The following is a 144,179-nucleotide window of genomic DNA, read 5'->3' on the forward strand; positions in this document are numbered from 1 at the left end:
TGTACCTGGCCGGACACAACAATATAGGGAAGCCCTTTTTTTCTTAATTATTTCATGAAATAATTTAAAGAAAATTGATGTGGGGCTTCGCCCTGTTTTTGTGTCCAGCCAGGTACAACTATGCAGCTGGGGGCTGGAATCCGCAGCGCAGGGAGGCCCAAGCTTTCTGGGCCACCCCCGCTGCAAATTGCAGTCCGCAGCCACCCCGGAAAATGGCGCGTTCATAGAAGCGCCATCTTCTGGCGCTGTACCCAACTCATCCAGGGCCCTGATGCGGTGGCTCACTGGGTAATAAAGGGGTTAGGGCCAGCTTGGCATTATCAGCTGGCCCTAAGCCCAAAATTCATGGGGTCACGCCAATTATAGACATGACCACCATGAATTTCTAGTAAAGTATTTAAAAAAAACACAACACCCAGAAAAAAGTCCTTTAATTGAAATAAACACACAATTCTTTATTGTTCTAAATTAAACCATACTTACCGTCACGCCCATTCCAGCTGAAGCCAACGATCTCCTGAAATAAAAGAAAAATAATAAAGCAACATCATCCTTACCTTTCCATGGTTCCCATGACAGCTTCAGCTCTGCTACATCGAGATGACAGGCTGGACCGCAGCAGAACGCCGCCATCCAGCCTGTCATCCCGCAGACACTGAGAAGCGCAGGCTTGCTTGCGCTCCACAGTGTCTCTCTGTGAGGGCATCCAGATGAGCCGAGTTAAGGTCCAATGAACTCGGCTCACCTCACGCACGTCACTGACAGCGTGGGAAAATTCTCCTGCACTCAGCGCTTCAGCGTGGGAGAATTCTCACACTGAAGCGCTGAGTGCAGGAGAATTCTCCCACGCTGTCAGTGACGTGCAGGAGGTGAGCTGAGTTCATTGGACATGAGCTCACCTTATGCACGTCACTGACAGCGTGGGAAAATTCTCCTGCACTCAGCGCTTCAGCGTGGGAGAATTCTCACGCTGAAGCGCTGAGTGCAGGAGAATTCTCCCACGCTGTCAGTGACGTGCAGGAGGTGAGCTGAGTTCATTGGACATGAGCTCACCTTATGCACGTCACTGACAGCGTGGGAGAATTCTCCTGCACTCAGCGCTTCAGCGTGAGAATTTTCCCACGCTGTCAGTGACGTGCATGAGGTGCGCCGAGTTCATTGGACATGAACTCGTCTCATCTTTATGCCGTCACAGCCAGACACTGCAGAGCGCAAGCATGCCTGCGCTTCTCAGTGTCTGCGGGATGACAGGCTGGATGGCAGCGTTCTGCTGCGGTCCAGCCTGTCATCTCGATGTAGCAGAGCTGAATCTGTCGTGGGAACCATGGAAAGGTAAGGATGATGTTGCTTTATTATTTTTCTTTTATTGCAGGAGATCGTTGGCTTCAGCTGGAATGGGCGTGATGGTAAGTATGGTTTAATTTAGAACAATAAAGATTGTGTCTTTATTTCAATTAAAGGACTTTATTCTGGGTGTTTGTGTTTTCTTTTAACTTTGACTATGGGGTTAGTAATGGGGGTGTCTTATAGACGCCTCTCCATTACTAACCTGGGCTTGATGTCAGCTGGCATTATAAGCTGACATCAACCCCAGCCCTATTACCCCCTGCCACCGCTACAGGGCAGCGTGGAAGAGCGAGGCTAAGTGCCAGAATTGGCGCATCCTATGAATGCTCCATTTCTGGGGCGGCTGACGGCTGGTGTTTCTAGCCTGGGAGGGGGCCAATATTCATGGCTCCCTTCCTGGGCTATTAATATCAGCCCCCAGCTGTCTGCCTAGCCTTTGCTAGCTATTAAATTAGGGGGGACCCCACGTCATTTTTTTGGGGGGGGTCCCCCATTTTAATAGCTAGTAAAGGCTATGTATTCAGCTGGGGGCTGATATTAGTAGCCTGGGAAGCTCCGTGGGTATTACCCCCTTCCCAGGCTTCAAACATCTGCCCCAGCCGTCTGCTTAACCTCCGCTAGAGACTAAAATTAAGGGGAACCCCACGCCAATTTTTTTAATAATAAATCCTTTATTTTAATACTAAATGACAAGTACAGTAACCAACACTATCACTGTTCTTCATATACATGTGACTGACATGTTTCTATCTATCTAATCTATGTGTGAAGCTCTATTCTGTCTGTTATAAATTGTCGGGTACAGATGCTGAATTGCCGGCCGGCTTTTTTAAAGAGACAGTGCATGAAAACACTATTATATTTTTTAATAAATCCTTTACACTAAATGACAAGTACAGTAAGCAACACTGTCACTGTACTTCATATATATGTGACTGACATGTTTCTATCTATCTAATCTATGTGTGAGGCTCTATTCCTTCTTGTCTAAATTGTCGGGTACCGGTGTATGCCGCTGCTGAATTGCCGGCCGGCTTTTTTAAAGAAAGCGTCTTCTGAGCAGTTTGTCAGCTTTTGGACACCTTTGAAGGTGTTTTCTATGTGTTTCTATGTGTTTTTGTTTGCCTGCCATTGGTTTTAACGGTGTTCGACGGTGTTCTAAGGTGTTCGACGAACAGTTCGACGAACAGTTCCTCGAACATCCCGGTGTTCGACGAACCGAACCGAACCCGAACACTACGGGGGTGGCTCAGCACTACTCTTCACTAAGTATCCCATGGTCCCGAAGCATTTCCTTTGAAAAAATTAAGTGTCTAAACTACAGGTGGTGTAGCTTGCTTAACAGCCGGGATAATCCGCTGACTAGCAGACACTGCTACTAGGCACAAAGTATTTCCTGGGCTAGATGCAGTTAAAAATTTGTAATTAGATACTCTCGTTGGATGCTGAAAAAGCATTCCATAGAGTCTCCTGGCACGCCATATATGATTCTCTTAAAAAGCTAGGGGTAGGGGTCTAGGGGACCCTTTTATAGCCAAAATCACGGCCCTGTATCGCAATATGTCACCTAGGCTGAAGATAAATGGAACTGTAGCACCCTGAGGGCTCGGTTGCTACAGACGTATTGCACCTCACCCAGAGGTGTGATATCTCACTCTCAGGTAAGGATGGAGTGTGGATCAGGACCCGACACCTGCATGCATTACACCACATTGCCGTGGGGCAGGGCGACCAATATGCCCCTGAGATGGGCACGACAGTCCCTGTCCCTGGCTGGAGTGGGGGGAGGGAACACTGAGGAAGGGGAACCCTGTAGTGCAGGAGCAGGGAGGAAGCAGTTCCTGGGTGCATTGATAAGGGAGTATAAAAGGTGGGCACCATCTTAGTTCAGTGCAGAGAAGTCTGCGCAGAAGTGGCAGGGAGCAGGGGCTCTGCATGAGCTCTGCTCCGGAGGCGGGCCTAGTAACAGAGGCCCAGGCCTGGAAGAGGGAGAAGGAAGGAAGAGGAGCGGAGAAGGCTCCAGGAACGAGGAATGAAGGGATCCCAGGGGTGCGGACGGGCGAGTCGCCACCGCACGCCCGAATCCACCTGCGTGGAGGGGTCAGGCCAAAGGGGGAGACCGGTCCCCGAACTAGTGGAGGCAGGAAACGACCCTCAGCTAGAAACCGGAGGCTCTGACATTTTATGTGTCGCAGCCCCTCGCTACACCCGCTAGGAAGGCACCACATAGGGTCAGGGAAACTGGCGCCAAGTTTACCAAGAGGAGGCCCGAGGCAGCCGGACAGAAGTGTTGGTAAGAAAGGCCAGACAAAGGACACACAACGGGGGTCCTGTGAAGTGCTCCAAAGTTATCTGGGAGTTGTCTGAGCCCCTCACCTGGTGAGCACAGTACGACGTGGGCAGCCGTTACCTGCAGACGTGGTCTGGATAATAAGAACTGTGAGTAAAGGCCCTGGACTGCATCACTGACTCCGTGTCGTTACTGCTGCTGCCCTGCACCATCACCCCCATCCTCCGCATACACTGCCCTGAGGCTATACTCCTCCCGTGGGGAGTTATGCTACGCTCTGCTGCACCCACAACACCAGCCTCAGCGGTCTGCCCTGTAGCGGCGGTTCACTCTGACCGCAATCCACGGGTGGCGTAGTCGGACATTTAAACATCAAAACCACATAAATAGTTCCGCCACTGGTTTGACCGCCCTGAGCCACGGAACCGGGTCGCCGCCACGAAGACTACAACCACCAGCATCCACCAAAAAGGGTCCGGCTCCGGGTGTCCCAAGGCCCAGGGGGTGCGTCAGAACATTTTCATCACCTTTCACAATCACCAATGGGACAAGGCAGGGATGTCCTCTGTCCCCTCTCTTATACATCCTAGTGACGGAGCACCTGCTCTCATCAATTCGCCATAACCCCAATATTAGGTGGATTGAGGTGGGAGGCACCGAGTACAAGTGCTCTCTATTTGCTGATGATGTCCTATTATATATCACTCAATCACATATATCCATCCCTGCTGTTATGGCTGAAATAGATCAGTTTGTTACATGGTAAAATTTTAAAATCAATGCAGCGAAGTCTGAGGCCCTCGATGTCTCCCTCCCCAAATCCATATAGGATTCCATCCAGTCCAACTTTCCCTTTGCCTGGCCCTCACAGGGTATCAAATACTTAGGAATTCCTATTCATAGAGACCTCTCCCATCTATGTTATCTTAATTTTGGGCCCTTTATTGAACAATTCCATACAGACCACGGTTGGCAAGTTAGAACTGTAAGATTCACTACGTGAACCACTGGTGTTTTGTGGAAAAGCACATGTACACTGCGTTGGAAATTATTATGCAAAAAGTGTTTAGGAGTGATAAGGGAAGAATTTGTTTGTTTGTCAGTTAAACTCATTGATGGTGATGTGTGTCAGGGCTCTTTATATCACTGTAAGCAATTGCAGACACCTGTGCTAATTAGTTTGGCAGGTGTGTCCAATGAAAGGCAAGACTACTTAAGAAGGCTCTCTCACATTATTAAGCAGCCTACATTTTCTGCCAAAATGGGAAAGAAAAAGGATGTGTCGGCTGCTGAGAAGCAACAAATTGTGGAGTGTTTAGGTCAAGGCATGACTACAATCAACATTGTGCGATGATCAGGATGAAGTGTCTTGGCAATCAAGAAGTATGTAGCTGATTCACAGTACACACGTGTGCGTGCTGATAAGGGCAAATTGAGGACTCTTTCCTACAGGCAATTACGTCAGGTTGAAAGAGCAGCGGCAAAAAAGCCTTGTCATAGCAGCAGACAAGTTTTTGAAGCTGCTTGTGCCTCCAACGTCCCCCGAACAACAAGATGCAGGGTCCTTCAGAGGTTTGCAGCTGTGCATACGCCATCCTGTCGACCTCCTCTATCCACTTCACACAAGCAGAAATGGCTCCAGTGGGCCAAACATTACATGAAGACTGATTTCAAAACTGTTTTGTTCACGGATGAGTGCCGTGCAGTGCTCGATGGTCCAGATGGATGGAGTGGAGGATGGCTGGTTGATGGACACCCAACGCAAACACGGCTACAGCGCCAACAAGGAGGAGGTGGAGTAATGTTTTGGGCTGGAATCATGGGGAGAGAGATTGTCGGCCCCTTTAGGATCCCTGAAGGCGCTAAAGATGAACTCCATAATGTAAGTGGATTTTCTCAAACAGCACTTCCTGCCATGGTTCAAGAAGAAGAACCGTGTATTTCACAGCAAGATCATTTTTCTGCATGATAATGCACCATCTCATGCTGCACATAAAACATCTGCATCTCTGGCTGATATGGGCATAAAAGGGGACAAACTTATGGTGTGACCCCCATGCTCCCCTGACCTCTACCCCATTCAGAACCTTTGGAGCATCATTAAAAGGAGTGTCTATGATGGCGGGAGGCAGTTCACATCTAAGCAACAGCTCTGGGAGGGTATTCTGTCCTCATGCAAAACAATTGAAGCAGAAACCATCCAAAACCTGACAAATTCAATGGACGAGAGTTCAGAAGCTCCTTTCGAACAAGGGGTCCTATGTGAAAATGTAACATCACCTAGAATAAAGTTTTGAGTTGAAAACTGTTTGATTTCAGTTTCTAACAACCTGCTAATGCTTATAATTTCAAAAATGACCATTTTTTTGGTCTTTATTAAAATGAAAAGGTTGATCGAAAAGTTTGGGGGATCTAAGAGTGTGGCAACCCAGTAGTCATGATTACTTCGAATTCTGACAATATGAGGGTCATGCTGCAGGTAGTGCAGCAAGAAGGCACTTATGTGTCTTGCGCATCTCGGAGCCCCAAAATTATTTTCCGGGCTAGATGCAGCTAAAAATTATTTTTAATTTTAAATCTGGTGGAGCTTATTATAGATGGCCTAATAGGATCAGTGCTGCACACTGCTACAAAGCCCAAATTATTTTCCAGTCAAGATACAGATAAACATGATTAGTAATTTGAAAGCTTAAAACGGTTGGTGAGGTGATTTTAACCAATCATTAAGCTTTTACTCTCCCCAGGATGACACAGTCGTTTCGGATCCATGATTTGTTCATCTTTATGAACGTGAGTCTGTCTACATTATCAGTGGAGAGCAGCGTGTGCTTATCTGTCAGCACACCACCAGCAGCGCTGAACACACGTTCAGACATAACGCTGGCTGCGGGGCATGACAAGATCTCCAAGGCGTAAGTGGCTAGCTCCGGCCATTTATCCAGATTGGAAGCCCAAAAAGAGCAAGGGTCCAGTGACACAGTCGTGGCTTCAATGTTTACTTGGAGATACTCCTGTACCATCGTCTCTAGGCGTTGACTATGTGTCAGACTTCTTGTCTCCTGTGGCCTTGCAAAGGATGGGCTAAAAAAGTGGTGAAATGATTCCGCAAAATTGATGTTACCAGCAGATACTGTGGTTCTGTTACGGTTTGAGTGCTGAACACTTGACGGTCCCACGGTTGGCAAGTTGGAACTGTGAGATTCAATACGTGCACCACTGGTGTTTTGTGGAAAAGCACATGTAAGATTCTGCAACAGTCTCTGCTGATACTCCTGCATGCGTGCATCCCTTTCTATGGCAGGAATAATTTCGGCAAATTTACTTTTGTACCGGGGATCTAACAGTGTGGCAACCCAGTAGTCAGGATTATTTCTAATTCTCACAATTCGAGGGTTATGTTGCAGGTAGTGCAGCAAGAAGGCACTCATGTGTGTTGCGCATCCAGGAGCACCAAGTCCCTGTTGTGTTGGTGGCGAGGTAACAATCATGCTTCCTTCCTCTGTCCTCTCCCCCCAACCTCGCACAACAGAAATGTGATCAAGGTCTCCCTCATCTGATGAGTCTTCCATCAGTTCGTCCTCCACTTCTTCCTGGGCTCCTGCACCTTCCTCACTAGTTTGGCTGCTACCATGCGCCCTGGTAAAACCATCTCCCCCACCCTCACATGCCTGCCGCCTTGGTGCTGCCGACCGTCTGGACCTTGCAGATGTTAGCCCTTCCGCATACAACTCCTCCTCCTCTACTTCCTCCACCTCCTCTTGTGCCACCACCTGACTCCGAATTCTGTTTAACATGTGCTCCAGCATGTAAATCACCGGAATAGTCATGCTGATAATGGCATCATCAGCACTAAACATCTTCGTCGCCATTTCAAATCTGTGCAGAAGGGTGCATAGGTCCCTGATCTGAGACCACTCCTCCAGCGTGATTTGCCCCACCTCTGGATCTCGTTGGCCCAGGCTATACGTCAGAACGTATTGCACCAGGGCTTGTCGGTGCTGCCACAGTCGCTGCAACATGTGCAGAGTTGAATTCCACCGGGTAGGCACATCGCATTTTAGCCGGTGAAGTGGCAGGCCCAACGACTTCTGTAGAGATGTAAGTCGCTGAGCTGCGGGATGCGAACGGCGGAAGTGAGCACACAGCGACCGTGCCCTCTGCAGAAGGCCATCTAGTCTGGGATAGTGGGCTAAAAATTGCTGGACAACCAGGTTCAACACATGAGCCATACAAGGCACGTGTGTGACATTGCCCCGGCGAAGGGCCGCACCCACGTTTGCAGCATTGTCGCACACGGCCTTCCCTGGTTTCAGGTCCAGTGGAGACAGCCATTCATGAAATTGGTTCTCCAGAGCTGACCACAACTCCTCAGCTGTGTGACTCACATTTCCCAAACATTTCAAAGTAAAAACCGCCTGATGACGTTGAGCCCTACTGCCAGCATAGTAAGGAGGTGTGCAGGATCCCTTCTGCGCAGTTAGAAAGCTTGTGGCATGACCAGACAGGCTTTGGGTGCAGGTGGAAGACTGAGAGGAGGTTGAGGAGGCAGAAGCAGTGGAGGAACTTTGACATAAAGAGGATTGACGCACAACTCGTGGGGACGGCAAGACTTGGACAGCAGCCCCTTGTCCTGCTGTCACCATAGTTACCCAGTGCCCAGTCAGCGACATGTAACGCCCCTGTCCATGCCTACTCGTCCAAGTGTCTGTGGTGAAATGCACCCTGTCACACACAGAGTTTCTCAAAGAAGCGGTGATGTTGTGTGCGACATGCTGGTGGAGCGCAGGTACACCTTTCTTTGAGAAGTAGTGCCGACTGGGCATCTGGTACTGGGGCACTGCGATGGACATAAGGTCTCGAAAATCCTCTGTGTCCACCAGGCGTAAAGGCAACATTTCTGTAGCCAAGAGCTTGCAGATGGTGAAATTCAACCTCTTAGCTTTCTCATGGCTAGGAGGAAATGTTCTTTTACTTGTCCACATCTGAGGGACCGAGGGCTGGCTATTGTGCTTAGACGGGGTTGATAAGAGTGTCCCCGGCAAACTGCCGGTCTGTGAGGAAGATGCAGGCGGACATGTTAGGTTGCCTTGATCCAAAGGTGGTGCTATCGATGTCGGACAGCGCTCAACACCAGCTGGTGTTACCACCTCCAAAGAAAATGATGACCTGCCAATCATGCTGGCTGTTGCGGGTAAAGAGGTGGCAGGTCTGCGCCCCAAAACAGGTGTGACTGCTGTCCCCCCAGTCACAGAGGATGAAGAGGCCGCGGATGCACAAGATATGGCAGACGGTGGTTGGCCCGGCCGGCTAGGCTGCATTGTAGCACACTGAGCTTCCCACTGCAACTTATGCTTCATGTCCATGTGCCGGTTCATGCATGAAGTACTCAAACTATGTATTTTTTGGCCTCTACTTAGCTTTTGCTGATAAATGTTACAGATAACACGAGTTGGGTCATATTTATCGATCTGAAAAAATGCCCAGGCTATGCAAGGCTTAGCACCCATGCGACCTGAAGAGCCACCACGACTTGTGGTGAGAGGCAGAGTTGTGTTTGAGGATGCAGTTGTTGACGTGCTTCCAGTACTACGTCTCTGTCCAGGAAGGCGCAACCTGACCTCGTCGTCACTAGCATCTTCCTCCACCTCCTCTGCTGACCTCATCTCTTGGCTAACTGTGGGTTGACAGTAAGTGGGATCTCCAACCTCATCATCATCACCCTGTGTGTTATCACACCCGTCGTCCTCAGAGCCAACCTGTTCCTGCCCTGACAAAAAACTAAAGTTGTCGCTCCAATCAGGTATTTGAGTCTTATCATCGTCTTCCTCATTGTCTCCACCAACAGGAGTTACAGTTTGGGAATGAGGGTCTACATTATGGTCAGAACCTTCTGCGTCTGGTCCTGGATCCGACTCATAAAGATTCTGGGCATCAGTGCAGATCATTTCCTCGTCTGGATTCACAGAAGCGCTGGAGTCGACCTCTGATTCCCAGGCTATAGTATGAGTAAACAGCTCTGCAGACTCAACCATCTGTTCTACCTCATACTCAGACGGGCAGCTGGAGATTTGGGAGCTGTGAGGAAGCAAGTGCGATTTGGGTGACACCTTTGAGGACTGGAGTATTTGTGATGTTGAAGTTGATGTGGAGGAGAGCCCACTTAAAGGAGCACTTGATATCCGTTGAAGCACCTGCTGTTTTTGTGCCTCATCTGGAATTTGTAGCGATTGGCGTGGCCGTAAGAAAGGGATCTTATCACATTGTCCGCTAAAAGAAGTAGACATTTTAGTTTGGCTGGAAGATGGTCTTTCTTCTGCAGATGATACTGTTGCTTTAACACCTACCCCACGGACACAAACTTTTTTCCCCTTCCCAACACGCCTATTCCCCTTTCCACCAGCAGCAGGCCTTTTTCCACTCATTTTCGTGGTTAACTAATTCACAACTCTGGAGTTGTTTGCACAAAAAAACAATGGATGGTAACCGAGCAGAGCTGAGTGGCCAAACTGTGGTATTAGGCCAAAACTATTGGCTGGGTTAGATGCAGAAAAAAATTATATTCAATTTGCAACCTAATGGAGGTCAGTATAGTTGGACTAATACAACAAGTCCCACACACAGCTAGAAGCCCAATATTATTTCAGAGGTAGATGCAGAAAAAAATATATTCAGTTTGCAACCTGATGGAGGTCAGTATAGATGGACTAATACAACAAGTCCCACACACAGCTAGAAGCCCAATATTTTTTCAAAGGTAGATGCAGAAAAAAATATATTCAGTTTGCAACCTGATGGAGGTCAGTATAGATGGACTAAAACAACAAGTCCCACACACAGCTAGAAGCCCAATATTTTTTCAGAGGTAGATGCAGAAAAAAATTATATTCAGTTTGCAACCTGATGGAGGTCTGTATAGATGGATTAATAGAACAAGACCCACACACAGCTAGAAGCCCAATATTTTTTCAGAGGTAGATGCAGAAAAAAATATATTCAGTTTGCAACCTGATGGAGGTCAGTATAGATGGACTAATACAACAAGTCCCACACACAGCTAGAAGCCCAAATATTTTTTCAGAGGTACTGTAGATGCAGATAAAAATTATTTTTAATTTGCAACCTGATGGAGGTCAGTATAGATGGACTAATAGAGAAAGTCCGACACACTGCTAGAAGGCCAAATATTTTTTCAGAGCTAGATGCAGAAAAAAATTAGATTCAGTTTGCAACCTGATGGAGGTCAGTATAGATGGACTAACAGAGAAAGTCCCACACACTGCTAGAAGGCCAAATATTTTTTCAGAGCTAGATGCATGCAAAAAATTATTTTGAATTTGCAACCTGATGGAGGTCAGTATAGGTGGACTAATAGAACAAGTCCCACACACTGCTAGAAGGCCAAATATTTTTTCAGAGCTAGATGCAGAAAAAAATTATATTCAGTTTGCAACCTGATGGAGGTCTGTATAGATGGATTAATAGAACAAGACCCACACACAGCTAGAAGCCCAATATTTTTTCAGAGGTAGATGCAGAAAAAAATATATTCAGTTTGCAACCTGATGGAGGTCAGTATAGATGGACTAATACAACAAGTCCCACACACAGCTAGAAGCCCAATATTTTTTCAGAGGTAGATGCAGAAAAAAATATATTCAGTTTGCAACCTGATGGAGGTCAGTATAGATGGACTAATACAACAAGTCCCACACACAGCTAGAAGCCCAAATATTTTTTCAGAGGTATTGTAGATGCAGATAAAAATTATTTTTAGTTTGCAATCTGATGGAGGTCAGTATAGATGGACTAATAGAGAAAGTCCGACACACTACTAGAAGGACAAATATTTTTTCAGAGCTAGATGCAGAAAAAAATTAGATTCAGTTTGCAACCTGATGGAGGTCAGTATAGATGGATTAATAGAACAAGACCCACACACAGCTAGAAGCCCAATATTTTTTCAGAGGTAGATGCAGAAAAAAATATATTCAGTTTGCAACCTGATGGAGGTCAGTATAGGTGGACTAATAGAACAAGTCCCACACACTGCTAGAAGGCCAAATATTTTTTCAGAGGTAGATGCAGAAAAAAATTAGATTCAGTTTGCAACCTGATGGAGGTCAGTATAGATGGACTAATAGAATGATGCTATGCCCAAAAGATTTTACTTCACTAGGTGCAGTAAAAAAATTGGTATTCTATACACAGGTGGTATATCTTGCAACACAGATAGGCTACTCCACTGACTAACACACTCTGCAATAGGCCAAAAAGGATTAGCTTTGCTAGATTCAGCCAAATGCTGTGAAAAAAACTTGCACAGCACTGGCACAGACCTGCCTGGCAAAAACTGATAGGAACTGATGTAACCTAGTCCTGAAAAGGACTCCAATTACAATTAGTCTTTACTCCCACAACCTATCTATTTAAGAGCACAGACCTGCCTGATAAAAGTCGTAGGAAATGCTGTAACCTAGTCCTTAAAAGGACTGCAATCACAACTATTCCCTACTCCCAAGCTATCTGTATATTTGTGCGAAAATTGGCTTGAAATTAACAAGGTATAGCGCACACAGCCACAGCGGTGCCGTCTAACACGCAGCTGCAGCAGTGAGAAAATGGTGGCGACGGGGAAAATGGCTTGGTCTTATAGGGCAAGGACATGTGACATACACTGCCAATAACACATGCCCTTGCTTGTGTGAAAAAAAGCACTTCGCTCCGTGTGTGCGCTGCTGATAGGCTGACAGATTGCACCTCCCCACTGTAAATGCGGGAAAGAGAAAAAAAAATGGAGATCTTCATTGTTCCTGCAGAGATCCATCCCCTGCCCCTCCCCCCACCCCGCTGTACACTCAAACTGCGTATTAACATTAATTTTCATCATTACTGAGAAAAAATCCAGTTATGATTTTGGTGCACGAACAGTTATCGAACATAACCTCGAACAGCCGAATTTTTCTCAAATTGTTCGTGTTCGCCGAACGGCTCGAACACCGCCCAAAACAGCTCGAATTTGAGATTGGCGAACAGTTCGAGTAGAACAACGCTCATCTCTATTAATAACCACCCTTTGTTTCCTATCACTGAGCCAATTCTTAACACACATACATATATTTTCCCCTATCCCCATTGTTCTCATTTTATGTATCAAACTTTTGTGTGGAACTGTATCAAAAGCTTTTGAAAAGTCACAACATCCACTGCATTTCCTTGGTCCAGTCCAGAACTTGCCTCCTCATAAAAGCTGATCAGATTATCTGACAGGAACGGTCCCTCGTAAACCCATGTTGATATTGGGTCATGAGGTTATTCTTCTTCAGATACTCTATTATAGCATCTCTTAGGAAACCCTCCAGGATTTTACCCACAGTAGAGGTTAAGCTTACTGGCCTATAATTTCCAAGTTCAGTTTTTGTCCCCTTTTTGAATATTGGCACCACATTTGTTATACGCCAGTCCTGTGGTACAGACCCTGTTATTATGGAATCTTTAAAGATTAAAAATAATTGTCTACCTATGACATTACTTAATTCCTGCAGTACTCGCGGGTGTATCCCATGCGGGCCTGGTGATTTGTCAACTTTAGTGATTTTTAGACGCCGCCGTACTTCCTGCTGGGTTAAGCAAGTGACATTTAATGGAGGATTTTTGTTATCACCAATCATGTTTTCTGTCATGCGATTTTCTCGTTTAAATATTGTTGAAAAAAAATAATTTAGCATATTGGCTTTTTCCTCATCCTCATCCACCATTTCACCGAGACTATTTTTAAGATAAAAAAAAAAAAATAGCCCTGGCCCCTGATACCTGAGGCTATGTCTACAAATATTTGTCACAGCAGGATCAGTCAGAAGTTGAGCATGCAATGGACCCTTGTGTGCTGTATCATACATTGTAGTCTGTCACATAACATACCCTGCCTGCCTAGCTCCTGCTATCACCTTCAGCACTGAAAATATGCAGTTGGATTAGTCCTCAGATGGACTGTTAGTTCAGATGGATATATATATATATATATATATATGTGTTGTGGAATACCTATATTAACTACAAACAAGCAAATCTCTCCCTGACTCATCATCATCTCTCCCTTCTCTGCCTGTTTCCGGCGTAGACTGTGATGCGCATAGCGGCGCCAGGTCTTATATAGACCTGATGACGCTGTGCGGCCAGCCAATCACAGCAATGCCCACAACCAACATGGCTATGGCATTACAGTGCGTGACAAGCAATCCCTGCATGTTCATTCACTCTCTAAAGAGTGTCAAACATGCAGAGCGGCAACCAGAGCTCCCAATGAGCAACGCTGGAAGTACTTGCCGAGTGCCGAGCATGTTGAACACAGTGACGGTCGGGCATGTACCGAGTAGTGGTGAGCACATTCGCTCATCACTAATAATGACCCTCTAAAGATTTTGAGAGAGTGACGCATTATGACCCTCTTAAGCTTTGGAGAGAGTGTTGCATAATGACCGTCTAAAGTTTTGGACAGAGTGACGCATAATGACCGTCTAAAGCTTTGGAGAGAGTGATGCATAAGGACTCTCTAAAGCATTGGAAAGAGTGATGCATAATGACCCTCTAAAACTTTGGAGAGAGCACTGATAATGACTAGTGTTGAGCGAGCATGTTCGACACTGCTCGTTACTCGCCAGAGCATCACGCTGCTCGGGATGTTCGGCGAGCAGCGAGCATATCCCGGTTACTCGGGCGGGAGCTCGGGTCTCTGCCCTGCACGTTTGGCGCACTTTACAGAGCCAATTAACATGCAGGGATTGCCAGCCAGTCACTGTAATGCCGCAGCCATGTTGTTTGTGGGCATTACAGTGATTGGCTGGCCGCACAGCATCACTTTGAGTATTTAAAACCGGGCACCGCCATCTTGGGCACAGTCGCTCCAGATCAGCCAGTGTAGGGTCAGTGCTGCTGAGTAAGGGAGAGATATATAGTGCAAAATAGGTAGTGTAGGGTCTCTAAAGCCTGCAAAACCAAACAAACAGTCCTTCTCAGGACTAATATCCATCCCAGATATAAGCAGGCAGGCTGTATAGGAGACGCAGTGGTTATACCAGCAAACTCTGCATTACAGTCCTGTGTGCTCCTGTTGGTCAAATTGCTAGACTTATCACCCCTGTCTCAGAGGCCTGGAAAAATTTTTTTTTTTAATCTAAATCCTGTATTTTTTTTTTCTCTAGTCGACTGTCCAAATACGCATCTTATTAACCTTTTGGTATTCCCCCCCCCCAAAAAAAAATTGAGTGTGTCTGTGACTGTTCAGACTCCAATATATCTGTTTAAAAGATTCTGGTTAAGGCCAGAAAAATAGAACTGTGGTATTGCAGTTCCATGGGTCAAATCTCTGTATTATCCTGTTTTTGGCATTTTTTGCCGTAAAAAAAAAACTGTAATATTGTCTCCCTGACTGGTCAGACACCAATATATCTGTTTAAAACAGTCTGGTGTAGGCCACATAACTAGAACTGTGGTTTTACAGTTCCACAGGTTAAATCTTTGCATTAATCTGCTTTTTGAATTTTTTGCCGTAAAAAAAATTAGTAATAGTGTCTCTTTGAATATTCAGGCACCAATATATCTGTTTTAAAGAGTCTGGTGTAGGCCAGAAAAATAGAACTGTGGTTTTGCAGTTCCACTGGTCAAATTTCTGTATTATCCTGTTTTGGGCATTTTTTGCCTTAAAAAAAAACTGTAATAGTGTCTCCCTGACTGGTCAGACGCCAATATATCTGTTTAAAAGATTCTGGTGTACGCCACATAACTTTAACTGTGGTTTTGCAGTTCCACGGGTCAAATCTCTGTATTATTCTGCTTTTGGCATTTTTTGCCGTAAAAAAAAACTGTAATAGTGTCTCCCTGACTGGTCAGACACCAATATATCTGATTAAAAGTGTCTGGCATAAGCCACATAACTATAAAAGTGGTTTTGCAGTTCCACGGGTAAAATCTCTGTATTATCCTGCTTTTTGCATTTTTGCCGTAAAAAAACAGTAATAGTGTCTCCCTGACTGGTCAGACACCAATATATCTGTGTAAAAGAGTCTGCTGTAGGCCAGAAAAATAGAACTGTAGTTTTGCAGTTCCACAGGTCAAATCTCTGTATGATCCTGCTTTTGGCATTTTTTGCCGTAAAAAAAAAATGTAATAGTGTCTCCCTGATTGGTCAGACACCAATATATCTGTTTAAAAAAGTCTGGTGTAGGCCAGAAAAATAGAACTGTGGTTTTGCAGTTCCACAGGTCAAATCTCTGTATCATCCTGCTTTTGGCATTTTTTGCCGTAAAAAAAAAATGTAATAGTGTCTCCCTGACTGGTCAGACACCAATATATCTGTTTAAAAGAGTCTGTTGTAGGCCAGAAAAATAGAACTGTGGTTTTGCAATTCCACGGGTCAAAACTCTGTATTATCCTGCTTTTGGCATTTTTTGCCGTAAAAAAAACTGTAATAGTGTCTTCCTGACTGTTCAGACACAAATATATCTATTTGAAAAATTCTGGTGTACGCCACATAACTATAACTGTGGTTTTGCAGTTCCACCGGTCAAATCTCTGTATTATCCACTATTGGGTCTTTTTTACATAAAAAAAACAGTTTGAGTGTGTCGCTGACTGTTCATCACCAAATATATCTATTTAAAAAAGTCTGGTATACGCCTGTAAATTAGAACTGTGGTTTTGCAGTTCCACGGTTCAAATCTCTGTATTATCCAGCTTTTGGCCAGTTTTACGTAAATAAAAACAGTAATAGTGTCTCCCTGTTCAGTCACAAATATATCCGTTTGAAAGATCTGGTGTAGGCCAGACAAATAGTACTGTGGTTTTCCTCTTCCACGGTTCTAATCTCCTTTTTATTACCCTTTTTCCATTGATAGTGTGAGTGTAAGCTATTTTACTACATTTACACTGGGCAAGGTGCGTGGCAAGGGACGTGGAAATGGACGTTCTGGTGATGGTGCGTGTAGAGGATGGGGCCGTGGCCAAGGTGAAAATGTGCCACAACCAACAGCCACATCTTCTCACTCCCACTTCTTGACCAAATTACTAGGGAAGCACACAACAACACCAGTATTGCCAACTGATCAGTGTGAATAGGTTATTAATTGGATAGCAGATAATACTTCCAGTTACCTGGGCACCACCACCTCCGGTCTGTCTTCCACACGGTCAAGTTTTAGTAGCCTTGAGTCTCGACTGCATACTCCTCCTCACCCTGATGCTCCTTCCTCCCGAGTGTTGTCTGACAGCAACTGATCCCACACTTGGACATTCTGAAGAGCTGTTCACTGGTAAATTTCCATATTTGTGCCCCTAGCCTGCTCCGCTTGAAGTGGTGGAAGAGGAGATCCCATGTAGCGATGGCCAAATATTTGAACAGCCACGGCCACAGGCAGTCGATGCTGGCAATTTGTCACAAGAGGTGGACGATGACGAGACACAATTGCCACGAAGTGAGGAGGAGGTTCATGGTGCAAAAGTGGAAGAGGAGGAGGTGGTGGATGATCTAGTAACTGACCCAACGTGGCAGGAGGACACGCAGAACGAGGCCAGCAGCACACCGGGGGGGGGCAGAGTACCCCAACAGACAGGAAGAAGCAGTGAGGTGGCCGCACACAGAAGGCGGGCAACAGTTCCCCGTAACACCAACACGAGGGATGTTGCCAGTACAACCGGTAGGTCTTCCAGAGTCTGGAATTTTTTTAAAGACTCTGCTGATAACCCCGGCCGCGGACAGTGGACACCCAGCCGCGGGGCGGCTGGGGACCGAGCATGGACACCCGGCCACCGGGCGGCTGGGGACTGAGTATGGATACCTCGCTGCTGAAGCAGCCAGGAGGTAGTGGCCAGCTTCGGCCTTCTAGAAATTAAAAGGCCCCATTTCAAGTACAAGCTAGCAGTATGGTATTGCAGCCTGGGGGTGGGTAGCAGGTTGCACACTCAGGCTTGCATTCCAAGAAAACAAAGCAGATGCTAACTTCTATCATCATCATCATGCTCCTCACCTTGGCACTCTCAATTCCCCTGATGGAGAAGCCAGTGCCCACCGGAGGAGTCTGGCTCTCTGGTGGGCTCGTCCAATGCTGCCCTAAAGCAGGCCAGGCTAAGAAAAGTGTGGGGGAAGTTTCAAGGAGAAATAGGGGTGGATGGGGACCGTTTATGGACACCCGGCCGCCCCAATGCGGCTGGGGACCGTGTGTGGACACCCGGCCGCGGGGCGGCTGGGGACTGATTATGGATACCTCGCTGCTGAAGCAGCCATGAGGTAGTGGCCAGCTTCGGCCTCCTCAAAACTAAAAGGCCCCATTTCAAGTGCAAGCAAGCTAGCAGTATGTTATTGCAGCCTGGGGGTGGGTGGGTGGCAGGCTGCATACTTGTGCTTGCATTGCAAGGAATGGGGGAGGTACAATTGAAAACTGCCCTGGGACAACGACTAGCACAGGGATAGTTGCAAGTCTGCATCTTCTGATGTGGAAAGGATCACTTCTGATGGGCACACTTTTAGGCAGTGTCATGGGTGTCAGAGATGCTTCCAGGGGTCTTCCCCATGCTGTTTCCATGTCTTTTCAGCACTGTATGCATGTGTCACACAGCACAAGGCCAGATAAGATTGTAAAATGTTAAAATGCATGAAAATAAACACAGAGGGTTCACTGCACGGTGCAAGCCACTCATAAGCATCAAGAATTAAAAGCATAGACTGGACTTTGCTAAAAAACATCTAAAAAAGCCAGCACAGTTCTGGAAGAACGTTCTTTGGACAGATGAAACCAAGATCAACCTCTACCATAATGATGGAAAGAGAAAAGTATGGCGAAGGCGTGGTACAGCTCATGATCCAAAGCATACCACATCATCTGTAAAACACAGCGGTGGCAGTGTGATGGCTTGAGCATGCATGGCTGCCAGTGGCACTGGGTCACTAGTGTTTATTGATGATGTAACACAGGACAGAAGCAGCTGAATGAATTCTGATGTATTCAGAGCCATACTGTGTGCTCACATCCAGCCAAATGCAGCCAAACTGATTGGTCGTTGTTTCATACTACAGATGGACAATGACCCAAAACATAAAGCCAAAGCAACCCAGGAGTTTATTAAAGCAAAGAAGTGGAATATTCTTGAATGGCCAAGTCAGTCAACTGATCTCAACGCAATTTAGTATGCATTTCACTTGTTAAAGACTAAACTTAAGACAGAAAGGCCCACAAACAAACAGCAACTGAAAACCACCACAGTGAAGGCCTGGCAGAGCATCAAAAAGGAGGAAACACAGCATCTGGTGATGTCCATGAGTTCAAGACTTCAGGCAGTCATTGCGAACAAAGGGTTTTCAACCAAGTACTAGAAATGAACATTTTATTTACAATTATTGAATCTGTCCAATTACTTTTGGTCCCTTTAAAAACAGGGTGGCACATGTTAAGGAGCTGAAACTCCTAAACCCTTCATCCAATTTTAATGTGGATACCCTCAAATGAAAGCTGAAAGTCTGAACTTCAACTGCATCTGAATTGTTTTGTTTAAAATTCATTGTGGTAATGTCTAGAACCAAAATTAGAAAAATGTTGTCTCTGTCCAAATACACTGTGTGCAGAATTATTAGGCAAGTTGTATTTTAGAGGATTATTTTTATTATTGATCAACAGCTATGTTCGCAATCAACCCAAAAGACTCATAAATATCCAAGCTTAATATTTTTGGAAGTTGGAGTGGGTTTTTTTAGATTTGGCTATCTTAGGAGGATATCTGTTTGTGCAGGTAACTATTACTATGCAGAATTATTAGGTAACTTAATAAAAACCAAATATAATCCCATCTCACTTGTTTATTTTCACCAGGTAAACCAATATCAGTGCACAAAATTTAGAAATAAACATTTCTGACATGCAAAAACAAAAAAAAAAATAATTATTGCTCAATATAGCCACCTTTCTATATGGTGAAACTTAACAGCCTTCCATCCATAGATTCTGTCAGTTGCTTCATCTGTTTTCAATCAACATTGCGTGCAGCAGCCACCACAGCCTCCCAGACACTGTTCCGAGAGGTGTACTGTTTTCCCTCCCTGTAGATCTCACATTTTATGATGGACCTCAGGTTCTCTATGGGGTTCAGATCAGGTGAACAAGGGGCCATGTAATTATTTTTTCTTCTTTTAGACCTTTACTGGCCAGCCATGCTGTGGAGTAGTTGGATGCATGTGATGGAGCATTGCCCTGCATGAAAATCATGTTTTTCTTGAACGATACCGACTTCTTCCTGTACCACTGCTTGAAGAAGTTATCTTCCAGAAACTGGCAGTAGGTCTGGGAGTTGAGCTTCACTCCATTCTCAACCCAAAAAGGTCCCATAAGTTCATCTTTAATGATACCAGCCCATACCCATACCCCACCTCCACCTTGCTGGCATCTGAGTCGGAGTGGAGCTCTCTGCCCTTTACTGATCCAGCCTCTGGCCCATTCATCTGGCCCATCAAGAGTCACTCTCATTTCATCAGTCCATAAAACCTTTGAAAAATCAGTCTTAAGATATTTCTTTGCCCATTCTTGACATTTTATCTTATGTTTCTTGTTCAAAGGTGGTCGTTTTTCTGCCTTCCTTACCTTGGCCATGTCCCTGAGTATCGCACACCTTGCAGCTCTGAAATATGGCAAAACTGGTGGCGAATGGCATCTTGGCAGCTTCGCGCTTGATTTTCCTCAATTCATGGGCAGTTATTTTGCGCCTTTTTTTGCCAACTCGCTTCTTGCGACCCTGTTAGCTATTTGCCATGAAACACTTGATTGTTCGGTGATCACGCTTCAAAAGTTTGGAAATTTCAAGACTGCTGCATCCCTCTGCAAGACATCTCACAATTTTGGACTTTTCAGAGCCCGTCAAATCTCTCTTCTGACCCATTTTGCCAAAGGAAAGGAAGTTGTCTAATATTTAAGCACACCTTATATAGGGTGTTGATGTCATTAGTCAACACCCCTCCTCATTACAGAGATGCACATCACCAGATTTACTTAATTGGTATTTGGCTCTCAAGCCTATGCAGCTTGGAGTAGGACAACATGTATAAAAAATATCATGTGATCAAAATATTCATTAGCCTAATAATTCTGCACGCGATATATATATGGACCTAACTGTATTTCACAGGAAATCTGTTTCAGTTTCGTTTTTGAACGTTTTATTGTGAGCCCGTTAAAGTGGCTTAATACCTCTGACCACGTTGTTGACAGCAGTGACCTGGGTGTCAGAAATGCTTCCTGGGGTGATGCCCATGCTGTCCTCGTGTCTTTTGAGCACTGTCACTATCGTTTTGGGCACTTTTTAGGCTTTCTACAGACTGCCGGGGGTGCCGCCACAAAAATGCTCGGGTCTCCCATAGACTAACATTGGGCTCGTTGCTCGGGTCGAGCACCCAAGTATCACGGTGAGCTCGGCCCGAGCTTCGAGCACCCGAGCATTTTAGTGCTCGCTCAACACTAATAACAACCTACTAAAAATTTGGAGTGAGCAAGCCATAATGACCCTCTAAAAATTAGCAGAGAGCGAACCATAACGACCATCTAAAAATTTGGAGAGAGTGATGCATAATCACCCTCTAATGATTTGGAGACATTGACGCATAATGACCTTGTAAAGATTTGGAGAGAGTGATGCAAAATGACTCTCTAAAAATGTTGAGATAGTGCCTCATAATGACTCTCTAAGTGATGACTAGTGATGAGCGAGTATGTTTGGTTAACCCTTTCAGTGAGTATGCTCAGGCAAGTACCAAGTACAGTATCTTCAGCATATTCGGTGATATGTTTCGTTGATATGTTTGAATCACTCCCGGGTGCATGATTTGCGACTGTTTGACAGCTTTAATACATGTGAGGAATACTTAAGAAACAAGCATTCCTCACATGCATTAAAGCTGTCAAACAGTCACAAATCATGCACATGGGAGTGATTCAAACATATCACCGAGTACGCTGAAGATACTCAGTACTCGCCCGAGCATACTCGCCGAAAGGGTTAACTGAACATACTCGCTCATCACTAATTATGACCCGCTATTGATTTGGAAACATTAATGCACAATGACCTTCTAAAGTTTTTCAGAGTGTGATGCATAATAACCCTCCAAAGATTTGGAAAGAGAGCCTCATAATGACCCTCTAAAAATTTTGAATAGAGCTCCTCATAAAGAAGCACTAAAAATTTGGAGAACCTGCCGCATGATGACCCTTTTGATATGGTGGAGGAGGAGGACAAGACAAACAAGGACCCTAAACACTTTTATGTGTGGGAAGGGGTGTATGGGAATACACCAGAAAAAAAATCAACATATGAATTGGCTTTACGTTCTGCTGCTGTCATCCGGTGGGGTTGAGATGTCTGTGCAAATCCAGGCCTAGTTCATTTTGAATAGAGTAAACATGTCAGGAATTTCAGTTGACAAGCGGATGCGCATATCAGTTAATATGCCCCCGGCGGCACTAAAAACCCGCTCTAACAAAATGCTAGTGGCAAGGCAGGCCAGCACCTCTAAAGCGTAGAGGAACAGTTCATGCCACTCATCCAGCTTGGATGCCCAATAGTTGTACGGCACAGAGGAATCACAAAAATTGCTAATATGGTCAGCTAGATTCTCTTATATCTTCTTACAATTTTTTTCCCTCCTTCTCAGAGTAACCCACGCATCAGGGCCTGGGTGCTATGAAGGTCTAATGAGACTGTCTCGAACCTCTGATTGAGTCCCCCTGCCTCTGTTGGACTTAGTGTGTTTCTCCCTCTTCTCTCATCCTTGGTTGCCCAAGGAACTATGACCTCTGCAGCTAGCATGTCAGATGGGAATTTTTGTAACAGTTGTTCGACTAGGGCCTTCTGGTATTGCACCATTTTTCTAGCCCTCTCCACCGCAAGAAGGAGAGATGGAAAATTCTCTGAGTAGAGTGGGTCCAGAAGGGTGAACAAACAGTAATCAATGTTGGTGAAAATGTGTATAATGCGAGAGTCACGGGAAAGGCAGAGGGACATAAAGTCAGCCATGTGTGCCAGACTCCTAACAGGCAAGACTTCCCTGTCCCCACCAGGAGGATGACTCTCCATCTCCTCCTCCTTTTCCCTCTCCTCTTCATTCTCTACCTCCTCTTCAGCCCATCGACACTTAACAGACGGGTAAAGCTTGTGTGGGTAGTACCCTCTATAGCACAGGAAACTATCTCCTGTTCCTCCTCCTCCTCAGCCTCCTCCTCCTCATTATCACCCAATCCATGCCGAAAACATGAGATGAGGCTAGGCTGGGTAATATCACCTTGTGCACTTTCTTCCTCCATATCCACCTTGTCCACATGCAATGGTTCCTCTTTCATTGAGAGCAGCGAAGGTTTGAATATACACAGAAGCGATATGGTTACATTGATTATTGTGTCATCATTGCTCACCATCTTGGATGATTCCTCAAAGTTGTAGAACCTCACAGATATCAGACATCCATGCCCACTTATCGGTTGTTATGAGCTAAGGTTGACCGGAATACCGACAGGCATGTTGTAGTTGATATTCAACTATTGCACTCTGCTGCTCACAAAGCTTTGCCAAAATATGTAATGTGGAGTTCCAGTGTGTGGTCACGATGCACATCATTCAGTGAGCCGGCACTTGCAAGTGCTGCTGCAGCACTGCCCGATGGGCGGCAGCTGTAGCTGACTTGTGGAAATCGGTGCACACGTGGTGTACCTTCACAAGTAACTCAGGCAAATCAGAGTAGATTTTCAGAAAGCGATGAACCACTAAGTTGAGCACGTGGGTCAGGCATGGTACTTGTGCGAGGTTACCAAGATTCAGAGCCACCCCCAGGTTATGGCCATTATCATCACAAAAATGCCTGGTTGTAGGTTCAGCAGTGAGAGCCACAGATCTCACTGGTCTTTTATACCTCTCAACAACTGTGCACCAGTGTGCTGTTTGTCACCTAACCAAATTAGTTTCATCAGTGCCTGTTCCTGCTTCACCGAAGCACTGCTTCAGTGCTTCCAGCTTATGACTGATATGGACAACGTGCTCACAAATGACAAATCAGAAATGGAGAGTGACGAATAGGAGGAGGGGCAGAAATTGGTGAAGGAGGTGGAGGAAACACTAAAGGAACTAGGGCCGGCAATCCTTGGTGTCGGTAGCATTTGTGCCATCCCAGGGTGTGACTCAGTCTTGGCCTCTACAAGGTTCACGCAGTGTGCCGGAGCATGCTGGTTATGGTAAGGCTGGTAGTCGTTTAGCCCCTACTTGTCTTGGTATGGCACAGATTGCAAATGACCATTCTTTTATTGTCCACAATTTCTTTAAAAAACACCAGACTGTGGAACACCTAACCCTTGACTTGGGAACTTGCCATATGTGGGTGCTCTGGGGAACAGTTGCCTGCCTTATCCCTCTAGCCAACCCACTTCCTCTTCCTGCCTGTTGTGGTGCTGTCGATCCCTCCCCCTCTGCATTGCTGTTCTCACTCTGCATGGCACCTTCCCAGGTTGAGTCAGTGACTTCATATTCCACCACCTCGTCTTCCACTTCCGCACTGTGGTCCTCCTGACTTTTTGGCTTAACATAACTTGTTGGCAATTGTGTTTCATTATCATATACCTCTTGAGACACTAATTTCCAATCCCCACCATCATCTTCTTCTGACCACGGATGCTTAAATATTTGGGCATCACTACACATGATCTCCTTATATCCCTCTTGAAACGTGCAGAGCGAGAGCCATTATCAATAAATGGAAATGTAAAGAGCTCCTCGGAGTGTCTGAGTGTGTGATCACTTGTCTCCTTGGACTCACCATGGTGTGAAGATGGAATATCAAGTTGAAGATTATCTGGTCCAGACTCTTGGTGTCACGGGTGCGTCTTGTGTGACACACAGTCGCTCTGGATCCGGCTGTAGAAGGTCACTGCACTTGGCATTGCAGACTCCTTCTTGATCCTCTCATCTCTGTAGTATAGATATATCCTTCTTCCTTTAGGACCCAGCAGTGACCTCCACCTTCTGCTACTGATTGACACACCCTTGCTTGGTAGTTAAAAACTCTCAATTTCTCCAGAGAGTCGCCGGTGATAGTTCTATGTACTACTGTGGAGGCTTTGATTACTAGCAGTCGGATGGTTTCTTCTTTGGTGCCCTTGGAGGACAGTTGGCATTATCTCTTTGGTGTCTGATCAAGCTAAGTGTATCTCCTTTGTTTGTTTACCTTGTTGTATTTAGTTTGTAGTGGGACCTGACTAGTGCTCAGCCTGTCCCCTCCCTATCTAGGGCCTTTATCTATGGACATTCAGTGATTAGTTTCTTGCTCGGCAATAGGTGTGGAACCCATATAAGTGACGATAGGGTAGGCAGGGTGATATTAGATCTGCCTAGCGGTCTCCACTCCCCCTATCCCTAGCTGTTTGGCTCGCTTTTTCCCCTTCCCGTCGTTGTACACTTGTGACTTCCCTCACCTTGCATGACACTTGGCTAGTGAGACTGGACCACGTGGAAGACAGGGAGGTGCTTAAAAACATGCTGGAAGCATTATCTGTCATTCAAGCAACCACTTGTTCTGGCTTTGAAAGTGGTGTCCTGTGCCCCTATGCAAAGTGGGACAGGAAGCTAGGTCTCATAGATGAGCGTGCTTGTTGTTCTCTGCAGCTGGCAGTTTCACCTGTCTCATGGCCTCTGCTTCTGCATGCACCATTTGCAGCACGTCCACTTCCTCGTCCCTTATTGCACACGTTGCACAATTTAAATAGTTCAATATGCCTGTAAACTTTCTTGAAATAAAAGGGAAAAGAAAATATCCGTGACAAGGGCTGTTGTTTTAATGATGCAGCAGCAGTATGCAAGTACTGCAATATCAATATTAAATCCTGCCTATTTTCAATACAGGTAACAGCGATTTTACTACAAAAAGGAAAATATTTATCCCTGACAATGGCTGTTGTTTTAACAGTTCTCCATAACAACTCTCCCTTAACTGCTTCTTGAAAAAGTGTGCCGAGCATCATGTAACTGCTTCTTATATAAGATCCCATGATGACATGTGGCCAGCCGATCACAGTTATGCCAGTATCCAAAATGGCTATGGCATTACTGTGTATCACAGGCAGGACAACAGGAAACTGGCAGGTGCTTCCAGGTAAGCAGGCTGGTGGGCAGGACAGTAGACAGACTGGCGGACTGGACTAAAGACAGACTGACGGGAAGGACTGTAGCAGACTGGCGGACTGGACTGAAGACAGACTGGTGAGCAGGACTGTAAACAGGAAGTGGGACCTGAGGACCGAAGCAAGTGTTAGCACATGGAACAACAACCTTGCACAGGCACCTCCATATTGGAGGAGGTGCCTAATATAGGGAAATTTGTCCGGTCGGGGACTCTATAGGGCGGCGCGCGGCCCCTTTAAGAGGGAGGGAGCGAGCGCCTTAAGCACAGAGCCCGGGAAGCTGCGCGAAGAGCGTGCCACAGCAGCAGGACACTGGACCTAGACCGTGGCAGTGAGGGGAGAGACGCCGATGCTACAGTACCCCTCCTTTATGCCCCTTCTTCTTCAGGCCCGCAAGAAATTCTTTAAGAAGATGAGGGGCATGAATGTTCTCCCTAGGTTCCCAATACCTCTCCTCAGGGCCAAACCCCTTCCAAGAAAGAAGGTCTTTCCTCTTACCCTCTTGGTGGCCAAAATGTTTTCTAGCTCAATGACGTCCTCAGAAGAGACAGGAGCTGGAGCAGTACCTGGATTGTCAGAGAAAGAATTAAGGACAACAGGTTTGAGGAGGGATACATGAAAGGAGTTGGGAATCTGTAAGGTGACCGGGAGTTTCAGCTTGTAAGCCACGGGACTGATTTGGTTCAGAACCTCGAACGGACCTAACTTATAGGAAGGTATCTTGAGATGAACATATTTGGAGGAAAGCCAGACCTTGTCACCCAGACGGAATTGAGGTGGATCCAGGCGTCTCTTATCAGCATGTTTCTTCATCCACTCGGAGGACTGAAGAAGCGCAGATCTAGTGTCTTCCCAAATGGCTGAAAATTCGCTGTACAGAGACTCTGAGGCAGGATTGTCCACTGAAGAGGAGACGGGAAACGGAATCCGGGGGTGTTGACCGTAGACCACAAAGAACGGGGATTTGGAAGAGGACTCACTTTCATGGTTATTATAGGATAACTCCGCCCAGGGCAGGAGCTCAACCCAATCCTTATGGTGAGTGTTGACAAAGTGCCAAAGAAATCTGGTGAGAACCTGGTTGATACGTTCCACTTGACCATTGGACTGAGGATGATAAGCAGAGGAGAAATCCAAGGACACATCCAGCAGATAACACGTAGCTCTCCAGAAGCGCGAAGTGAACTTAAGCCCGTGATCAGACACAATGTGGAGGGGTAGGCTGTGGAGACGAAAAATGTGATGAATGAAGTCCTTAGCCAGCACAGATTCAGATGGAAGACCAGGCAGAGGGATGAAGTGGGCCATTTTAGAAAAGCGGTCAGTGACCACGCAAATAAGAGTACAACCGGCAGAAACAGGGAGATCCGTAATAAAGTCCATTGCAATGTGTTGACATAGAGTGGAAGGCACAGGGAGAGGAAGAAGACAGCCAGATGGTAGGTGCCTGGGAACCTTGTTAAGGGCACAGGAGGAACAAGCCGCGACGAAGTCCGTAACATCCTTACACAGGGAAAGCCACCAGTAATCTAGGGCGATGAGCAAAAAGGTTTTATTCTGGCCAGCATGACCGGCTAGTTTGGATGAATGGCCCCAGAGTTGAACCATCTTACGATCCGGAACCGCTACAAAAGTCTTACCAGGTGGAAGATAAAACAGGTCAAATGGGGCCATAATCATTACTTTAGAGGGGTTGTGAGCCCCAATGCGGACAGTGCACATAATGTCTGAAAATTGTCTGAATTGTAAAGTGCTGCGGAATTTGTTAGCGCTATAAAAATAAAAAGATTATTTATTATTATTAGAGGGGTCGATGATATGTAGAGGTTCCTCCTCTTGGTCGAAAGACAGGAATGAGCAGGATAGAGCGTCAGCTTTAATGTTCTTGTCTGCAGGGCGGTAATGCAGAGTGAAGCAGAATCGGGCAAAGAAAAGATACCACCTGGCCTGGTATGGATTTAATCTTTAGGCGTTCTGCAAATAAGCAAGGTTTTTGTGGTCAGTGTAGATGACCATCGGGTGCAGAGCCCCTTGCAGCAACTAGCACCACTCCTCCAGTGCTAATTTGATGGCCAGCAGCTCACTATCTCCTATGGAGTAATTGCGCTCAGATGAGGAGAAGAGCTTGGAGAAGAAGCTGCAGGTTACAATTCTCCCGGACGAGGACTTCTGGGTGAGCACCGCTCCGGAGGAGGATGCATCAACCTCTAGGAAGAACTGCTTGTTGCAATCCAGACAGTGTTGCACAGGGGCAGAAGAGAAGGCTTGTTTCAGGGAGACAAAGTCCTCCTCCGCTTCAGAAGTCCATTCCCTGGGATTTGCTCCTTTACGGGTGAGCGCGGAGATGGGAGCAGCCCGGGAGGAGAAATGAGGAATGAAGAGGCGATAATAATCTGTGAAGCCCAGGAATCAATTAGTCGCCTTCCACCAGTCCAGACGGGGCCACTTTAAGACTGAAGAGACCTTCTCGGGATCCATCCGCAGACCAGTCTCTGAGATAATATAGCCCAGGAATGGTAGAGAGGTCTGCTCAAAGAGGCATTTCTCGAACTTAAAGTACAAGATTCTGCTGGAGCCTTAGAAAAACCTGAAGAACATCCCTCCAGTGTGAGGGGAGATCTGGAGAAGACCCAAATATCGTCCAGGTATACCACTACTCAAGAATATAGAAGATCACGGAAGATGTCGTTAACCAGCTTCTGGAAGACAGCTGGAGCATTACAGAGACCAAAGGGCATCACAAAGTACTCGTAGTGACCATCCCGGGTGTTGAATGCCATCTTCCACTCATCTCCCTGGCGGATCTGTATTAAATTATACGCCCCACGAAGATCGAGCTTAGTGAATATCTTTGCGCCTTTAAGACACTCGAACAGCTCCGAGATGAGAGGCAGGGGGTACTTTTTTTTATGGTAATCTGGTTAAGACCCCTGTAATCGATATAGGGATGTAGGGAGCCATCTTTCTTCTTAACGAAGAATAATCCTGCACCAGCAGGAGAGGTGGATTTCTGGATAAATCCCCTAGCAAGATTCTCCTCTATGTACTCAGTCATGGCCCGGGTCTCAGCCAGCGACAAGGTGTAGATACGCCTGCGGGGAGGAGAAGTTCCAGGTACCAGTTCGATGGGCAATCATACGGCCTATGAGGTGGTAGTGTCTCTGCTTCCTTTTTGTCGAAGACGTCCGCATAGGACCAGTAGGGTGCGGCAGACCAGGTAGATTGGCTGGAGTAGACGGGGGTAGAGCTGGACGAACCGTAACCAGACAGGACTCATGGCATTCCTGACCCCAATGGAGCACTTCACCAGATCTCCAATTCAGAACGGGCTCATGCCTTTGTAACCAGGGTAGACCAAGCAAGAGGGGGTGAGAGAGACTGGACAACACATGAAAGGAGATCTTCTCCGAGTGCAGCATTCCCACCTGAAGGGTTACAGATGAGTAAGATGGTTTCCAGAAGAAGCCTCCCATCCACGGAGGCAACAGCCAACGGTTCAGCCAGGCGTACAGTAGGAATCTGATACCGCTCCACAACTGCCCAATGAATGAGATTCCCTGTGGCTCCAGAATCCAGATGGGCAATCTCGAAGAAGTGGGTTTCACCACTGGAAATAGAAACAGACAGAGTCAAGGACGGAGAGGATTTACTCTTACCTGGGACGACCTCTCCGAGCGGTCCTAGACACTGGAGTTTCCCGGCCTCACCAGGCAGGAACGGATCAGATGCTCTTTACTGCTACAGTAGAAGCAACTCCCCTTGGCTCCGCACATCTCCTGGCGAGACTTGACCATTCTGGTTTGGTCAATTTGCATGGGCCAGGCGAACATGCTAGCTACGAGGCTGGCTTTTGAAATACAGGAGCGAGACGCGGAAATCTTCTCTCCCGGGTAGTCTCCTTAATACGTTCCAGAAAACGGATGTCAATCCAGGTAGCTAATGACACCGGGTCGTCCAGGGTGGAAGGGATGTCATGACCGCCTAGCTCATCCTTGATCCATCAGGAAAGACTATCCCAGAAGGTGGACACCACGGCCTTGTTGTTCCAGGCAAGCTCAGATGCGAGGGTTCGGAAATTTACGGCATTCTGGCCCACGGAGAGACTCCCTATGCGGAGACGGAGAAGTGAGGAGGCAGTAGAAGATTTTCATCCAGGCTCTTCGAAGACATTCCAGAAGGCAGCAAGGAAAGCCGGAAGATTGGACACCAGGGGACATCCTCTTTCCCACAGAGGGTTTAGCCATGCAAATAACTCCCCAGTGAGGTGGGACTTGATGAACGCTGCCTTGGCCCGGTCAGAGGAGAACTGATGTGCCAGGAGTTCAAAGTGCAGCATGCACTGATTTAAGAAGCCCGACATAAGACGGGGTCACCACCAAAACCTGGAGGCGCAGAGAGCCGGGGTCCAGAGTCGGGTGCCATAGCACCAGTAGGTTGAGGTGCCACTGGAGTGGGTGCCGCTCGGCTAGAGACCAACACAGATGGGGTGGACAGCGTGTCCAGGCGGGAGTTGACATTCCGCAGATAGGTCAGGATAGTCTCCTGCTGGGATCTCTGACGTGAGACCTCCTGGTACAGGTCAGAGAGTGAAGGAGCCTGGGGGCCACCGGGTTCCATGGCCTGTGCAAGCTGTTACGAGTCCGGGTGGTGGAACCTCTGTGCTTCAGTGCAAGGAGGGACCAGAGGGGCTTGACTAAGTGCCTACTCGGTCTGACAAAGGTCGAACGGCGGCTCTATCGACTCGGTGAACTGGGGAGGGACTGAGCAGGTGGACCAGGTGCCACTCTGGGACCGACCTTGTGTGAGAGCAGGTAACTCCCATGGGTCAGATGGTAAGAACTGACCGGTACAGCGAATGAGCAGGGCAGGAAGGCAGACGGATGGTACGGGTAAATAAGCAGGTTGGTTCGGCAGATAGCCAGACGGGTGCTCCGGGTAGGCAGGCTGGTGGGCATGGCAGGTTACAGGCAGTTGCTCCAGGTAAGCAGGCTGGCGGGCACGGCAGTTAACTGGCAGGTGCTTCCAGGTAAGCAGGCTGGCGGACAGGACTGTAGACGGACTGGCGGACTGAACTGAAGACAGACTGGTGGGCAGAACTGTAGACAGACTGGTGGACTGGACTGAAGACAGACTGGCGGGCAGAACTGTAGACAGGCAGCGGGACCTGAGGGCTGAAGCTAGTGTTAGCACACGGAGCAACAACCTTGCACAGGCACCTCCATATTAGAGGAGGTGCCTAATATAGGGGAACTCCTCCGGCCATTGTCCCAGGACTCTATGGGGCGGCGCGCGCGGCCCCTTTAAGAGGATGGGAGCGCACGCGCGCCCTAAGCACAGAGCCCGGGAAGCTGCACGCAGACCGTGCCACCACAGGAGGGGTGTGGGAGTATGCCGGACCTGCACCGCGGCGGTGAGGGGAACTGCGTCTCTGCCCATGCTACACAATCAATGCCAAATCCCATGAATTATATTGATTTTTTTGTGCTCTTCCCCACTGCAAGATACCTGGCTGGTATTAATTATTGAAAACTGTGATTTCTGCCAGATCTTGGCAAAAAATGCTGAATTCTACTCCCCCTCACCCTGAAATTCATTATTTTCCATGAATCAAATGTTGGCTTTGTCTCAACGTGTTTGTGATTTTTGGTGAATTTTTTGGTGAATCTGAGGTGACTTTTCCAGATAGATCTCTTAGCAGGATTGCATCCCTGTACAAATTTGGGTAAAGAGAGGAGAAGGAGATCTCATTTAAATTTATAAATATATGTGTGGTCAATACAAAGGACTGGCACACAACTTAATCCTTCCAAAGACCATAATAAGGACCAGGGGGCTCATTACAGGTGGAAGAAAAGCAATTCCGGCAGCTAAATAGGAAAGGATTATTTACAGTTAGAGTAGATAGACTGATGATTGCTGACCACATGAGGTAGTAATGGCAGTCTTTATAACAGATTTTAATAAAAGGCTGGATGATTTCCTTGACACAAATAACATTGTGAGTTATAATTAAGTTAGTGACAAAATTTATGGAGAAAGGTTGAACTTGATGGACCTAGGTCTTTTTTAAACCTATGCAATTATGTAACTATGTAACTACTGTATATAAAAGCAAAAAATTTTGCAAGGCTTCTGCTTCACCATATTTTTTTACATATATGAAAAGTTTAGGGGGCATCTACTCAGGTGACTTTCTCTTGCATGGCCATGTAAACGATCGAGCCCCTGCATAGGGCGCAAAGTGAAAATTGTTTTAACTTGAGATTTAAAAAAAAAATTCTTCGAATTTAATGAAAGTAATTTTCTTTAAATAACTTTCAAATTTTTGTTCCCCAGTAAAACACTGTGCAGGATTGGGCCCCTATGAAGTAACACCAGAATAATGTGGACGTTAGCAGTAAGTTGGCAGAGGCAGAAGTGTGGCACAGAGAGTGAACTGAACCATTGATCCCTCAGTTGTGCAGACAAAATTAAGCTATATTCTGGAATGCTTTAAGGATGAAAGGTGTATTGCTACCTTCAAGTAATCTATGACAAGTGGATAGCTATGCTTTTATACCCTTGCTATAAAAAGTGCACACTTTTTCAGGCTTACAAATTGGCCTGGCATTAGGATGAGCTGTGTTACTTACTGATGAAGATTTTGCAGAGCGGATGAATGTGGATTCCATATCTGATTAAGCGATCCATCTCCATTCCCTGCAACACTTCACATGGTGTGCCAGCACTACAGCTACAACATATAACTGAGGCAGTTGCAGCGATAACAGTATACATTATATTACATGAAGGATCAAATGTTTCGTCTCTTGCTGCACCAACCTGATATACATTATAAAGCCAATTTGCACCACCTGAACAGCCAGGTTCAGTCATACCAGTACTGGCTGAAAACTTTGTTCTATAGTGCTATACTGAACAGATGCTGAAAAGTATAGCCTCTACAGGGCACATATCTGAAACATGGATAATCTATCATCGATTAGTTGACAAGCAATTGCTTCTTCACTTTGAACACAACTACACATGTTCTCTAAATATAGGGATAATTTTTAGATGAATATAAAAAAAATTATGAATCACAAAAAAGTTACACATTATTTACTCTTAGTTGATAATTCATTGCTTTCAAACAGTACACCTGTACCTGCTCCCTAAACAAAGGGGTTAGTTTTTTAAAGGCTTGTGTCAGGAACATATTAATGTCAGGGACATATTAACAGAATATTAGCCACTTCTCCCATGCCCTGTTCTGTAGTGTTTTTTCCAGAGATGACAACTATACAGTGACTTACAGTGTTGCGTGTAACCGTGAGGCTGCTTCCCGAGCCTCAAAGGGAAATTTGCAGATGCGCTGACTCCGATATGAACTATGAAATATTATGAGTTCCATACGTCCGACAGTAATGGGACCCACATGTCTAGTGACCAAATCAGCCCAGGAATGTATAGGTAGTTTTCAAGGGCTGTAGGCAAAATCAGGGAGCTGTAGCACAAAAACACCAGAATAGCAGACTGCAGCTTTGCGATGTGTGGCCTCTAAATAAAGATAAAATCATAAGGGAAAAATTTCATAGTTTGCAAGCTTCTGCGATCAACGAACGATGAGTCATTGCAGAAGTTAGCGTTTTTAAAAAAAAATGTACAAGCTGGAGACTGGCCCACATGATGTCACAGCAAGGGGCATGTGGCCAGATCTCCCCCTAGGTATAAGAGAATCCATGGAGAAGACAGGAGCACTCATTGCCAGGGGGTAATAAGAAGTATAAGCAACGGGTCTTGTTCAATAACAGCATAATCCAACTGGGGAGCCCGTCCTCCACCTATATTGAATCGTCTCCATGATCGTATTGTGTAAGTTATCTTCTTTTTACCCTGTTTACTTTATGTTACTGCCAATGTATTTTAATGTCTCCTTTGTAACATCCTTATGTATATATTTTTCCTAAACACTGCCTCCCTTTTGGATTAAACATAGAATTTAATAGTTCTGCTTTTTTTGTTCAGTAATCGTTCCCTTCCCCAAAGCCATATACGCTATCAAAACAAAGGCATCCGGCCAGGCCTGTACTATATTTCAAAGTCGGCCGGTGGTGGCAGTGAATATTAATAATTGAGCTATCGTGAAGCAGACAGTGACCGTACGGAGGGCGTTAAACATGTATTCCAGGCTTTGGAATCCCCAAGTTGTTGCACCATAGGCTCACTGGTTGCTTGCCGATATCCACGTAGCGAGTAGTCTGGATCGCGTGCTTGCGACTCCAGATGAAAGACGGATGGCGTGACGGCAACAGCAAGATATTGCATGATCTCCCGGGTATTGTCTCCCTCTGTGTGTGTTGGGATCCCTGACAGCTTGTAACAAACTTTCACTTCTTCATTTAGCAAAGAGCAAAGATTTTGAAACTCCATATACAGTGACATTTGTCCCTTTGGACTGCTTGTATATTTACCCTAGCAAGCTAGCAAGGCAAGCCGCTGCTCCCCAAAAGGGATAATATTTGGACTGTTTTGAAATGTAGTTAGTCTTAAAACTCTAATACTGCAGTGTGTTGTTAACTAGGTGGTTGGTTAGCACCACTTAATATTTGTTCCTTAGTCAGATAGGTTGAGGTCACTTAGACAATATTAAGGCTATGCTTGCATTAACCCCTTCTCAACATGGCCAATTTAAGTTTTTCCTTTTTCGTTTTTCCCTCCCCATCTTCCATACTTTTTTATTTTTCTGTTCACATAGACATATAGGGGTTTTTTTTGTTTGTAGAGTTGCACTTTTTAATTCTACTATTCATTTTAACACATCGTGTACGAAAAAACAGGAAATAATTCCAAGTGATGTGAAATCGAGATAAAACACGCCACTCTGACATTGTTTTTTTCAAATAGTTTTTACATTGTACATTGTATTGTAAAAATGACCTAGCAAAAAGGTTCTCATCATCAATGTTTTTTGTTATTATAGTGGAGAAAAAAAAAAGTCGGAAATATGTCCAAAAAAAAATTGGGGATTCTGTCTCCATTTACCGTGACCTGTAATATTTTTATTTTTCGATCAATGAAGCTGTTGCCTGGCTCATTGTTTGCAGGGCCAGAGTATTTTTTATTGACACCATTTTCGGTAAGATACAATATTTTGATCATTTCTTACAGAAGTTTTGGTTGTGGTGAACAAATGAAATTTTTTTTTTTCTGTTTTTGACATTATTATTTTTAGATGTACTTGGCACTACCACATAAGTGTATTTTTTATTATATTTATTTTTAATTGGAAAAAAGAGGGATGATTTGAACTTTTTTTTTTACTTTTTAGGGTATTTATTAGTCCCCTAAATGGACTTGAAACTGTAATCTGATCGCTTGTATTATACATAGCAATATCACAGTTTCAAAAAGACTGCGTAATGACAGACATGGAGATCTTCAACAGACCCATGCCTGCAATAGCAACCCATCGGCTTGGACATATAGAATGACGTTTCCTCATGTTGGCGCACTATGCATCTGTCAGAGTTTAAAAATGGCATTTAACAGGGCAATAGTCACGAACAGAGCTCCAATCCACCCTCAGCTGTGGATGGAGGTTTTTGCTGTATTGAAATTCACAATAAACTTATTTGCAGAAAATCAATTTTTTGAGGAGAAAATTCAGCAAAGTTGATAAATTCAAATTTTTTCACTCTTTGTTTCATTGCAGCCATTTGGTAAATTCTAAAAAGTTATTTTTTTCTCATTAAAGTACACTCTGCACCCCATCTTGACTGAAAAAAACAGAAATGTAGAAATTTTTGCAAATTTATTAAAAAAAGAAAAACTGAAATATCACATGGTCATAAGTATTTGCTCAGACACTCATATTTAAGTCACATGCTGTCCATTTCCTTGTGATCCTCCTTGAGATGGTTCTACTTCTTCATTGGAGTCCAGCGGTGTTTAATTAAACTCATAGACCTTTGCCTCCCTGACTAGTGCCATTTCTTTAATCTCAGTGCTACTTCTCCCAGAGATCACTTGATATAAACAATGTCAGTTATCTGCTGCTGCCCATTATCACCCACTTGTCTCCCACAGCCTTCACAGTTCTGACAGCACTTAATATACACTGTTCTTCTACTCGGATAAATTTAGATGAAGCCACCTCAGATTAAGCCAGAAAGTTGAAACTTGAGTTGTGCAGTGGAAGGTGGAGGATATTTCTATTTTATGGATTGACGTGCTGTTTTACAGAAATCATATTGTGAGTAGATTATAACCTGCCTTTTGGCTGTGTGCCCATGATAAGTTTTTGGTGAGTTTTTGACTCTGTGTATTTTCACTGATAAAAAAATGTGTTGTCTTAGTGTTAATTTATTTAGTGTTGCTTATATAGCACCATCATATTCTGCAGAGTTTCTCATACATTATCATCACTGTCCCCACTGGGGCTCAGAAGCTAAATTCCCTATCAATAAGTCTTTGGAGTGTGGAAAGAAACCAGAGGAAATCTACACAAACACAGGGAGAACATATAAACTCCTTGCGGATGTTGTCATTGGTGGGAAAGGCTGCAAAGTTAACCACTGAGCCATTGCGCTGCACAGTTCCAATAAAGTTGAAGGGATTTATAGAAATCTCATACCCACTCGGCTTCTTTTTTATTCAGCATAAACTGACCTGCGGTGAAAATTTCATATTTAAAATATGTTAATTTCTCTTGCAGATACGTTGAGTTTTATGTGCAGAATTTGCCCATAGATTTGTATTAGATGTTGAAAACATGCAGGCAAAAAACACACATGTTTTTAGTGCGATTCTGCAGCAAAAAGACACATAAAAAATGCATGTAAACTGCACATGTGTGTAATAATAAAGTTTTGTCAAACCAAATACCAGAATGTATAAAAAACCTACTTTGTTTAAAACAAGACATACCAACAATAGATAAAAATTGCTGGCATGGGGAGTCTGTGACAGAGTGGGATCAGATGATCGCAGCATCGGGTAACACATACAACTAGTGGTAGTTAGAGTGGCTTCACCGTCTTGTTAACAGTTCTGGCTTTCTTTGCTCTGGTGCTGTAAGGGTTAAGCTGCTAAGTTGGACTCCTGAAGTTCTCTGTCTTGGGCTGTAACAGCTGATCTGTACTCCTTACTTCCAGCAGGTATAATAATCCTCCTCTTTGCTTCTGACCTTGCCATTGATAGTTCATACTACCTGGTTTGGTGTTGGAGGAGAAATTCATCTTTGGAGTAGGCGATTGGAGAGTTTTTCAGGAGATTGCTGCGTGGAGTTGGTTTGCGTACTTATCCTTGTTCTCAACTATTTGGTTTCTCCTATCTATCCCTCCGTGTTCTGCTCTGTTGTTTTGTGAGTGTATTTGTATAATTGTAGTTTTCATTTATCACTGTCTGTCTTCCCTTGTCTGTCTGGTTAGTGTATTCCTATATACTTCAGCCTCACAACTCCCTGGGTGAGAGAGGGAACAGAAAAGGGTTAAGTTAGGAGCATAGCAAGGTATGTGACCCCGGCGTCTCTACCTTCTGGGATAACCCGGGGACAGGGATAGACTAAGGTGCTCCCTAGTTTGAGGGATCAGGTAGGTGCCCACAGACCCTTGCTAATATGTGACAATTGCAGCATTAAAAATTAGATAAAAGTACACTTAACCGGTTCCCGACCGCCCACTGTAGATAAACGTCTGCGCTGCCTGGGCTCTGTGCAGCGCCGGCGTTTAAAAACGGTGGGTGGTCTCGCAGTGCTCAGGACCCCCAGGGTCCTGCAAGCGCTGCGATTCCGGTGCAGAGCGTTAGCTCTGACAGGGGACATCATCGGGACCTGATTGGATCAGGTCCCAGTGATGTTAACCTTTTGCTATGTTCTATATGCCGCGATCTATAGTGATCGCGGCATATAGAAGATAGAAGGAGGAGAGGGGGTCGTCTTACTTACCTCTCCGACGACCCCTGATAGCTTCCAGGACCTGGGGTTGCTATAGCAGCTGGAGGTTACATGACCGCCTCCAGCTCTGCCATATATAGTGTCCTGCCTGGCTCAACCTGAAGCTGAAGCCAGGCAGGAAACTGACTGTGAAACAGTCAGTGAAGATCTCATGTAATGAAATAAATGTCTATTACATTACATGAGATCAGTGATCAGAAAAATAAAAATTAATGTCCCATACAGGGACTAAGTAAAAATGTAAAAAAAAGTAAAAAAAAGTTTTTAAACTGTTAAAAAAAAATCACAAAATAAATAAAAATAAATAAATAAAATATTAAACCAATAAATCCGTATATTTTTACAAAACCAAAAAAAGTATACATATTTGGTATCGCCGCGTCCGAAACAACCCGAGCTATAAAACTGTAACACTAATTAACTCCTTCTGTGCACACCGTAATAAAAATAAATAAAAAACGGAGCAAAAAAATATGCTTTTTCATCATATCGCCAAACATAAAGTGGAAAAAAATGCGATCAAAAAACAAAATAGAAATAAAAATGGTACCGCTGAAAACGTCATCTTGTTCCGCAAAAAAAAAGCCACCATACAGCTCCATCAGCCAAAAAATAAAAAAGTTATAGTGCTCAGAATAAAGCAATGCAAAAAAATTTTTTTTTTCTAGAAAATTGTTTTATTGTGTAAAAGCGCCAAAACATAAAAAAAATACAGTAAGTGTAGTATCGCTGTAAATTTACTGACCCGAAGAATAACGCTGCCTGATCACTTTTACCACACGCAGAATGGCATAAAAAAAAACCTCAAAAAACAATTCCTGAATTGTTTGTTTTTGTTAATTTTACCTCCCAAAAAGCGGAATAGAAAGCGATCAAAAAATGTCACGTACCAAAAAATGGTACCAACAAAAATGTAAACTCGTCCCGCAAAAAAACAAGCCATCACATGACTCTGTCGGCCGAAATATGGAAAAATTATAGCTCGCAAAATATGGTGATGCAAAAACTAGATTTTGCAAGAAAAAGCGTCTCTTAGTGTGTGACAGCTGTCAGTCATAAAAACCCGATATAAATCTGGTATCTCTGTAATCGCACCGACCCAAAGAATAAAGTAATCTAATCAGTTATATCACACTAGGAACGGCGTAAAAAATAAATAAAACCAATTCTTCACCTGCTACTGATTTGTTTATTATGTCTCCCAAAGATCGCAGTAAGGCGCTGCTCACATTTATCCTGCGCTCTGCGCTGAGCATTTACACCAGAGTTTCCGTGTAAATCTCTGAAATACGTGATTCAGACGGAACCCATGATGGAAGATTCCCTGTAATGAGGCAGATATAGGCCACTGTGGATGCCATCTGGCCTGTGATCCCACGGTGTCATTTGTTTTAGACGTGCATAAAAGTGCGGTTGGCCACAGTTTTGTGCACTTCTGAAAAAAAGGACACCGCTAAACAGAGGCCAGATAGAGTCCAGAGTAACTCTGCTGCCTCATTATAGTGAATGGATCCTGCAGGGGTTTCATATGAATTACATCACTTGGAAATTTAGATGGAAACCCCGATGTAAGTGCTCAGCCTCGAGCGCCGGATAAATGTTAAATAAAATGTTCCCAATAAAAGCTTCAACTCAGTCCTCAAAAAAAGCTAGTCCCCACTCAGGTCCGTCATCTGTTAAAAATATAAGGGACTTCCAAGTTACTGGTAGCAGAAAGGCTCTGGAAAAGCGAAATAGCCCTTGCCCCCCAAAAGAAATTCAGAAAATGTTGTGCTCCCAAATCCAAATGCCTATTCTACAATAATTTGTTCTCCAATTGTCAAATAGCACTCCGTCCCCCCCAGATCTGGCCGTATGGCTGAGCGGTACGATACAGCCACATATGGGGTATTGCCACTTTTAGAAGAAATTGTGTGACACATTTCGGCACCATTTTTACCCATTGCCATGTGTGAAAATGTAAAATCTGAGGGCAAAACATTTTTTTGTGGTAAAAATATAATTATGCTTTTTTCACTGCCCAATGGTATAAATTTAAAAATTAAAAAATACTCACTACTTCCCTAGATGAATTTCTTGAGAGGTGTAGTTTACAAAATGGGGTCACTTGTGGGGGTTTCTGCTTTTTCGGCATGTCAGCGACTCTTCAAATGTGACATGGTGTCTGCTGCCTATCCCAGCCAACATAGCGCTCCTTTCTCTTCCGAACCCTGCCGTACACCAAAGCAGTGGTTTTCCCCCACATATGGGGTATCGGCGTACTCAGGAGAATTTGCACAACAAATTTCATGGTGCAATTTATCCTGTTACCCTTATGAGAATACAAAATTCTGGAATGAAAAACACTTTTTGTGGGAAAAATGTGAAAATTTTATTTTTACGGCTCAATATTATAAAATTCTGTGAAACAGCTGGGGGTTCAAGGTGCTCACCACACATCTAGATAAGTTCCCTAAGGGGTCTAGTTTCCAAAATGGTGTCACTTGTCGGGGGTTTTCACTGTTTAGGCACATCAGGGACTCCCCAAATGCAACATGGCGTCCGCTAATTATTCAAACAAATTTTACATTCAAAAAGTCAAATGGCGCTCCTTCCCTTTCAAACGCTGCCGTGCGCCCAAACAGTGGTTTGTCTCCACATATGGGGTATCAGCATGTTCAGGAGACATTGCACAACAAACTTCATGGTGCAATTTTTCCTATTACCCTTATGATAATGCAAAATTAAGGGATGAAAAACGTTTTTGTGGGAAAAATGTGAAAATTTTATTTTTACAGCTCGATATTATAAATTTCTGTGAAGCACCTTGGGGTTCAAGGTGCTCACCACACATCTAGATAAGTTCCCTTAAGGGTCTAGCTTCCAAAATTGTGTCACGTATGGGGGGTTTCCACTGTTTAGGCACATCATAGGCTCCCCAAATGCAACATGGTGTCCGCTAATTATTCAAACAAATTTTACATTCAAAAAGTCAAATGGCGCTCCTTCCCTTTCAAACCCTACCGTGCGCCCAAACAGTGGTTTGCCGCCACATATGGGGTATCAGCGTGTTCAGGAGACATTGCACAACAAACATCATAGTGCAATTTTTCATATTACCCTTATGATAATGCAAAATTAAGGGATGGAGAACGTTTTTGTGGGAAAAATGTGAAAATTTTATTTTTACAGCTCAATATTATAATCTTCTGTGAAGCACCTGTGGGTTCAAGGTGCTCACCACAAATCTAGATAAGTTCCCTAAGGGGTCTAGTTTCCAAAATGGTGTCACTTGTGGGGGGTTTCCACTGTTTAGGCACATCAGGAGCTCTCCAAACGCAACATGGCGTCTGCTAATTATTCAGACAAATTTTACATTCAAAAAGTCTAAAGGCGCTCCTTCCCTTCTGAACCCTGCAGTGCGCCCAAACAGTGGTTTTCCCTCACATATGGGGTATCAACACGCTCAAGAGAAATTGCACAAAAAAATTTGGGGTCCATTTTTTCCTGTTACCCCTGTGAAAATAAAAAAAATTGGGTCTAAAGTAACATTTTTGTGAAAAAAGTTAAATGTTAAATTTTTTCTTCCACATTCCAAAAATTCCTGTGAAGCACCTGAAGGGTTAATAAAGTTCTTGAATGTGGTTTTGAGCACCTTTAGGGGTGCAGTTTTTAGAATGGTGTCACTTTTGTGTATTTTCTGTCATAAAGACCCCTCAAAGTGACTTCAAATATGATGTGGTCCCTAAAAAAATGTTTTTGTAAATTTTGTTGGAAAAATGAGAAATCGCTGGTCAAATTTTAACCCTTATAGCTTCCTAACAAAAAAAAATTTTGGTTCCAAAATTGTGCTGATGTAACGTAGACATGCGGGAAATGTTATTTATTAACTATTTTTTGTGACATATCTCTCTGATTTAAGGGCATGAAAATTCAAAGTTTGAAAATTGCAAAATTTTCAAAATTTTCGCCAAATTTCCGATTTTTTTCACAAATAAACGCAAGTTATATCGAAGAAATTTTACCACTATCATGAAGTACAATATGTCATGAAAAAACATTCTCAGAATCAGGGGAATACGTTGAAGCGTTCCAGAGTAATTACTTCATAAAGTGACAGTGGTCAGAATTGAAAAAATTGGCCCGGTCACGAAGGCAAAAACAGGCTCTGGTGCGAAGTGGTTAAAAACGAAATGAAAAATGCAAGTAACCTAATTAACCTAAGAAAATTCTGCAACTTCAATAACTCATCAAAGGCTCTTTGTAGTAACATAGCCTAACACAGGTGGAATCCGCAGTGCTTCCTATAGGTTGTAAAGTTAGGCCTTTGCAGAATTTCACAATGGTCTCACTGTTCCTTTTATTTCCCTTATCTTAGAAAAGGCAATGGTGGTGAAAAGAAGAAAGTGCCTATCCAGAGGATTTGGTATTATCTCCCTATTTGTGTGTTTGCCTGTTTGGCAACATCGCATTAACTAACTACCCTGAAAAGAACTGCTGCCTAGCTAAGTTTTGTGAAAAGCTAAGTCTATTAGTTATGAGTTCTTCACAATTTCTTTGTAGCTTCTGTTTATAATAGAAAAGCAATATCAGATCCATCACCCAGCAAGATGTAAGTTTCTCCTGATGGACATAATTTATCAAATTAAATTTTAATCAAGTCCAAAAGCTCAACTACTATTACCACCAGTTAAACATTTTTTTGGCATCTAACAGTACAATGGATTATATCGCTTTTTTTTCTAAAAGTGAATGTGAAAATTGCCAATGACAAGGGCCAGATTTCCTATTTTAGTGTCATATGTCTTAATTTATGAGAATGCAAAGTGGTAAAAGGAATGGTTGCCCACCAGGAATCCTACATGTTATATTTATTTTAGCTTTATATTTTATATATGCTAAGTCCTACTTACCTTGTACACATCCGGCTACAAAAAACATTTTCCATTTGGTTTTATTCTGTTACCCAGGAATGTACAGTAAAAATGCCTCCTATAATGAAATCTCATGGAGAATACTTGTATACAAATGCATAATTCTTCATTACAAGATCTCACTGAGCTGCAGATTTCTGTGTTTTAAAAATGTAGGATGTCATGCAGAGAACTGATAACAATGGGAGCAACATTAGTAGAAGTCCACAGATAATGTTAGTGTCTCATGAAAATCAACAGTATCACCACCAAGCAGCACAAGATCGTGAAGGTCCATACAGCTATAATAAAAAAAAGCTCCTAATAAAAAAAAGAACTTCACAAAGGAAACAGCCACTGGACAGCACCCAGCGCTGAGCCAAGAAAGGTGTCATTTGGATTTGAAAGAATCTGATTTCTGTGCCTGATTCCAAGAAAAAAAATTCATTGATCTCACTCTAAAGTTAAATTATAAAAAATAATGCAAAGACAAACAGCGAAATGACTTAAAATCCACAGGAAATGTGTACCACCTAATTCGATTTTTTTAAGACTGGATTTGACCGATTTTCTATCTTTTTATTAATGCAAACATAACTCGGTATTGTGAAAATGCCCTCATCGTATTAACACATGACAAATTTTAGTAACCAACAGCATGTTCAAAAACACATTGCACTGTCAGACTTTTCAAGCTCTTTAACGTGACAGAAAAAAAAGGTCTAAAAATTATGACATAACTGTAAAAAAAAATACATTGACAGCACATCCAAAAATCATTAATCTGAAGCCTGTAGACAAAAACTTACATAATTGAACATGGGATTTTTATTTTAACATTCTAATCAAACTGTATGACGTCCACTACCACATCACAGTGAACCTCTTAGTGGATTCCTAACCTAAAGGTGTGACGCAATTCATGATTCTTGAATGTGCAGTCCATATCTATTTTTCTACCATTAAAGCATATTGAGCACTTCTTCCATTTGATGGACATTACTGCTGAGGTGGTGTTCCAGTGGGATAGAGTGTACTGGAGCTATGGGGGCTTTTCCTTGCAGCATGGGTACTCTGGGACAACAGGTCAGTTTTCCGACTTGTGCACCGTCAATTTTTCAATGGTCTGTGCATGATGCTGAATGTTTTAGGTTATGGACCAACTGAGAGGTTCACTGTGATGTGGTAGTGGGTTTCATACAGTCCAATCAGAATGTTAAACTAAGAGCCTCATGTTCAGTTTTGTAAATTTTTGCTTAGCGGCATTAAATCAATGTGGGATTTTTGGATGTGGGATCCAGGTATGTTTTTCGACAGTTTTGATTAAACAATTATTTCTTAGTCTTAGGCACTGATGCATTAAGGTGTTTATGCCTGAAATCTGTTGCAAAATGCTTTAATAAGTTTCAGTCATAGAATGTTAGAGTTGGAGGGGACCTCCAGGGTGATCGTGTCCAACCCCCTGCTCAGTGCAGGATTCACTAAACCATCTCAGACAGATGTCGGTCTGGCCTCTGTTTGAAGACTTCCATACAGAACTCACCACCACTCATGGCTGCCTGACCCACTCATTGATCACCCTCACTGTCAAAAAGTTTTTTTATGATATCTGCACAATTGTAGACCTGCACAACTGTGTTTTTAGTAACACATTACTCCATCATGGAATAAAATCCTGCAGGACATGCAAGGTCCCCCTGTTCACGCCAGCACATGTCCAAGCCTGTTTGAAGTTTGTCAATGATCATCTGGATGATGCAGAGGAGGCATGGGAGAAGGTCATGTGGTCAGATGATCTGTCCCTCTGTAAAACATATTCAGAAGCAGCATGGTGGACTTTATACATAAATACTAGGCAGTGTAGCTATGAATCCAGCACTGATGTGAGATATAACACTTACTAGAAAGCAGCAGCATAAAGGTTGTTATACGGTAGTACTCATCATATTAGCTATGAATCTAGCTCTGGGATGAAATATAGCAGTCACTTAAAAACAACAGGAGCTTGTAGAATATTATACAGGAGAACTAAGCATTGTACTTGTGAATCCATCATTGGGGTGAGAAAAAGCAAATGTTAGAAAGCAGTACAGCTTATATTGGAGTCTCTATGCCTCTCTCTTTTGCTCCCACTTCTCTTTCCATAAACATTAATAGGCAGCTGTACTCTGCTCCATATCTCAGAGATCTCTACCTTCAGATCATCTTGAAGCAGATTATTTTCACAGTTAATTATAAGTATGCAAAGCCCCCACTTGTGCTGGAGGAGACAGGCAGGGGTCTCTTTCTCTATATATTTCTTTCAACATTGTTTACTTGCTTGAACAATCTTTTTAGACATATTATATGCAATTAGTAGAACCATATGATTCAAAGCTTTATTCCCTATACAAACATATATGTCTAATAATTTGTGCTATATTTGCAGTACAAGTATTAGTGTGTATACCCGTATGAGGTCACATACTGAGCTTGCCTCAAATCTCGTAGCACATGCTTTCTAGTGTTTATTTTTGGATTCACCAACAGAATATGCAATTTTGGGAAGAATATACAACTTAATATTCCTGCACATGAGGTCAGTATGGCAAATATCTCTAAGGCCACCATATATTTCCCCTTGGTGCTCAGATAAGCTGGGATCATGGCGATCCAAACACTACAGAACACTAGCATGCTGAAGGTGATGCACTTGGCCTCATTAAAACTGTCCGGTAATGTCCTCACCATAAATGCCAGAACAAAGCTCACAGCTGCCAAGAAACCCAGATAACCCAACATGGAGTAGAACCAGATATCTGAGCCTTCATTACACTGAATGATGATAGTGTCAGGATATGTGCTCATATTAAATTCATGATAGGGTGGGCACATCACCAACCAAGAAACACAGATCAGAAGCTGGAATGAAGAGCAAACCAATACAGTTAGGTTGGGCAATATGACTCCAGTGCACTTCCTCCAAGGACTGCTGGGTTTAGTGGCCTTAAAAGCAATGCAGACAATGATTGACTTGGCAAGAATTGAAGAAATTGCTATGGAGAAGAAAATACCAAACAAAGTCTGTCTCAGGATGCAAGTTATATCCAATGGACGGCCAAGGAACAAGAAAATACAAACAAAGCTCAGCAAGATGGAGACTAGAAGTATAAAACTCAAGGTCCGGTTATTGGCCTTCACCAGAGGAGTGTCCCAGTACAAGATAAACTTTCGTAGTGTATACCAAGTCATTGCACAGCAGAGAATTACTGTGAAACAGAAAAAGTTAGCAATTTTATCTTTATAGGAGAGAAATTCATATAATTTAGGAATGCATTTAGTTTTTTCTAGATTTGGCCACTCAATCATAGGACATTTTTGGCAGATTTCACTATCTGTGGAGTAAAAGAATGATGATTGTGATTATGATAAGCAGTTAAAAAAATCTGTTTTTACTATAATTTATTAGAGGCAGAGCAGCAAGACTGATCTTCTAGTGATTATACTCACAATTGCACTTTGAAGATAATTAGATTATGGTAATAATATCATCTAAAGACAGACAACTAAATTAACACTCCAGCAAATTTTTAATTCATTATGTACTTAATCTGAAATATCTATAATATATCTTATATCACCTTATTTAGTTCTCCTTTTTATCAGAAAGTTGATGGATTATTTTCAAAAGTTGATCAAATCATCTCATAGCAACCACCTGATATCACAATTACTGATGATGATTAGACAGCTTTTTTGTCACAACTATACTGAAGATTATTAAAGTTGTGCCCCATAAATTGTATATATGTACGTATGGGGTCTCTAAGCTTATTTAAGAGAACATACATTTGAAAATTAAAGATAGAGCATGACACCAGTGCTTCCACTGCCTGTGGAAAATTTTGGCAGTGGGAGGTGAGAGTGTATCTACACACTTACAAATGTAAAACCAAACTGTAAAATAATAATCAATTCTGGATACAATGCAGTTGCAGCCACGCTTTTAATGCTGTATATACATCCCACCAATACGTTTAAACAATAAGGTGTAGTAGTAATGGTGTAGTGAATATGCAATAGGTTTCTGAATAGGTGGGTGCAGAGTAGTAAGTAATCCACCCTGAGATTTGTAATAGACTGACATGATGTGGATCAGGCAGTTTGTGCTGGTAAATCGAGTGACTGGTCTGTGAGTATGATGAATTCATCCACAGGTGATAGTAATAGTCCATAGACTATTGTGTATATGACCACATAATGGAATTTTAAGGGACTTGGCATGGAGATTACCCCGAGTGGTGGCAACTCTACAAGTAAATAATTGTGCTGCCTTAGTAAATTTTCCATCTGTAGACTCAGTGTATGACCACATAATGGAGACGGATGGGCTTGACTTGGGGAGCACTCTGAGTGGTGCCTCTTCAAATAAATAATTGAGCAGTCTTAGTGGATGCTGTGCATCTATCAGGTCAGCCACCTATTACTTATTGGCCCCAATTCAACATTGCCTTTATGCATGTTTTCTATGCAGTTTTGTATGTTTTGCTTTTATTTGTACATACTGTAATTCATTATTCTATTTGTGCCTTTTTTTTTAAGTCTATTTTAGAAATGTTTGTCTGCTTTTTTTTATTTGTCTCTGCGGTGTGGACGGAGCTTAGAAGTTCCAGATGTTTTCACTTGATTCACTATTTGCTATTCTTAAAAAGTCACAAAGTTTGGTGTAACTTCACTCCAGTCACCCTCTGGTACAGTACATTTTTTAGTACACCAACAATTTTGACAACTTTTGGAGCTAATGTTCTACTTTTGGAGTCAAAAGACGCAAAAACAGTTCAATTCATTAATTTTGTGCAGCATTTTAATGAATTTGGCGCCAAAACCGGCAACTAATAACAATAAAACATAAAAGTAAAGTGACTTAAAACACCCCCCAACAAAAGATGAGTAGGACCAAGAGCTATACAATTGCTGCTATTTCTTATTGTTTAAATCTATTGGATTTATATACAGCTTTAGGACTGCAGGCGCAACTAAAATGTATCCCATGTTGGTTATACCTTTACACATGAGGATGACACACTGTCTACCCAGGAGGCAGAGGTGGTACTGGCTATACCTGCTTATGTGATGTAGTACTGATGAATCATAGGACTGATAGCACAGAAAAAATGCAAGAGTAAATCATAAATTCAAGGAATTTTCTGATGAGATGGAAACAGGAAGCAGAACTTCAGTGACGGGAGTACAATATACTGTGGTAAGATGACTCGCTCCGGAAGTAGACTCAGGAACCCGGGTTTTCTCTGCAGGCTTTATTACACAGCATAAAGCCCTGCACTCCAACAAAATAAACACAGCCTTACTGGCAAAACGACAAAACAAAAGAATAAACGATAGCAGAGTCCATATGCGTATGGGATTCGCTCACACAGGTTGTAGTTCCAGCCTTCAGCTCTGTACCGAGCTTAAGCTCTGACAGTCTGGAGAGCTTGCTCTCCAAAACCACAACAGAGAAAGAAAAAAACAGGACTGAACATTTAAATGTTGCTCAGACACACCCTGAGGTGGAGTTATTGGGAATGACTTCCCTCCCATATCTACGTCATTCCCATAAAACCACACCCTTTAAAAGAGTTAACCCCCCGCATATAACATGCTGGCAGAAAGTTTATTAGTTTCAGTTCACACAGTCTAGCAACCTGTGTGACACATACCTCCCCTCATATATCATACCAGTGACTCTGTCACATATTCCCCCCCCTCTGCTCAAAGCAAGGGGGTTTGGGCACCTTCCGATACCAGACAGGGAATTCTAGACAGGGCATCAGCGTTCCTGTGTAACTTCCTGGGCTTATACTCTACGTGAAAGTTGCAGTCCTGAAGAACTAGGAACCATCTAGTTACCCTGGCATTTTTACCCATTTTTTCCCTCAACCATGATTTGACACCAACTTAAACTTCCGGCCTAGTAGGTAGTATCTTAGTGTATCTACGGCCCACTTTATGGCTAAACACTCCTTTTCTACTATTGCACAGTTTTTCTCACAGGAGGACAGCTTCCGGCTCAGATAGAGAATGGGATGTTCTTCCTCATTTATCTCTTGAGAAAGTACGGCTCCTAGACCAACCTCTTAAGTGTCTGTCTGGACCAAGAACTCTTTTTTAAAGTCTGGTGCGACCAGGACTGGCTGTTTACATAGTGCTGACTTCAACAGTTGAAACGCGGTCTCTGTTTCCTCCATCCACTTCACCATGGTTGACTTGGTGACTTTTAGGACATCCGTGAGTGGCGCGGCCATCATGGAAAAATTTGCGATAAACTGACGGTAATATCCCACCATTCCCAGGAATGCTATCACTTGCTTCTTGGAGAGCGGTTTCAGCCAGGTTTGGATTGCCACCACTTTATTAACTTGCGGATTTATTTCGCCTCTCCCGACGACATAGCCCGAGTAATTGGCCTCCTCTTTTCCAACAGCGCATTTTTTTAGATTTATTGTAAATCCCGCCTTCCTTAGAGCATCAAAAATGGCCTGTAGTTAAGGTAGATGACTAGCCCAGTCTGGGCTAAATATTACAATGTCGTCAAAGTAGGCTGTGGCATACTTCTTATGTGGGGCTAGGATCCGATTCATAGCCCTCTGTAAGGTGGCTGGTTTGTCTGTAGCCCGAACGGCATCCCAGTGCATTGAAAGCACCCATCCGGTGTCGAGAAAGCCGTCTTCTCCTTAGCCGTCAGGGACATGGAATCTGCCAATAGTCCTTCGTCAGGTCAAAAGTGATGATATATCTTGCCGGTCCAAGCCTATCGATGACTTCGTCGACGCGGGGCATCGGTCTCTGTGTAGAATAATATTAGTAAATTACAGGCCTGCTATTTAAAGCCGTGGTTCTCTGTCAGACACATCACCTCTAAGACTGTTCCAAAATCAAGCATTTCTTCCATTTCCATTCTGTTGCAGTGTGTCGGTGAAGCTATTTACACTAGGTTTCTGTGTAGAATAATATTAGTAAATTACAGGTCTGCTTTTTAAAACCGTGGTGCTCTCTTAGACACATTGTAATGCACACGCACGGGCAGAGTGGCGTGTGCGTGCATATGTAGTGATTTCACTGGACCGTGCCGGAGAGTGAATGCCTGGAGGGGCGTAACTAAGTATCCATCCGAACAGACCAGGGTCGCACTACGGCATACGACGCCAGTGCACCAAGTAGGAACCGAGCAGAGGGACCAGGTGCTACTCCAGGACAGACCCCGGACACGGCTGTTGACCCACACAGGGGAATACTGGAACAGGGAGGTTAGGATGGCACACAGACTGCTGGGTATAGGCAGACACGGCTGGTATGCAGACTGGCGGATGCTGGTAAGCACGACTGGTATGCAGGCAGGGAGGTACTGGCAGGTACGACAGGTTGGAGCACCGAGTGGATAGGACCCAGTACAGACTGGGACTCAGGAACAGAACCTCAGATGCGGTGGACAAACACAGCAGAGTGAGGCCACCCAGAGCGGTGAGCAAGAGCAGAACAAGACGAGACCGCCTGGAGCGGTGAGTGGGAGAAGAGCAGGACAACGCCGCCTGGAGCGGTGAGCGAGATAGGAGCAGGACGAGACTGCCGGAGCAGCAAGCAAAGGGTCAGAGCAGAGCGAGACTGCCGGAGCAGCGAGCAAAGGGTCAGAGCAGTGCGAGATTGCCGAAGCAGCGGGCAAAGGGTCAGAGCAGAGCGAGACTGCCGGAGCAGCGAGCAAAGGGTCAGAGCAGAGCGAGACTGCCGAAGCAGCGAGCAAATGGTTAGAACAGAGCGAGACTGCTGGAGAAGCGAGCAAAGGGTCAGAGCAGAGCGAGACTGCCGGAGCAGCAGGCAAAGGGTCAGAGCAGAGCGAGACTGCCAGAGCAGCGAGCAAAGGGTCAGAGCAGAGCGAGATTGCCGAAGCAGCGGGCAAAGGGTCAGAGCAGAGCTAGACTGCCGGAGCAGCGAGCAAATGGTCAGAACAGAGCGAGACTGCCGGAGCAGCGAGCAAAGGGTCAGAGCAGATCGAGACTGCCGGAGCAGCGAGCAAAGGGTCAGAGCAGAGCGAGACTGCCGGAGCAGCGAGCAAAGGGTCAGAGCAGAGCGAGACTGCCGGAGCAGCGAGCAAAGGGTCAGAGCAGAGCGAGATTGCCGGAGCAGCGGGCAAAGGGTCAGAGCAGAGCGAGACTGCCGGAGTAGCGAGCAAAGGGTCAGAGCAGAGCAAGACTGCCGGAGCAGCGAGCAAAGGGTCAGAGCAGAGCGAGACTGCCAGAGCAGCGAGCAAAGGGTCACAGCAGAGCGAGATTGCCGGAGCAGCGGGCAAAGGGTCAGAGCAGAGCGAGACTGCCGGAGCAGCGGGCAAAGGGTCAGAGCAGAGCGAGACTGCCGGAGCAGCGAGCAAAGGGTCAGAGCAGAGCGAGACTGCCGGAGCAGCGAGCAAAGGGTCAGAACAGAGCGAGACTGCCGGTGAAGCGAGCAAAGGGTCAGAGCAGAGCGAGACTGCCGGAGCAGCGAGCAAAGGGTCAGAGCAGAGCGAGAACCGCCGGAGCGGTGAGCAAAGGCAGAGCAGGCTAGAACCTCCGGAGCGGTGAGCAAGGCAGAGCAGGCTAGAACCGCCGGAGCGGTGAGCAAGGCAGATCAGGCTAGAGCCGCCGGAGCGGTGAGCAAGGCAGAGCAGGCTGGAACCACTGGAGCGGTGAGTAAGGCAGAGCAGGCAAGAACCGCCGGAGCGGTGAGCAAGGCAGAGCAGGTGGGACAGAGCTCTGTTCACACGGAACAGACAGGAAGGGAAAGGCAGAACCAGATACCCACAGGGTACTTGCAGTGAAGCAGCGAGTGGACCACAAACTCACAAACGGAAGTACAGTGACAATGAGCAGGAGTTATGTACGAGTTCAGACTCTGCAGAAAAAGGGAAGGTACGGACATAGAGAAAAACAGGAAACAGGCTTGAAGAGTATTCAGACAAGAACAGACACAGCAGCAAGATACAGGAGCGGGTCTAGGTATGCGGCCCCTAGAAGGCGGAACGAACAGGCTAGGAGCGTGTTCACACTGGCCTGGAAATACAGCCTCCAGGAAAGGCAGAAGACAACAGGCTAGAGAGCATGTACAGACTGCAGGTTAGAGTACACAGGTAGGACACAGTACAGACAAGGGAACAGATACTGCAAGACAGGTAACATACACAGGACCTGGCATGTCAGAGACAAGAAGCCAACTGACAGGGCAAGATGCTCAGGCAAGGGTTAATTGGAGCAGCTGGTTTAAATACCAGGTGACAGACAGCAATAGGCTGAGGACGCACAAGGGGTGTGCCCACAGCAGGTACAAGAAACATAAAGAGATAGGGCGCCGCCCTTAAGCAGCAGAAACAGAGGCAAACAGACAGCATGGAGGGAAGCCAGAGAGACATTCTGGATTGGAGATCAAGTGCGCGCTCTTGCACAGTGGGAGATGGACCACTATGCAAGGACGACGCCAGGTATGTTACACATATCACCTATAAAATTGTTCCAAAATCATACAATTCTTTAATTTTCATTGCTTTGCAGTGTGTCATTGAAGCTATTCACACAAGGTCTCTGTGTACAATAATATTAGTAAATTTCAGGCCTGCTATTTAAAATCGTGGTTCTCTGTCAGACTTATCACCTATCGCATTCTAAAATCAGCCATTTCTCGTGAACGTGGAAGATATTGTCCTCCCTTTAAAATGGGCAAGGTGCATGGCAAGGGACGGGAGGTGGACGTGTTCGTGATGGTGCATGCTGAGGCCGAGAACGTGGCCGTAGGCAAGGTGAAATTGTGCCACAACAAACACCCACATCTTGTCACTCGACCTTCCTGTCTCAATTACTAGGGGAGCGCAGAACACCACTATTGAACACACAGCAGTGTCAAAAGGTCGTTGGTTGGATAGCATTAGCAGATAATGCTTCCAGTCAATTTGCCACCACCACCTCCACCCTGTCTTCCACATGGTCAAGTCTCAGTAGCCGTGAATCTGGACCGCATATTTCTCACCCTGATCCTCCTTCCTCCCACCATGCCGAGTGCCTGGAGACAACTGATCCCACACTTGGACACTCAGAAGAGCTGTTCACATTTCCATTTGTAGATTCGGGCCTCTTGCCCGGCCAGCTTCAAGCAAGTCAAGAGGACAATGCGTGTAGTGATGCCCAAATATCGGAGCTGCCAGGGTCACACGAAGGCGACGGTGGTAAAGAGCAATTAATGTCGCTAGAGGTGGATGATGATGATGAGACAGAATTGCCAGAAAGTCAGGACGAGGACCAGGGTGCGGAAGTGGAAGACGAGGTGGTGGATAAAATAGTAACTAATCCAACCTGGCAGGGGTACATACAGAGCAAAGACAGCAGCACACAGGGGGAGGGAGGCGTAGCACCCAAAAAGGCAGGAAGAAGCAGTGTGGTGGCCTCAGACAGAAGGCGTAAAAGAGTTCCTCTTAACACCAACACAACGGAAGTTTCCAGTAAAACTGTTAGGTCTTCCCAATTCTGGTTGTTTTTTAAAGACTCTGCAGATAAACCCAAAAAGGCCATTTGCACCACCTGCCAGGCCAGCATCAGCCAAGGTAGCAAAAGCCTGACCACCACCAGCATGATCTGCACATGGCAGAAAAGCACCCGACTTAATAGGCTAAACCCCAGAATTCATCTACAGTGTCTGCAGGTGACACCACTGCTACTTCCGCTGTTGTGCGTGCACGCCAATCCCCTGTCCATGTTGCAAGCCAAGATGCTTCCCACCCTGCACCTAACGGTGCACACTCTCAAGTAACACCATCAGCAAGCACATCCACGTCATTGTCCAAGAGCAGCGTTCAGTTGTTCCTACCCCAGTCCTTGGAACGCAAGCGCAACACCCCACAGGCCACACTACTACATTCACACATTTAGCGAATGCTTGCACTTGAAATGTTTCCTTTTAGGCTCGTGAAGATGGATGCATTCGGCAACCTGATGGCGGCGGCATTCGCAAGCTGGAAGCACTCCAGCACTGCTTCGGCCAAGCGACAACAGACTAGGCTGCAGCTAATATGCTTAGGTGACAAACCACACAACGCTGAAGAGTTGTGGACAGCTCTGAAAGAGCACGCAGATCTGTGACTGACACCGCTAACCCTACAGCCAGGCATCGTCGTGTGTGACAATGGGCGGAACCTGGTGTCTAAGAAATGACAGCCAGAGTAGATACAATTTCCCTCTATGCTAGTCCTTTCACCTAGCTAAAGAATATGGCTGTGGCGAAATACAACTCCCACTGAGAAGCAGTTTCAGACTGAAATACATTGGGCCACCAGAGGATTTGATTCTGAGGGCTCACCATTCTCCCCCACTCAAGAGCCTCATAGCAGCTGCAAAGTTTGCGCTATCATGAACTCTCTTGATGGAGAAGCCAGGGCCCACCCAAGGATTCTCCAGGGGCACCGTCCAACCCTGCCGAGAAGCAGTGCTGGCTAAGAAAAGTGTGTTGGAAGGTTCCCGGACACTCTATGGCTGCTTTTTTACTGAGGTGGAAGCCCACGCAAACACAGGGATAATATACAAATTCCTTGCAGATGTTGTCTTTGCTGGGATTTGAACCCAGGATCCCAGTGCTGCAAGGCTTCAGTGCTAACCACTGAGCCAATGTGCTGCTCTTCACCCTCTGATATCTAACAGGCTGGAGAAACTTGCACCTACTGCCACTCTATCTTCAGCTCTTTCATGAGAAACTAATATATTTGGCCAGGCAATCAATCAACCAAATAAAATTCCTGAGATGGAAATTGGGGATGACTTTGCTACTGGTACTGGGATCAGTCGTACCATAGTTTACTGGAAATATTCCAGTCTGGTAGGAGGCAATCAGATTCCCATTGAAATGTACCAGCAGTAATGATCAGGGACCCGTGCTTGTGGAAGGCGGAGACGATACCGGGAGAAATAGTGGAGGCTGGAAACCAAGTATGGACACCCGGCCGCTGCCATGAGGTTGTGGACAGCTTCCACCTCCACAAGCCTAAAAGGCCACATTTCAAGTGCAAGCAGCTTCCCAGAAATCAGGAAGCTTACTTTGGCGGCTTTGGCTGAATACTTGCACTCGCATTCCAAGGAATGGGGTAGGGTTAGCTGAACTCTGCACTGGGACAAGGACGTGGACGGTAATTGTTGCAAGTTTGCAATAACAGGTGCATGGCGGGAGTCATCTTCGCATGTGCCAAGGATCACTTATGATGGGCACACTTTTAGGCATTGACCTGGGAGTCAGAGATGCTTCCAGGGGTCTTCCCAATGCTGTTCCCATGTCTTTTCAGCACTGTATGTATGTGTTTGATGATGTGTCATACACCACATGGCCAGAAAAGGTTGTAAAATGTTAAAATTACATTTTCCAGTGAATACATTTGTCTTGGCTGAAAGCAATGCAAAAGTGCAAAACGCATCAAAAACACTACGTGTGAACATAGCCCAAGGTGTGGAGGAGCATTTTTGTTTTTGGTTATTTATTTTGCCATATATAAAAGTCATTACCCTGGAAAGGATGCTCCTTAACATATTTCCCAGGAAAATCCATTTTGGTTTTGTTTTTTACATGTTTTATTGTGAGTCCGTAAAAGTGACGTAATACCTCTTACAACTTTGTTCAAAGCAGTTACCTGGGTGTCAGAAATGCTTTCAGGGGTCTTCCTCATGCTGATCCCATGTCATCTGACCACTGTTCCCATCGATTTGGGCAATTTTTGGCCCTCTGCAGACCACTGGGGATAACCGCCGGAAAAATGCTCAAGTTTCCCATAGTCTTACTTTGGGCTCGTTACTCGGACCGAGCACTCGAGCATTCCAATTTGCTCGACTCGAACAACTACCCAAGCATTTTAGTGCTTGCTCATCACTAGTCATCTGCATTCTGAGGGTCGCCCTGGGCAACCCAGGTCTGCAGTGGCCTGGGTAGGGAATGGATGAACCTGTCCATCACCACATGCTCAACCATCTGGGCAGGAGAGGAAGACTCTGGCTGCAGCCATTTCTGTACAAGATGTAACAAGTCAAACATCTGTGAGCATGGAGGTCTGACGCCATCATACGCCCAGGGATGGACCCTTTGTGATCTGACAGACATAGTCACTCCTGAGCGTGCCAATATTTTGGTTTTTAATTTGGCGTATTCCGTTGCATCCTGTAAAGTAAGATCATAATAAGTCTTATGCGGCTCCGCACTCAATATAGCATCAGAACCTCCGCCCAATGCTCCAGCGGCAATTTCTCCTGTTTTGCCACCCTCTCAAAAACTGTCAGGAACGCCTCAACATCATCCCCCGTGGTCATCTTCTGTAACGCTCTCCTTACCGTCCTGATGTATGCAACATCACCTGGACTTGTCGAAGCCTTTGCCTTGCCACGGATCGCCTCTGCAAGTAACTCGATCTGCTGTTGCTGTTGGCGATGCTGATCCTGTTGCTGCTGTTTCTGGAGCTGAACCTGTTGTATCAGCAGCTTAGTGGTCTCTTTTTTATGCTGTAGTTGCTCACAGTGCTGCTGCTGCATGCTCTGCTGGCTCTGCAAGAGCTGCTGCTGCATGCTCTGCTGGCTCTGCACCACGTGCTTAATTAGCTCTTCCATACTGCCCGACATCTCTTCCTGGCTGGCAGCCTTCACTCAAGACTAGAGATGAGCGTTGTTCTACTCGAACTGTTCGCCAATCTCAAATTCGAGCTGTTTTGGGCGGTGTTCGAGCCGGTCGGCGAACACGAACAATTTGAGAAAAATTCGGCTGTTCGAGGTTATGTTCGATAACTGTTCGTGCACCAAAATCATAACTGGATTTTTTCTCAGTAATGATGAAAATTAATGTTAATACGCAGTTTGAGTGTACAGCGGGGCGGGGGGAGGGGCAGGGGATGGATCTCTGCAGGAACAATGAAGATCTCCATTTTTTTTTCTCTTTCCCGCATTTGCAGTGGGGAGGTGCAATCTGTCAGCCTATCAGCAGCGCACACACGGAGCGAAGTGCTTTTTTTCACACAAGCAAGGGCATGTGTGATTGGCAGTGTATGTCACATGTCCTTGCCCTATAAGACCAAGCCATTTTCCCCGTCGCCACCATTTTCTCACTGCTGCAGCTGCGTGTTAGACAGCACCGCTGTTGCTGTGTGCGCTATACCTTGTTAATTTCAAGCCAATTTTCGCACAAATATACAGATAGCTTGGGAGTAGGGAATAGTTGTGATTGCAGTCCTTTTAAGGACTAGGTTACAGCATTTCCTACGACTTTTATCAAGCAGGTCTGTGCTCTTAAATAGATAGATTGTGGGAGTAAAGACTAATTGTAATTGGAGTCCTTTTCAGGACTAGGTTACATCAGTTCCTATCAGTTTTTGCCAGGCAGGTCTGTGCCAGTGCTGTGCAAGTTTTTTTCACAGCATTTGGCTGAATCTAGCAAAGCTAATCCTTTTTGGCCTATTGCAGAGTGTGTTAGTCAGTGGAGTAGCCTATCTGTGTTGCAAGATATACCACCTGTGTATAGAATACCAATTTTTTTACTGCACCTAGTGAAGTAAAATCTTTTGGGCATAGCATCATTCTATTAGTCCATCTATACTGACCTCCATCAGGTTGCAAATTAAAAATAATTTTTTTCTGCATCTAGCTCTGAAAAAATATTTGGGCTTCTAGCAGTGTGTGGGACTTGGTCTATTAGTCCATCTATACTGACCTCCATCAGGTTGCAAATTAAAAATATTTTTTTTCTTCATTTATCTCTGAAAAAATATTTGGGCTTGTAGCAGCGTGTGGGACTTGTTCTATTAGTCCATCTATACTGACCTCCATCAGGTTGCAAATTAAAAATAATTTTTTTCTGCATCTAGCTCTGAAAAAATATTTGGGCTTCTAGCAGTGTGTGGGACTTAGTCTATTAGTCCATCTATACTGACCTCCATCAGGTTGCAAATTAAAAATAATTTTTTTCTGCATCTAGCTCTGAAAAAATATTTGGGCTTCTAGCAGTGTGTGGGACTTGGTCTATTAGTCCATCTATACTGACCTCCATCAGGTTGCAAATTGAATAAAAAAAATTTCTGCGACTAGCTCTTAAAAAATATTTGGGCTTCTAGCGGTGTGTGGGACTTGGTCTATTAGTCCATCTATACTGACCTCCATCAGGTTGCAAATTAAAAATAATTTTTTTCTTCATTTAGCTCTGAAAAAATATTTGGGCTTCTAGCAGTGTGTGGGACTTGTTCTATTAGTCCATCTATACTGACCTCCATCAGGTTGCAAATTAAAAATAATTTTTTTCTGCATCTAGCTCTGAAAAAATATTTGGGCTTCTAGCAGTGTGTGGGACTTGGTCTATTAGTCCATCTATACTGACCTCCATTAGGTTGCAAATTAAAAATAATTTTTTTCTTCATTCATCTCTGAAAAAATATTTGGGCTTCTAGCAGCGTGTGGGACTTTTTCTATTAGTCCATCTATACTGACCTCCATCAGGTTGCAAATTAAAAATAATTTTTTTCTGCATCTAGCTCTGAAAAAACATTTGGGCTTCTAGCAGTGTGTGGGACTTGGTCTATTAGTCCATCTATACTGACCTCCATCAGGTTGCAAATTAAAAATAATTTTTTTCTTCATTTAGCTCTGAAAAAATATTTGGGCTTCTAGCAGTGTGTGGGACTTGTTCTATTAGTCCTTCTATACTGACCTCCAGCAGGTTGCAAATTGAATATAATTTTTTTCTGCATCTAGCTCTGAAAAAATATTTGGGCTTCTAGCGGTGTGTGGGACTTGGTCTATTAGTCCATCTATACTGACCTCGATCAGGTTGCAAATTAAAAATAATTTTTTTCTGCATCTAGCTCTGAAAAAATATTTGGGCTTCTAGCAGTGTGTGGGACTTGGTCTATTAGTCCATCTATACTGACCTCCATCAGGTTGCAAATTGAATAAAAAAATTTTCTGCATCTAGCTCGGAAAAAATATTTGGGCTTCTAGCGGTGTGTGGGACTTGGTCTATTAGTCCATCTATACTGACCTCCATCAGGTTGCAAATTGAATAAAAAAAATTTCTGCGACTAGCTCTTAAAAAATATTTGGGCTTCTAGCGGTGTGTGGGACTTGGTCTATTAGTCCATCTATACTGACCTCCATCAGGTTGCAAATTAAAAATAATTTTTTTCTGCATCTAGCTCTGAAAAAATATTTGGGCTTCTAGCAGTGTGTGGGACTTGGTCTATTAGTCCATCTATACTGACCTCCATCAGGTTGCAAATTAAAAATAATTTTTTTCTTCATTTAGCTCTGAAAAAATATTTGGGCTTCTAGCAGTGTGTGGGACTTGTTCTATTAGTCCATCTATACTGACCTCCATCAGGTTGCAAATTAAAAATAATTTTTTTCTGCATCTAGCTCTGAAAAAATATTTGGGCTTCTAGCAATGTGTGGGACTTGGTCTATTAGTCCATCTATACTGACCTCCATCAGGTTGCAAATTAAAAATAATTTTTTTCTTCATTCATCTCTGAAAAAATATTTGGGCTTCTAGCAGCGTGTGGGACTTTTTCTATTAGTCCATCTATACTGACCTCCATCAGGTTGCAAATTAAAAATAATTTTTTTCTGCATCTAGCTCTGAAAAAATATTTGGGCTTCTAGCAGTGTGTGGGACTTGGTCTATTAGTCCATCTATACTGACCTCCATCAGGTTGCAAATTAAAAATAATTTTTTTCTTCATTTAGCTCTGAAAAAATATTTGGGCTTCTAGCAGTGTGTGGGACTTGTTCTATTAGTCCTTCTATACTGACCTCCAGCAGGTTGCAAATTGAATATAATTTTTTTCTGCATCTAGCTCTGAAAAAATATTTGGGCTTCTAGCGGTGTGTGGGACTTGGTCTATTAGTCCATCTATACTGACCTCCATCAGGTTGCAAATTAAAAATAATTTTTTTCTGCATCTAACCCAGCCAATAGTTTTGGCCTAATACCACAGTTTGGCCACTCAGCTCTGCTCGGTTACCATCCATTGTTTTTTTGTGCAAACAACTCCAGAGTTTTGAATTAGTTAACCACCAAAATGAGTGGAAAAAGGCCTGCTGCTGGTGGAAAGGGGAATAGGCGTGTTGGGAAGGGGAAAAAAGGTTGTGTCCGTGGGGTAGGTGCAGAAGAAAGACCATCTTCCAGCCAAACTAAAATGTCTACTTCTTTTAGCGGACAATGTGATAAGATCCCTTTCTTACGGCCACGCCAATCGCTACAAATTCCAGATGAGGCACAAAAACAGCAGGTGCTTCAACGGATATCAAGTGCTCCTTTAAGTGGGCTCTCCTCCACATCAACTTCAACATCACAAATACTCCAGTCCTCAAAGGTGTCACCCAAATCGCACTTGCTTCCTCACAGCTCCCAAATCTCCAGCTGCCCGTCTGAGTATGAGGTAGAACAGATGGTTGAGTCTGCAGAGCTGTTTACTCATACTATAGCCTGGGAATCAGAGGTCGACTCCAGCGCTTCTGTGAATCCAGACGAGGAAATGATCTGCACTGATGCCCAGAATCTTTATGAGTCGGATCCAGGACCAGACGCAGAAGGTTCTGACCATAATGTAGACCCTCATTCCCAAACTGTAACTCCTGTTGGTGGAGACAATGAGGAAGACGATGATAAGACTCAAATACCTGATTGGAGCGACAACTTTAGTTTTTTGTCAGGGCAGGAACAGGTTGGCTCTGAGGACGACGGGTGTGATAACGCACAGGGTGATGATGATGAGGTCGGAGATCCCACTTACTGTCAACCCACAGTCAGCCAAGAGATGAGGTCAGCAGAGGAGGTGGAGGAAGATGCTAGTGACGACGAGGTCAGGTTGCGCCTTCCTGGACAGAGACGTAGTACTGGAAGCACGTCAACAACTGCATCCTCAAACACAACTCTGCCTCTCACCACAAGTCGTGGTGGCTCTTCAGGTCGCATGGGTGCTAAGCCTTGCATAGCCTGGGCATTTTTTCAGATCGATAAAGATGACCCAACTCGTGTTATCTGTAACATTTGTCAGCAAAAGCTAAGTAGAGGCCAAAAAATACATAGTTTGAGTACTTCATGCATGAACCGGCACATGGACATGAAGCATAAGTTGCAGTGGGAAGCTCAGTGTGCTACAATGCGGCCTAGCCGGCCGGGCCAACCACCGTCTGCCATATCTTGTGCATCCGCGGCCTCTTCATCCTCTGTGACTGGGGGGACAGCAGTCACACCTGTTTTGGGGCGCAGACCTGCCACCTCTTTACCCGCAACAGCCAGCGTGATTGGCAGGTCATCATTTTCTTTGGAGGTGGTAACACCAGCTGGTCTTGAGCGCTGTCCGACATCGATAGCACCACCTTTGGATCAAGGCAACCTAACATGTCCGCCTGCTTCTTCCTCACAGACCGGCAGTTTGCCGGGGACACCCTTATCAACCCCGTCTAAGCACAATAGCCAGCCCTCGGTCCCTCAGATGTGGACAAGTAAAAGACCATTTCCTCCTAGCCATGAGAAAGCTAAGAGGTTGAATTTCACCATCTGCAAGCTCTTGTCTACAGAAATGCTGCCTTTCCGCCTGGTGGACACAGAGGATTTTCGAGACCTTATGTCCGTCACAGTGCCCCAGTACCAGATGCCCAGTCGGCACTACTTCTCAAAGAAAGGTGTGCCTGCGCTCCACCAGCATGTCGCACACAACATCACCGCTTCTTTGAGAAACTCTGTGTGTGACAGGGTGCATTTCACCACAGACACTTGGACGAGTAGGCATGGACAGGGGCGTTACATGTCGCTGACTGGGCACTGGGTAACTATGGTGACAGCAGGACAAGGGGCTGCTGTCCAAGTCTTGCCGTCCCCACGAGTTGTACGTCAATCCTCTTTATGTCAAAGTTCCTCCACTGCTTCTGCCTCCTCAACCTCCTCTCGGTCTTCCACCTGCACCCAAAGCCTGTCTGGTCATGCCACAAGCTTTCTAACTGCGCAGAAGGGATCCTGCACACCTCCTTACTATGCTGGCAGTAGGGCTCAACGTCATCAGGCGGTTTTTACACTGAAATGTCTGGGAAATGTGAGTCACACAGCTGAGGAGTTGTGGTCAGCTCTGGAGAACCAATTTCATGAATGGTTGTCTCCACTGGACCTGAAACCAGGGAAGGCCGTGTGCGACAATGCTGCAAACCTGGGTGCGGCCCTTCGCCGGGGAAATGTCACACACGTGCCTTGTATGGCTCACGTGTTGAACCTGGTTGTCCAGCAATTTTTAGCCCACTATCCCAGACTAGATGGCCTTCTGCAGAGGGCACGGTCGCTGTGTGCTCACTTCCGCCGTTCGCATCCCGCAGCTCAGCGACTTACATCTCTACAGAAGTCGTTGGGCCTGCCACTTCACCGGCTAAAATGCGATGTGCCTACCCGGTGGAATTCAACTCTGCACATGTTGCAGCGACTGTGGCAGCACCGACAAGCCCTGGTGCAATACGTTCTGACGTATAGCCTGGGCCAACGAGATTCAGAGGTGGGGCAAATCACGCTGGAGGAGTGGTCTCAGATCAGGGACCTATGCACCCTTCTGCACAGTTTTGAAATGGCGACGAAGATGTTTAGTGCTGACGATGCCATTATCAGCATGACTATTCCGGTGATTTACATGCACATGTTAAACAGAATTCGGAGTCAGGTGGTGGCACAAGAGGAGGTGGAGGAAGTAGAGGAGGAGGAGTTGTATGCGGAAGGGCTAACATCTGCAAGGTCCAGACGGTCGGCATCACCAAGGCGGCAGGCATGTGAGGGTGGGGGAGATGATTTTACCAGGGCGCATGGTAGCAGCCAAACTAGTGAGGAAGGTGCAGGAGCCCAGGAAGAAGTGGAGGACGAACTGATGGAAGACTCATCAGATGAGGGAGACCTTGATCACATTTCTGTTGTGCGAGGTTGGGGGGAGAGGACAGAGGAAGGAAGCATAATTGTTACCTCGCCACCAACACAACAGGGACTTGGTGCTCCTGGATGCGCAACACACATGAGTGCCTTCTTGCTGCACTACCTGCAACATGACCCTCGAATTGTGAGAATTAGAAATAATCCTGACTACTGGGTTGCCACACTGTTAGATCCCCGGTACAAAAGTAAATTTGCAGAAATTATTCCTGCCATAGAAAGGGATGCACGCATGCAGGAGTATCAGCAGAGACTGTTGCAGAATCTTACATGTGCTTTTCCACAAAATACCAGTGGTGCACGTAGTGAATCTCACAGTTCCAACTTGCCAACCGTGGGACCGTCAAGTGTTCAGCACTCAAACCGTAACAGAACCACAGTATCTGCTGGTAACATCAATTTTGCGGAATCATTTCACCACTTTTTTAGCCCATCCTTTGCAAGGCCACAGGAGACAAGAAGTCTGACACATAGTCAACGCCTAGAGACGATGGTACAGGAGTATCTCCAAGTAAACATTGAAGCCACGACTGTGTCACTGGACCCTTGCTCTTTTTGGGCTTCCAATCTGGATAAATGGCCGGAGCTAGCCACTTACGCCTTGGAGATCTTGTCATGCCCCGCAGCCAGCGTTCTGTCTGAACGTGTGTTCAGCGCTGCTGGTGGTGTGCTGACAGATAAGCGCACGCGGCTCTCCACTGATAATGTAGACAGACTCACGTTCATAAAGATGAACAAATCATGGATCCGAAACGACTTTTCTACCCCTGTGTCATCCTGGGGAGAGTAAAAGCTTGATGATTGGTTAAAATCACCCTACCAACCGTTTTAAGCTTTCAAATTACTAATCATGTTTATCTGTATCTTGACTGGAAAATAATTTGGGCTTTGTAGCAGTGTGCAGCACTGATCCTATTAGCCATCTATAATAAGCTTCACCAGATTTAAAATTAAAAATAATTTTTAGCTGCATCTAGCCCGGAAAATAATTTTGGGGCTCCGAGATGCGCAAGACACATAAGTGCCTTCTTGCTGCACTACCTGCAGCATGACCCTCATATTGTCAGAATTCGAAGTAATCATGACTACTGGGTTGCCACACTCTTAGATCCCCCAAACTTTTCGATCAACCTTTTCATTTTAATAAAGACCAAAAAAATGGTCATTTTTGAAATTATAAGCATTAGCAGGTTGTTAGAAACTGAAATCAAACAGTTTTCAACTCAAAACTTTATTCTAGGTGATGTTACATTTTCACATAGGACCCCTTGTTCGAAAGGAGCTTCTGAACTCTCTCGTCCATTGAATTTGTCAGGTTTTGGATGGTTTCTGCTTCAATTGTTTTGCATGAGGACAGAATACCCTCCCAGAGCTGTTGCTTAGATGTGAACTGCCTCCCGCCATCATAGACACTCCTTTTAATGATGCTCCAAAGGTTCTGAATGGGGTAGAGGTCAGGGGAGCATGGGGGTCACACCATAAGTTTGTCCCCTTTTATGCCCATATCAGCCAGAGATGCAGATGTTTTATGTGCAGCATGAGATGGTGCATTATCATGCAGAAAAATGATCTTGCTGTGAAATACACGGTTCTTCTTCTTGAACCATGGCAGGAAGTGCTGTTTGAGAAAATCCACATACATTATGGAGTTCATCTTTAGCGCCTTCAGGGATCCTAAAGGGGCCGACAATCTCTCTCCCCATGATTCCAGCCCAAAACATTACTCCACCTCCTCCTTGTTGGCGCTGTAGCCGTGTTTGCGTGGGGTGTCCATCAACCAGCCATCCTCCACTCCATTCATCTGGACCATCGAGCGCTGCATGGCACTCATCCGTGAACAAAACAGTTTTGAAATCAGTCTTCATGTAATGTTTGGCCCACTGGAGCCGTTTCTGCTTGTGTGAAGTGGATAGAGGAGGTCGACAGGATGGCGTATGCACAGCTGCAAACCTCTGAAGGACCCTGCATCTTGTTGTTCGGGGGACGTTGGAGGCACAAGCAGCTTCAAAAACTTGTCTGCTGCTATGACAAGGCTTTTTTGCCGCTGCTCTTTCAACCTGACGTAATTGCCTGTAGGAAAGAGTCCTCAATTTGCCCTTATCAGCACGCACACGTATGTACTGTGAATCAGCTACATACTTCTTGATTGCCAAGACACTTCATCCTGATCATCGCACAATGTTGATTGTAGTCATGCCTTGACCTAAACACTCCACAATTTGTTGCTTCTCAGCAGCCGACACATCCTTTTTCTTTCCCATTTTGGCAGAAAATGTAGGCTGCTTAATAATGTGAGAGAGCCTTCTTAAGTAGTCTTGCCTTTCATTGGACACACCTGCCAATCTAATTAGCACAGGTGTCTGCAATTGCTTACAGTGATATAAAGAGCCCTGACACACATCACCATCAATGAGTTTAACTGACAAACAAACAAATTCTTCCCTTATCACTCCTAAACACTTTTTGCATAATAATTTGGAACGCGGTGTACATGTGCTTTTCCACAAAACACCAGTGGTTCACGTAGTGAATCTTACAGTTCTAACTTGCCAACCGTGGTCTGTATGGAATTGTTCAATAAAGGGCCCAAAATTAAGATAACATAGATGGGAGAGGTCTCTATGAATAGGAATTCCTAAGTATTTGATACCCTGTGAGGGCCAGGCAAAGGGAAAGTTGGACTGGATGGAATCCTATATGGATTTAGGGAGGGAGACATTGAGGGCCTCAGACTTCGCTGCATTGATTTTAAAATTTTACCATGTAACAAAGTGATCTATTTCAGCCATAACAGCAGGGATGGATATATGTGATTGAGTGATATATACTAGGACATCATCAGCAAATAGAGAGCACTTGTACTCGGTGCCTCCCACCTCAATCCACCTAATATTGGGGTTATGGCGAATTGATGAGAGCAGGTGCTCCGTCACTAGGATGTATAAGAGAGGGGACAGAGGACATCCCTGCCTTGTCCCATTGGTGATTGTGAAAGGTGATGAAAATGTTCTGACGCACCCCCTGGGCCTTGGGACACCCGGAGCCGGTCCCTTTTTGGTGGATGCTGGTGGTTGTAGTCTTCGTGGCGGCGATCCGGTTCCGTGGCTCAGGGCGGTCAAACCAGTGGCGGAACTATTTATGTGGTTTTGATGTTTAAATGTCCGACTACGCCACCCGTGGATTGCGGTCAGAGTGAACCGCCGCTACAGGGCAGACCGCTAAGGCTGGTGTTGTGGGTGCAGCAGAGCGTAGCATAACTCCCCACGGGAGGAGTATAGCCTCAGGGCAGTGTATGCGGAGGATGGGGGTGATGGTGCAGGGCAGCAGCAGTAACGACACGGAGTCAGTGATGCAGTTCAGGGCCTTTACTCACAGTTCTTATTATCCAGACCACGTCTGCAGGTAACGGCTGCCCACGTCGTACTGTGCTCACCAGGTGAGGGGCTCAGACAACTCCCAGATAACTTTGGAGCGCTTCACAGGACCCCCTTTGTGTGTCCTTTGTCTGGCCTTTCTTACCAACACTTCTGTCCGGCTGCCTCGGGCCTCCTCTTGGTAAACTTGGCGCCAGTTTCCCTGACCCTATGTGGTGCCTTCCTAGCGGGTGGAGCAAGGGGCTGCGCCACATAAAATGTCAGAGCCTCCGGTTTCTAGCTGAGGGTCGTTTCCTGCCTCCACTAGTTCGGGGACCGATCTCCCCCTTTGGCCTGACCCCTCCACGCAGGTGGATTCGGGCGTGCGGTGGCGACTCGCCCGTCCGCACCCCTGGGATCCCTTCATTCCTCGTTCCTGGAGCCTTCTCCGCTCCTCTTCCTTCCTTCTCCCTCTTGCAGGCCTGGGCCTCTGTTACTAGGCCCGCCTCCGGAGCAGAGCTCATGCAGAGCCCCTGCTCCCTGCCACTTCTGCTCAGACTTCTCTGCACTGAACTAAGATGGTGCCCACCTTTTATACTCCCTTCTCAATGCACCCAGTAACTGCTTCCTCCCTGCTCCTGCACTGCAGGGTTCCCCTTCCTTATGTTCCCTCCCCCCACTCCAGCCAGGGACAGGGACTGTCGTGCCCATCTCAGGGGCATATTGGTCGCCCTGCCCCACGGCAATGTGGTGTAATGCATGCAGGTGTCGGGTCCTGATCCACACTCCATCCTTATCTGAGAGTGAGATATCACACCTCTGGGTGAGGTGCAATACGTCTGTAGCAACCGAGCCCTCGGTGCTACAGTTCCATTTATCTTCAGCCTAGGTGACGTATTGTGATACAGGGCCGTGATTTTGGCTATAAAAAGGTCCCCTAGACCCCTACTCCAAGCTTTTTAAGAGAATCATATATGGCGTGCCAGGAGACTCTATGGAATGCTTTCTCAGCATCCAACGAGAGTATCTACTTACAAATTTTTAACTGCATCTAGCCCAGGAAATACTTTGTGCCTAGTAGCAGTGTCTGCTAGTCAGCGGATTATCCCGGCTGTTAAGCAAGCTACACCACCTGTAGTTTGGACACTTAATTTTTTCAAAGGAAATGCTTCGGGACCACGGGATACTCAGTGAAGAGCATCAGGAGGCACCCCAAGGCATAGGGGCTGGGACTGGCACTGGGATGCCTTGCGGTGGACAGCCGAGCTCGATCCTTATAAAAGCTTTTTAACTGCAGCAGCTTTAGTGGACGCTAATGGAACTGGAATTACGCGGCTGCTGGCATGAGACTTGCCCTCCAATAGATCCTTGTAAATGGATTTAAAGTGTATTCATTCAAATTAGAGGGACAATTTAAATTAAAAAGCTTAGAGCTGTCTCCACCACAGGGGGGCTCTCTCGACCCACCAGCGGACAGGCACCAGTATTGGGAGAGGGGGGCTGGCCATCAGGGTTCACCGCGGCTCTGGCACAAACCCGGCGACACGGAGGTGGCACGGGCAGGAGCGGACTGGCCGTCTCGGCTTCTCACTTTTTGGATTTTAGAAGGGCATGTCATGCCTATATCTGTGTCTCCCCCTCCTTTTACTCCTCCACCTCTTTTCTTTTCGCATGACTATATGTACTTGTCACTTTTCCATGTGTTAGTTGTGTCTTCTGAGCAGTTTGTCAGCTTTTGGACACCTTTGAAGGTGTTTTCTATGTGTTTCTATGTGTTTTTGTTTGCCTGCCATTGGTTTTAACGGTGTTCGAAGGTGTTCGACGAACAGTTCGACGAACAGTTCGGCGAACACACGGGTGTTCGACGAACCGAACCGAACTCGAACACTACGGGGGTGGCTCAACACTACTCAAGACATCCACCGGTCTCTGTAGCAGGTACACGTGTTCATGGAATCTTGCAAGCAATCTCGCACCAAATGTGGTAAAACGATTCGCTCGGCCTCTTACGGAAGTAGACTCGGGAACCCGGGTTTTCTCTGCAGGCTTTATTAAGCACAATAAAGCTCTGCACTCCGGCAAAATAAATGCAGTCTTACTGGCAAAACGACAAAACAAAAGAATAAACGATAGCAGAGTCCATATGCGTATGGGATTCGCCCACACAGGCTGTAGTTCCCGCCTTCAGCTCTGTACTGAGCTGAAGCTCACCCAGTCTGGAGACGTTGCCTCTCCAAAACCACAATAGAGAAAAAAAAACAGGACTGAACATTTAAACATTGCTCAGCCACACCCTGATGTGGAGGTATGGGGAATGACTTCCATCCCATCTCTACGTCATTCCCATAAAACCAGACACTTTAAAAGAGTTAACCCCCAGCATATAACATGCTGACAGAAATTGTATTGGTTTCAGTTTTTACACAGGCTAGCAACCTGCGTGACACATATATGAGGGGAGGTATCATACAAGTGATGGTTAATAGATAATAGGCTATTTGGGGTGCAGTAATGAAAAATAAAACAACTGTTTTTTTATATACATATGTTAATATAGGGATGTGTGTGAGGATTTGATCTCCAGCAACTCAGTGTTTAGCACATTAGCCACCATGCATATCCTACTCAGAAATACATCATATTACTCCAAAGGCTGTGACTCTCTTTTTGAGGCTTTTTTTCAGCCTTTATGTGTCTGGAATGAGGCGACCTCCCTCAGTTAAGCTGCCTAAGCCTCCAGTACTATCCGTACTGGAGCAGGAGTGGGAGTGATGAGCTCCACTACCAAATCCTGCTCATCACTCCAATAAAAACCGGCCTGGAACTACCATGAATAAAACTGCTCAGCACCTAAGCTGCAGCACCAACCAGTGCTACCCGGCTTTTAATATCTTGCCAAGCATTATTGTCTGGGAGAGAGATACACTCCGTCCAGTACCCTTCCTATTAGTCACCTATATATAATCCCCTTCTTCTCCAGACCAGATGTCTAGGCACTTTGTGCCATCATACAATGAATTCTTGAATATTAAGTCTGCATTCTCCTGTGATTTCCCTAGTCTATGCTCTATACATAAATAAAAATTCTGCAGCGAGAGAAACCACCTTGCCACCCTAGTGTTGTTTTCCTTATTATGTTTCATCCATGTCAGCAGGGCATGATCTGACACAAGCATAAATCTCCTACCAAAAAGATTATACTTCAAAGATTATAGTGCCACTTAACAGCTAAGAATTCGCACTCTACGATGGCATAGTTTTTTACCACCATTGTCAACTTCCTGCTCAAATATAATACTGGGTGTTCTTCATTTATAGTTTGAGACAAGACAGCTACCAACCCTGGTTTCAAGTCTTCTGTCTAAACCAAGATCTCCTTTTAAAAATTTGATGTAATTAACACGGGTTGCTCACACAACCGCTCTTACTTAAGGCACTGAAAGGCTTGTTCTGCTTTGGGAGACAATGACACCATTATAGATTTCCTTCCTCTTGTCAGGTCCATCAACTATGCTGCCCTTGAGACAAAATTTGGTACGAACCTCCGATAGTAGTCGGTGATCTCTAAAAAAGCCTACACTTGTTTCTTAGTTAACGGCCTAGGCCAGCTCTGTATGGCCTCAACTTTATTAATTTGAGGTTTGATTAAGCCCCTGCCAATATCAAACCCCAGATACTTGTGATCCTCTAGCCCTAAGGCACATTTTTCAAGATTTATTGTGAGACTTAACAGTGCCGATATATCTTTTAATCTTAATTATCCAGATGTAAATTCAGTAGGTCAGGAGCCATACACCTTTATCTTTACCCTGACTTTTGAATGTGCGTTCTTCTTTGGTTGATCAACACAGACTATTGTTTGAACAAGCCTGGATGTTGATCACTTGAGTTTATATTTGTTAATTGATAAATGGCTGTTATTTACATCTTTTATCTGCTCCTACAGTTATTCTACTGTTATCTTTGCAAGACAGGGTCACAGAACAATGATGTTTGCTAATATGCTGATTACACATTGTACTAGGCCAGCTAGTTTGTTGATCTGCAGAGCAGTGGGATACAAACTATGCAAATTGATTAAATGCTAAAACAATGAGACAGTTGCCCTGTGACCTGTGAATGATAACCTGAGCCCCAGATGTAAATATAAAAATCTAATAAAGGATTTCTATTATGCTACAAGTAGAATCAGAGACTATTCAGGACAGCAACCAGGACACATGTCTCCATCAAGAGAGATACAGATGTGACTCTACAGGATGTCAGCTTAGGAGACCATGGCCTTAGCTGAATGGATACAGATCTGCGCCATTGACTATCACTAAGCCCATGGATAGTGATGAGCGAATTTCTTAGAAATCCTATCTTATAACCTAAATTTGACACGAATATGGCCCATTCTGATTCGAGATGGGAAATTAGAGCAAAACTTCTTAAATTCAGGAAAAATCAGCAACGTTCGGTGAATAAATGGGGGAACGTGATTGGGGGGAAACTATAGCGCTTTTAACTGTTTTGCAAGCATAGTGCTTGTGTATGATTTGCGGGGGGGACGTGAAAGATGGCTGGGGGTGCTGTTGATAGACAATACTGATGAGAAGGGGTGATTGTTTAGTATTAGAAATGCACACAAAGTGACTTGTATAGGGTGCTGTTCACACCTGGGTACTGCACAGTATCCCAGGTGTGAACAGCGCTGTATATACAAGCCACTTTGCCTGCAATTCTAATATTAAGCAATCAACCCCACATGAAATGGTAGGTTTGAGTGATTGTCTCATCAGTATATTGTACCTGAATAGCTGTCATCTTTCTTATATGGGTTTGCTGCATTCTGGTAGTGCATTAGGTCTGAAGAACTGAGCAGGTAAATACTATTGCTTGTTTTTGCTGTGTTTTTTTTTTTTTGAAGAACATTGGGCCCACCAGAGGATTTGATTCTAAGGGACCACCTTTCTCCCCTGCTAAAGAGCCCCATAGCAGCTTCAAAGTTTGCGCTATGAACTCTCCTGAAGGAGAAGCCTGGGGCCACAGCAAGGAGTCTCCCGTTCTCTGGTGGGCCCGTCCAACCCTACTGAGAAGCTGCCCTGGTTAAGAAAAGTCTGTGGGAAGGTTCCCGGACACTTTGTCTGCTTTTTTACTGTGGAATGGCTCCAGTGAGATGTACCATCCCTAGCCACATTCACTTGTCCATAAGTTTGTGGTTAGGCGTTCCTTCCCACTAAGTGCACTGGGGAGGACATGGGTAATGTTCTGGGCCCCATGTTTGTGGAAGGCGGGGACGATTCTGGGAGAAATAGTGGTGGCGGGGGCCGAGTATGGAGTTCCAGCCGCCGCCATGAGATTGTGAAAAGCTGTCCAGAAATGTGGCAGTTTAGTATTTCGGGCCTGTGTGTGGGTGGCTGCATACTTGTGCTTGCATTCCAAGTAACAGAAAACAAAGGAGATGGATGGCCTCATCATCATCACAACCTGCAAGGTTTGCACTCTGAACTCGGAGTCTCCGGTTCTCTGGTGCCGGAGCAGAGAGCAAAGGGTCAGAGCAGAGCTAGACTGCCGGAGCAGCAAGCAAATGGTCAGAACAGAGCGAGACTGCCGGAGCAGCGAGCAAAGGGTCAGAGCAGAGCGAGACTGCCGGAGCAGCGAGCAAAGGGTCAGAGCAGAGCGAGACTGCTGGAGCAGCGAGCAAAGGGTCAGAGCAGAGCGAGACTGCCGGAGCAGCGAGCAAAGGGTCTGAGAAGAGCGAGATTGCCGGAGCAGCGGGCAAAGGGTCAGAGCAGAGCGAGACTGCTGGAGCAGCGAGCAAAGGGTCAGAGCAGAGCAAGACTGCCGGAGCAGCGAGCAAAGGGTCAGAGCAGAGCGAGACTGCCAGAGCAGCGAGCAAAGGGTCACAGCAGAGCGAGATTGCCGGAGCAGCGGGCAAAGGGTCAGAGCAGAGCGAGACTGCCGGAGCAGCGAGCAAAGGGTCAGAACAGAGCGAGACTGCTGGTGAAGCGAGCAAAGGGTCAGAGCAGAGCGAGACTGCCGGAGCAGCGAGCAAAGGGTCAGAGCAGAGCGAGAACCGCCGTAGCGGTGAGCAAAGGCAGGGCAGGCTAGAACCTCCGGAGCGGTGAGCAAGGCAGAGCAGGCTAGAACCGCCGGAGCGGTGAGCAAGGCAGAGCAGGCTAGAACCGCCGAAGCGGTGAGCAAGGCAGAGCAGGCTGGAACCGCTGGAGCGGTGAGTAAGGCAGAGCAGGCAAGAACCGCCGGAGCGGTGAGCAAGGCAGAGCAGGTGGGACAGAGCTCTGTTCACACGGAACAGACAGGAAGGGAAAGGCAGAACCAGATACCCACAGGGTACTTGCAGTGAAGCAGCGAGTGGACCACAAACTCACAAACGGAAGTACAGTGACAACGAGCAGGAGTTATGTACGAGTTCAGACTCTGCGGAAAAAGGGAAGGTACGGACATAGAGAAAAACAGGAAACAGGCTTGAAGAGTATTCAGACAAGAACAGACACAGCAGCAAGATACAGGAGCGGGTCTAGGTATGCGGCCCCTAGAAGGCGGAACGAACAGGCTAGGAGCGTGTTCACACTGGCCTGGAAATACAGCCACCAGGAAAGGCAGAAGACAACAGGCTAGAGAGCGTGTACAGACTGCAGGTTAGAGTACACAGGTAGGACACAGTACAGACAAGGGAACAGATACTGCAAGACAGGTAACATACACAGGACCTGGCATGTCAGAGACAAGAAGCCAACTGACAGGGCAAGATGCTCAGGCAAGGGTTAATTGGAGCAGCTGGTTTAAATACCAGGTGACAGACAGCAATAGGCTGAGGACGCACAAGGGGTGTGCCCACAGCAGGTACAAGAAACATAAAGAGATAGGGCGCCGCCCTTAAGCAGCAGAAACAGAGGCAAACAGACAGCATGGAGGGAAGCCAGAGAGACATTCTGGATTGGAGATCAAGTGCGCGCTCTTGCACAGTGGGAGATGGACTACTATGCAAGGACGACGCCAGGTATGTTACACATATCACCTATAAAATTGTTCCAAAATCATACAATTCTTTAATTTTCATTGCTTTGCAGTGTGTCATTGAAGCTATTCACACAAGGTCTCTGTGTACAATAATATTAGTAAATTTCAGGCCTGCTATTTAAAATCGTGGTTCTCTGTCAGACTTATCACCTATCGCATTCTAAAATCAGCCATTTCTCGTGAACGTGGAAGATATTGTCCTCCATTTAAAATGGGCAAGGTGCATGGCAAGGGACGGGAGGTGGACGTGTTCGTGATGGTGCATGCTGAGGCCGAGAACGTGGCCGTAGGCAAGGTGAAATTGTGCCACAACAAACACCCACATCTTGTCACGTGACCTTCCTGTCTCAATTACTAGGGGAGCGCAGAACACCACTATTGAACACACAGCAGTGTCAAAAGGTCGTTGGTTGGATAGCATTAGCAGATAATGCTTCCAGTCAATTTGCCACCACCACCTCCACCCTGTCTTCCACATGGTCAAGTCTCAGTAGCCGTGAATCTGGACCGCATATTTCTCACCCTGATCCTCCTTCCTCCCACCATGCCGAGTGCCTGGAGACAACTGATCCCACACTTGGACACTAAGAAGAGCTGTTCACATTTCCATTTGTAGATTCGGGCCTCTCGCCCGGACAGCTTCAAGCAAGTCAAGAGGACAATGCGTGTAGTGATGCCCAAATATCGGAGCTGCCAGGGTCACACGAAGGCGACGGTGGTAAAGAGCAATTAATGTCGCTAGAGGTGGATGATGATGATGAGACAGAATTGCCAGAAAGTCAGGACGAGGACCAGGGTGCGGAAGTGGAAGACGAGGTGGTGGATAAAATAGTAACTAATCCAACCTGGCAGGGGTACATACAGAGCAAAGACAGCAGCACACAGGGGGAGGGAGGCGTAGCACCCAAAAAGGCAGGAAGAAGCAGTGTGGTGGCCTCAGACAGAAGGCGTAAAAGAGTTCCTCTTAACACCAACACAACGGAAGTTTCCAGTAAAACTGTTAGGTCTTCCCAATTCTGGTTGTTTTTTAAAGACTCTGCAGATAAACCCAAAAAGGCCATTTGCACCACCTGCCAGGCCAGCATCAGCCAAGGTAGCAAAAGCCTGACCACCACCAGCATGATCTGCACATGGCAGAAAAGCACCCGACTTATTAGGCTAAACCCCAGGATTCATCTACAGTGTCTGCAGGTGACACCACTGCTACTTCCGCTGTTGTGCGTGCACGCCAATCCCCTGTCCATGTTGCAAGCCAAGATGCTTCCCACCCTGCACCTAACGGTGCACACTCTCAAGTAACACCATCAGCAAGCACATCCACGTCATTGTCCAAGAGCAGCGTTCAGTTGTTCCTACCCCAGTCCTTGGAACGCAAGCGCAACACCCCACAGGCCACACTACTACATTCACACATTTAGCGAATGCTTGCACTTGAAATGTTTCCTTTTAGGCTCGTGAAGATGGATGCATTCGGCAACCTGATGGCGGCGGCGGCATTCGCAAGCTGGAAGCACTCCAGCACTGCCTCGGCCAAGCGACAACAGACTAGGCTGCAGCTAATATGCTTAGGTGACAAACCACACAACGCTGAAGAGTTGTGGACAGCTCTGAAAGAGCACGCAGATCTGTGACTGACACCGCTAACCCTACAGCCAGGCATCATCGTGTGTGACAATGGGCGGAACCTGGTGTCTAAGAAATGACAGCCGGAGTAGATACAATTTCCCTCTATGCTAGTCCTTTCACCTAGCTAAAGAATATGGCTGTGGCGAAATACAACTCCCACTGAGAAGCAGTTTCAGACTGAAATACATTGGGCCACCAGAGGATTTGATTCTGAGGGCTCACCATTCTCCCCCACTCAAGAGCCTCATAGCAGCTGCAAAGTTTGCGCTATCATGAACTCTCTTGATGGAGAAGCCAGGGCCCACCCAAGGATTCTCCAGGGGCACCGTCCAACCCTGCCGAGAAGCAGTGCTGGCTAAGAAAAGTGTGTTGGAAGGTTCCCGGACACTCTATGGCTGCTTTTTTACTGAGGTGGAAACCCACGCAAACACGGGGATAATATACAAATTCCTTGCAGATGTTGTCTTTGCTGGGATTTGAACCCAGGATCCCAGTGCTGCAAGCCTTCAGTGCTAACCACTGAGCCAATGTGCTGCTCTTCACCCTCTGATATCTAACAGGCTGGAGAAACTTGCACCTACTGCCACTCTATCTTCAGCTCTTTCATGAGAAACTAATATATTTGGCCAGGCAATCAATCAACCAAATAAAATTCCTGAGATGGAAATTGGGGATGACTTTGCTACTGGTACTGGGATCAGTCGTACCATAGTTTACTGGAAATATTCCAGTCTGGTAGCAGGCAATCAGATTCCCATTGAAATGTACCAGCAGTAATGATCAGGGACCCGTGCTTGTGGAAGGCGGAGACGATACCGGGAGAAATAGTGGAGGCTGGAAACCAAGTATGGACACCCGGCCGCTGCCATGAGGTTGTGGACAGCTTCCACCTCCACAAGCCTAAAAGGCCACATTTCAAGTGCAAGCAGCTTCCCAGAAATCAGGAAGCTTACTTTGGCGGCTTTGGCTGAATACTTGCACTCGCATTCCAAGGAATGGGGTAGGGTTAGCTGAACTCTGCACTGGGACAAGGACGTGGACGGTGATTATTGCAAGTTTGCAATAACAGGTGCATGGCGGGAGTCATCTTCGCATGTGCCAAGGATCACTTATGATGGGCACACTTTTAGCATTGACCTGGGAGTCAGAGATGCTTCCAGGGGTCTTCCCAATGCTGTTCCCATGTCTTTTCAGCACTGTATGTATGTGTCTGATGATGTGTCATACACCACATGGCCAGAAAAGGTTGTAAAATGTTAAAATTACATTTTCCAGTGAATGCATTTGTCTTGGTTGAAAGCAATGCAAAAGTGCAAAACGCATCAAAAACACTACGTGTGAACATAGCCCAAGGTGTGGAGGAGCATTTTTGTTTTTGGTTATTTATTTTGCCATATATAAAAGTCATTACCCTGGAAAGGATGCTCCTTAGCATATTTCCCAGGAAAATCCATCTTGGTTTTGTTTTTTACATGTTTTATTGTGAGTCCGTAAAAGTGACGTAATACCTCTTACAACTTTGTTCATAGCAGTTACCTGGGTGTCAGAAATGCTTTCAGGGGTCTTCCTCATGCTGATCCCATGTCATCTGACCACTGTTCCCATCGATTTGGGCAATTTTTGGCCCTCTGCAGACCACTGGGGATAACCGCCGGAAAAATGCTCAAGTTTCCCATAGTCGTACTTTGGGCTCGTTACTCGGACCGAGCACTCGAGCATTCCAATTTGCTCGACTCGAACAACTACCCAAGCATTTTAGTGCTTGCTCATCACTAGTCATCTGCATTCTGAGGGTCGCCCTGGGCAACCCAGGTCTGCAGTGGCCTGGGTAGGGAATGGATGAACCTGTCCATCACCACATGCTCAACCATCTGGGCAGGAGAGGAAGACTCTGGCTGCAGCCATTTCTGTACAAGATGTAACAAGTCAAACATCTGTGAGCATGGAGGTCTGACGCCATCATACGCCCAAGGATGGACCCTTTGTGATCTGACAGACATAGTCACTCCTGAGCGTGCCAATATTTTGGTTTTTAATTTGGCGTATTCCGTTGCATCCTGTAAAGTAAGATCATAATAAGTCTTATGCGGCTCCGCACTCAATATAGCATCAGAACCTCCGCCCAATGCTCCAGCGGCAATTTCTCCTGTTTTGCCACCCTCTCAAAAACTGTCAGGAACACCTCAATATCATCCCCCGTGGTCATCTTCTGTAACGCTCTCCTTACCGTCCTGATGTATGCAACATTACCTGGACTTGTCGAAGCCTTTGCCTTGCCACGGATCGCCTCTGCAAGTAACTCGATCTGCTGTTGCTGTTGGCGATGCTGATCCTGTTGCTGCTGTTTCTGGAGCTGAACCTGTTGTATCAGCAGCTTAGTGGTCTCTTTTTGATGCTGTAGTTGCTCACAGTGCTGCTGCTGCATGCTCTGCTGGCTCTGCAAGAGCTGCTGCTGCATGCTCTGCTGGCTCTGCACCACATGCTTAATTAGCTCTTCCATACTGCCCGACGTCTCTTCCTGGCTGGCAGCCTTCACTCAAGACATCCACCGGTCTCTGTAGCAGGTACACATGTTAATGGAATCTTGCAAGCAATCTCGCACCAAATGTGGTAAAACGATTCGCTCGGCCGCTTACGGAAGTAGACTCGGGAACCCGGGTTTTCTCTGCAGGCTTTATTAAGCACAATAAAGCTCTGCACTCCTGCAAAATATATGCAGTCTTACTGGCAAAACGACAAAACAAAAGAATAAACGATAGCAGAGTCCATATGCGTATGGGATTCGCCCACACAGGCTGTAGTTCCCGCCTTCAGCTCTGAAGCTCTGAAGCTCACCCAGTCTGGAGACGTTGCCTCTCCAAAACCACAATAGAGAAAAAAAAACAGGACTGAACATTTAAACATTGCTCAGCCACACCCTGATGTGGAGGTATGGGGAATGACTTCCATCCCATCTCTACGTCATTCCCATAAAACCAGACACTTTAAAAGAGTTAACCCCCAGCATATAACATGCTGACAGAAATTGTATTGGTTTCAGTTTTTACACAGGCTAGCAACCTGCGTGACACATATATGAGGGGAGGTATCATACAAGTGATGGTTAATAGATAATAGGCTATTTGGGGTGCAGTAATGAAAAATAAAACAACTGTTTTTTTATATACATATGTTAATATAGGGATGTGTGTGAGGATTTGATCTCCAGCAACTCAGTGTTTAGCACATTAGCCACCATGCATATCCTACTCAGAAATACATCATATTACTCCAAAGGCTGTGACTCTCTTTTTGAGGCTTTTTTTCAGCCTTTATGTGTCTGGAATGAGGCGACCTCCCTCAGTTAAGCTGCCTAAGCCTCCAGTACTATCCGTACTGGAGCAGGAGTGGGAGTGATGAGCTCCACTACCAAATCCTGCTCATCACTCCAATAAAAACCGGCCTGGAACTACCATGAATAAAACTGCTCAGCACCTAAGCTGCAGCACCAACCAGTGCTACCCGGCTTTTAATATCTTGCCAAGCATTATTGTCTGGGAGAGAGATACACTCCGTCCAGTACCCTTCCTATTAGCCACCTACATATAATCCCCTTCTTCTCCAGACCAGATGTCTAGGAACTTTGTGCCATCATACAATGAATTCTTGAATATTAAGTCTGCATTCTCCTGTGATTTCCCTAGTCTATGCTCTATACATAAATAAAAATTCTGCAGCGAGAGAAACCACCTTGCCACCCTAGTGTTGTTTTCCTTATTATGTTTCATCCATGTCAGCAGGCATGATCTGACAAAAGCATAAATCTCCAACCAAAAAGATTATACTTCAAAGATTATAGTGCCACTTAAGAGCTAAGAATTCGCACTCTACGATGGCATAGTTTTTTACCACCATTGTCAACTTCCTGCTCAAATATAATACTGGGTGTTCTTCATTTATAGTTTGAGACAAGACAGCTACCAACCCTGGTTTCAAGTCTTCTGTCTAAACCAAGATCTCCTTTTAAAAATTTGATGTAATTAACACGGGTTGCTCACACAACCGCTCTTACTTAAGGCACTGAAAGGCTTGTTCTGCTTTGGGAGACAATGACACCATTATAGATTTCCTTCCTCTTGTCAGGTCCATCAACTATGCTGCCCTTGAGACAAAATTTGGTACGAACCTCCGATAGTAGTCGGTGATCTCTAAAAAAGCCTACACTTGTTTCTTAGTTAACGGCCTAGGCCAGCTCTGTATGGCCTCAACTTTATTAATTTGAGGTTTGATTAAGCCCCTGCCAATATCAAACCCCAGATACTTGTGATCCTCTAGCCCTAAGGCACATTTTTCAAGATTTATTGTGAGACTTAACAGTGCCGATATATCTTTTAATCTTAATTATCCAGATGTAAATTCAGTAGGTCAGGAGCCATACACCTTTATCTTTACCCTGACTTTTGAATGTGCGTTCTTCTTTGGTTGATCAACACAGACTATTGTTTGAACAAGCCTGGATGTTGATCACTTGAGTTTATATTTGTTAATTGATAAATGGCTGTTATTTACATCTTTTATCTGCTCCTACAGTTATTCTACTGTTATCTTTGCAAGACAGGGTCACAGAACAATGATGTTTGCTAATATGCTGATTACACATTGTACTAGGCCAGCTAGTTTGTTGATCTGCAGAGCAGTGGGATACAAACTATGCAAATTGATTAAATGCTAAAACAATGAGACAGTTGCCCTGTGACCTGTGAATGATAACCTGAGCCCCAGATGTAAATATAAAAATCTAATAAAGGATTTCTATTATGCTACAAGTAGAATCAGAGACTATTCAGGACAGCAACCAGGACACATGTCTCCATCAAGAGAGATACAGATGTGACTCTACAGGATGTCAGCTTAGGAGACCATGGCCTTAGCTGAATGGATACAGATCTGCGCCATTGACTATCACTAAACCCATGGATAGTGATGAGCGAATTTCTTAGAAATCCTATCTTATAACCTAAATTTGACACGAATATGGCCCATTCTGATTCGAGATGGGAAATTAGAGCAAAACTTCTTAAATTCAGGAAAAATCAGCAACGTTCGGTGAATAAATGGGGGAACGTGATTGGGGGGAAACTACAGCGCTTTTAACTGTTTTGCTAGCATAGTGCTTGTGTATGGTTTGCGGGGGGGACGTGAAAGATGGCTGGGGGTGCTGTTGATAGACAATACTGATGAGAGGGGGTGATTGTTTAGTATTAGAAATGCACACAAAGTGACTTGTATAGGGTGCTGTTCACACCTGGGTACTCCACAGTATCCCAGGTGTGAACAGCGCTGTATATACAAGCCACTTTGCGTGCAATTCTAATATTAAGCAATCAACCCCACATGAAATGGTAGGTTTGAGTGATTGTCTCATCAGTATATTGCACCTGAATAGCTGTCATCTTTCTTATATGGGTTTGCTGCATTCTGGTAGTGCATTAGGTCTGAAGAACTGAGCAGGTAAATACTATTGCTTGTTTTTGCTGTGTTTTTTTTTTTTGAAGAACATTGGGCCCACCAGAGGATTTGATTCTAAGGGACCACCTTTCTCCCCTGCTAAAGAGCCCCATAGCAGCTTCAAAGTTTGCGCTATGAACTCTCCTGAAGGAGAAGCCTGGGGCCACAGCAAGGAGTCTCCCGTTCTCTGGTGGGACCGTCCAACCCTACTGAGAAGCTGCCCTGGTTAAGAAAAGTCTGTGGAAAGGTTCCCGGACACTTTGTCTGCTTTTTAACTGTGGAATGGCTCCAGTGAGATGTACCGTCCCTAGCCACATTCACTTGTCCATAAGTTTGTGGTTAGGCGTTCCTTCCCACTAAGTGCACTGGGGAGGACATGGGTAATGTTCTGGGCCCCATGTTTGTGGAAGGCGGGGACGATTCTGGGAGAAATAGTGGTGGCGGGGGCCGAGTATGGAGTTCCAGCCGCCGCCATGAGATTGTGAAAAGCTGTCCAGAAATGTGGCAGTTTAGTATTTCGGCCTGTGTGTGGGTGGCTGCATACTTGCGCTTGCATTCCAAGTAACAGAAAACAAAGGAGATGGATGGCCTCATCATCATCACAACCTGCAAGGTTTGCACTCTGAACTCGGAGTCTCCGGTTCTCTGGTGCCATGTGGTTCTCTTGGCCCGTCCAACCCTGCCAAGAAACAACTCTGGCTTAGAAATGTCTGTGTGAAGGTTTCCGGACATTCTATGGCTGCTTTTTTACTGTCGACTGGCTCCAGCAATCCATAAGATTGCAATCTGTAAGATCCCTTCACTGGTTCCCAATTGCTCAGCGTATCCAGTTCAAACTACTAACACTGACGTACAAAGCCATCCATAAACTTTCTTCTCCATATATCTCTGAACTAATCTCCCGATATATTCCCTTACGTAATCTCCAGTCCTCCCAAGACCTCTTTCTCTCCAGATTTATTTGTTCCTCATCCAATCACCTCCAATACTTCTATCAAATATCCCCCATCCTCTGGAATTCTGTGCCTCAATGTTATGCACACGCCCGGGCTAAGCGGCGTGTGCGTGTGATTGGTAGTGATTCCACTGGACCGTGCCGGAGAGTGAATGCCTGGAGGGGCGTGACTAAGTATTCACCCGATCCGACCAGGGTCGCACGACGGCATACGATGCCAGTGCACCAAGGAGGAACCGAGCAGAGGGACCAGGTGCTACTCCAGGACAGACCCCGGACACGGCTGTTGACCCACACAGGGAAATACAGGAACAGGCTGGTAGGCTGGCACACAGACTGGAGGGTATAGGCAGGCACGACTGGTATGCAGGCAGGCGGGTATGCAGGCAGGGGGGTAAAGGCAAGCACAGCTAGAGTGCAGACAGGGAGGCACTAGCAGGTAGGAACACAGGCGGGATAGGACCCAGTACACACCGGGACTCAGGAACAATACAGGCAGAGGGTTACAGGCAAGCACAGCTAGAGTGCAGACAAGGCTGAGCAGGGAGGACAGGGCTCTGTTCACACGGAACAGACAGGAAGGGAAAGACAGAGCCAGATACTCACACAGTACTTGCAGAGACAACAAGCAGGAGTTAGGTACGAGTTCAGACTCTGCAGAAAAAGGAAGGGAACGGACATAGAGGCAAAACAGGTAAAGGACAGGAGAGAGTTCAGACTGGAACTGAGTGTACGGAGGAGACCGACACTGCAGAGGGATACAGGAGCGGGTCTGGGAATACGGCCCCCAGAGAGGCGGAACGAACAGGCAAGGAGCGTGTTCAGACAGGACAGACCAGACACAGGAGCGGGTCTAGGAAATCGGCCACTAGAAGGCGGAACGAACAGGCAAGGAGCGTGTTCAGACAGGACAGACCAGACACAGGAGCGGGTCTAGGAAATCGGCCACTAAAAGGCGGAACGAACAGGCAAGGAGCGTGTTCAGACAGGACAGACCAGACACAGGAGCGGGTCTAGGAAATCGGCCACTAGAAGGCGAGAGGAACAGGCTAGGAGCGAGTACAGACAGGTCAGACAAGATACAGGAACGGGTCTAGGTAATCGGCCCCTAGAAGGCAGGAGGAACAGGCTAGGAGTGTGTTCAGACAGGACAGACAAGAGAACACAGAAAGGACTCAGTTCAGACACGGGAGCTGATACCGCAAAGCAGGAGACATACAGGACTCAGTTCAGACACGGGAACTGATACAAAAAGCAGGAGACAAGAGACGGGACCTGGCACCTTCAGAGTGCAAGCACACACTGAAGGAAACACTATGCTCAGGCAGGGATAGAAGGGAGCTGCTGAGCTATATACCAAGTGACAGACAGCAATAGGCTGAGGACGCACAAGGGGTGTGACCCACAGCAGGTACAAAAGGCAGGAAGTGATCGGGCGCCGCCCTTAAGCAGCAGAAACAGACACAAACAGACAGCATGGAGGGAAGCCAGAGAGACATTCTGGACAGGAGATCAAGTGCGCCCTCTTGCACAGTGGGAGATGGACCACCATGCAAGGACGCCGCCAGGTATGTTACAGTACCTCCCCCCTTACGCCCCCTCTTCTTCAGGCCTGCCAGAATCTTCCGCAGGGAATTCGAGGGCCAGTCGTTCACTGGGTTGGAGGGGGACAGAGACTTAAGGGTAATCTCTGCTTCGAGGTACATCTTGTCAAGCTCACAGGAAGAAATAGACGGGTTATCACGTACATAATGAGGAAAAGTCACTGTCTCTTTGTTATCTGGTGGTATCCCGGAGGATTCAGGAAACAACTGGAGGTCCTCCGCCGGGTCAGAAGAGTGCAGAGGCTCAGAGAAAACAACTGCTTCAGAGTACACTAGGTCGGACTCACTGGAGGAAGCAGGCGAGGTATCGGGTACCGAGTATAGGAAAGTCTCTGTCCATTCACCACCAGGTGGCACCCCGAAGGGTTCTGGAGACAGCTGGCGGTCCTCCGCCTGGTCAGAGGGGTGTAGAGACTCACGGGTAACCTCTGCTTCAGAGTACACTAGGTCGGACTCACTGGAGGAAGCAGGCGAGGTATCGGGTACCGAGTATAGGAAAGTCTCTGTCCATTCACCACCAGGTGGCACCCCGAAGGGTTCTGGAGACAGCTGGCGGTCCTCCGCCTGGTCAGAGGGGTGTAGAGACTCACGGGTAACCTCTGCTTCAGAGTACACTAGGTCGGACTCACTGGAGGAAGCAGGCGAGGTATCGGGTACCGAGTATAGGAAAGTCTCTGTCCATTCACCACCAGGTGGCACCCCGAAGGGTTCTGGAGACAGCTGGCGGTCCTCCGCCTGGTCAGAGGGGTGTAGAGACTCACGGGTAACCTCTGCTTCAGAGTACACTAGGTCGGACTCACTGGACGAAGCAAGCGAGGTATCAGATCCAGGATATAGGAAAGTCTCTGTCCATTCACCACCAGGTGGCACCCCGAAGGATTCTGAACACAACTGGAGGTCCTCCGCCTGGTCGGAGGGGTGTAGAGACTCAGGAGTAACCTCTGCTTCGGAGTACACTAAGTTGGACTCACTGGACGAAGCGAGCGAGGTATCAGGTACAGAGTATAGGAGAGTCTCTGTCCTTTCGCTACCAGGTAGCACCCCGAAGGGTTCAGGAGACAACTGGAGATCCTCCGCCTGGTCGGAGGGGTGTAGAGACTCGGAGGTAACTACCACTTTGGGGTACCCATTGTCAGGCTCACAGGACGAAGCGGACAAAGTATTGAGTACCGGGTGTAGAGAAGTCTCTCTCCATTTGTCATCGAGTGGTATCCCGGAGGGTTCAGGAGGCAACAGGGGATCCTCCGCCAGGTAGTAGAGGTGCACAGACTCTGAGGTAACCACAGCTTTGGAGCATCCTTGGACATGCACACCGGTTAAAGAGAAAGAAGCATCTGATGCCGGGTGCAGGAAGTTCTCCTGTGTGGAGTCTGGATGGGCAGAAGTCTCTTCGGCCAGGAGAACTGGTGCACTACCCACGCACATTACCCATTGGGGTTTCTCCGGGATACAGGGAGATGAAGCTTCAGTAGGGACTCCAAGGCTGGGGTCAGGAGGTCTCAGAGAGGACAGACCACGGCGTGACGGCTTGCCTCTAAGTCTAGCACGTCTGCACTGCCTCTTGAGGTTGAGAGAAGTATTCCGGAAAGCGTAGTCACCCTGTGAGGATTCTGGGTGGGCAGTAGTCTCATTGGGCTGGAGGACTATTGCGCTACCCACACACATTACCCGTCGGGGCTGCTCCGGGATATTGGGAAGTGAAGCTTCAGCAGGGGCTTCAGAGTTAGGGTCCTCGAAGACCATACGAAAGGCCACCAGGAAGGCCTGCAGGTCAAGGATGACAGGATCCCATGCTTCCCATAGGGGGGTGACCCATTTCAAGGCATCACCCGCTAGGTAGTCAATCATAAAGGCCACTTTAGCCCAATCGGAAGGAAAATAGAGAGGGTAGGCCTTAAAGTGTAGCATGCATTGCTCCACAAATGCACGACACTGTCTTGGATCCCCATAGTAACGTGGCGGATCCGCAGGAACGAGGGCTGATAGATCCATCTGGACGGGTGCGTAATTCGCCTGGAACTCAGCTAAAGGGGGAAAAAAAAATTTATTTATTTTATTTTAATGCATGTATTCGCTGGAAAAACTTCTCAAAGAGCGAAGGCCGTGGGGCTCAACGGGAACCATGGCCTGAGCATGCTGTTATGCACACGCCCGGGCTAAGCGGCGTGTGCGTGTGATTGGTAGTGATTCCACTGGACCGTGCCGGAGAGTGAATGCCTGGAGGGGCGTGACTAAGTATTCACCCGATCCGACCAGGGTCGCACGACGGCATACGACGCCAGTGCACCAAGGAGGAACCGAGCAGAGGGACCAGGTGCTACTCCAGGACAGACCCCGGACACGGCTGTTGACCCACACAGGGAAATACAGGAACAGGCTGGTAGGCTGGCACACAGACTGGAGGGTATAGGCAGGCACGACTGGTATGCAGGCAGGCGGGTATGCAGGCAGGGGGGTAAAGGCAAGCACAGCTAGAGTGCAGACAGGGAGGCACTAGCAGGTAGGAACACAGGTGGGATAGGACCCAGTACACACCGGGACTCAGGAACAATACAGGCAGAGGGTTACAGGCAAGCACAGCTAGAGTGCAGACAAGGCTGAGCAGGGAGGACAGGGCTCTGTTCACACGGAACAGACAGGAAGGGAAAGACAGAGCCAGATACTCACACAGTACTTGCAGAGACAACAAGCAGGAGTTAGGTACGAGTTCAGACTCTGCAGAAAAAGGAAGGGAACGGACATAGAGGCAAAACAGGTAAAGGACAGGAGAGAGTTCAGACTGGAACTGAGTGTACGGAGGAGACCGACACTGCAGAGGGATACAGGAGCGGGTCTGGGAATACGGCCCCCAGAGAGGCGGAACGAACAGGCAAGGAGCGTGTTCAGACAGGACAGACCAGACACAGGAGCGGGTCTAGGAAATCGGCCACTAGAAGGCGGAACGAACAGGCAAGGAGCGTGTTCAGACAGGACAGACCAGACACAGGAGCGGGTCTAGGAAATCGGCCACTAAAAGGCGGAACGAACAGGCAAGGAGCGTGTTCAGACAGGACAGACCAGACACAGGAGCGGGTCTAGGAAATCGGCCACTAGAAGGCGAGAGGAACAGGCTAGGAGCGAGTACAGACAGGTCAGACAAGATACAGGAACGGGTCTAGGTAATCGGCCCCTAGAAGGCAGGAGGAACAGGCTAGGAGCGTGTTCAGACAGGACAGACAAGAGAACACAGAAAGGACTCAGTTCAGACACGGGAGCTGATACCGCAAAGCAGGAGACATACAGGACTCAGTTCAGACACGGGAACTGATACAAAAAGCAGGAGACAAGAGACGGGACCTGGCACCTTCAGAGTGCAAGCACACACTGAAGGAAACACTATGCTCAGGCAGGGATAGAAGGGAGCTGCTGAGCTATATACCAAGTGACAGACAGCAATAGGCTGAGGACGCACAAGGGGTGTGACCCACAGCAGGTACAAAAGGCAGGAAGTGATCGGGCGCCGCCCTTAAGCAGCAGAAACAGACACAAACAGACAGCATGGAGGGAAGCCAGAGAGACATTCTGGACAGGAGATCAAGTGCGCCCTCTTGCACAGTGGGAGATGGACCACCATGCAAGGACGCCGCCAGGTATGTTACACTCAACACGGCCGATTAGCCACCACATTCGGATCCTTCAGACACAACTTGAAAATCCATTGCTTCAAGACAGCCTACAGCCTGCCATTGCCTCGCTGCAACCTCAACACCACCGTAGCTAATTCAACTCCACAACCTACTGTCCCCTTCCCCACTATCCTGGAAAATGTAAAGCAGCAAGTACAGATTCTATAAGAGTTAAGATGCAATATGGCACCTTGGCAAAGTCCAGTTATTTTCTCCCTCTGATGTCTAACAATAACAAACAGGTCATGCTGGAGAAACTTGCACCTACTGCCACTCAGTGTCTTCAGCTCCTTTGTGAGAAAATAATGTTTGCTCAGCCAGTCTACCAAATAAAATTCCTGAGGTACTGAATTTGTGGATTGCTTTGCTTTTAGTACTGGGTGCTAATACCAAATCGTGGTGTGCCATTGACTTGATATTCCTGGCTGGTTGGGGACATGCTCATTCCCACAGAGAAGTATCAGCAAGCTAAGGAGATGGTGTCCTCTACCAGCATGAAGGAGTTTGCTTGTTGTCAAGTAGTCTGGCTTTAATACTAAAGATCCTGTTCATTTTTAACTTAGCATGCAGAGACCGTTTTTTCTGCAGCAGTGCATCCAGGCCGGGATAGTGGCAGAGAAATTGCTGTACCATCAGGTTGAGGATGTGAGCCATGATAGGCACGTGTCTGATGTTGCCCCGGCGTAAGGCCGCCACCAGGTTTGCATCATTATTGCACACGGCCTTCCCTTGCTCCAGGTTCAGCGGTGACAGGCATTGCTCAAACTCAGCCTGGAGAGCTGTCCCCAACTCTTCAGCTATATGACTGCAATCTCCAAGGCATATTAATTTTAACATTGCCTGATTGCTATGAGCCCTGGCTGCACAGTACGGAGGTGGGGGGATTCTCTCTGCACCGTTGGAATGTGTCTCCCCTACATAAAGACCCCCAGATGGACATTTGGTACATATAATAAAGTACACTACATTAGATGTGATACAGCTGAACGTACCTGGGATCTTATAGTCCTGATGTGAATTGGGAATCTTTATCTTGTCTGTGGTCGTTATAAGCGGACAGGTTTTACATTTTTTCTGGTTGCAAGGAAAGGTACCTGTAGCTGGTGGAGATGACAGGGATCTTCTGACAATGAGGGGGGTCTTTATGTAGGGGAGACTGGGCAAAAACTTAGAACAAGGATGAATCATCATCTCCACACAATGAAAGAAAAAAGAATAGATCTGCCTGTAGCCAAGCATTTTTGTTCCTCTGATCACAGCATAAAAGACATGAAATTACAGGTATTAAAAGGTAACGTCAAATCTCAAAGAGAAAGAAGAATCTCAGAATAAAAACTGATGGTGACCGTTAACACTTTCAGAGGAGGAATGAATGTGTCACATGGATTTATGTCATTCTACATCAACTAAGGAATGTGCTCCTCAAACTCTCAGACCTGTGAGGTCATCACAACACTGGACCTAGTCACAGGACAATAAAACCTTCACACTCCTTATCTATTAACTGCTAAAATATTTATAGCCAGAACTGTTTATCTCTTCCATAATAACTCTGCTTTTCATCACCTGTTAAACCTATTGCATTTTTTGTGTGTCTTATTGTGTATAAATATGTGACTCTTCAGATTTTGTGGTATACTATGCCTGATGAATAGACATGAGTAGTCTCGAAAGCTTGCAATTTGTTACCATCTTTTCAGTTAGCAATTAAAGGTATCAACCACTGAGGACTCTCAAATCTAAATATTGTTCTCCAACCCCTGTTTTCTATTAGTTTAGTTCTTCATGTTCTGGCGTGTATTTATTTCTGTCTTCAACCCATCCATGCCCACCCCCAGGGGTTAACATCTGGTGATGAGGGTTTGGATTCTTCTCTGACCCTATTTCATCCAGACCCGGATCAACTGAAAAAAAGTTTGGGCATCGCTACACATGCTTTCCCCCTCTTGAGTCAGTAAACTTTGGATGAGACCTCTCATGCCCCGGAATAGAAAGTGTGAACAGCTCCGCAGACACGCCCATCTGTGCTTTCCCTCAGTCAGTTGGCTAGCTTGAGAATTGTGGCGTGGGTGAAAGCAAGGGTAATTAGCGTCCCACCTCTGAGGACTGTACTGTGTGATGTTAAGGTGGATGAAGAGGAGCAGAGGCCAATTTATGCAGCGCATGTCATCTACTGGAGCACATGTTCTTCCTGGCCCTCATCCACAAGGCATACCACTGTGCGAATGGCAAAGACAGGGAGTGGAGTCCAGTAACAGAAGTTTTAAAAATAATTGCTCACTGCAGCAAAACAAACCTACTTTTCATCTCTCATATCATATATGTCTCATAACCCTAAACAGCTATTCAGTACTTTCAAGTCCCTCCTTTGTCCCCCAGCCCTCCCTCTCCTCTCCTCTCATCTCAGCTGAAGACTTAGCTTTATTCTTCAAGCAGAAGATTGACAACATAGGGCAAAGCTTTTGCCTAAAGTCCCAACAGACCCTTCTCCTAACGACTCAACTCTCCTCCAAAACTAGCTTCTCCATCATCACGGAAGATCATCTTTAAGGCAGGGACACACTGGCGTATAACTCGTGCGATGATCGCATCATACTGAACTGACTGGCTGGCACCTCTCCTGACCTCAGCATGACTGTATGATTGATTTCTATGCAGCTGTCAAGCTCAGATCAGAAGAGGTGCTGGCCAGTACGAGGTTTATCATGCGATACTCAAAGGAGAAATATCGCACTGCGTCTCTGCCCTTACTATTCAAATCACATCTCACCACCTATGAACTTGACTAGAGATGAGCGGTGTTCGACTCAAACTGTTCGCCAATCTCAAATTCGAGCTGTTATGAGCGGTGTTCGAGCCGTTCGGCGAACACGAACGATTTGAAAAAAATCCGGCTGTTCGAGGTTATGTTCGATAACTGTTCGTGTACCAAAATCATAACTGGATTTTTTCACAGTAATGCGGATAATCAATGTTAATACGCAGTTTGAGTGTACAGCGGGGCGGGGGGAGGGGCAGGGGATGGATCTCTGCATAAATATTTTTTTTTTCTCTTTCCCGCATTTACAGTGGGGAGGTGCAATCTGTCAGCCTATCAGCAGCACACACACGGAGCGAACTGCTTTTTTTCACACAAGCAAGGGCATGTGTCATTGGCTGTGTATGTCACATATCCTTGCCCTATAAGACCCAGCCATTTTCCCCATTGCCACCATTTTCTCACTGCTGCAGCTGAGTGTTAGACGGCACCGCTGTTGCTTTTAGCGCTATATTGTGTAACTGTGAATTGCAAGTGAATTTTCTCATAAATAGACAGAAAGGTTTAGGGAGTAGGGACTAGTTTGTAATTGCAGCCCTTTTGAGGGCTAGGTTACAGCAGTTCCTATCACTTTTATCAGGCAGGTCTGTGCTCTTAAATAGACAGATAGGATGGGAGTAGTGACTAGTTGGAATTGCAGCCCTTTTGAGGGCTAGGTTATATCAGTTCCTATTACTTTTTGCCAGGCAGGTCTGTTTTAGTGCTGTGCAACTGTTTTTCACAGCATTTGACTAAATCTAGCTACGCAAATCCTTTTTGGCCTCTTGCAGTGTGTGTTAGTCAGTGGAGTAGAGTATCTGTGTTGCAAGCTGCACAACCTGTGTATAGAATACAATTTTTTTTACTGCACCTAGCCAAGTAAAACCTTTTGGGCATAGCATCATTATATTAGGCCATCTATACTAACCTCCACCAGCTTGCAAATTACTAATAATTTTTATCTGCATCTAGCTCGGAAAATAATTTTGGGCTTGAAGCAGTGTGTGGGACTTATTCTTAGTTCATCTACGCTAAGCTCCACCAGCTTGCCAATTACAAATAATTTTTAGCTGTATCTAGCTCGGAAAATAATTTTGGGCTTGTAACAGTGTGTGGGACTCATTCTATTAGTCCATCTATACTAAGCTCCACCACCTGTGTATGTAATAAAATTGTTTTACTGCATCTAACCCAGCCAATCCTTTTGGGCTAATACCACAGTTTGGCCACTCAGCTCTGCTCGGTTCCCATCCATGTTTGTGCAAACAACTCCAGAGTTGTCAATTAGTTAACCACCAAAATGAGTGGAAAAAGGCCTGCTGCTGGTGGAAAAGGGAATAGACGTGTTGGGAAGGGAAAAAACGGTTGTGTCAGTGGAGTAGGTGTTAAAGCAACAGTAACATCTGCAGAAGAAAGACCATCTTCCAGCCAAACTAAGATGTCTACTTCTTTTAGCAGACAATGTGATGCGATCCCTTTCTTACGGCCACGCCAATTGCTACAAATTCCAGATGACGCACAAAAACAACAGGTGCTTCAACGGATATCAAGTGCTCCTTTAAGTGGGCTCTCCTCCACCTCAACTTCAACATCACAAATACTCCAGTCCTCAGAGGTGTCACCCCAATCGCACTTGCTTCCTCACAGCTCCCAAGTAGAGATGAGCGGTGTTCGACTAGAACTGTTCGCCAATCTCAAATTCGAGCTGTTTTGGGCGGTGTTCGAGTTGTTCGACGAACCCGAACGATTTGCAAAAAATTCGGCTGTTCGAGGTTATGTTCGATAACTGTTCGTGCACCAAAAGCGTGTCCTGCATGTCTGGCGCTATTTAGAGCACCAATCATGCAGGGATTGTCTGCCACTCACTGTAATGCCACAGCCATGGTGGTTGTGGCATTACAGTGATTGCCCAAATCGATGGGAACAGTGCCAACAGTGAAACATGAAAAGCCGGCAATTCAGCAGCGGCATACACCGGTACCCGACAATTTAGAACTGAAAGAATAGAGCTTCACACATAGATTAGATAGATATAAACATGTCAGCCACATATATACGAAGTACAGTGAAAGTGCTGCTTACTGTACTTGTCATTTAACGTAAAGGATTTATCAAAAAAAATAATAGTGTTTTCATGCACCGTCTCTTTAAAAAAGCCGGCCGGCAATTCAGCAGCGGTACCCGACAATTTATAACAGACAGAATAGAACTTCACACATAGATTAGATAGATAGAAACATGTCAGCCACATATATACGAAGTACAGTGACAGTGTTGCTTACTGTACTTGTCATTTAGGGTAAAGGATTTATCAAAAAAAATAATAGTGTTTTCATGCACCGTCTCTTTAAAAAAGCCGGCCGGCAATTCAGCAGCGGTACCCGACAATTTATAACAGACAGAATAGAGCTTCACACATAGATTAGATAGATAGAAACATGTCAGTCACATATATATGAAGTACAGTGATAGTGTTGGTTACTGTACTTGTCATTTAGTATTAAAATAAAGGATTTATTATTAAAAAAATTGGCGTGGGGTTCCCCTTAATTTTAGGCTCTAGCGGAGGTTAAGCAGACGGCTGAGGCAGATGTTTGAAGCCTGGGAAGGGGGTAATACCCACGGAGCTTCCCAGGCTACTAATATCAGCCCCCAGCTGAATACATAGCCTTTACTAGCTATTAAAATGGGGGACCCCCCAAAAAAAATGACGTGGGGTCCCCCTAATTTAATAGCTAGCAAAGGCTAGGCAGACAGCTGGGGGCTGATATTAATAGCCCAGGAAGGGTGCCATGAATATTGGCCCCCTCCCAGGCTAGAAACACCAGCCGTCAGCCGCCCCAGAAATGGCGCATTCATAGGATGCGCCAATTCTGGCACTTAGCCTCGCTCTTCCACGCTGCCCTGGTGCGGTGGCAGGGGGTAATAGGGTTGGGGTTGATGTCAGCTTATAATGCCAGCTGACATCAAGCCCAGGTTAGTAATGGAGAGGCGTCTATAAGACACCCCCATTACTAACCCCATAGTCAAAGTTAAAAAAAACACAAACACCCAGAATAAAGTCCTTTAATTGAAATAAAGACACAATCCTTTATTGTTCTAAATTAAACCATACTTACCGTCACGCCCATTCCAGCTGAAGCCAACGATCTCCTGCAATAAAAGAAAAATAATAAAGCAACCTCATCCTTACCTTTCCATGGTTCCCACGACAGCTTCAGCTCTGCTACATCGAGATGACAGGCTGGACCGCAGCAGAACGCTGCCATCCAGCCTCTCATCCCGCAGACACTGAGAAGCGCAGGCTTGCTTGCGCTGCTCAGCGTCTCTCTGTGACGACATCCAGATGAGCCGAGTTCATGTCCAATGAACTCGGCTCACCTCATGCACGTCACTGACAGCGTGGGAAAATTCTCACGCTGAAGCGGTGAGTGCAGGAGAATTCTCCCACGCTGTCAGTGACGTGCATAAGGTGAGCTCATGTCCATTGAACTCAGCTCACCTCCTGCACGTCACTGACAGCGTGGGAGAATTCTCCTGCACTCAGCGCTTCAGCGTGAGAATTCTCCCACGCTGAAGCGCTGAGTGCAGGAGAATTTTCCCACGCTGTCAGTGACGTGCATAAGGTGAGCTCATGTCCAATGAACTCAGCTCACCTCCTGCACGTCACTGACAGCGTGGGAGAATTCTCCTGCACTCAGCGCTTCAGTGTGAGAATTCTCCGACGCTGAAGCGCTGAGTGCAGGAGAATTTTCCCACGCTGTCAGTGACGTGCATGAGGTGAGCCGAGTTCATTGGACATTAACTCGGCTCATCTGGATGCCCTCACAGAGAGACACTGTGGAGCGCAAGCAAGCCTGCGCTTCTCAGTGTCTGCGGGATGAGAGGCTGGATGGCAGCGTTCTGCTGCGGTCCAGCCTGTCATCTCGATGTAGCAGAGCTGAAGCTGTCATGGGAACCATGGAAAGGTAAGGATGATGTTGCTTTATTATTTTTCTTTTATTTCAGGAGATCGTTGGCTTCAGCTGGAATGGGCGTGAGGGTAAGTATGGTTTAATTTAGAACAATAAAGAATTGTGTGTTTATTTCAATTAAAGGACTTTTTTCTGGGTGTTGTGTTTTTTTTAAATACTTTACTAGAAATTCATGGTGGTCATGTCTAATATTGGCGTGACCCCATGAATTTCGGGCTTAGGGCCAGCTGATAATGCCAAGCTGGCCCTAACCCCTTTATTACCCAGTGAGCCACCGCATCAGGGCCCTGGATGAGTTGGGTACAGCGCCAGAAGATGGCGCTTCTATGAACGCGCCATTTTCCGGGGTGGCTGCGGACTGCAATTTGCAGCGGGGGTGGCCCAGAAAGCTTGGGCCTCCCTGCGCTGCGGATTCCAGCCCCCAGCTGCCTAGTTGTACCTGGCTGGACACAAAAACAGGGCGAAGCCCCACTTCAATTTTCTTTAAATTATTTCATGAAATAATTAAGAAAAAAAGGGCTTCCCTATATTGTTGTGTCCGGCCAGGTACAAATAGGCAGCTGGTGGTTGGGGGCAGCCCGTTCCTGCCTGCTGTACCTGGCTGGACACAAATATAGTGCGAAGCCCCAAGTCAATTTTTTTTAAATTATTTCATGAATTTCCTGAAATAATTTAAAAAAATTGAAGTGGGGCTTCGCACTATATTTGTGTCCAGCCAGGTACAGAAGGCAGGAACGGGCTACCCCCATCCACCAGCTGCCTATTTGTACCTGGCCGGACACAACAATATAAGGAAGGCCTTTTTTTCTTAATTATTTCATGAATTTCATGAAATAATTAAAAAAAAAGTACGTGGGGCTTCGCCCTATTTTTGTGTCCAGCCAGGTACAACTAGGCAGCTGGGGGCTGGAATCTGCAGCGCAGGGAGGCCCAAGCTTTCTGGGCCCCCCCCCGCTACAAATTGCAGTCCGCAGCCACCACGGAAAATGGCGCGTTCATAGAAGCGCCATCTTCTGGCGCTGTACCCAACTCATCCAGGGCCCTGGTGCGGTGGCTCACTGGGTAATAAAGGGGTTAGGGCCAGCTTGGTATTATCAGCTGGCCCCAAGCCCAAAATTCATGGGGTCACGCCAGTATTAGACATGACCGCCATGAATTTCTAGTAAAGTATTTAAAAAAAACACAACACCCAGAATAAAGTCCTTTAATTGAAATAAACACACAATTCTTTATTGTTCTAAATTAAACCATACTTACCATCACACCCATTCCAGCTGAAGCCAACGATCTCCTGCAATAAAAGAAAAATAATAAACCAACCTCATCCTTACCTTTCCATGGTTCCCACGACAGCTTCAGCTCTGCTACATCGAGATGACTGGCTGGACCGCAGCAGAACGCTGCCATCCAGTCTGTCATCCCGCAGACACTGAGAAGCGCAGGCATGCTTGCGCTCCTCACTGTCTCGCTGTGACGGCATCCAGATGAGCCGAGGTCATGTCCAATGAACTCGGCTCACCTCATGCACGTCACTGACAGCGTGGGAAAATTCTCACGCTGAAGTGCTGAGTGCAGGAGAATTCTCCCACGCTGTCAGTGATGTGCATGAGGTGAGCTCATGTCCAATGAACTCAGCTCACCTCCTGCACGTCACTGACAGCGTGGGAAAATTCTCCTGCAATCAGCGCTTCAGCGTGAGAATTTTCCCACGCTGTCAGTGACGTGCATGAGGTGAGCCGAGTTCATTGGACATGAACTCGGCTCATCTGGATGTCGTCACAGAGAGACGCTGAGCAGCGCAAGCAAGCCTGCGCTTCTCAGTGTCTGCGGGATGACAGGCTGGATGGCGGCGTTCTGCTGCGGTCCAGCCTGTCATCTCGATGTAGCAGAGCTGAAGCTGTCGTGGGAACCATGGAAAGGTAAGGATGAGGTTGCTTTATTATTTTTCTTTTATTGCAGGAGATCGTTGGCTTCAGCTGGAATGGGCGTGACGGTAAGTATGGTTTAATTTAGAACAATAAAGGATTGTGTCTTTATTTCAATTAAAGGACTTTATTCTGGGTGTTTGTGTTTTTTTTAACTTTGACTATGGGGTTAGTAATGGGGGTGTCTTATAGACGCCTCTCCATTACTAACCTGGGCTTGATGTCAGCTGGCATTATAAGCTGACATCAACCCCAACGCTATTACCCCCTGCCACCGCACCAGGGCAGCGTGGAAGAGCGAGGCTAAGTGCCAGAATTGGCGCATCCTATGAATGCGCCATTTCTGGGGCGGCTGACGGCTGGTGTTTCTAGCCTGGGAGGGGGCCAATATTCATGGCTCCCTTCCTGGGCTATTAATATAAGCCCCCAGCTGTCTGCCTAGCCTTTGCTAGCTATTAAATTAGGGGGGACCCCACGTCATTTTTTTGGGGGGGTCCCCCATTTTAATAGCTAGTAAAGGCTATGTATTCAGCTGGGGGCTGATATTAGTAGCCTGGGAAGCTCCGTGGGTATTACCCCCTTCCCAGGCTTCAAACATCTGCCCCAGCCGTCTGCTTAACCTCCGCTAGAGCCTAAAATTAAGGGGAACCCCACGCCAATTGTTTTAATAATAAATCCTTTATTTTAATACTAAATGACAAGTACAGTAACCAACACTATCACTGTACTTCATATATATGTGACTGACATGTTTCTATCTATCTAATCTATGTGTGATGCTCTATCTTTCTGTTCTAAATTGTCGGGTACCGCTGCTGAATTGCCGGCCGGCTTTTTTAAAGAGACAGTGCATGAAAACACTATTATTTTTTTAAATAAATCCTTTACACTAAATGACAAGTGCAGTAACCAACACTGTCACTGTGCTTATTATATATGTGACTGACATGTTTCTATCTATCTAATCTATGTGTGAAGCTCTATTCTTTCTGTTCTAAATTGTCGGGTACAGATGCTGAATTGCCGGCCGGCTTTTTTAAAGAGACAGTGCATGAAAACACTAATATTTTTTTTAATAAATCCTTTACACTAAATGACAAGTGCAGTAACCAACACTGTCACTGTGCTTCTTATATGTGTGACTGACATGTTTCTATCTATCTAATCCATGTGTGATGCTCTATTCCTTCTTGTCTAAATTGTCGGGTACCGGTGTATGCCGCTGCTGAATTTGCCGGCCGGCTTTTTTAAAGAGAGTGTCTTCTGAGCAGTTTGTCAGCTTTTGGACACCTTTGCAGGTGTTTTCTATGTGTTTCTATGTGTTTTTGTTTGCCTGCCATTGGTTTTAACGGTGTTCGACGGTGTTCTAAGGTGTTCGACGAACAGTTCGACGAACAGTTCCTCGAACATCCCGGTGTTCGACGAACCGAACCGAACCCGAACACTACGGGGGTGGCTCAACACTACTCCCAAGTCTCCAGCTGCCCATCTGAGTATGGGGTAGATCAGAGGGTTGAGTCTGCAGAGCTGTTTACTCATACTATAGCCTGGGAATCAGAGGTCGGCTCCAGAGCTTCTATGAATCCAGACGAGAAAATGATATGCACTGATGCCCAGAATCTGTATGAGTCGTATCCAGGACCAGACGCAGAAGGTTCTGACCATAATGTAGACCCTCGTTCCCAAACTGTAACTCCTGTTGGTGGAGACAATGAGGAAGACGATGATGAGACTCAAATACCTGATTGGGGCGACAACTTGAGTTTTTTGCCAGGGCAGGAAGAGGTTGGCTCTGAGGATGACGGGTGTGAGAACACACAGTGTAAAGAGCTGAATCATGTATCTGTTCTGTCCAGTTTGTGCCCTTATCCAAGATGGAGCCGCATGTATTTGTATTGCCCTTATCCAAGATGGAGTTGCATGTACCTGTTCTGTTGGTTCTGCCCTTATCCAAAATGGAGTTGACAGCCTCGGGGGCCATCTTGTTTCCTGTCTGATATCTCCTGTTTCCTGTTTGCTATATATATATAAAGAGACTCTGGCCAACTATACTTTGCTTGTGTATCTTGTATCTTACCTGCTGCCAAGCTTGAAGGACTTGCATCTTGCCTGTTGCTTCTCTACACTGGGATTCCAAACCTGTTACCTGCCTGCCATTTACCCGGACTCTCACCTGTGTGCAAAGACCCACTCTGCATCCACCTGCAGTTCAGCCTGCTCTCTGCAAGGAGCCTGGTACGGGCTCGGGACCCTGTGGACTGTGCGTTTCTGGACCTGGGACATCTATCGGTTTGTACTGACATCACAACCATTGCCAGAGACTGTTTACTTATCCCTTATTGCCTATACCCGCCTGCTATAATATATGCTTGCCTGCTTCAAAATATCCTGGTACTACGATATATCGTGTTTGTCTTCACTCCGACCCATGCTATCGATCTTCATAAGTATAAAGTATATATTTGACACACAGGGTGATGATGACGAGGTTGCAGTTCAGACTTACTTTCAACCCACAGTCAGCCAGTCGATGAGGTCAGCAGAGGAGGTGGAGGAGGATGCCAGTGACAACGAGGTCAGGTTGTGCCTTCCTGGACAGATACGTAGTACTGGAAGCACGTCAACAACTGCATCCTCAAACACAACTCTGCCTCTTACCACAAGTCGTGGTGGATCTTCAGGTCGCATGGGTGCTAAGCCTTGCATAGCCTGGGCATTTTTTCAGATCGATAAGGATGACCCAACTCATGTTATCTGTAACATTTGTCACCAAAAGCTAAGTAGATGCCAAAAAATCCATAGTTTGAGTACTTCATGCATGAACCGTCACATGGATATGAAGCATAAGTTGCAGTGGGAAGCTCACTGTGCTACAATGCTACCTAGCGGGCCGGGCCAACCACCGTCTGCCCCATCTTGTGCATCTGCGGCCTTTTCATCCTCTGTGACTGAGGGGACAGCAGTCACACCTGTTTTGGGACGCAGACCTGCCACCTCTTTACCTGCAACAGCCAGCGTGATTGGTAGGTCATCAATTTATTTGTAGGAGGAAACACCAGCTGGTGTTGAACGCTCTCCGACATCGAGAGCACCACCTTTGGATCAAGGCAACCTAACATGTCCGCCTGCATCTTCCTCACAGACCGGCAGTTTGCCGGGGACACCTTTCTCAACCCTGTCTAAGCACAACAGCCAGCCCTCGGTCCCTCAGATGTGGACAAGTAAAAGACCATTTCCTCCTAGCCATGAGAAAGCTAAGAGGTTGAATTTCACCATCTGCAAGCTCTTGGCAACAGAAATTCTGCCTTTCCGCCTGGTGGAAACAGAGGATTTTCGAGACCTTATGTCCGTCGCAGTGCCCCAGTAACAGATGCCCTGTCGGCACTACTTCTCAAAGAAAGGTGTGCCTGCGCTCCACCAGCATGTCGCACACAACATCACTGTTTCTTTGAGAAACTCTGTGTGTGACAGGGTGCATTTCACCACAGACACTTGGATGAGTAGGCATGGACAGGGGCATTACATGTCGCTGACTGGGCACTGGGTAACTATGGTGACAGTAGGACAAGGGACTGCTGTCCAAGTCTTGCCGTCCCCACGAGTTGTGCGTCAATCCTCTTTATCTCGAAGTTCCTCCACTGCTTCTGCCTCCTCAACCTCCTCTCGGTCCTCCACCTGCACCCAAAGCCTGTCTGGTCATGCCACACGCTGTCTAACTGCGCAGAAGGGATCCTGCACACCTCCTTACTATGGTGGCAGCAGGGCTCAAAGTCATCAGGCGGTTTTTACTTTGAAATGTTTGGGAAATGTGAGTCACACAGCTGAAGAGTTGTGGTCAGCTCTGGAGAACCAGCTTCATGAATGGTGGTCTCCACTGGACCAGAATCCAGGGAAGGCCATGTGCGACAGTGCTGCAAACCTCGGTGCGGCCCTTCGCCGGGGCAATGTCACACACGTACCTTGTATGGCTCACGTGTTGAACCTGGTTGTCCAGCAATTTTTAGGCCACTATCCTGGACTAGATGGCCTTCTGCAGAGGGCACGGTCGCTGTGTGCTCACCTCCGCCATTCGCATTCCACAGCTCAGCGACTTACATCTCTACAGAAGTCGTTGGGCCTGCCACTTCACTGGCTAAAATGCGAAGTGCCTACCCGGTGGAATTCAACTCTGCACATGTTTCAGTGACTGTGGCAGCACCGACAAGCCCTGGTGCAATACGTTCTGACGTATAGCCTGGGCCAATGGGATCCAGAGGTGGAGCAAATCACACTGGAGGAGTGGTCTCAGATCAGGGACATATGCACCCTCCTGCACAGCTTTGAAATGGCGACAAAGATGTTTAGTGCTGACAATGCCATTATCAGCATGACTATTCCGGTGTTTTACATGCTGGAGCACATGTTAAACAGAATTCGGAGTCAGGTGGTGCGACAAGAGAAGGTGGAGGAAGTAGAGGAGGAGGAGTTGTATGCGGAAGGGCTAACATCTGCAAGGTCCAGACGGTCGGCAGCACCAAGGCGGCAGGCATGTGAGGGTGGGGGAGATGGATTTACCAGGGCGCTTGGTAGCAGCCAAACTAGTGAGGAAGGTGCAGGAGCCCAGGAAGTAGTGGAGGACGAACTGATTGAAGACTCATCAGATGAGGGAGACCTTGATCACATTTCTGTTGTGCGAGGTTGGGGGGAGAGGGAAGAGGAAGGAAGCATGATTGTTACCTCGCCACCAACACAACAGGGACTTGGTGCTCCTGGATGCGCAAGACACATGAGTGCCTTCTTGCTGCACTAGCTGCAACATGACCCTCGAATTGTCAGAATTCGAAATAATCCTGACTACTGGGTTGCCACACTCTTAGATCCCCGGTACAAAAGTAAATTTGCCAAAATAAGTCCTGCCATAGAAAGGGATTCACGCATGCAGGAGTATCAGCAGAGACTGTTGCAGAATCTTTCATGTGCTTTTCCCCAAACACCAGTGGTGCACTTATTGAATCTCACAGTTCTATCGTGCCAACCGTGGGACTGTCGAGTGTTCAGGACTCAAACCGTAACAGAAACACAGTATCTGCTGGTAACAAGCAATTTTGCGGAATCAATTCACAGCTTTTTTAGCCCATCCTTTGCAAGGCCACAGGAGACAAGAAGTCTGACACATAGTCAACGCCTAGAGACGATGGTACAGGAGTAACTCCAAGTAAACATCGAAGCCATGACTGTGTCACTGGACACTTGCTCTTTTTGGGCTTCCAATTTGGATAAATGGCCTAAGCTCGACACTGACATCTTGGAGATCTTGTCATGCCCCGCAGCCAGCGTTCTCTCTGAACGTGTGTTCAGCGCTGCTGGTGGTGTGCTGACAGATAAGCGCACGCGGCTGTCCACTGAGAATGTAGACAGACTCACGTTCAAAAAGATGAACAAATCATGGATCCGCAAGGACTTTTCTACCCCTGTGTCATCCTGGGGAGAGTATAAGCTTGAGGATTTCGTAAAATCACCTCACCAACCATTTTAAGCTTTCAAATTACTAATAATTTTTAGCTGCATCTTGTCTGGAAAATAATTTTGGTCCTGCAGCAGTGTGCGGTACTCATTCTATTATGCCATCTATACTAAGCTCCACCAGCTTTGAAATGACTAATAATTTTTAGGTGCATCTTGTCTGGAAACTAATTTTGGGCCTGCAGCAGTGTGCGGTACTCATTCTATTATGCCATCTATACTAAGCTCCACCAGCTTGCAAATTACTAATAATTTTTAGCTGCATCTTGTCTGGAAAATAATTTTGAGCATAATAGCAGTGTGTGGTGCTCATTCTAAGCAACCGTTTTAAGCAACTCTGGGACAATTGATGCCACTTAAGTGGTGTCTGTGTCACAAATTTTTGGAAAAAGGGAGACTCTTTTTGGAGTCCCCTTGCTTTGTTTTACATGACGTTGCCACCGTCTATTAGAGGTGGGTTGGGTCCCCCCCTCCTTTAACCGTAAGAAAATACATGCACTATGGCTTGGGGTAACACAGATGGTTGAGTCTGAAGAGATGTTTACTCAGAGGTCTGCTCCAAAGCTTCAGTGTCTGCTAGTCAGCTTAGTAACCCAGCTGTGAAGCAAGCTGCACCGTCTGTGTATCTACTAATGATTTTTAAATGCATCTAGCCTAGGCAGACTGTGGGGACCCCTATACAAGCCCAGACGCTCAGCCCCCTAACGCCCCCATTTCATTGACCATACAATCATGTAACTCTTACAACTGGATGGGTGAGGATAGGTCACAGCTTTATTAACTGTTTATACTCATTCCATTAGAAATGCATTTTATTTCTAAAATAATTCAGCTTGTTGCAGCATGCCCTGAGTCTCTAGTCTCCACAACGGCATGTTGGCCAACAAGTGTAACTCTCCAACATGTCCTTTCTATTTCCAGGCCACGGAGGATCCTGCTTACTCGTATGCAGGACTCCGACAGCCATCCATCACTCTTAACGATGGTTTCACTCCGTCCTGGAGTCCTGACAGTTATATGTCCAGTCCAATATCCATTAAGTGAACACCGTCGGGCCGTATGAGGCCTGCTTTATTTCCGTCCAGTTGTCGATGTCGTATCACTACACAGCCTCTGGCTCTTCTAAATTTTGCAATCCGAATATTTATTACCTGCCTTGTCCATTCGATGGCCGTGATGTCTCACGCACCTTCCCATACCGTTCTCAGCACAATCTCTGACCATACTATAGTTAGTTTTGTGAAAAATTCTCTGAAGCGCTCAGTGTCTAGTTTCATTATTGCCATTAGTTATGCGCTCTTGTGATAAGCTATGTCGTTTCCCCCGGCCTATATAACTAAGATGACCGGACCTCTTGCCTCTCTCCCTACCTTGATTACCTCCATTAGTACCTGTTGCCATTGCAGGCCTCTGATACCTCTCCAGTTCAATTATGTGTTACGAAACTCCAATTTCCACCCGCCTGGGTGGACTTTCACCCTTCTTTCTGCACAATATATATACGAGTTCTTAATCATTGCATAGCAAAAAAACAGTAAGGAAGTGGTATTTATATGTCATGTCCTGCTATGCACCTGTTAAAGGCTGAGTTAATCAGAAATTTAAACACACATACCATGTTAAAATCGCATAGCATAGAAACAATGCATATAAATGTAAATAATCAAAAAGAAAAAGAAAAGAAGAAAAAAGGAACATATATATAATAATAATCTATAAATGATCACTCATAATGATACATCAAATCATGTCTGATGTTTATACCCGCTGGTACACGTGTATTTAAAGTATAAATCTACCAACTTTCTCTGTTATGGAGCTTTCTCCTATAATCATCCACCAAATCTCCACCAATCGCCATGGCCCACGGAGGGGCCACTGCAGTCAGTGAATCCTTCCTTATTTAGTATAGAGTCTACCAATACTTTGGGCGTATTTGTTATGATCTGCTGCAAGAACTAAGGAAAGATAGGAAAACTGTCCCTACAATAGGACTAAGCTGATTCCCTACGATGCAGCGGGCAACCTGTTCCTTGTGAACAGACCTGCCTTCGTCATCAGCTAGTCTGAACGCAGACCTATAGAATAAAGGGGGGGTCCCTAAAAGTACTAAGGACTGGGACAAAATTGGACACCTCCTAGCAGAAGTTGTAGCGGAGCAAAAAGACAAACAGACAAAAATACTTAGAGGTCCAAGGACCAAGCAAACTATAGAGAAAGGTACAAAGCACCTGGCTAGATTAAGAGTCAAAGTAACACTGAAGTCCAGCAAAGCCAGAAGGGCGGAGCTGGAATAAATAGGCAACTGGTCACGTGACCACAAAATAGAAAAAAACTAACAGGAGGGTTCTAACAGTACCCCCTCTTCTATGAGGATCCTCCGGGTCCTCCAGGCCCAGGCCTATCAGGAAGCCTCCTGTGAAACGCTCTGATAAGTCTAGGAGCAGAGACATCATCCGCCCTTACCCAGGAGTTATCCTCAGGACCGAAACCTTTCCAAGCGACGAGATACTGCAATCTCCCTCTATGCCTTCTGGAATTCAGGATACGAGAAATTTCATATTCACCGTCTTCCACCACAGGAGGAACTGTGACAGTGGCATCCCTATCCGATAAATCAGCTTTTTTTCAACAAGGAAACATGAAACACCGGATTAATCTTCCAGGAGGTGGGGACCTCCAACCTAACAGCAGACTGGTTAACCACCTGAAGCACCTTAAATGGTGCCACAAACTTTGGACCCAATTTCTTAGAAGGAATCCTCAACCACAGATTCTTTGAGGACAACCAAACCATGTCACGAACCGAAAACAAAACCTCTTGACGTTTCCTTTTAAAATACTTCTTAGATTTTTTGTTAGCCTCTTGAAGGTTACAACGTACATCAGTCCAAACTCTCTCAAAATCACCGGAAAAATTCTCCTCATTAACCCTGGCACGCAGTCTCCTGTCCATCCGTACAGCTAATTGCATGGCTTCTTGCAAGGTTCCAGGTGCAGGGAAAGCAATCAGCAAATCCTTAACCCATTCACTTAAACCAGCAAGAAACAAACATTTTAACGCCGAATCATTCCATCTCACTTCAGTAGACCATCTTCTGAAGTGTGTACAATAATTTTCAACATCACTTGACCCCTGCTTCAAACATCTCAGTTGTGTCTCAGCAGATGAGACTTGATCTGGATCGTCACACAACAACCCCATAGCAGAAAAAAAAATCTTCCACTGATCGAAAACACGGATCAATAGGTTGGAGAGAAAAGGCCCATCCCTGTGGTTCCTTGCGCAAAAGTGACATGATAAACCCAATGCGCTGTGATTCATTCCCTGAGGACCTGGGTCTCAAACGAAAATATAATAAACAAGCATTTTTAAAGGAAAAAAAATCTTGTTGTTTACCATAAAAAAAATCAGGCAGTCGGTTCAACAAAATGCACTTGAGGACAGCTACTCACGTGTTGCTGGAGCTCGGCCACCTCAAGAGACAGTCCCTGTAGGCGTTGAGCCAATTCCTGAACAGACAGCATGCTGATCTCAGGAACTCGTTCCTTAGATATTTTGTTTTGTTTTGTTTTTGGACTGGACTTACTGTTATGATCTGCTACAAGAACTAAGGAAAGATAGGAAAACTGTCCCTACAATAGGACTAAGCTGATTCCCTATGATGCAGCGGGCAACCCAACCTGTTCCTTGTGAACAGACCCGCCTTCGTCCACAGCTAGTCTGAACGCAGACCTATAGATATAAGGGAGGGGTCCCTAAAAGTACTAAGGACTGGGACAAAATTGGACACCTCCTAGCAGAAGTTGTAGCAGAGCAAAAAGACAAACAGACAAAAATACTTAGAGGTCCATGAACCAAGCAAACTATAGAGAAAGGTACAAAGCACCTGGCTAGATTAAGAGTCAAAGTAACACTGAAGTCCAGCAAAGCCAGAAGGGCGGAGCTGGAATAAATAGGCAACAGGTCACGTGACTACAAAATAGAAAAAAGCTAACAGGAGGGATCTAACAGTATTAGCCCAGCTGTGAAGCAAGCTGCACCGTCTGTGTATCTAATGAGAATTTTTAACTGCATCTATCCTAGGCAGACTGTGGGAACCCCCAACCAAACCCAGACGCTCTGCATCTAACCCAGCCAATCATTTGATAGTATTTCTAGTAGCAGAGTCGCATGGGCTCTAAATCTTGCATAGCCTGTGCATTTTTTCAGATCGCTAAGGATGACCCAACTCGTGTTATCTGTAACATTTGTCACCAAAAGCTAAGTAGAGGCCAAAAAATACATAGTTTGAGTACTTCATGCATGAACTGTCACATGGATATGAAGCATAAGTTGCAGTGCGAAGCTCACTGTTCTACAATGCGGCCTAGCGGGCCGGGACAACCACCATCTGCCCCACCTGTGTCATCCTGGGGAGACTAAAAGCTACTGCGTAGTATTTTCCAAAAATTTGAGGGAATTACCACGAGAATGGTTTGGAAGAGGTATAAGAGTTTAGGTAGGACATTCATTTTTAGTATACTTATTCTGCCGAACCAGGAAAAATCCTTCACCGTCCAAGAAGTAAGATCTTTATGGAGTTGTTCAATAAAGGGCCCAAAATTAAGATAAAATAGATGGGAGAGGTCTCTATGAATATGAATTCCTAAGTATTTGATACCCTGTGAGGGCCAGGCAAAGGGAAAGTTGGACTGGATAGAATCCTGTATGTATTTGGGGAGGGAGACATCGAGGGCCTCAGACTTCGCTGCATTGATTTTAAAATTTGACCATGTAACAAAGTGATCTATTTCAGCCATAACAGCAGGGATGGATATATGTGATTGAGTGATATATACTAGGACATCATCAGCAAATGCAGAGCACTTGTACTCGGTGCCTCCCACCTCAATCCACCTAATATTGGGGTTATCGCGAATTGATGAGAGCAGGTGCTCCATCACTAGGATGTATAAGAGAGGGGACAGAGGACATCCCTGCCTTGTCCCATTGGTGATTATGAAAGGTGATGAAAATGTTCCGCTTATCTTCAGCCTAGCTGACGGATTGCGATACAGGGCCATGATTTTGGCTATAAAAGGGTCCTCTAGACCCCTACTCCAAGCTTTTTAAGAGAATAAAATATGGCGTGCCAGGAGACTCTATGGAATGCTTTCTCAGCATCCATCGAGAGTATCTAATTACAAATTTTTAACTGCATCTAGCCCAGGCAATACTTTGGGCCTAGTAGCAGTGTCTGCTAGTCAGCAGAGTAGCCACCACCTGTAGATCTAATTACAAATTTTTAACTGCATCTAGCCCAGTAAATTCTTTGGACCTAGTAGCAGTGTCTGCTAGTCAGCTGATTATCCCACCTGTTAAGCAAGCTACACCACCTGTAGTTTGGACACTTAATTTTTTCAAAGGAAATGCTTCGGGCCCCCGGGACACTCATTGAAGAGCATCGGGGAGGCACCCCAAGGCACTGGGGCTGAGACTGGCGGTAGGACGCCTTGCGGTGGACCGCCAAGCTCGATCCTAATAAAAGCTTTTTAACTGCAGCAGCTTTAGTGGACGCTACTGGAGCTGGAATTCCCGCGCCTGCTGGCATCAGACTTGCTCTCCAATAGATCCTTGTAAAAGGATTTAAAGTGTACTCATTCAAATTAAATTAAAAAGCTTAGACCTTCCTCCACCGCAGGGGGGCTCGCTCGACCCACCAGCGGACAGGCACCAGTATTGGGAGAGGGGGGCTGGCCGTCAGGGTCCACCGCAGCTCTTGCACAAACCCGGCGACACGGAGGTCGCACAGGCAGGAACGGACTGGCCGTTTCGGCTTCGCACTTTTTTGGTTTTAGAAGGGCATGACATGCCTATATCTGTGTCTCCCCCTCCTTTTACTCCTCCACCTCTTTTCTTTTCGCATGACTATATGTACTTGTCACATTTCCATGTGTTAGTTGTGTCTTCAGAGCAGTTTGTCAGGTCTTGGACACCTTTGAAGGTGTTTTCTATGTGTTTCTATGTGTTTTTGTTTGCCTGCCATTGGTTTTAACGGTGTTCGACGGTTTTCGACGAACAGTTCGACGAACAGTTCGGCGAACATACGGTTGTTCGACGAACCGAACCGAACTCGAGCACTACGGGGGTGGCTCAACTCTAAACTTGACCCAATACCATCCCAACTCATTCTTAACTGTACCACAGTCTTCATCCCAAGTCTAACCCTCCTCTTCCCAAACCAGGGGAGGAGTCCTGAGGAGATAATTTGCATATTCCCACTGCATTTTGGGGTAAGTGAAGAGTCTCCGCGAGCTCAAAGAACACTGGATTTTGGCTGTTGGAGCTGAAAAGAGGACATCGGTAAACCAGGGGAGGAGTCCTGAGGAGATAATTTGCATATTCCCACTGCATTTTGGGGTAAGTGAAGAGTCTCCGCGAGCTCAAAGAACACTGGATTTTGGCTGTTGGAGCTGAAAAGAGGACATCGGTAAACCGCGCGCCTACCGGCGCTCGCATTTTGCAGCTTTTTTTTTAAGCTTTTTTCACTGTTTTCAGAACATTAACAATAAGAACATGGAAGAGTCCAGGAGCCATTTGGTGAGCTGCATATCCTGCTACATGTTCACAGACTTGCCAGTGGAAAAGCCAAACTTCACATGCCAGAAATGCAAGCTTGTGTCCCTGTTGGAGGAAAAGTTGCGAAATCTAGAAGAGAGGTTAACTACCTTGAAAATCATTAAGGAAGGTGAAGAGTTCTTAGACAGAGCAGAATTATCTCTTCATGATTCAGAAAGAGAAGAAATTCGAACTGCACCTGACGAAACAGAGGAATGGAAGCATGTGACCCACAGAAGCAGGAGGATTGAGAGGCAGTCAGCACCCATACTGCTCAGGAACCAGTACCAGGCTCTCACGCAGGAGAACCATGAAGAAATACAGCAAAATAAGACTTTGCCAGCAATGAATAACCTTGTAAGCCCTCAGAATCCTCCTGGATGGAGAAAGAAGAATGTTGTGAAGAAAAAACGGAGAGTGGTGGTTATGGGGGATTCCCTGTTAAGAGGAACAGAGGCCACTATCTGCAGACCAGACATAACCTCAAGAGAAATGTGCTGTCTTCCAGGAGCAAAAATTAAAGATGTGTCTGACAGGATATCAAGACTCTTCAGACCTACAGATCACTACCCATTCCTGCTAATACATGTGGGGACAAATGACACCGCAAGAAAGGACCTGGAAACCATCTGCAGTGACTTTGAAGACTTAGGCAAGAAAGTGAAAGAATTGGGAGCGCAGGTGGTCTTCTCATCCATCCTCCCAGTGGATGGCCATGGAACAATGAGGTGGAATAAGATTCTACAGGTGAACAACTGGCTACGTCGATGGTGCCGTCAACAAGGATTTGGATTTCTGGATCACGGAATGAATTACCTATACGATGGACTACTTGCTAGAGATGGGGTGCACCTTACGAAGACTGGAAAACATGTATTTGGAAGTCGCCTTGCTACACTCATCAGAAGAGCTTTAAACTAGAACAATGTGGGAAGGGAAGCAAAAGGCCAGAAAAAGCCATACAGCTGACAAATACTATTGAGATCTCTGCTACTGGAAGTGGAAAAGAAGAACAAAGACAAAACAATTTAAATAATAAAAATATGGGAGGAAGAGAAGCCAATCACAAACTAAAATGTTTTTATACAAATGCACAAAGCATGGGCAACAAACAAGGAGAATTGGAACTACTAATGCAGGGAAAGGAATATGATGTCATTGGAATCACTGAAACTTGGTGGGACGATACACATGATTGGAATAAAAGGCTAAAAGGATACAACTTATTTGCAAGAAACAGACTTGATAAACGAGGAGGAGGTGTTGCATTGTATGTTAGAAAAGCGTATATCTGCACAGAGATTGAAGCTTCAGAGACTGGGAGTTCTGTGGAAACTGTTTGGGTAAGAATACAAGGAGAGAACAACGGAAAGGACACCATTGTAGGCATTTACTACAGGCCACCTGGGCAAGCTGAAGATATGGATGAACTCTTTATGTATCAAATGACCAAGTTCTCCAAAAAATATGACGTAGTGGTCATGGGAGATTTCAACTATCCAGACATTTGTTGGGAATCTCTCTCAAGTAAAACTAACAGGTCAAGCAAATTCTTATCCTCTCTTGCTGACAACTTTATCTTCCAAAAGGTAGGGGAGAAAACAAGGGGATCTGCTACTTTGGATCTAATCCTTATAAACAGGGAGGAAATGGTTGAGGAGGTAAAGGTGGCTGGGACCCTAGGAGGCAGCGATCATGCTATTATAGAATTTTGGATAACTAGAGGAGGAAGACATGTGAAGACTCAAACTTCAAGGTTAGATTTTAGAAAGGCAGATTTTAAGAGACTCAGAAAGAGAATAGGAGGGATCCAATGGCTGGATGTCCTTAAGGACAAAAATGTCCAGGAAGGATGGGAAATTTTTAAAAATGAGATTCTCAAAGCACAATCGTTAACAATCCCGAAAAGTAGGAAGAATGGGAAGCATTTAAGGAAACCAGGATGGATGAACACAGAACTTAAACACATGCTAAAAAGAAAGAAAGAAATGTTTATTAAATGGAAAGAGGGAGGCATATCTAAAGAAGATTATAATGCAGTCTGCAGATCCTGTAGGGCACGTATCAGGTTAGCTAAAGCTGACAATGAATTAAGGCTTGCAAGTGATGTCAAAAGCAATAAAAAAGGATTTTGGGGGTATGTCAAAAGTAAAAGAAAAGTCAAAGATGCTATAGGATTTTTACAGGATGAAAATGGAGAAATGGTAAGAGAGGATGTTGAGAAGGCCGAACTTTTTAATTCCTATTTTGCATCTGTTTTCTCTCAGAAAGAAAATGTAACATCAACTGATCTTCACTGTCCTTTTAAAGGAATAGAGGAATCCAAGTTATCTGTAAACCGAAAGATTGTGAGGGAATATTTAGCTAACATAAATGAGTTCAAGTCTCCAGGTCCAGATGAATTACACCCCAGAGTACTGAAGGAGATCGTAGAAGAAATTTTAGAACCACTCTCCATAATCTTTGAAAATTCTTGGAGAACAGGAGAAGTCCCAGAAGACTGGAGAAGAGCAAATGTTGTTCCTATCTTCAAAAAGGGGAAGAAGGTGGACCCAGGGAACTATAGGCCGGTGAGTCTGACTTCTATACCAGGAAAGATCTTTGAACAAATTATTAAACAACATGTATGTAAGTACATGGATAAGAATGAAGTGATTAACCAGAGTCAGCATGGGTTTGTAACTAACAAGTCATGTCAGACTAACTTAATTTCCTTCTATGACAGAATCACTGACTGGGTGGATCAGGGAAATGCTGTAGATATAGTATATCTTGACTTCAGCAAAGCATTTGACAAAGTATCTCACACCATCCTTATTGAAAAAATGACCAAGTATGCAATGGACCAGGCAACTGTTAGGTGGATTCATAACTGGCTTAGTGATCGGACTCAAAGGGTGGTTGTAAATGGCTTCACATCCAGCTGGATGAATGTCTCAAGTGGGGTACCACAGGGCTCCGTCCTGGGACCTGTATTGTTCAACATCTTTATCAATGATTTAGATGAAGGAATTGAGGGTAAGCTGATTAAATTTGCTGATGACACAAAGCTAGGAGGGATAGCTAATACTAGAGAAGAGAGAGAGAGGATTCAAAAAGACCTAAATAAACTGGAGCAGTGGGCAGCAACCAACAGAATGGTTTTTAACAGGGAAAAATGCAAAGTACTACATCTGGGCAATAAAAATGAAAAAAGCATATACAGAATGGGAGGAATAGAGCTAAGCAACAGTACATGTGAAAAAGACTTAGGTATACTAATAGATCATAGACTGAACATGAGTCAACAGTGTGATGCAGCAGCAAAAAAGGCAAATACAATTCTGGGATGTATTAACAGAAGCATACAGTCTAGATCACGTGAAGTCATTATCGGTCTTTACTCCTCTTTGGTCAGACCTCATCTGGAATACTGTGTACAGTTTTGGGCACCACATTTTAAAAAAGACATAGACAAACTGGAGCAAGTTCAGAGAAGAGCGACCAGAATGGTGACTGGTCTGCAAACCATGTCCTATGAGGAACGGTTGCAGGATTTGGGAATGTTTAGCTTGCAAAAAAGAAGACTGAGAGGAGACTTAATAGCTGTCTACAAATATGTCAAGGGCTGTCACATTGTAGAAGGATCATCTTTATTCTCATTTGCACAAGGAAAGACTAGAAGCAATGGGATGAAACTAAATGGGAGGAGACACAGATTAGATATTAGAAAAAACTTTTTGACAGTTAGGGTGATTAATGAGTGGAACAGGCCGCCACGAGAGGTGGTGAGTTCCCCTTCAATGGACGTCTTCAAACAGAGGCTGGACAGACATCTGTCTGAGATGATCTAGTGAATCCTGCTTTGAGCAGGGGGTTGGACCAGATGACCCAGGAGGTCCCTTCCAACTCTACCATTCTATGATTCTATGATTCTATGATTCTTCAACCTGTCACTAATAACTGGCATCTTCACCTCATGATTCAAACATATCTTGATCACATCCATCCTCCAAAAGCCCTCCCTTGTCCCATCCTATGTTTAGCTATCGCCCCATCTCACTTATTCCCTATGCCTCCAAACTACTGGATCAACACATCTATTTTGAACAGTCCTCCCAACACTCCTCCTGATCCCTCTTTGACCGCTTACAATCTTGCTTCTGACCTCACCATTCCACTGAAACTGTCCTGACTAAAGTCACCAATGACCTACTAACTGCCAAATCCAAAGCAAGTCTAATCTGTCCTCCTCCTCCTAGACCTGTCATCTGCCTTCGACACAGTAGACGATACCCTCTAACTACAGACTATCATCTCTCAGCATCACAGACTTTGCCCTGTCTTGTATCTTTTCATACCTAACTGTCACAACATTCAGTGTCTCCCCTTCACCCCCTATGTGTCGGTGTCCACCAAGGTTTAGTTGTAGGACCCAAATTATTCTCCATCTACATCTTGGGCCTGGGACAGGTCATAGTCTCACGGCATTCAGTGTCACCTCTATGCTGATGACACACCGATCTACTTCTCTGGACCTGATATCACCTCCTTACTAACAAAATTCCCACAATGTGTGTCCCGTATTTCATCTTTCTTCTTTGCTAGATTTGTAAAAATTAACATGGATATAACAGAATGCATCATCTTTCCTCCATCTCATTCATCCCCCTCCAATTGAGCTATCCATCAAAGTGAATGGCTGCCTACTCTCCCCAGTCAAGCAAGCATGACTCTCATCTGTCCTTCAAACGTCAGTTCCAAGCCCTTTCCACTTGCTGCTGACTCCAACTCCAAAGTACAGGTTCATCTCATAAAATTAGAATATCATCAAAAAGTTAATTTATTTCAGTTCTTCAATCCAAAAAGTGAAACTCATATATTATATCATCATTACAAACAGAGTGATCTATTTCAAGTGTTTATTGCTGTTAATGTTGATCATTATGGCTTACAGCCAATGAAAACACAAAAGTCATTATCTCAGTAAACTTAAATAATTAACAAAAAAACACCTGCAAAGGTTTCCTAAGCATTTAAAAAGATCCCTTAGTCTGTTTCAGTAGTCTCCACAATCATGGGGAAGACTGCTGACTTAACAGATGTCCAGAAGGCAGTCATTGACACACTCCACAAGGTGGAAATTGTGGAAATAGATCAATGTTTGTAATGACTCTATATAATATATGTGTTTCACTTTTTGTATTGAAGAACTGAAATAAATTAACTTTTTTATGATATTCTAATTTTGTGAGATGCACCTGTATCTCTGGGATCTGCACATTCCTCAACCATGAATGTATAAAAAAAACAGTGCACACCCTTATCATCTCCCGCCTCAACTTCTACAAACTCCTGCTCTGTGGCCTCCCTTCTCTGACTCTCGCATCTCCTCCAATCTATCCTAAACTGTTCTGGCTGATTAATTCACCTGTCACCCCTCTATTCCCAGGCTTTTCCCCTCTGTCAATACCTGTGCTGGCTCCCTGTAGCATAGAAACTCCAGTTGAAAAGCCTAACTTTGGCATACCAAGCCATTGAAAACCTGTCTCCTCCATACATCTGTGACCTAGTCTCCCTGTGCTAGTTACATGCATGCAACCTTCCATCCTTCCAAGATCTCCTTCACTACTTCCCTCTTATATCTTCTTGTCATGATCGCATTCAAGATTTGTCCTGTGCATCATCCCTACTCTGTAACTTTGGACCCCAGCTCATCAGACTGTCGCCTGCAGTGGAAACCTTTAAAAAGGAAGCTGAAGACCCACTTCTTGTGACAAGCGTACAATCTGCGATAACCCTCGCTCCAGCATACCGCTGCATGACTAGCTGTACCCTGACCTACTGAATCCTCACCCATAACTTGTACATTTTTTGTGCACCCTCGCGGGCAGGGTCCTCTCACCTCTTGTACCAGTCAGTGACCTTTTTTCACATGTAAAGCGCCATGGAATAAATGTCGCTGTAATAGTAATAATAATTATAGTATTTGCACTCTTGGTCAATTGATGGCACTTTCCTGGTGTCTACCCCTTATTTTATGTGTTTTGGCAGCTTTTGGGCCCAAATGAAGGTGCTGTATATGCTTTTTTTTGTCCCCCCATTGAATCCTATGTTCGACAAACATTCAAAGAATAAATTAGTCGAATGTCTAAATATTCTGCGAGCGTTTCCGAACCAAACATTGAAATGTTCACTCATCTCTACCCATGGATACATTTGGGGAAATCTGGTTGGTAAAATGAAGTCACTTGGCCCCATGGATAGGTTTTTTGGGGTTGCCAGGTGGGACCATCTGGTCATCTGGAACCCATGGATATGTTCAGAGAATGCCAGGTTGGGAAACTCTGGTCACTTGGTTCCATGGATATGTTCGGAGGAACCAGGGTGGGACTCTCTAGTCTCTTGGCCACATACCTCAATTAACTGTCAGCTTCCTAAGCTTGCCACTACCTGCTCTCTGTGGGTGTCTGAGTAGTATTATGCCTACGGAAGACCCCGTGTCTTCACACTACCCAATTGATCTCATCTAGCACAGCTTGCACTTTATACAGATGGCTTCTCCAGTCTGCAAGGAAGATAACCACATCATCTAGGTAACCCGCTGCATATCTATTATGCGGCTTTAAAATTAAATCCATAAATCTATGAAAGGCTGCGAGCACTCCATGGAAACCAAATTGCATGTTCTTGTATTGGTAGATGTAGCACTGCATAGTGTTCCCTCCTCCCTTCATGTAGGGCTCCTGCTCCTTTTTAGCACATCATACTGTGTCTCGGTGGGGTGCCTAGTGCGCGCATATGTGCACTTCCCTGTTCTTAAAGATTCAGCATGCGCACATGGTAAATGCCTGCAGCTAACAGCTGGGAAGCATTTAGTTAATGTGTTCAACTGAAAGGTGTCTTCCAGCTGATAGCTGGGAGACATCTTGTATAAAAGTCATCCTCACCAGCATTAGCGCCGCTCACAGGAAATAAAGAACATGCAAGGTGTTTACAAGAAGACTTAGTTCCACAGTTTAAATCCATGGGTGCAATGTTAATAGTTGTGGACAACCTCTTTAAGTAGTGAAATAAATGCAAAAAAAAAGTTTGTAAGGAAAAGGAAAAAATGTTGCCATTTTCCTAGACCCATAACGTCTCCATTTTTCGGGATTTGAGGCTGGGTAAGGGCTTATTTTTTTCTCGCTGAGTGGATGTTTTTATTTACTATTTTGGTGTAGGTATGATGTTAAGATCGCCTCTCATTGCATTTTATTGCAATGTAGCTGTGACCAAAAAACGTTAGATTTTTTTTTTTTTTTCTCATGGCGTTTATTGATCGGATTCATTTACTTTATATTTTGATAGAATGGAAATTTCTGAACATAGCAACACCAAATATGTTTTTTTTTTCTTTTTTTTTTAACCCCTTTACCCCGGAAAGGTGGTTGCACATTAATGACCACGCCATTTTTCACAATTCTGACCACGATCACTTTATGAGGTAATAACTCTGGAATGATTGAACGGATCCCACTGATTCTGATAGTCATAAAATTTCTTTGATATGACTTGCATTTATTTGTGAAAAAATTGGAAATTTGGGAAAAATGTAGAAAGTTTTGCAATTTTCTAAATTTGAATTTTCATTCCCTTAAATCAGAAAGTCATGTCACACAAAATAGTTAATAAATAACATTTACCACATGTCTACTTTACATCAGCACAATTTTGGAACCAACATTTTTTGGGTTAGGAGATTCTAAGGGTTAAAAGTTGACCAGCGATTTCTCATTTTTCCAACAAAAATTATAAAAACATTTTTTTGGGACCACATCACATTTGAAGTGACTTTATGACAGAAAATACCAAAAAGTGACATCATTCTAAAAACTGCATCCATCAAGGTGCTCAAAACCACGTTCAAGAAGTTTATTAACCCTTCAGATTCTTCATATGAATTTTTGGTATATGGAAGAAAAAAATTAGCATTTAAGTCTTTTCTCAAAAATGTTACTTTAGACACAAATTTTTTTACTTTATTAATGGTAACAGGAAAAAATGGACCAAAATTTGTTGTGCAATTACTCCTGAGCATATTGATACCCTATATGTGGGGGGAAACCACTGTTTGGGTACACAGCAGGGTTTGGTAGGGAAGGAGCGCTATTTGACTCTTTGTATGTAAAATTTGCTTGAATAATTAGCGAACACCATGTCACGTTTGGGGAGCCCCTGATGTGCCTAAACAGTGAAAACCACCAAAAACCATCCCCATTTTGGAAACTAGACCCCTTAAGGAACTTCTCTAGATGTGTGGTGAGCACCCTGATCCCCCAGGTGCTTTACAGAACTTTATAACGTAGAGACAAGAAATTTAAAAAAATATAATATTTTCCACGAAAATTATTTTTTAGCTCCAAATTTTTTATTTTTTTCAGGGTAAGAGGAGAAAATGGACCCCACAACTATTGTGCAATTTTTCCTGAGTACGACGATGCCCCATATGTGGGGAAAATACACTCTTCGGGCACACAGCAGGGTTCAGAAGGGAAGGAGCAATGTGTGACTTTTTGAATGCAAAATTGGCTGGAATTGAGAGCGGACGCCATGTTGCATTTAGGGAGCCTCTGATGCGTCTAAACAGTAGAAACCCTCCACAAGTGACCCCATTTTGGAAATTAGACCCCTCAAGGATTTAGTCAAGGGGTATAGTGAACATTTTGAACCAAGAGGTACAACACAGAATTTAATAACATGAGTTCATCATATTGAATAAGTTGTGATTAGTCTCGAGCGCAAATGCTCGCTACTTGAGTTTGCATCGGATACTTGGGTATGCACCATGTATCGCGAGTGAACAAGTTACATGCTTGAGTCCCTGCCCCGCATGTTTCATGGTTGTTGGACACCACAAAAAAATATGCAGGGATCATTCGTGCCGCGAAAAATATAGACGGAGACTCGAGCATGTCACTTCAGCACCTGCGATACTCGGTGCATACCCGAGCACCTAATGCAAACTCAAGAATCGAGCACTTGTGTCCAACACTAGTCGCCATATCATCATCATTCTTTTTCTTTACTTTTGAAAAAATCCCAAGCTCAACACAACCCTAGCACAACCCCAACCCTAGCACAACCCTAACCCTAGCACGACCCTCACCATAGCACAACCTTAACCTAACACATCCCTAACCCTAGCACAACCCTAAACCTAACACAACCATAACCCTAACCCTAACACTGGCACATCCCTAATTCTAACCCTATCACAATGCTAACCCTAGCACAACCCTAACCCTGACACAACCATAAGCCTAGCACAACCCTAACCCTAGCAAAACCCAAACTCTAGCACAACCCTAACTTTAGCACAACCGTAACCCTGACAAAACCCTAAGCCTAGCAAAATGCTAACCCTAGCACAACCCTAACCCTATCCTAGCACAAACGTATCTCTGATTCTAGCACAACCCTAACCCTAACACAACCCCAACTCTAGAGTTTATTTTTACGCCATTCCTCTTGTGGTGTAAGTGATTAATCAGTTTTATTCTTCCGGTCGCTGCAATTATAGGGATACCAGATACCAGATGCATATCGCGGTTTTAGGTTTGGCAGCTGTCACACACTAAAAGACGTTTTATTTTTTTGCAAAGACTAGTTTTTGCAATCATTTTTCCATATTTCGTCCGACATAGTCATGTAAATTCTTGTTTTTTGTGGAACGAGTTGACATTTTTTGATCGCTTTCTATTCCAATTTTGGGAGGCAGAATAAACAAAAACCAGCAATTCAGGATTTTATTTTTCGCGCCGTTCCGTGTGTGGTAAAATTAAGGCAGCTTAATTCTTCAGGTCAGTACATTTACAGCGGTATCACATTTATATCATTTTTTTATGCTTTGGCACTTTTACACAATAAAAAATAAAAAATTCTATAGAAAAAAGTAATTTTTTTTAATCGCTTTATTCTAAGAGCTATAAATTTTTTATTTTTTTACTGTAGGGTGGCTTGTTTTTGCAGGACAAGATGGCGTTTTCAGCGGTATCATTTTCATCTACATTTGTCTTTTTGATCGCGATTTATTCCATTTTTTGTTTGGCAGTATGATGATAAAGCATCTTTTTTTGGTGTTTTTTTTTTTTTTTTACCATGTTCGCTAAAGGGGATAATTAGTGGGACAGTTTATAGGTCAGGTCATTTCGGATATGGTGACACCAAATAGGTGTACTTTTATTGTCTTTTTTTTATAATATTATTTATTTAAGGGTTCAGGATATATATATTTTTTTGATTATTTTTCCACTTTTTTTTATATTTTTAAAGTAACTTCCTGATGCCTGGTGACCCGGATGTCATCCTGGCACATAGTACCGCGTGTCAGTGGTGCGAATCAGCTGACACCCGGCGGTGATCACGCCTGCACAGCATCTGTGCGGGCGCGATCTCTAAGGCGTAATAATAAGTGTCTGGTCCAATAGGCCCGGGGCACAGATATGTATTATTACAGCTGACATCAGAAAGGGGTTAATGTTTTATTTTGAATGGGTCAAAAGAGGGGTGATTTGAACTTTTTTTGTATATTTTTTAAAATATTTTTCTTTAATTTTTAATTGATTTAGAAGTCTCCTTAGGAGACTTGAAGCTGTCATTTCTTGATCGCCTATGCCACACATAGTAGGGCTTCAGCCGTGCCATGTGTAGCATAAATGCTGATCTCCTATGAATGCCGGTCACGGGCCGGCATTCATAGGAGGTTCTCAATGACAGGCACGGGGATGTTCTGCAGACCCCTGAAATGTCATGCCAACCAATCGGCGCCCCACAATCATGAGACAGGGGTGCCTAAGGGAGTTCTTAATAAGAGATTGACAGCAACCTTTTACATGTTAACAGCCGCGAGTGGATCGCAATTTACAAAATGGGTGTTGATCACAATGTAATTATGCAAAGCTGCCTAGAGATATGCCCGCAGGCAATTACCAATGCCCCTTTCGTAAGGAAGATAAAAATGAGCATATTGCATGCATTTAAGAAAAAGGCCAATATCTTTAGAACTGTATGGAGTATTAAAAATATACTGTAATATTCAAGGGACCATCAGGAATAAAATAAGAGCAAAACTGGCCAATTTTCCCCTGGTGACAGGTCCTCTTCATCTCTTCAAATACTTACTGTATATGAAGGTTATGAAATAGAAGCAATATGTAAAATGCTCATATTTAATTTTCAAATGTCTTAAAAGAGAAAAAACAGACATGTAGGCTAAAGTAAAACTATTCAGTGGATTAAAGCATAAGCTCAATGGTTTTTACTCATGTTATTGTGACAACAGGTTTAAAAGCAAACATTGCATTTATTGTCACTTTCAATGTCATGGTACATGAAAAAAGCCCAAGGGGAATGTGTAAGAAGTATTTGAATACTCTTATATTTCCCAAAAAAATGTAATTCTCTTTAATTTAAAGTAGATTTCTACTTTTAAAAAGTGATCTTTAAAGTCTAGAACTTGTGGAAAATAATAAACTCAGATATTACCAACCCTCCCCAGAATCAACACCAGCTCCACTCTGGCTGCAGTGGTGATGTAAGCTGTGGAAGCAACAGCATCACTTCAGCGACAGTGTGAAAGAACCAACGCTGGACCCGGGAAGGCTGAGTACAATGTGATTTTGTTATTTTAAGAAAGTTCTATAATTTTAGGACCACTTTTTTGAAAGTGGAAACTCCCTTTAAATTTTTTTTTTAATTAAATGTGGAAATAATTGTGATATGAATTTTCCTTACCTGATATATTTGAAACTTCACCCTCAGAACATGGGACACAGTCATAGCAGCAAAAATGATATCCTCCATTAGAAGCCATTCTGAATCCAGGAGGACATTTTTCATTACATCGAGATTTTGGAACCTGTTTAATATTAACAAATACATTAATAAAAAAATATATACAGTATATACGTATGTCCACACTCGTTTCATCATCCTGGTAGATGGCAATAGATTTTTATTAAGAAAGTCTCGGTACATTTTTCCATTCATCCTTCAATTATATGACATTTGCCAGTGCAGTGTGCTGAAAAAAAGCCCCACACCATGATTTTCCCAAATCCAAACTTCACTGTTAGTATGTACCTCACTGTGCAGTACCTTTTTGCCTCCAAACATGGTGTGTATTATGGCATCCAAAAGAGTTCAATTTTGGCTTCATCTGTCAAGACTATAGAGAATATTCTCTTATTATTTCACAGGCTTGTCTAAATGTTGTGAGAAAACTTTAAATGTGCTTGAATATTTTTTTTGTTCAGCACTGGAGTCTTGAATGGTGAGCATGCATACAGACTGGTGGGTTTAACGAGCTGGTGGGGTCGGACATGATGGCATCTGAAACCTGCTGTGTGTGCCTCACCTTTCATCTGCTGGGTCTGTCTATCTGCCTCCCTGTTTGTGGAGCCCTTGGTCATTGTCTACAAACACCAGTCCCTTGCAGCTCCCCCGGATCCGCCGGGCTAAGTAGTATCGCACCACTGCCACCAAGTGTGGTCAGTGGGTGCACTTGTCTGCTGGACTGGCTGTCTTTAGAAAGACTGCATGGACAAGGACTCATCTCACTGAACACTTGTATTCCTTCCCTGTGAGCATAATACTACTCAGACAACACAGGGTGAGGGTAACACAGTGTGGCAATACTTTATTGAACCACCAACAGACAATAACATGTAGTACAGTCCCAGAAAATACACAAGATGGTGCAAATGACAGAATTACCCTTCTACTGGCGAGGTCACCTTTCCATGTTAGAGTGTTCAAATACCATGCATATTTTGTCCTTCAATGTTTACAGAACAACAAGCTGCATGGACTGATTCAATAGGTAGTTATCAGGCATTAACCAAATTATCAAACATCAATTGTTCAATTAACCTGTGCATTTGTCCCTCAAGGACAGCAGAACAATAAGCTGCAGGGTCGGACATTACAAATCAAGCATTCAACAAATGAACAAACATCAATTCAAGAGGCAAACTTCAGACTCATATGAACAATGGCTTATGTGTCTTAACCTACTGAAAAATATGTCTGGCATAAAGAATAAATGCTGTGTCATTACATTCCTACCCCTCCTAAATTAGCCAGTCCAATCATCCTTCCTCACTTGTCGATGACAGTCCATCGGCATTTCTTTCAGCACAGAATTGAACGTAAGAGACTTCACCTTCATGAGAGTGAAACTTTGTATCATCCAGTTTCCTAAAAACATATGCCATGTCTTCCTCCATGATCCCTATTTCGTCCTTGTGTACATCAGAATGGCAGACATCTCCAGCTTCTTTCATATGATCTTTCAGATTCTGCCAAATTTCTAATGGGGAAAGTCCTGAGACGAGGACTCATTAATCAGTATGCCAGAAAGGGTGTTCGTTCCTCCTGTGAGGTCCTCCATATCCTCCCCCTGGTCCCTGCCTTGACCTGGGAAATGCCACACGTAATCAATAAGAACCAAACTCGCATCCATTGCATCCACACATGGTGTCCTCCATGTCCCGTGGGTCCTGTAAGCTGATGAAGGTGAACAATGTGGCACCACCTCCCTCTCAATACTTCAGCTTGATTGTATGGATTTGCCCATACCAATTGAACAACTCCTCCAGTTCCTTCTCCTGTTTGAGGCTCATGGTCTTAATGTTACCACCAACTTCTGGATTAGGGCTGCTTAGGACTGGGTATTTGATCCTAGACTTTCACTGGATCCTTGATTTTTCAAGCAGTTCAATTCCTCTTGGCCAAGCTCATCATCCTCCATGACGTTCCAGGCATCATAAAGAACCAATTCCTGTATGAAACCCGACCAAGTATTGGTGGCCCTGTATTCGATCCATCGAAGTTAGCACAACTCCTGTATTTGCCGTTTTCTGCTGAAGCTGTATATCCACTCTGGTCCTCTTCTCAATGCCGAGCTGGTGGGGTTGGACATGGTGGTGTCCAAAATCTGCTGTGTATGCCTCACCTATGGACTGATGGGTCTGTCTATCTGCCTCCCTTGTTGTGGAGCCCTTGAATGGTGTCTACAACACCAGTCTCTTGCATCTCACTCGAATCTACTGCGCTGAATAGTATCCCACCGCTGCCACCAAGTGTGGAGACACGGGGGTCAGTGGGTGTTCTCATCCGCTGACCTAGCTTTCTTTTGAAAGACCACATGGACCAGTGCTCATCCAACTCCTTACCTGTGGGCATAATACTATTCAGACAACACAGGGTAATGGTAACACAGTGTGTCAATACTTTATTGAACCAACATACAATAACATAAAGCAAAGTCCCAGCAAATATAGAAGATGGTGCAATTAACAGAGTCTCACCCTACCACTGGCTCACCGGGAATTAGGACATCTGAAATTTCAGGGCTTCCAGGGCCAACTACCCCACCAGTGCAATCCCGCTTTTGGTGTGCACCCAGAGATAGGAGATAGCGGCAAGCTTTGGAAGCTGACAGAGTCCATTGAGGTATGTGATCAGGTGACCTGATTGTCCTAGCCTGTTTCTCCAAATATCTCCATGGATTTAGTGATGGGCAGTGGATCAAATCTGTATTCCTCCAGTTTGAGCCTTAGTGCCTTGGCTACTGTCATGTAGAGTTACAAATCTGTATTCCTCCAGTTGGAGCCATGGTGCATTGGATACTGTCATGTAAAGTCTTTGGGAAAAGATGCAGATGCTTCTTTTATAGTCCACCTCTCTTTTGTAGGGTATTATCCACAGGTTTTGGAGAAGTGGGAGAAGGTCATCTCTCATTGTTCAAGTGTTCAAATATCATGCATATTTTATACTACAATGTTTGCAGAACTACAGGCTGCATGGACTGGTACAATAGGTAGTCAGCAGGCATTAACCAAATTACCAAACATCAATTGTTTAATTAACCTGCACCTTTGTTACTCAACAATAGTAGAACAATAAGCTGCAGGAACAGATTAGAGATGAGCGGTGTTCGAATCGAACTGTTCGCCAATTTCAAATTCGAATTGTTTTGGGTGGTGTTCGAGCCGTTCCATGAACCTGAACGATTTGAAAAAAATTCGGCTGTTCGAGGTTATGTTCAATAACTGTTCGTGCAACAAAATCGTAACTGGATTTTTTCACAGTAATGCTAATAATCAATGTTAATACACAGTTTGAGTGTACAGAGGGGCGGGGGGAGGGGCATGGTATGGATCTCTGCAGAAATAATGAAGATCTCCATTTTTTTTTCTCTTTCCGGCATTTACAGTGGGGAGGTGCAGTCTGTCAGCCTATCAGCACCGCACACACGGAGCGAAGTGCTTTTTTTCACACAAGCAGGGGCATGTGTCATTGGCTGTGTATGTCACATGTCACATTTTCCCCGTCGCCACCATTTTCTCACTGCTGCAGCTGAGTGTTAGACGGCACTGATGCTGCTGTTAGCGCTATATTGTGTAACTGTGAATTGCAAGCGAATTTTCTCTTAAATAGACAGAAAGGTTTAGGGAGTAGGAACTAGTTTGTAATTGCAGCCCTTTTGAGGGCTAGGTTACAACAGTTCCTATCACTTTTTGCCAGGCAGATCTGTTTTAGTGCTCTGCAAGTGTTTTTCACAGCATTTGGCTAAATCTAACTAAGCAAATCCTTTTCGGCGTCTTCCAGTGTGTGTTAGTCAGTGGAATAGCCTATCTGTGTTGCAAGCTACACCATCTGTGTATGTAATACAATTTTTTTACTGCACCTAGCCAAGTAAAACCTTTTGGGCATATTAGCAGTGTGTGGTACTCATTCTATTAGGCCATCTATACTAAGCTCCACCAGCTTTCAAATTACTAATAATTTTTAGCTGCATATTGCCTGGAAAATAATTTTGGGCATATTAACAGTGTGTGGTACTCATTCTATTAGGCCATCTATACTAAGCTCCACCAGCTTTCAAATTACTAATAATTTTTAGCTGCATTTTGCCTGGAAAATAATTTTGGGCATATTAGCAGCGTGTGGTACTCATTCTATTAGGCCATCTATACTAAGCTCAACCAGCTTTCAAATTACTAATAATTTTTAGCTGCATATTGCCTGGAAAATAATTTTGGGCATATTAACAGTGTGTGGTACTCATTCTATTAGGCCATCTATACTAAGCTCCACCAGCTTTCAAATTACTAATAATTTTTAGCTGCATTTTGCCTGGAAAATAATTTTGGGCATATTAGCAGTGTGTGGTACTCATTGTATTAGGCCATCTATACTAAGCTCCACCAGCTTTCAAATTACTAAAAATTTTTAGCTGCATCTTGCCTGGAAAATAATTTTGGGCATATTACCAGTGTGCGGTACTCATTCTATTAGTCCATCTATACTAAGCTCCACCAGCTTTCAAATAACTAATAATTTTTAGCTGCATTTTGCCTGGAAAATAATTTTGGGCATATTAGAAGTGTGTGGTACTCATTCTATTAGGCCATCTATACTAAGCTCCACCAGCTTTCAAATTACTAATAATTTTTAGCTGCATTTTGCCTGGAAAATAATTTTGGGCATATTAGCAGCGTGTGGTACTCATTCTATTAGGCCATCTATACTAAGCTCAACCAGCTTTCAAATTACTAATAATTTTTAGCTGCATATTGCCTGGAAAATAATTTTGGGCATATTAACAGTGTGTGGTACTCATTCTATTAGGCCATCTATACTAAGCTCCACCAGCTTTCAAATTACTAATAATTTTTAGCTGCATTTTGCCTGGAAAATAATTTTGGGCATATTAGCAGTGTGTGGTACTCATTGTATTAGGCCATCTATACTAAGCTCCACCAGCTTTCAAATTACTAAAAATTTTTAGCTGCATCTTGCCTGGAAAATAATTTTGGGCATATTACCAGTGTGCGGTACTCATTCTATTAGTCCATCTATACTAAGCTCCACCAGCTTTCAAATAACTAATAATTTTTAGCTGCATTTTGCCTGGAAAATAATTTTGGGCATATTAGAAGTGTGTGGTACTCATTCTATTAGGCCATCTATACTAAGCTCCACCAGCTTTCAAATTACTAATAATTTTTAGCTGCATTTTGCCTGGAAAATAATTTTTGGCATATTAGCAGTGTGTGGTACTCACTCTATTAGGCCATCTATACTAAGCTCCACCAGCTTTCAAATTACTAATAATTGTTAGCTGCATCTTGCCTTTAAAATAATTTTGGGCATATTACCAGTGTGCGGTACTCATTGTATTAGACCATCTATACTAAGCTTCACCAGCTTTCAAATAACTAATAATTTTTAGCTGCATTTTGCCTGGAAAATAATTTTGGGCATATTAGCAGTGTGTGGTACTCATTCTATTAGGCCATCTATACTAAGCTCCACCAGCTTTCAAATTACTAATAATTTTTAGCTGCATCTTGCCTTTAAAATAATTTGGGGCATATTAGCAGTGTGTGATACTCATTCTCTTGGGCCATCTATACTAAGCTCCACCAGCTTTCAAATTACTAATAATTTTTAGCTGCATCTTGCCTGGAAAATAATTTTGGGCATATTAGCAGTGTGTGGTACTCATTCTATTAGGCCATCTATACTAAGCTCCACCAGCTTTCAAATTACTAATAATTTTTAGCTGCATCTTGCCTGGAAAAATTTTTTCGGCATGTAGCAGTGTGTGGTACTCATTTTATTAGGCCATCTATACCAAGCTCCGCCAGCTTTCAAATTACTAATAATTTTTAACAGCATCTTGCCTGTAAAATAATTTTGGGCATAGCAGCAGTGTGTGGTACTCATTCTATTAGGCCATCTATACTAAGCTCCACCAGCTTTCAAATTACTAATAATTTTTATCTGCATCTTGCCTGTAAAATAATTTTGGGCATAGTAGCAGTGTGTGGTACTCATTCTAGTAGGCCATCTATACCAAGCTCCACCAGCTTTGAAATTAATAATAATTTTTAGCTGCATGTAGCCCGGAAAATAATTTTGGGCATAGTAGCAGTGTGTGGTACTCATTGTATTAGGCCATCTTTACCAAGCTACACCAGCTTAGAAATTAATAATAATTTTTAGCTGCATCTAGCCCGGAAAATAATTTTTCTTCCCAATAGTGGTAGCAATAGAAATATGGGGCGCGCCAGGCTAACAAAAATATACCCTTCATAGCAAAAAACACCAGCCTAGCGCACTGCATTAATAAGATGGCATAATCGTCTCTCCCAGTGCTAGGCCTACTATGCCGGCTAGCATTCCTGTGCCTAAAACACAATGTTTGGGTCCAGGCTAGCCACAATGCTGAGGGGTCTAACGCTGCTGCTAACGCTATATCACAATTCAATTGGCAGATTTTCACAGAGCTCCTCCCCAATGCCCACCCATCTGGCAACAGTTGCCCACCCTCCCTATGGGATCTAGTGGGGAATTTTTGATGCCATTAATCAGAGCGTCAGTTGCCCTGTCGACGAGGCAAGCATACGGTAAGGCAGGGGAAGAGTGGACACGACTAGTAGCAGGCAGACGGATTGACCAATGTGAACAAGCCAGATTACAAGTCACCATATAATTTCTCCACCAGCTAATGATGAGGGGCATATCAGGGGCGTCAGCACAGCGGTGTCTGACCGGAGTAGCATTTCATTTCCAACTACTGAATAGGGGAGATGTGACAAAGAGATTCATCATCAGACGATCCATAAAAGGGTGGAAAAGGGGTCAGCTAAGTCAGGAGTGTAGACGTCCCATCCCGTGTCACTAAAACTGATTTCTCACATCATATCCCTAACACCATTAACATGACACTCACAATTTGAAGCAGCACTACTGTCTACTAGAGATGAGCGGTGTTCGACTAGAACTGTTCGCCAATCTCAAATTCGAGCTGTTTTGGGCGGTGTTCGAGTTGTTCGACGAACCCGAACGTTTTGCAAAAAATTCGGTTGTTCGAGGTTATGTTCGATAACTGTTCGTGCACCAAAAGCGTGTCCTGCATGTCTGGCGCTATTTAGAGCACCAATCATGCAGGGATTGTCTGCCACTCACTGTAATGACACAGCCATGGTGGTTGTGGCATTGCAGTGATTGCCCAAATCGATGGGAACATTGCTCACAGAGAAACATGAAAAGCCGGCAATTCAGCAGCGGCATACACCGGTACCCGACAATTTAGAACAGAAAGAATAGAGAATCACACATAGATTAGATAGATAGAAACATGTCAGTCACATATATATGAAGTAAAGTGACAATGTTGCTTACTGTACTTGTCATTTAGTGTAAAGGATTTATTAAAAAAAATAATAGTGTTTTCATGCACCATCTCTTTAAAAAAGCCAGCTGGCATTTCAGCAACGGTACAAGACAATTTAGAATAGAAGGAATAGAGAATCACACATAGATTAAATAGATAGAAACATGTCAGGCACATATATATGAAGTAAAGTGACAGTGTTGCTTACTGTACTTGTCATTTAGTGTAAAGGATTTAATTTAAAAAATAATAGTGTTTTCATGCACCGTCTCTTTAAAAAAGCCGGCCGGCATTTCAGCAGCGGTACCCGACAATTTAGAATAGAAGAAATAGAGAATCACACATAGATTAGATAGATAGAAAAATGTCAGTCACATATATATGAAGTACAGTGACAGTGTTGATTACTGTACTTGTCATTTAGTGTTAAAATAAAGGATTCATTTAAAAAAAAATTGGTGTGGGTTCCCCATAATTTTAGTCTCTAGCGGAGGTTAAGCCGACGGCTGGGGCAGATGTTTGAAGCATGGGAAGGGGGTAATACCCACGGAGCTTCCCAGGCTACTAATATCAGCCCCCAGCAGAATACCTAGCCTTTACTAGCTATTAAAATGTGGGACCCCTCAAAAAAATGACGTGGGGTCCCCCATATTTTAATAGCTAGCAAAGGCTAGGCAGACAGCTGGGGGCTGATATTAATAGCCCAGGAATGGTGCCATGAATATTGGCCCCCTCCCAGGCTAGAAACACCAGCCGTCAGCCGCCCCAGAAATGGCGCATCCGTAGGATGCGCCAATTCTGGCACTTAGCCTCGCTCTTCCCACTGCCCTGTAGCGGTGGCAGTGGGGTAATAGGGCTAGGGTTGATGTCAGCTTATAATGCCAGCTGACATCAAGCCCAGGTTAGTAATGGAGAGGCGTCTATAAGACACCCCCATTACTAACCCCATAGTCAAAGTTAAAAAAAACACAAACACACAGAATAAAGTCCTTTAATTGAAATAAAGACACAATTCTTTATTGTTCTAAATTAAACCATACTTACCGTCATGCCCATTCCAGCTGAAGCCAACGATCTCCTGCAATAAAAGTAAAATCATAAACCAACATCATCCTTACCTTTCCATGGTTCCCACGACGGCTTCAGCTCTGCTACATTCACATAACAGGCTGGATCGCAGCAGAACGCTGCCATCCAGCTTGCCATGCCGCACACACTGAGAAGCGCAGGCATGCTTGCGCTCCTCAGTGTCTCGCTGTGACGGCATAAAGATGAGCCGAGTTCATGTCCAATGAACACGGCTCACCTCAGGCACGTCACTGACAGCGTGGGAAAGTTCTCCTGCACTCAGCGCTTCAGTGTGAGAATTCTTCCACGCTGTCAGTGCCGTGCATAAGGTGAGCTGAGATCATTGGACATGAACTCACTTCATGCATGTCACTGACAGCGTGAGAAAATTCTCACGCTGAAGCGCTGAGTGCAGGAGAATTTTCCCACGCTGTCAGTGACGTGCATGAAGTGAGCTGAGTTCATTGGACATGAGCTCACCTCATGCACGTCACTGACAGCATGGGAAAATTCTCACGCTGAAGCGCTGAGTGCAGGAGAATTTTCCCACGCTGTCAGTGACGTGCATGAAGTGAGCTGAGTTCATTGGACATGAGCTCACCTCATGCATGTCATTGACAGCGTGGAAAAATTCTCACGCTGAAGCGCTGAGTGCAGGAGAATTTTCCCATGCTGTCAGTGACGTACATGAGGTGAGCTGAGTTCATTGGACATGAACTCGGCTCATCTGGATGCCGTCACAGCCAGACACTGAGGAGCGCAAGCATGCCTGCGCTTCTCAGTGTCTGCGGGATGACAGGCTGGAGGGCAGCTTTCTGCTGCTGTCCAGCCTGTCATCTCGATGTAGCAGAGCTGAAGCTGTCCTGTGAACCATGGAAAGGTAAGGATGATGTTGCTTTATTATTTTTCTTTTAGTGCAAGAGATCGTTGGCTTCAGCTGGAATGGGCGTGATGGTAAGTATGGTTTAATTTAGAACAATAAAGAATTGTGTCTTTATTTCAATTAAAGGACTTTTTTCAGGGTGTTGTGTTTTTTTTAAATACTTTACTAGAAATTCATGGTGGTCATGTCTAATATTGGCGTGACCCCATGAATTTCGGGCTTAGGGCCAGCTGATAATGCCAAGCTGGCCCTAACCCCTTTATTACCCAGTGAGCCACCGCACCAGGGCCCTGGATGAGTTGGGTACATTTTCCGGGGTGGCTGCAGACTACAATTTCAGCGGGGGGGGGCCCAGAAAGCTTGGGCCTCCCTGCGCTGCGGATTCCAGCCCCCAGCTGCCTAGTTGTACCTGGCTGGACACAAAAATAGGGCGAAGCCCCACGTATTTTTTTTTTTAATTATTTCATGAAATTCAGAAAAAAAGGGCTTCCCTATATTGTTGTGTCTGGCCAGGTACAAATAGGCAGCTGGTGGTTGGGGGCAGCCCGTTCCTCCCTGCTGTACCTGGCTGGACACAAATATAGTGCGAAGCCCCACGTCAATTTTTTTTTAATTATTTCATGAATTTCCTGAAATAATTTAAAAAAATTGAAGTGGGGCTTCGCACTATATTTGTGTCCAGCCAGGTACAGCAGGCAGGAACGGGCAGCCCCCAACCACCAGCTGCCTATTTGTACCTGGCCGGACACAACAATATAGGGTAGGCCTTTTTTTCTTAATTATTTCATGAATTTCATGAAATAATTAAAAAAAAAAATATGTGGGGCTTCGCCCTATTTTTGTGTCCAGCCAGGTACAACTAGGCACCTGGGGGCTGGAATCTGCAGCGCTGGGAGGCCCAAGCTTTCTGGGCCTCCCCTGCTGCAAATTGCAGTCCGCAGCCACCCCAGAAAATGGCGCGCTCATAGAAGCGCCATCTTCTGGCGCTGTACCCAACTCATCCAGGGCCCTGGTGCGGTGGCTCACTGAATAATTAAGGGGTTAGGGCCAGCTTAGTATTATCAGCTGGCCCTAAGCCCGAAATTCATGGGGTCACGCCAATATAAGATATGACCGCCATGAATTTCTAGTAAAGAATTTAAAAAAAAACACAACACCCAGAATAAAGTCCTTTAATTGAAATAAACACACAATTCTTTATTGTTCTAAATTAAACCATACTTACCATCACGCCCATTCCAGCTGAAGCCAACGATCTCCTGCAATAAAAGTAAAATAATAAAGCAACATCATCCTTACCTTTCCATGGTTCCTACGACAGCTTCAGCTCTGCTACATTGAGATGACAGGCTGGACCGCAGCAGAAAGCTGCCATCCAGCCTGTCATCCCGCAGACACTGAGAATCGCAGGCATGCTTGCGCTCCTCAGTGTCTCGCTGTGACAGCATCCAGATGAGCCGAGTTCATGTCCAATGGACTCGGCTCACCTCATGCACGTCACTGACAGCGTGGGAAAATTCTCCTGCACTCAGCGCTTCAGCGTGAGAATTCTCCCACGCTGTCAGTGACGTGCATGAGGTGAGCTGAGTTCATTTGACCTGAGCTCACCTCATGCACGTCACTGACAGCGTGGGAAAATTCTCACGCTGAAGCGCTGAGTGCAGGAGAATTTTCCCACGCTGTCAGTGACATGCATGAGGTGAGCTGAGTTCATTGGACATGAACTCACCTCATGCACGTCACTGACAGCGTGGGAAAATTTTCACGCTGAAGCGCTGAGTGCAGGAGAATTTTCCCACGCTGTCAGTGACGTACATGAGGTGAGCCGAGTTCATTGGACATGACCTCGGCTCATCTGGATGCCGTCACAGCCTGACACTGAGAAGCGCAAGCATGCCTTCGCTTCTCAGTCTCTGTGGGATGACAGGCTGGATGGCAGCTTTCTGCTGCGGTCCAGCCTGTCATCTCGATGTAGCAGAGCTAGAGCTGTCCTGGGAACTATCGAAAGGTAAGGATGATGTTGCTTTATTATTTTTCTTTTATTGCAGGAGATCGTTGGCTTCAGCTGGAATGGGCGTGATGGTAAGTATGGTTTAATTTAGAACAATAAAGAATTGTGTCTTTATTTCAATTAAAGGACTTTATTCTGGGTGTTTTTGTTTTTTTTTTAACTTTGACTATGGCTTTAGTAATGGGGGTGTCTTATAGACGCCTCTCCATTACTAACCTGGGCTTGATGTCAGCTGGCATTATAAGATGACATCAACCCCAGCCCTATTACCCCACTGCCACCGCTACATGGCAGTGGGAAGAGCGAGGCTAAGTGCCAGAAGTGGCGCATCCTACGGATGCGCCATTTCTGGGGCGGCTGACGGCTGGTGTTTCTAGCCTGGGAGGGGGCCAATATTCATGGCACCCTTCGTGGGCTATAAATATCAGCCCCCAGCTGTCTGCCTAGCCTTTGCAAGCTATTAAAATAGGGGGGACCCCATGTCATTTTTTGAGGGGTCCCCCATTTTAATAGCTAGTAAAGGCTAGGTATTCAGCTGGGGGCTGAAATTAGTAGCATGCGAAGCTCCATGGGTATTACCCCCTTCCCAGGCTTCAAACATCTGCCCCAGCCATCTGCTTAACCTCCGCTAGAGACTAAAATTACGGGGAACCCCACGCCAATTTTTTTTTAATAAATCCTTTATTTTAACACTAAATGACAAGTACAGTAACCAACACTGTCTCTGTACTTCTTATATATGTGACTGACATGTTTCTATCTATCTAATCTATGTGTGAAGCTCTATTCTTTCTGTTCTAAATTGTCGGATACCGTTGCTGAATTGCCGGCCGGCTTTTTTAAAGAGACGGTGCATGAAAACACTAATATTTTTTTTAATAAATCCTTTACACTAAATGACAAGTACAGTAACTAACACTGTCACTGTACTTCTTATATATGTGACTGACATGTTTCTATCTATCTAATTTATGTGTGATGCTCTATTCCTTTTTGTCTAAATTGTCGGGTACCGGTGTATGCCTCTGCTGAATTGCCGGCCGGCTTTTTTAAAGAGAGCGTCTTCTGAGCAGTTTGTCAGCTTTTGGACACCTTTGAAGGTGTTTTCTATGAGTTTCTATGTGTTTTTTTTTTCCTGCCATTGGTTTTAACGGTGTTCGAAGGTGTTCGACGAACAGTTCGACGAACAGTTACTCGATCATCCCGGTGTACGACGAACCGAACCGAACCCGAACACTACGGGGGTGGCTCAACTCTACTGTCTACTGCATTTGCGATCGCCTTCTTCGGGGCGCTATGCATAAGCGAATTAGTCCCTCAATCCAAAATTACCACCAGTGGAGGCTTATTACGCCAGGACGTAGTCATAGCCAATAATGCAATACGTCTACGCATACGCAAATCGAAAATGGTTCCAGCTTGCAGGGGCACTTGGGTTCTTCTACAACCCACAAACCGTACACTGAGTCGGGTAACAATAGTAAAAACATATATAACTATCAGATCACAAAGTAATTTCTTCCTATCACACATTGATGGAACGCCATTATTAAGATACCAGTTCCAAGCTATATTTAATAAATGCATAACATCGGCAGGGAACCACCCCAAAGATTACGGGACACACTCATTCTGCATAGGCGTGGCCACGGAAGCAGCAAGAGCAGGACTATCAGAAGCGGAAGTTTGGCGAGATACATAAGACCGAACTTGTTATCCTAGGAGATAAAGCAGGCCTCATACGGCCCGACGGTGTTCACATAATGGATATTGGACTGGACATATTCCTGTCAGGACTCTAAAACGGAGTGGAACAAGCATTAAGAGTGATGGATGGGGGTCAGAGTCCTGCATACTAGTGTGCAGGATCCTCCGTGGCCTGGAAATAGAAAGGACATGTTGGAAAGTTACACTTGTTGGCAAACTTGCCGGTGTGGAGACCCATGGCATGCTGCAACAAGCTGAATTATTTTAGAAATAAAATGCCTTTCTAATGGAATGAGTATAAAGAGTTAATAAAGCTGTGACCGATCCTCACCCATCCAGTTGTAAGAGCTACATTATGGTATTGTCAAGGAAAGGTGGGCGGTAGGGGGGCTAAGCGTTTGGGTTTGGTTGGGGGTACGCACAGTCTGCCTAGGCTAGATGCAGTTAAAAATTCTTATTAGATACACAGGCGTTGCAGCTTGCTTCGCAGCTGGGCTACTGCGCCCAAAGAATTGCCTAGGCTAGATGCAGTTAAAAATTCTAAGCTGACTAGCAGACTCTGAAGCTTTGGAGCAGACCTCTGAGTAAACAGCTCTTCAGACTCAACCATCTGTGTTACCCCAAGCCATAGTGTATGTAGTTTCTTACGGTTAAAAGGGGGGAAGCTACCCAACCCACCTGGAATTGACGATGCCAACGTCACGTAAAACACAGCAAGGGGACTCCAAAAAGAGTCTCCATTTTTTCCAAAAATTGTGGCACAGACACCACTTAAGTGGCATCAATTGCCCCAGAGGTGCTTAAAACGGTTGGTGAGGTGATTTTAACAAATCCTCAAGCTTTTAGTCTCCCCAGGATGACACAGGGGAAGAAAAGTCCTTGCAGATCCATGATTTGTTCATCTTTATGAACGTGAGTCTGTCTACATTCTCAGTGGACAGCCACGTGCGCTTATCTGTCAGCACACCACCAGCAGCACTGAACACACGTTCAGAGAGAACGCTGGCTGTAGGGCATGACAAGATCTCCAAGGCGTGAGTGGCGAGCTCCGGCCATTTTTCCAGATTGGAAGCCCAAAATGAGCAAGTGTCCAGTGACACTGTCATGGCTTCGATGTTCACTTGGAGATACACCTGTACAACCCTCTCTAGGCATTAACTATGTGTCAGACTTCTTGTCTCATGTGGCCTTGCAAAGGATGGTCTAAAAAAGAGGTGTAACGATTCCACAAAATTGCTGTTACCAACAGATACTGTGCTACTGTTACGGTTTGAGTGATGAAGACTCAACAGTCCCACTGTTGGCAAGTTAGAACTGTGAGATTCACTACGTGCACCACTGGTGTTTTGTGGAAAAGCACATGTAAGATTCTGCAACAGCCTCTGCTGATACTCCTGCATGCGTGAATCCCTTTCTATTTCAGGAATTATTTTGGCAAATTTACTTTTGTATCGGGGATCTAAGAGTGTGGCAACCCAGTAGTCGGGATTACTTTGAATTCTGACAATCCGAGGGTCATGTTGCAGGTAGAGCAGCAAGAAGGCACTCATGTGTCTTGCACATTCGGGAGGACCATGTCCTTTTTGTGATGGTAGCGAGGTAAGAATCATGCTTCCTTACTCTGCCCTCTCCCCCCAACCTCGCACAACAGAAATGTGATCAACGTCTCCCTCATCTGATGAGTCTTCCACGCCCATCGCCAGTTCGTCCTCCACTTCTTCCTTGGCTCCTGCACCTTCCTCAACAGTTTGGCTGCAACCATGTGCCCTGGTTTATCCCTCTCCCCCACCCTCCCATGCCTGCCGCCTTGGTGCTGCAGACCGTCTGGACCTTGGAAATGTTATCCCTTCCTCATACAACTCCTCCTCTACTTCCTCCACCTCCTCTTGTCCCACCACCTGACTCTGAATTCTGTTTAACTTGTGAATCAGCATGTAAATCACCAGAATAGTCATGCTGATAATGGCATCGTCAGCACTAAACATCTTCGTCGCCATTTCAAAACTGTGCAGAAGGGTTTGTGGTGCCCCTGAGGGTTCAGTCGCCACAGAGGTACTGCATCTCACCCAGAGGTGTGGTATCTCACCCTCAGGTAAGGAAGGAGTATGGCTCGGGACCCTAACACCTGCATCCAACACATACCCGCAGTGGGGGTAGTTCAAGATTGTTCCTAAGGGAGAGCACAGTCCCAGGGTCCTATGTACTGGGTGTGGGTGGAGAAAGCAGCTTAGGGGAGCACATGACAGGGAGAGTATAAAGAGGAAGCCATCTTAGAAAAAGCAAGCCAGTCAGAGGAGGAGAAGTGACAGGAGCAGAGGCTCTGCATGAGCTCTGCTCCGGAGGCGGGCCTAGCCTGGGAGGCCCAGGATTGAAGGAGAGAAGAGAAGAGTGGGAGTAGAAAGGATCCAGGAACTGAAGGGACCCTAGGGGTATGGGCCATGCAGAAGGCCACCCATACGCCCGTTGCTACCAGGAGGTAGAGGGGTCAGGCCAGATAAGGGGAACTGGTCCCTCAACTAGCGGAGAAACAGCAGGGTTCAACTAGAAACCGGAGGCTGCAGCATTTCATGTACTGCAGGCCAAAGTCCACACCAGTCTCACTAAGAAGGTAGCCACATAGGACCCAGGGGACGGAACACACGTTGCCCGCCAAGGCCCGAGGATACCGGATAGAAGTGTCACTGGGTTTGAGGTGCTGGGAGAAGGCCAGAGAAAGAACACACAGAAGGGGGTCCTGCTAAGTACTCCGGAGCTATCTGGGGGTGGACTGAGTCCCTCACTGAGTACGCACAGCACGACGGGGGAGATTGCTCTGGTACCTGTAATCTGGACTGCAACAACTGTGAGTAAAGATCTTGAGACTGCATCACACGGACTCTGTGTTCATTACTGACTCCCTGCACTACAACCACCATCATCCACCCACACTGCCCTGAAGCTACAATCTTCCTGTGGGGAGTAATAATACCATTGCTGCAAAACCACCAGCTTCAGAGGACTGTTCCGCAGAGGCGGCTCATTTGACCGCACTCCACAGGTGGCGTAGTTGGACATTATAAAACCCATATATACAAATTACCCTTGGATTGACCGCCCTGAGTCATGGACCGGGTCACCGCCACAGTGACTAAAACCCCCAGTGTCTACCAGCCCGGCTCCGGGTACCCCACGGTCCAGGGGGCGCATCAACTTCAGAGGTCCCTGATCTGAGAGCACTACTGCAGCGTGATTTGCCCCACCTCTGGATCTCGTTGGCCCAGGCTATACGTCAGAACGTATTGTACCAGGGCTTGTCGGTGCTGCCACAGTCGCTGCAACATGTGCAGAGTTGAATTCCACCGTGTCGGCACATCGCCTTTCAGCCGGTGAACTGGCAGGCCCAACGACTTCTATAGAGATGTAAGTCGCTGAGCTGAGGGATGCGAACGGCGAAAGTGAGCACACAGTGACCGTGCCCTCTGCAGAAGGCCATCTAGTCCGGGATAGTGGGCTAAAAATTGCTGGACAACCAGGTTCAACACGTGAGCCATACAAGGCGCGTGTGTGACATTGCCCCGGCGAAGGGCCGCATCCAGGTTTGCAGCATTGTCGCACATGGCCTTCAATGGTTACAGGTCCAGTGGATACAACCATTCATGAAACTGGGTCTCCAGAGCAGACCACAACTCCTCAGCTGTGTGACTCACATTTCCCAGACATTTCAAAGTAAACACCGCCTGATGCCATTGAGCCCTGCTGCCAGAATAGTAAGGAGGTGTGCAGGATTCCTTCTGCGCAGTTACAAAGCGGATGGCATTACCAGACAGGCTTTGGGTGCAGGTGGAGGCCCGAGAGGAGGTTGAGGAGGTAGAAGCAGTGGAAGAACTTCTAGATAAAGAGGATTGAAGCACAACTCGTGCGGACGGTAACACTTGGACAGCAGCCCCTTGTCCTGCTGTCACCATAGTTACCCAGTGCCCAGTCAGCGACATGTAACGCCCCTGTCCATGCCTACTCATGCAAGTGTCTGTGGTGAAACACACCCTGTCACACACAGAGTCTCTAAAAGAAGCGGTGATGTTGTGTGCAACATGCTGGTGTAGCGCGGGCACACCTTTCTTTGAGAAGTAGTGGCGACTGGGCATCTGGTACTGGGGCACTACGACAGACATAAGGTCTTGAAAATCCTCTGTGTCCACCAGGCGGAAAGGCAGCATTTCTGTAGCCAACAGCTTGCAGATGGTGAAATTCAACCTCTTAGCTTTGTCATGGCTAGGAGGAAATGGTCTTTTACTTGTCCACATCTGAAGGACCGAGGGCTGGCTGTTGTGCTTAGACGGGGTTGAGTAGGGTGTCCCCGGCAAACTGCCGGTCTGTGAGGAAGATGCAGGCAGAAAAGTTAGGTTGCCTTGATCCAAAGGTGGTGCTCTCGATGTCAGAGAGCGCTCAACACCAGCTGGTGTTTCCACTTCCAAATGAAATGATGACCTGCCAATCACACTGGCTGTTGCGGGTAAAGAGGTGGCAGGTCTGCATCCAAAAACATGTGTGACTGCTGTCCCCCCAGTCACAGAGGATGAAGAGGCCGCGGATGCACAAGATGGGGCAATGGTGGTTGGCGTGGCCCGCTAGGCCGCATTGTAGCACAGTGAGCTTCCCACTGCAACTTATGCTTCATATCCATGTGACGGTTCATGCATGAAGTACTCAAACTATGGATTTTTTGGCCTCTACTTAGCTTTTTGGTGACAAATAATACAGATAACACGAGTTGGGTCATCCTTATCGATCTGAAAAAATGCCCAGGCTATGCAAGGCTTAGAGCCCATGCGACCTGAAGAGCCACCACGACCTGTGGTCAGAGTCAGAGTTGTGGTTGAGGATGCAGTTGTTGACGTGCTTCCAGTTCTCCGTCTCTGTCCAGGAAGGTGCAACCTAACCTCGTCGTCCATTGCATCTGTGACGCCCAGCTGCGCTTGGTATCACAGATCCTAGAAGAGTGCATTGATGGAATCCTCTACAAGAGGCCCCCATAAACATTCACACAGCTCTCCCTTCCACCTCAGACCAGCAGAGGGAGCCCGTTAGCGATATAAATAGGGAAGGTGGAGCTAGGCAGTTCAGTACCTCTGAAGATTTCCTGCAGTAGAGAAGCCTAAGAGAGGTCAGTCTGCAGTGGAGCTCCGTCTAGTCTAGAGAACTCAGTTAATAGTTCAGCAGTGGAGCACGAAGCTCCTGCTAGCTAGATTCAGGGAGCCCAGTTAGAACTTAAGGTTTGCCGGCGCAATAAGATCGGTGAAGCGCGGCAAGCTGCCGTTAGTGTGTATAGCCTAGTGAGGGCCCTAGTAGGCCGAAGGCGAGTGGAGAGTTAGTACATAGGGGGAAGAGGAGCTTAACCAGCTCAACCCGAAGCATTTACCGGACACCGGATCCGAGCTTACCGGGATCTCTATGACCCAGTAAGGCATAACCGGAATCCCTGGAGAACTACAAGTCCCAAGATCACTAAGGTGCTAATACGTAACAGAGCCAGGAGACGCTTAGGCCCTGCATACTTGGAGCGTGAACTCCAAGACAAGGCCCTACCACAAGGTCAGCCAGCGCAGGACAGAGACAAAGTTAGGCCTAGCTCCAGGCAGGTCAGAAACTTACTACGCAGAGGCAAGAAACAGGAGGCCCTACACCCGCTCATTGGGGAGGATCCTGATATGCACCCTTCACCCTACAGTGCTCTGGGATGTGCCTGAATTTTCCACCAGTAAAGGTACTGAAGTGACTACCGTGTCCGTTCCCGTTCATGCTTTGACCCTGCTGGGTCTCGCCTGACCTGCATTCCCCCTGCATACGCTGTCCTGAGGCCTAGCTCCACCTGTGGGGAGCTATACCATCGAGCTGCCTTATCAACCGGCCTCAGTGGACTGCTGCAGCGCTGGTGCTTCTCACCAGATACCACAGGTGGCGTCACGAACTCTTATAAAATTAACAATTATCCACCCTTTTAAAGAGTGACCCCAGGGTACAGGCCAGGGAGCTGACCACCGCGACATCCCCAAGGCCAGGCAAAGGCCCGTGTACCGAGTCATCCCCATCCCCTGGGCTAGTCACATCCTCCTCCACCTCCTCTGCTGACCTCATCGACTGGCTGACTGTGGGTTGACAGTAAGTGGGATCTCCAACCTCGTCATCATCACCCTGTGTGTTCTCACACCCGTCGTCCTCAGAGCCAACCTCTTCCTGCCCTGACCGAAAAGTCAAGTTGTCACTCCAATCAGGTATTTGAGTCTCATCATCGTCTTCATCATTGTCTCCACCAACAGGAGTTACAGTTTCTGAATGAGGGTCTACATTATGCTCAGAACCTTCCTCATCTGGTCCTGGATCTGACTCATAAAGATTCTGAGCATCAGTGCAGATCATTTCTTCGTCTGGATTAACAGAAGCTCTATAGTAGACCTCCATTTCCTAGGCTATAGTATGAGTAAACAGCTCTGCAGACTCAACCATATGTGTTACCCCATACTCAGATGGTCAACTGGAGACTTGGGAGCTGTGAGGAAGCAAGTGCGAATGGGGTGACACCTCTGAGGACTGGAGTATTTGTGATGTTGAAGTTGAGGTGGAGGAGAACCCACTTGAAGGAGCACTTGATATCCGTTGTAGCACCTGCTGTTTTTGTGCCTCATCTGGAATTTGTAGCTATGGGCGTGTCCGTAAGAAAGGGATCGTATCATATTGTCCACGAAAATAAGTAGACATCTTTGTTTGGCTGGAAGATGGTCTTTCTTCTGCAGATGTTACTCCCCCAAACCGTGGGGGGGGTTGACCCACCAGCAGACAGGCACCAGGATTGGGAGAGGGGGGCTGGCCGTTAGGGTCCACCGCGGCTCTGGCACAAACCCGGCGACACGGAGGTCGCACGGGCAGGAACGGACTGGCCGTGTCAGCTTCGCACTCCAGTATAGTCCCTCTGCCTGCTCGCGCCCGTAACCTCAAAGGGATGCGCAAGCGGCTTTTCTTCCCAGGGCTGTTCCCCGCCCAGCAGGAACATGGGGGAGCTCAGGTCGGCCTTCCACTGTATTCCCTTACCTCCCTCGCCCTCTTTCATTCTTCCGTTCTCTATCTAACCCCTCGGCTCTGTGGTGTCTGCTCTCCCTCCAGCTCTCTCCTTCTCACAGGTGGACTACCGCGTGTATTCACACTGTGGTGAAATTTTTGGGCCCAGGCATAAGAAGTTGTCGAGGTAATGGATAATATGTGCCCCCTTAGAAATGCCCATTAAAACCCATTCGAGGAAGCAACTAAACGCCTCAAATAGTGAGCAGGATCTGGACCACCCCATGGGCAAAAAGCGATCTATACAGTATGCTCCATCCCAGAAGCAGCCCAATAGGTGGACACTATTCGGAGGCAACTTGGTTCCGCGTCGATGTTGTCGTTTACTGACCTGCCTCTTGGATATGACAAAAGGTCGATTAGTCCGAATGTATTGGGTTCCATTTTTGGCACAACTCACAACGGGGATACCACTACGTCTTGTAAGGAAAGTGTTCTGAATGGAACCACCATTCTACCTAAAGATATTTCTTTTTTTAATTTTCTTGTCACGACGTCTGGGTGTTGGTAGGCTGATTTTATATTTTTACTCCAGCCTTTCTTGATTTTAGAAGGGCATGAGATGCCTATATCTGTGTCTCCCCCTCCTTTTACTCCTCCACCTCTTTTCTTTTTGCATGACTATATGTACTTGTCACTTTTCCATGTGTTAGTTGTGTCTTCTGAGCAGTTTGTCAGCTTTTGGACACCTTTGAAGTGTTTCTATGTGTTTTCTATGTGTTTCTGTGTGTTTCTGTTTGCCTGCCATTGGTTTTAACGGTGTTCGAAGGTGTTCGACGAACAGTTCGACGAACAGTTCGGCGAACATACGGGTGTTCGACGAAACGAATCGAACTCGAACACTGTGAGGGTGGCTCAACACTAGAACAGATTCAATAGGTAGTCAACAAGCATTCAACAAATCAACATACATCAATTCAAGATTCAACGTAGAGGCTCACTTGAACAATGGCTTATGTCTCTTGACCTACTGAAAAATATGTCTGGTATAATTAAGAATAAATGCTATGTTGTTACAGTATACAAAGAAGATTTCAATAATCGTTGATTATACTAAACCCTGTAAGGAATCAACACTGAAGACATCATTTCATATTACAGAGTGTTACGCACACGCCCGGACTAACTGGCGTGAGCGTGGTTAGTGATCCCACTAGACCATGAACCGAGGAGTGCCTGGAGGGACGTGACTAATTATCAACTCGGTCCGACCAAGGTCGCACAGCGGCTCAATCGACTCCGTGACCCAGTGAGGAACCGAGCAGAGGGACCAGGTGCTACTCCAGGTCAGACCCCGGTCACAGCTGTTGAGCCACACCGGGGAATGAAGGAACAGGCAGGTTAGGCTGGCATACTGACAGGTGGGTACTGGCAGGCACGGCTAGTATGCAGACAGGTGGGTACTGGCAGGCACGGCTGGCAAACAGACAGTACTGGCAGGTAAGAACGCAGGCAGGAAAGGGACCAGTACAGACTGGGATGCAGGAACAGAAACGCAAGTGCGGCAGACAAGCAGAACAGAGCAAAACCCGCAGGTGCGGTAGACGAGCAGAGCAAAACAAAACCCGTAAGTGCGGTACACAAGCAGAGCAGAGCAAAACCCGCAGGTGCGGTAGACAAGCAGAGCAGACCAAAACACGCAGGTGAGGTAGACGAGCAGAGCAAAGGAAAACCCGCAAGTGCGGTAGACAAGCAGAGCAGAGCAAAACCCGTAGGTGCGGTAGACAAACAGAGCAGAGCAAAACCCGCAGGTGCGGTAGACAAGCAGAGCATAGCAAAACCCGCAGGTGCAGTAGACAAGCAGAGCAGAGCAAAGCCCGCATGTGCGGTAGACAAGCTGAGCAGAGCAAAACCCGCAGGTGTGGTGGACCACGCTCACGCCAGTCAGTCCAGGCCTGTGCGTAACAGTTTGCTCAGGCCATGTTCCCCATTGAGCGCCATGGCACGTCGCTCTCGGAGACATTTGAATTCTTGTCTGGCAAAATACGGGTTAAAGTAGAATTTATGATATCCTACTTAGCGGGTGATGCCTTGAATTGGATCACCCCCCTATGGGAAGCATGGGATCCTATAGTCTCTGACCTGCAGGCCTTCAAGGTGGCCGTTCTAATCATCTTTGATGACCCTAACCCTTCCCAATATCCTTGGGCAGTCCCGATGGGTGATGCGTGTAGGTAGCCCACCAGCTCTCCAGCCTGAAGAGACTGCTGCCCACAAAGAATCCACACAGGATGACAATGCTCCACAAAATACTTCTCTTTCCAAACTTAAGAGGCAGTCCAGACCTGCAAGGTGTAGAGGTAGACCATCACTTCAGGTTTTGTCCTCCCAGAGACCTCCTGTTCCCCAGCCTGTAGAGGCAGCTACCCACACAGAATCCATGAAGGATGACCATGTTCTTCAGGCAAAGCAGAGGCCAGAACTCAGTCACAAAATCGGATTGCGGTCCCGCTGCAGATGTTTGGGACACCCTGACGGTCCTTGTCCAGCGAAGGTTGGAGAATCCAAAGACATTAGGCCTGTAGGAGAGGCTGCCCTTGGCTTTATTGTTTCCTCTCCACAGATGACCGTGACTGACTCCGTGGCATGTGAAGGCCTCAGATTAACCAGAAGTTTCGGGTGTAAAGCCTTGAATAGTCAGTTCTGATTCCCGTCTGACAACTCCAGAATCCGGACAAGCAGAGCAGAGCAATACCTGCGAATGCGGTGGACAAGCAGAGCAGAGCAAAACCCGCAGGTGCGGTAGACAAACAGAACAGAGCAAAACGCGCAGGTGCGGTAGACAAGCAGAACAGAGCAAAACCCGCAGGTGCGGTAGACAAGCAGAGCAGAGAAAAACCCACAGGTGCAGTAGACAAGCAGAGCAGATACACACAAGGTACTTACAATGAAGTAGCGAGTGGACACTAAACTCACAAACAGAAGTACAGAGTCAACGAGTTGGAGTTAGGTGCAGGTTCAGACACTGCAGGAAAAGGAAAGATTCGAACATAGAGACAAACAAGTAATGGGCTAGGACCCTGTTTAGACAGGAACTGAACCAGGAACAAGATACAGGAATGAGCCTGGGAACTCAGCCCCCAGGGTGGCGGAAACTGACTAGAAGTCACAGATACAGGTAACAGGCCTGGGTACTCAGCCCCCAGGGTGGCGCAAACAAACAAGATGCAGAACAGGACCTGGCAACTCAGTTGCACATAACACACTGAAAGAAAGTGATGCTCAGGCACCTCCTACTGAGTGGAGGGGGTTTAATTGTCCAGTGACTCACAACAATAGGCTGGGGACGCATTAGGAGTGTGCACACAGTAACTTTAATAATCAGGCAGTAACTGCACCGCCTCCCTAAGCAATCAGACAAGAGACATGTACACAGCAGGTACTGGAGCAAAGTGTGCAGCCTCGACTGATAGGTAAGATGGCGGTCTTGCATGGTGGGAGGTGGTAAACCATGCCAGCACGCCGCCAGGGATGTTACACAAAGGGATTTAAGCGAGCTGGAGGTTTGGGCTGAGAATCTTCTATTGGGATGTAATATACAGTGGTGGCCAAAAGTATTGGCACCCCTGCAGTTCTGTCAGATAATACTCAGTTGTTTCCTGAAAATGATTGCAATCACAAATTCTTTGGTATTATTCTCTTCATTTAATTTGCTTGCAAGGAAAAAACACAAAAGAGAATGAAGCAAAAAGGGTGTTTATGATGCCCATAAAAAAATATATATATATACAGTATGTTCATGTACACCCCAGGGGTAAATGTTTGTCAGCCCATACACTTAGTGCATGGGCATTACAAGTATAGGAGGCCCGCTAATGGGAACATTTTTTATGAGGCCCTCCTCCACGTCTCTTCCAAGGGGCATTGAAGTGCCTCCAAATTTTTGGCAGCCCTTGCATTCACTGCATAGGCAAACACTATGGGAGACTCTCTCCTTTCTAATTTCTTAATTTGCTGTTAATGTGGCCCTGCTCTTTGTCTCTTTAATTATTAGTTGGATTTTTCCTAATTTTTTTCTGCCGTTGGACTCACTGCGTACCCTATAACTGTATAGCAGACTCTCTCCTTTCTAATGGGAATTTGTCATTACTGTGGCCCTGCTCTATGTGTTTTTAAATTTTTAGTGGGGTTTTTCCTAAATTTGGTCATCCGTTGGACTCACTGCATACCCTATAACTGTATAGCAGACTCTCTCCTTTCTAATGGGAACATGTCGTACTCGTTACTGTGGCCCTTCTCTACTGTATGTGTCTTTCAGAGTTCCGCCACCATGAATGAAACAGGATGTGTCTGATGATGTGTCACACAGCACATTGCCAGATAAGGTTGTAAAATGTTAAAATGACATTTTCCGGTGAATGCATTTGCCTTAAAAAATAACGTAAGAAAAATAAAACAGTAAGTTATTTCTTTAGTATAAAAACAGAGTCGCCAATGTAACCTAAATGTAATCACATTTTTCAGCTCCTGCTCCTCCTCCTCCATCTCCGAAATGACCACATCAGTCACAAGCTGAAAACACTGCAGCACTGCCTTGGCCAAGCGGCAACAGGATGTGCTGAAGATAACATTCCTAATGCTTAATTGACAAACCGCCCAGTGCTGCAGAGTTATTGAAAGCTGTTACACAGCAGCTTGATCTGTGGCTCTCACCGCTGAACATACAGCCAGGCATGATCGTCTATGACAATGGGCGGATCCTGTTGACGGAGAAATGACAGCCGGAGTAGATACGGTTTCCCTCTATGCCAGTCCTTTCACCGAGCTAAAGAATATGGCTGTGATGAAATACAACTCCCACTGAGAAGCTGTTTCAGATTGAAAAACATTGTGCCCACAAGAGCATTTGATTCTGAGGGCTCACCTTTCTCCTCCCGCTCAAGAGCCCCATAGCAGCTGCAAAGTTAGCACTGTCATGAACTCTCCTCATGTAGAAGCCAGGGCACACCAGAGGATTCTCTGGAGGGCCCTCCAACCCTGTCGAGTAGCAGTCCTGGCTAAGAAAAGCGAGTGGGAAGGTTCCCGGACACTGTATGGCTGCTTTTTTACTGATGTGGAAACCCACGCAAACATG

General features: G+C 45.5%; 1 protein-coding gene across 1 annotated transcript; it reads right to left on the reverse strand.

Moving 5' to 3' along the window:
• Positions 1-45,090: 45,090 nt before the first annotated feature.
• LOC141221716 (vomeronasal type-2 receptor 26-like) lies at positions 45,091-120,905 on the reverse strand. The gene is made up of 3 exons (XM_073666572.1): positions 120,848-120,905; positions 120,258-120,464; positions 45,091-46,028 (listed from the first exon to the last, which is right to left on the reverse strand). Exons 1-3 carry the CDS (start codon positions 120,903-120,905, stop codon positions 45,091-45,093), a joined length of 1,203 nt encoding a protein of 400 aa, XP_073522673.1.
• Between the last annotated feature and the right edge of the window lie 23,274 nt (positions 120,906-144,179).

Source organism: Phyllobates terribilis, unplaced genomic scaffold, assembly GCF_046119375.1.
Source record: "Phyllobates terribilis strain yellow unplaced genomic scaffold, ASM4611937v1 Scaffold_1__5_contigs__length_1240528914, whole genome shotgun sequence".
Lineage (NCBI taxonomy): Eukaryota > Metazoa > Chordata > Amphibia > Anura > Dendrobatidae > Phyllobates > Phyllobates terribilis.

Coding starts and splice junctions, on each gene's coding strand:
- LOC141221716 (XM_073666572.1), bottom strand. CDS start 120,905: ATGGAGGATGATGAGCTTGGCCAAGAGGAATTGAACTGCTTGAAAAAT. Junction 120,465..120,847: donor CTTGAAAAATCAAGGATCCA/GTGAAAGTCTAG, acceptor TTTCCCCATTAG/AAATTTGGCAGAATCTGAAA. Junction 46,029..120,257: donor CGATGGACTGTCATCGACAA/GTGAGGAAGGAT, acceptor TTTACTCCACAG/ATAGTGAAATCTGCCAAAAA.